Consider the following 144179-nt stretch of genomic DNA (forward strand, 5'->3'; position numbering starts at 1 on the left):
TTATTGTAAATTCCTATTTTACCTTCTATGTGATTTTTATCTGAATATCTTCATAATACCTGTAAAGTGTACAGTACTTCACAAGCTTTGATACACTAAAATGTCCTCATAAACTGTATTAAAATAGGTTTGTTAGGCATTCCTAGTACCACATAATGCTGGTAATGCCAAATGATAAGTGATAGCCTGAATCATAAATGCTTTTCTAAATATGTTAGAATTGGTTTTTAGCATTGGATGTTCTGGTCTGATAAGACACTCCTACACTAAGGCAATCAGTGGAAATTAGCAACTGGCATGAAAATTACTGTACAAGAAATTGCATTGGGTTTTTCTCCCTGCACTCTCATTATGCCTTTGTGAACTCTATAAAAACAGATTAAAGTGAAGATTCACAACTAGGACTGATGGAACAGTAGGAAAATATTTTCCAGAATTAACCAGAAGTATTTTAAATTTTGAGATAGGTTTGATACCTAAGAATAATGACATAAAAATAATTCTTCTTCTTCAATCTTGTATTTCAAAATATGTTCAGCTGTTATTCCATGCAAGTCACATGAATTCTTTGAACATACCCTTTGCAAGGAATCCAATCTCTACAAACCTCACTTGGGGCTCTCAATTTGCCTTTTTTTATTAATAAGATACATGCAAATTTATTTATATATAGGATAGTGCAGAATAAGTGAGAGTGAGCTAAGAATGAAAGTTTGGGGATTGTTTTTTTTTTTTTTAACGAAAACCACTTTGGTCCTGTTACTTTCAAACAACAAAACCACATACCCCAAATGAGTTCTAAGACACTTCATGCAGCTAACCACCCCCGAATTTATGTTATTTATTGTTTCAACGTCCTTGGGAGTTAAGTGTTCTACATATTTTCTGTATCACTACAAGACATACAGGCTGCTGAAGGCATCTGTACTAAGGTACAGTTGTGAATGGAACTATTGATGCCAAATCTAAAATGCATTTAGTTTTTAATGGCCAAAATAAACTCTTTCTCCCTTGTTTTCTTTCTTAGAACAGATGCACAGTGAACTTACTCTGCATGCTGACAGGTTTTTGGCTGCTTGTAAATCCTGAAAATATTGATCAGTTAAAAATATTTGGACGCTTGCATCCCTCAATTCTGCTTACCACAGCCTTTCTTCCTGGTCAGCTAGGAGAGCACCAGCAATTTTGTTATAATGATAAATGACCCTCATAGACAGGTCACTCTTTTTTACCTAAAGCCACAATTTTCTCCTTCCTTTAGGTCACAACCTGATTTTTCAGGGTGACAGATTTATTACTTTCTTTGTGTGCTAAAAAACAAATCACCAACAATTGCTCAAAATACAGTCCTGTCACAATAACTTTGAGCACTTCCCAGCCAGAATGATGCAACACGAGGTTTTTTCCTGTTTTCAAAGTAGCAAAATCACTTGTGCATTTACCACAGCTATTGTGAAGAGCCATTTGGCTCATTTTATAATATGCAACATGTCCAGGCTACTTTCCAAAAGCTAAAGTATTAAAAACATTATTAAAAGCACCAGTGAGTCTTTCATAATAAGAGATGGCACTTTTGTTTTAAGTGAGGATCATGAAAGAGTAGCTGGCCTGACTGTGAATTAAAGACTTTTGCATGGAAGTAGTGAAACAATATCTGCCAAAAACAAGTGAGCTTAAAGGGTATTTCTAGCACATCCCAAATATCTGGACCACAGGGGCAACTCAGGATTATTATCCAGTAAAATTTGTCTTTCTAGTCCTCCTGTGTCTCCAGAAAGACTTTTTTCCAATGGGTTTGGATAACACAAGGGTCTTGGGATGTCAGTCCCATGCAATGTCAAAGATACTAAGACCTCTTTTGGCAATGAGAAAAATCCAAATCCTCAGTCCCCCAAACCTTGGCCCAGCTGCAGTTACCCAAATGGCAAATTAAATTTGACTGATATAAGGAAAGAAAAGAGCACCACAGCAGAACTGCACAAGGTTTGGTGCCTGCTTCCCACACTGCATGCTGAGGAGCACTGCACTGGAAGACACCACAGCTGGCAACTCAAGGACAGCCACAAGCAGCCCTGGACCAGAGCCTCTGACCAGAGCCTATCAACAAATTTATATTTGCCAATACATGAGAGATATTCAGGATCCACAGTACTCTAATGCAGAATTCACCAAATGTCCTCTGTGTACAGTGAAGCCATCACACTGACAGTATTTAAATTCTTATCTTTACTCTCAAAGTATTAAGTCTTGTAATGTGAATATTATGGGGTATATATTTTATAGGAATACAGGATTGGCCAGGAAGCAAGCCAGTGTTTGGCCAAAACTAGGAGGTTTGGGTGATATATACCTGGTACCAGGTAGACTAGCTGTGACAAAAACCAATGTTTGTGACAAAATTTATGATATCTAGCAAGAATCTTATTTAAAAGGCAAAAAATACTTCAGCTACAAAGCAGTGTGCCCTTTTTTATGAAGATGAAAACATAGAAACATAAACAAATCAGCTTCCCATCTCATATGGTCTTGGCAAATTACTTCATCACTTTGTACCTAGACCTATCCAAAATCTACAGCATTATAGTCCTTCCTTTTACCTTTGTGTCCTAGGATCACAAAAACCTAAGAAAATACTAATATTCCCCTTACACACTAACAGCTATCAGAACAGAGACAGATTGGCTTTCATGCCTGGATGTCAGTTCTCTGCAACCAAAACCAACAGGACACCAGAGGCAGACATACATCTCTATTTCCTGATGCAGCTTGCAAATAAATGCATTATTTTCTTATGAACATCCTCATCTATCTGCTATCAAGAACAGTTTAGTTGTGTTTCTCAGAGGTTTGTAATATTCAGTCATAACAGACAGCTCTTTCAGTACCCCTTTATTGTGATGCTGGTAGATGGGCTTGCTCTGAAAAGCACCAAAATATTCTTCAAACATCAACCATTATAAATATGTTCAAACCATTCCAAAATACATAATTTGGCACAGGTAAAATTCCACAGTGCTGCCCCTGAGCTCCAGCCCTACAATCCTCACACTGGAAAAGCTCCTGCAGAGCTCAAGGTGCTTCCCCTCATAAAGACAGGGGAAACAATCTGCACTGAGTACATTTTATAGTCTGTACACTCCCAGAGCTGGTCTATCCAAACTTCTCATTTCACACAGAGTTTCAAACCCTGATTAGTTCTGGTTTTCACCTCATAATATACTTTTTACTAAGCTGCTGTCCTTATACTGTGCATTATTTGTAGTAATATGCCATTAAACATGCACAGTGTAAACAAATAGCGCTGGTTAATGCATAATTTAATAGAACAACTTTTGATAACCTGTGTGTAGTACTGTAGAGTTCATAAGGTAACAGATATGAGCACAAGGAAAGAAATGAAGCAGAATTATTTCATTTAGAAACCAGCACATCCTTTGGAATACCTCCAAATAAAGTCACTGGAAGGAACAGCATAGATTTAACTTACTCTGACAAAGCAAGTGATAAAATGAGGAAAGCAAGCACTGAGAAGTCCAGAGTGAAAGCAATTAAATGAGACTAAGAAAGAAAAGATTTTTGGGCTAAAAGACCTGCTTCTGTATGTCAACTCAAATATCATTAGAAGTCCAAATACACAGAGCTAGAGAAAACCCTATGTTTGCTAGATAATTAACATTACACATCAGCTTTTGGACACAAATTGAGACATTGTTGTCCTGTATGGCTTTTTTCTATCCAACTGTGCTTAACATGCATATGGGGATCCCAAGGTGTCTCATGAGATCTCACTTTGTCCTACTACTAACTTTTAATGAAGATGTTTGCAAGCATGATTCTTTTTCATCATTCCACAATGTACTTTCCTGCTCCTGAGCATTACCTTACACAATTTGCAATAAATGTAAGCACCATCTAGTTGCTTTTTAAGGAATTTTGATTGCACTCCCAGCTGCAATCTTGTACATACATATGGCTGCCTCCAGCTGGCAGCCCTCCATTTCAGAAGAGCCACATAATCAAACAAGTTATTCCATTTCCCCCTGATGGTTCTAATGAGTTAATCTTTGAGACGTCTTCAATTAAAAAACAAAAATATATAACAATAAATAAAATCACACAGTCCTTAGACATGCACAAATTCCACTGATCTCCAACCTGTTCTGTGCAAGAGTATGGCTTGAGATTCAGATTCTCAGGAACAGAGAGCATCAAGCGAGTTACACACACACCATTCCTGTACTCTTACAGGAAAACACAGCCTGGAAAAGGCTGCTTATCTTTACTGATATGTAATGAAGAGTATTTTCTCTATGAAGTTTTCTGCATTGTCAAAAGAAATTACTACCTTTTCAAACCTATTCCCTGAAAGAGTTGGTGATCATTAGCCAGCTTTATTCTATTTACTGAGATAAGGTTTATAGCTCTGATACAAGACAAAATTCTCTCAAACAGCTCACACTAAACTTTTAGCACAGAAATATCAAGACATTAAAAGATGCAGTCTTACCATGACAGCTGCTGAAAGATAGAGGGCTTGACTTACCACAAGGTAGAGAGACTGAATAAATGAGCAAAAAGTAACTGAGCTGTGACACTGTTGTGTCGGTTTATTGTCACTGGGTCACAATATTCTTCTTGGCTGACAACTGTTTTGCAAGCTATAAGAAGACAAGAAGTTAAAACTACCGCTTTCATTTAACCTGTCTTGCCCATATTTGCACAGGTTACATTCTGTGACTAAATTGCTCTTTTTTCCCTTCTCATACTGAGAACTGGCAAAAAACAACTAGTTTATTAAATTAGATTTTTCCCTTTCTTCCCATCAGGGTAACATGTGAGAACCTATACAAGGTGCTTTAAACTGGTAAGTAAACAAACATTCCCACCTGGAGTCATCAGGAGAAAAATCTTAAGACTTGCAAGCTAGTTTAAACACACAAAACTGGGGGAAGCTTCTCACCAGGGTTGTTCACAAGCATCTCAAAAGCTCATCTGCCAGGCCCTCTCATGATTACGAGCCGGAACGTGCCCATTAGAGCAAAATAAAAATCATACTGTTGTACCAATACAGTGGGAAATGCTAAATTTCCTTGCATGGGTGCCAGCCAGCACAGCTGCTAGAACAAAAGTTAATGTTCAGAACAAAATCACCGTGCTGTGACCTCATTCTGAACATGGCCCTTTCCAAATTGAAGGAATAGATAGACAAAAAAAAAGTCAAGAGTAGCCATAGGGGACTGTCCTGCTCCCACCTCTTCTCTGGGTGAAGCAAAACTGTGCCTGCTAATCCAGATTAAAGAAATCAATGCCACTACACATATGGACAAACCTGAAAACAGATTTTCCTCAGCTAAACTTATTCCTGTAGAATTTTAGGAATAGCTATTGCAAGCAGAAGTAATCCTCAGAAACTGCATATATACCAGCTTTTATCAGTTTAATTTACTTAAACAGAAACCTTGGGAAATGTTGGCATGAGAGAAAAGAGCAATTACAGAAACTTAAGGGCAAGAAAAATTATTTTGGCACAGTTGCCTTTTTGTTTGCTCACAGAAAGTTTTCCCCAATATTTCTGGCTTTTCCCCTTTGACTCTAATTGAGATCACTTCCTTGTAAGGGTGACTTGGTGCCTCTTTGTCTTTAGGAATCCAAAAAAGACAAGGAAGTCCCTGGTTGAAGAAGCCTGGCAGTTAAAATCATGGGCTTCCTTCCCCAGCTTGTCTTATACATCACTTAATGTTTGACAGTCTTGTTCACTGCTTCCCTTCCTATTATGAAGTTTTCAGTGATTTAATTAAGTGTTCACCAAGCTGTTTACAATCTTCAAATCAAGGCCCAAAGATGTCAGTTAACAACTCTTAATGGTCAGGGTTGACAAGGATTTGTTTCATCTTGCCTCTTTCAATAAAATCTACATCAGTGACAAGACAGGTACATTTCCACTCACCTTGAGCCAACTACATTGAGATAAGGATCATATACATAAATACCATTTATGATACTATATGCAAATGAAACATTTCCAGAGCATGTTTCTAACTGCAGGTTTTGGTGCACCTTATGTAAAACAAGCAATTCTACATTTCTGCAAGAGCCTCAAATCAATGTGAGGGATTTTCACTCAGATTCTGTTCCGTCTGTATGCACAGGGTTACCTAATGCTTGTTCCACGCTCTAACAATGCCTAACAACAGCTCAGGTGCAATGAGCCACAGACATTTGCACCTTTGAGTATCAGCTGCTACTTTTAGCTAGAGCACACATTTCTGCCCCGTCAATCAGCAGGACCCAGCAGGACACACACTTGGATTGCACAAGACACCTGCACATGCCCTGTGGAGCCAGAATGGTGAAATCCCAGCAGACAGAGATAACCACCCAATGGAAACAGTAGCACATTTAAAGCCCTGCCTGCATACGATGAGGCAGCTTTATCAGGGAAAACTGAGCTTTTGCCAGGACATCCCAGAGCACAGCACTTCCCAACCCCTCATTCCCCAGTTTAACTTCTGCATGCCTACCCTTTAAGGACCTCAGTCAAAGATCACTGATGTCAATAAATCAGAAACAGAAAATTACTTTTCCATGAAGGATCAAATCACATCAGATATTGAACCACCACAGGTTTGCTGTTGGCTTTGTCCACACATAAGTCACTTACCACAGATCAGCTGTTACAGTTTGCTTTTTCCTGAGGTTATGGAGTCATATATGTCAGAAATCAAAGTTTTGGCTTTCATTTAATGGTCTCAAATACAAGTTCTGCACAGTGAACTTAAGCTCCTGAGATGCAGTCCACGTAAATCAAGCAAAATTGCTCAGCTCTTTCCATACCTAAGGCATTATTCTGACACTGGCTCCTTCGACTTGGACTCTTTCTAGCTTTCACTGTTCCTCACACATTACTCAAGAGCCAGTTTTCCTTTTCCCAGACAGCACAAGCAGGCAATTTTTACCCCTCATCAGTGTAACCCTCTCAGCCTCTTCTTGCTCCAGTGTGTATAGACTAGCAAATACAGCAAGCAAACCTCATTGGAACAACCACACAGATAAATTCACAAGTTATTTAACAAACAAAACATTCAAGGAAGGCTTTTCCATACCTTTAATGGCACTAGTCATTCAGACCATAATAATATGATGTTAGCTTTTATTCCTGGGCCTTTGAACTCTTTCCCACCCTATTTGTCAGATTAGTAAGCACTAAAAAACATCATATTGGGTAGCCCTTTTTTTTTAATTTTTACCTCCTTAAATCTTCAGTTCTCATCTCTTGGTAAAATCCATTTAAACAGGGCCCACAAGTTAATGGTTAAACTTGTTGTTTGTAGTACCATTAATATAGGTCAAGCAGCACAATAGTTACAACTGCTGAGGGGGAAGGTACATAAAGACACAGTAAGCAGTTCAGGACCTTATTACAACATGTCTATCAAATGCACGGTTACAAACAATGTGCCTGATTCATCAAAAAGATAACTTCTGCTGACAGTACACACTGTTCCCTGGAGTCTCTTACACATGGCTCAAAAATTAAAATTGGAAATGTAAACTACACAGACACATTCTTGCAAATGTGAGTATGTTTCAGCACAGTGAGCGCTTCTATGCAAAATAACAGATACAGGCAGTGGGATGAATTCAGCCCTCATTTGCATCACCAAGCACTGGAGAAATCAGCAACAGCTATGACTTTACTCTGCATTTTCTCTCAGGTAACCAAGGGAAGAATTTGTCCCACCAGATTCAAGGACACATTTTTTACCATGGGATGCACATGCATAATGCCTACAAGAGGGATTACCTTATGCTTTATTCAAGAATATTCAAAACGACAGATCTCTATGTCTCAAAAGTTAGTATTTCAGCAGTACTGACAGTAAGTACTGTTTCAAAACTGACAGCACCCTAAAGTTTCACTTAAGCTCAACATCAGTCATTCAATCTCTGCCAGTTTAAATAGACACCATTCCTGATTTGGGTCCCAAGACCCCTGGCCAAGGTTCCCAAATTAAATTCCCAGGTACCTCGCTGGGGCAAAAGCAAATAGAATAGCCAAGTTTCAAGACTGACAGAACTCACCACGAGTGACACTGAGACACCTTCCTCTTCTCAATGATTCGTGTCATGAGAGCATGTAGAGAGATCAATACAATTTACAACATGAGGTTAATTTTCCCCAGGAAAACCAAGCATGAAATAAACAGCTTTTCTGACCAAGCATTTGGAAAGTACAAATAGCGTTTCAAATAGTTTTTCACTTTTCAATAGAAATACTTCTAATTATTAGATTGAGGCAAAATAATTTTAAAAACCTCTATTCATGCCCAAAATCTAGTAACTACAATTCCAAGAGGACAAGTTTGTCTATTGTTAATCTGGAGTGGAGGAACCAGATTAAATTTAAGCAGGATAATTTACTGTGTATAACAAATTACAGAACTGATACCACACAAACAGAAGTCATTCCATATTGATGATGTACACAGTATTTTCTTTCAGACTTCCGTGGTTTCCATTGTTAAAAACTGAAGACAATTTTTTTCCATTTATCTCACTGATGGAATACTTTGCATTTTTGTGATACCTGCTATCCCTTATTTCAATGTACTTTACGAACATTGGACTAGATCTTCAGCAAGTGTGAATCACCATAGCTCAATACTGAATTTCATAAAAGTGTTTTAAATCATGCTACCTGTAGAGTGATTAAGTGATGTTGCACCCTCCTGTAGACAGAGAAGGGACATATCACAATAGCATGACATTCAAGCAGCAGATCTCAGGCATGAGGTTACGAATATTTTATAAAAACATCCTGTTGAATTGCAATTTTAAAGCTTAAAACTTTAAAACTTAAAACTTTTAGAACTTTAAAACTGATTAAAGTTCACCAGAAGTATTTAACAACTTTGTGGATTTTATAGACTATAATGTATGGGGTGTTTTCCATTAAATCAAATTATGTCACACAGTTAAAAATGCACTTTTGGCACTTTTCAAATTAACTCCACTGCATTCTATATATACACTACATAATAAAGACAGACCAACAAACTACTCTGCCTTCTCATTTTGTTCATTCCGGATAGGGCAGCTCAGGTTGTAAAATTATTTGCTTCAACACAAATTCCAGCACAATAAAGGGATTGTTATGCATTCATCTGGCCATCTTTTCTATTCCATATTATAGGTTCTTGCTAATAGCTTCATATGTTGCACTCACTTCGGTGGAATGAGATGTACTCCACTCTAGCACAGATGTACAGGAAACCCTGCTACAGAATAGCTCCTATTAACAGAGCTGAATCCTTTTTGTATAGAAATTGTTTATATTAATGAAAACACCACTGCCTCACACTATTGTCTTTCCTGAACATCAAATAAGACTTGATAGAATTCATTTGCTAATTAAAAAAAAAGGAGAAATAAAGCAATGCAAGGTAAAAAGAAAGTTCACAGAAAGTTAAGGATAAGAAATGTAAGAGTCCAGAGAATGCAATGTAATTGCCTGTAAAAACACAAAACACTGTAAGAATATGACTGCTTCCTTAGGTACTCAAGGGATCTCTGCCCAGTTAGCCAGGAAGCACAAGGCAGTTGTGCCCTGCTGATGTTCAGTTTCCTAAGGGAAGAAGGAAGGGGCTTTATATTCTCCCACAAGCCACCACAACTTCACTCGAAGTAGATATCTGCTGAATTTCAGCTAACATTTTATTCCATTTAAAATGAGGAAATAAGACATTCATAAGTCCAGCAGAAACTAATTTAGCTAGACCAATTCTATTAGCCTCTAAAACATTGTTCTGATTATGAAGATCTGTGTTATATTTCAGTGAATTTCCCCTTCTATTATAGTAACTGTCCTGTTTAAATGCAGTTTTAGGATGGATACAACTTAAGCTGATGATGTTGCTAAAGCATTTGGTAAATGTTGACAAATCAGTACAATTCCACAATAATACTTCCAATTAGGTTAGCTGGGAGGACAACAATTCACTATAGCCCTAATTTAACACCACTCTTTTGTGAAACTGAAGTAAATTCTGAGGACCATTAAACCCTAAATAAACCATTTAACAAAACCCAGTTCCTTATTAGTGAATGCATGTACCCGCTTCTCTAGCAGGAGGACAGCCCTGGAAATGAGACACTCGGCTGTGAAGAAATGTAGCATGTACTGGTGCTGCCTTACCCAAAGGCACGTGCACACTGTGTGGAGAGGGTCCCAAGGAGCTGCATCTCAAAATCATAGAGTTAATAAGGATTCTCCTCTTGGCTGGCATGCTTGAAATGTGAGAAACCATTCCACAACTACAAGTAGCAAGCTATCCTTTACAAAACTTCAGTAATATGGTAGGACAATAGGGCCTTTGTGCTTCAGAGTGAAGCTGAATCTTCTAGGGCTGAATCATATCATCACAGTGGTTCAAAACTCTCTAAATGGCTTCTCAGAACAATGGCATAAAACCATTTGAGGCTTAAGGAGAAGCACAAAGTACCACACACTGCAGATGGCTTTCAACATTGTGAGCACTGAAATCAAATAAGATAAAGTGAGGATCACCTCTCTCACTAGCCAGCCACCTGGGTCTGTCTGCTTTATGGATGGCTCTTTTTACCTCCCACAAGCAGAAAGCTGCAGGCTTTCAGGTCCAGCCTGTGAAACTCTGCTCCAGCCTGTGAAACTCTGCCAGGTCTTAGACGCCCCTGTATATGCAGAGGCCTTGCATGGAAGACTCCATTTTCTTGAAGGTTTCATTTTAACATGTGTAACTTGTATTTTCTAATTAGCTCATCTCAAAGATGATTTGGCAGAATCAAAAACAGCTGTGGTACTTGTGGGGTGCTTAGCTTTTGTACAGGTTACTCAAACTGCCATCCAGGCCATTAGATGTATTGACATGGTTGTATTGAGTTGAAGACTTCCTCAACAACCTTTTGCTAAAGGATCAGGATTAGTTTCAAATCCTATAAAAATCTAATATTTTTATATAGGATAGAGAGCTAAAGCTTTCTAGCATTGCTGTGGAGCTTGAGGTTTTTACCAACCAAAAAGTTGTTGGTTATTGTAGAGGTTTTTTTAAAGCAGGCCAGGGCCTTTCTACATTGCAAACCACTCAGGCTGTAGTGTCACAAACTGTTCTGCTCAAATTGCCCAGACCAGGAATGGGGTCCCAATACCCTCAGCACCCAAAGTAGTCAGGGGGACTTGAAAACCAAAACATTGTGGATTTCATCTTTCCAGCAGAACCAAATGCCATACTGCAATTAAGGCAACCACAGGAGGTAAAGGAATATACTATAAATTCAAAGGTTAAAAGCAATTCTTACTTTTCCAGACTACAGTGCAAGAGCTCAGACTAAGACTGCTAGTACTGCCTATTGTATTATTGCATATATAGACTATTTACTGTACCCTTTCTTATATAATCATTTCTAGTAACAGCAGCAGTGGCTATTACTGCAAACAGCAAAAAAGTCCAACACAGAAAATCCTCAACATCTGTATAGCAGAAGGTTCTCTGTGCAATTACCAAGATTTCAGACATATGGGAAGCAGCAGCCAGAGCAAAGCTGTCCACAAGCAGAGATAGTGACAGGCCAGGCAAAGGGAGAAAAATAACATCTACAGCCAAAAGGGAGGGGGAATAAAATCAAACAGCAACAGAATAAAAAAAGCAAAGGATTAAAATGTTTGTGTTTGAAGTAACAACCTGTGCTTTTTATTCATGCTGTGGAAACATTGTTAGCTAAAACTATTTCACTTGAATTCTGCAAGTTTCTTAAGTTTGCTGATACTACAGGAGAAATTATATTAGCATTCCACTTAACTTGCTGCCAAAGTCCTAGGATCTGTTGCAAAACTACAATAATTTTGCAAACTTCTGAAATTTCAAAACAATATCTCATCTCTTCCCAATATTTTACACAATTATAGTGCCAGTGACTTGACTAAAACAGATCTTAAGATCTTAAGTTAGAAAAGGATTCTAGGTCAATATTTCTTCTTATAAAGAAAACCACAGAGCTTGTTGAACTCTCCACAAATGAAGCCAGTGTCTCTCTGTACTCGCCTAAACACTCATCTCCAATCAGAAAGAGCTTCCACTCTATTCCAGCCCTCTTCTGTTATTCATTCTTTGCCATTTTCCTCAGCATGTTTTGGTCAAAAAATTGATAAAAATTTATTATTTTAAGCTTAACAGATGCCTGCTCAAGACAAAAGCCAGCAGAAATATACACATATATTATAGTTTGGTGCTTTAATGAGAGAATCCTATACAAGGTAAGGGTCCAGGGAAGGCAAGGAGACTCCCTCCACAGCCAAGCAGGAATGTCTACACAAGCATCCTACCCTCACTATCAGACTCAGAGCTTGCCATGCCGTTAATATGAAATGAAAAATCAATAGCTATTGTTCAGCCACTATCTCCCATCAACTGATGCCCATGTCAGACATGGCAGTGGGTTAATGGTAAAACAAGGCACAGAAGCTGCTTTTCAGAAGCTCAATTGAGCTGCACATTACAAATGTCCCAGCCCTAGCTTCTCACCTATCAAGTGCTCTGTCCCCTCTTGGGACACTAGTGAGCAGCTAGGATGGGCTATGCACCCACACAGCAACCACCTGGCTTGGAGCTACTGCCAGCTTTTCGTAGGCAAGATCTTGTGAGGGTCAGTGGGTGTCCTGTCCAGGCTTCACTAGAGGGAAAGAGCACAGCCATCTTAACTGCCTCTCATTGTGAGCTATCAGAGCAAAAACTTTCCCCCTCAGAGAAGAAAAACAATGAATTAAACAGAAAAAACCCCATCTAACTATATATCTATAGGAAGAAGACTAAGACAATCCAACTGCTCTGAAAAGCCTCCACATTCTAACTGAAAGCCCCCAACAAGTCCCTGTGCTTCCTTATAGGAGTACTTATTGCCAGATTGTAGGAAGAGATGAGAAGAGCACCTACAAAAAGCTTCAGGGGAAAGCAAGAGGCTGTTGCATCCTAAGAGGAGGCAAACTTGGAGCTAAAGGCAACAAGAACATAGACTGGGCGGGGAACTCACCAATGGAGCACAGTCCCGCAGCAGGAGAGGCAGAAAGCAGAGCAGCACCAACTCCTATCGGTGCTCCTGTGGTCATTATGCAGAAGCAATAAAAACAGCCAAGGTCTAAAGTCATCCCAGAAAATCCACAGAATAATTTTGAGAACATGCCCTCAGCCAGCACAGCTCAGAGAAGGAGCTGTGCTCCCAGCTGGAGCTGAAAGGAGCAGGTGGCCCCGTGGGCAGGAGCTGTGAGGGGGACCCAGGTGAAAGTGATCAGGGTCATCAGGGCCCATTAGTGACCTGGGGCTCTGACAAATCTTCCCTTTTTTTAGCACCCTAATGTTGCTTTAGTAAAGATCTCTCAAGTGCACGCACATCTTTGTAAAACAGTATTTTCCAGAGGCTGTGAGCAGTTCTCCCTCTTAGCCATACACGCTGTTGTCTGGGCCACTGAAAAGGATTTCAGTCTCATTGGACTGTTGGCAGCAGTGACCATAGGAAAGAGTAACAATTTTAGGATGACAATGATGTAAGTTTGTGGTTAGTAAGGGTACCTGAACATCTCTTCATTTTTCTTTCTGAGATAGAAGTACCCAGAAGCCCCAGTCTGAGACACAGAACTTGGTGTAGGCACTATGCAAACAAGATTTGCATGCCACTGCAAATGCATGAACAGTCTAATTTAAAGCTGGTTTCTGAAAGTCAGGACTTGTCAGAAGTCCCAGGTGCGACTGCTTTCCCCAGGATTATAGGTACTCCAATTCCAGAGCCATGTGCATTTTTTTTTACTGTGATCTAAGCACATGAAATAAGTATACTGTCCAACAAACTGTGAGCATATTGTATAAAAGATACAAAAAAATTAATGTTATACTAATCTATTATTCATTTAACTTCACTAGGGAGACAATGTTCTTGAAGGAATTAGTATTTCTCAGATCTTAAGTCTACTTGGTCTGTTTTGTAAGAACTGCAATATTTACCAAAAGTGGTGCCTAGATGACTTGGAGGACAATGAAAAAACCATGTGATTTCAGTGCTATATATGCTCCTGAAATATATCCACTGGACAGAATATATACAGCCTTCTATTATGAAGTTTACATCTAAAGTAGTTTTTGCTCAGATTTCAACACATGCCTCCAGAAACCAACCACCTTAAGTTTCAAATTGCCAAGAGACAGACTAGTGCTCTGTTTAATTATTAGTGCCATAAACCAGAACAATATTTACCTGCCTATAACAGAGCTTAGGAAAATCCACTTATCTCTCCTGCCAGTTGCTACAATTCTCACAGTTATTAATAAAATGATCAGAAATCTTTATTTCTGAATGGCCTTTACCCTACCAGTGTCCTTCTTGATGAAAGTCAGCTTGGAAACTGGAACAAATTCTGCACGTGCTCACTGGGAAGACAGAAAGAAGTGGGAGTGATCCTGTACACCAGATCTGAGGAGCCACTCAAGCCTTGATTTCTCCTCCCTCTGGCTGGAATGACCTGTCAAGTGTGTTACATGTGGTTCTGCAGTTCATCAGCCTCCTGACATCCTTCTGTTCCTGGTGCAATAAATGAGTTTCAGCAAGGACACCCCCTCTGCTTAGACATGAAATGCCACTGAACTGCTCTCCTCTGCCAGTCTTTCACCTTTCAGTAGCATTCAGCTTGCACTTACTTCATGGTCTCAAGCAAATCCAGTCTGTGTGGTGAAGCATTCATGCAGCTTCCTTGAGGAGCAGAAATTTTTCAGAAACTCATCAGAGCACTCAGGGTTTTTCACAAATTAGTTTCCTGATGTAAGACTCAGTATTTCCATCCCACCTCCAACTAAGGTTTTGGAAGGTTTTTGTGGTGTGGGAACGGGGGTGGAAACAGAGTTATCCCTACATCCTCTATATATATATCTTAAAAAATAATAATTATCTAGATACCAAGTTCAGTAGGTTTTAAGTTCCACTTCAGATTCACTTTAAGACTCCCTCTCACCTCTTTCTTCTCTCCTCCTTTCAAAGTAATAAATTCCTGATATTTTATTAATAGTGTTTTAAGAAACTGTTGTCTGTTCCTGAGTGCTGTGTGAGATGATGGATGAGTTCACAACACCTGTTACTGCTACATACGTGGAACTCATTTCCCCCTGCCTGTTTCACTGAAATCTGTTCTTTTCTCACAAACACTCTGCTCCCATTACCAGTAAATATCTCCTAGATAAGCTTTGTAAAGGTCCATAACTATTTCATAACTTTCTCTTTGTACACCAACAAGATAGATTAGTGGGGAAAAAAAAGGTGTACAAGAAATTTAAATTGAAGCTACTCACACAGATAGACAGACCAGCAGATGAAATTCCTCATGCCATGAAAAAGTTTTATCTTTCAGTGCAGAGAGTTAGCACTAAATGTGAGTCCTAACAAAGCTCATGCTATTCCTATAATTAAGGCTAAAAGAAAACTTTTGTGATCCACAGCTGTATACTTCCATCTGCTCAGAATTGAGTTTTCTTTCTAAGCAATCCTGGAGGTTACCTGATTGCTCAATTAACCTAAAAAAATGTTTACAAATGTCTGTACTTACCTCCTCCTCTAGACTAATTTATCATCAGAAATATTCACTGAAATAAATTTTGTAATTAGTAAGAAAAAATCACAGGAAGGAATTTTATAATTCCTACATTTCATTATTCATCTCCAAATATGGTTTATAATAAATTGTGTTAATCTAAACAGAGAACAGAAACATGAGAGACTAATATATACTGATAAATGTAATCGAGGAAAAAAGTTCATATTTGGACACCCATAAAGAAGGCACCATGCAGAAGTTTCTCCAGAGCTTCTTTCCAATAAGCTGAAAATCCTGAGTAAAGGAGTAGCAGACACTGAAATGTATTTTAATGCAGTTGCATTCTACTCAGATAATAAACATCGTGTGTGAAATACATACAAGTAAAAAAACAAAACTACCAAGATATTTTAATAGTGCAGTTCCACCATAAGACCAAACGGGAATTAAGGATCAGCTGATGAAAATGCCTTAATAAATTAAACATTCTATTTCAGTACTGTAACCACTGAAAAATGCAAAGGGTAAAGAGCATCAAATATATCAGATTCTCACAATTTCTTTTACAGAACTACTAAGGAAAAGGCATAAACCTGTATTTTAATGACTTAGCTTTGCATATGTGAAATAAAATTCATGAAGGCAGAGAAAATACACTGAAGCATCCAAAAGAATTTTAAATGTTTGTGATAGATATGGAGGAACACTGGAACAACTGAAATAGAGAAAAGTTTTAAAAGAGTGATTTCTAGATCAAAGAACAGAGTTTGCAAATCTCTTCCCACCTATGCAAAGCTCCAGCTGAAACCAACTGGACTACTCTCAGGACCAGAGAGCTCACGCCTGGAGGGCACCATGCCAAGATCAATGCCACATTTGCCCTGCACTTGAAGTAGAATGAGAATCATGTCCCTCTTTTGATGAGTGCTGTGCTGAGCACATATATTTCTGAGTTGTATGGATAATAAAACCAACAATACATTGACATGGCGTAGAAAATAACTAGGAACATGCTGAATTCAGATAAGCAATATCCAAAATGTTAGAGGAAAATTACAAAATCATGACTGAGCTCACTAAATTTACACTAAGTTATACAAGTCGGGGAATAAAGCTCTTTGAAAAGGTAATTTTTAATTTCAGTCAGTCCATTTTCAAGGCTTATTTCTTAATATTCTTATGTGCCCAAATGAAATGCCACCTATGGAAATGCCCATGAGAAGAGAAACTCCTTTTGACTACATTTTTGTGGTAAATGGTTGCAAAATAATTTGATGTGCAAGAGTCAAAGGAGGGATTGTTGCCAAGCTTTTGAAATCAGAAACAGTTTCTTTGAGGGACATTTGTTAGAGGGACAAACAAGGGACAATTTCATCACACAAGAATTGGCTAAACAAGAAAGAAACTAAAAGTTTATCAATTAATTATCTTCCTGAAAGATCTGAGACAGAAAAGCATATTTGAAATAAAATTAACTCATCTCATCTTCTCAGGATGAAAAGGGGGAAGGAAACAAAGGCCGAGGGAGTACTGAAAAACAGGGAAATACAAGGTGAGTCGATAATGCTCCAGCCACAGCTAGGAAAAGCTGTTCTGGGTGAGGTTGGTGGCTGCCTTAGCAGGGACTTACTCGTGAAAAGTTACAGTTCCAAATTCCTGACCAAGCAAAGTAATGAACCGTGAACTCAGGTACTTTGGTGGCACAACTCCTAAGCCTCATTATGGATTCGTTTCACTTGGACTCCAAATGGATCCCTGCTAAACACATCGAGCTGCTGGATCACAAGCTGATATAGGCTGTCCTGGAGTTTCCTTAGGAGTTTCTTTTCCCCTATTGGACTAGGTATAAAGAAAGGCAAAGAAAGTCTGTCTGGTTATGCACCTGGCATACATTCCTCTGTCCGTGGAGACAAAGTATCAGAAAGGGAAAAATAGAACATTTTTCAGTGACCCTGACATTTGATACTGATGCAAAAAAGGAAAGGAATTACAGTGTTTGAAGCCAAAAGCATGAAGTTTCTCTATATTTCCTATGATTTAATATCTCTCTCCCCCACATACGGCAGATTCCTTTATAGAAGCTCTTGAAGATGGGCCAACAGTGCTCCAGCAATGTCTCTGATGATACAATGGAAAGTTTCTAACCACAGTATCATTTGCAGCATTTCTCATTTATTTTATCCCCAGTCCCCAAAGACATGTCTTTTCTGATAGAATAAATGTTTCTTTCCACTTTTTATGAATAGAATTGAAAATCTATTTGATAACCAAATGAATTAAAAGAGACAGAGTCCAATTACTTAGGTCTATATGAAATCTGTTTTAAAAGCTGGCTCCCAGCTTTTACTCAGTCCAAAAGATAAAAAAATCAGTGATGCTTAAAAAACACAGTACCTGTTTAAGCAGATTTGTAAGTTTATTTTTTTTTCCAGTGACAAATATGAAGGTAAGAATTTGAGACATCAGACCTTCCCTGTACAGCCTGTCCTCCTTACTAACAGGGCCTCTACAGGAGGCCAGTACTGCACAGACCAAGTGATAATTCAGGGTTCCTGGCTGTAAGGCCCAGTCACTGCTTGGTTTGCCACACCAGCCCCATTTTCAGACCAGCTCTCAAGCTCTCATCCTGGCCTAGAGAAGCAGTTCAGTTTGTATAGGAGCTAATCTCTTTGCCACTGTATCACCAAAATCTAACCACCATGACAAAGTATATAAAAAGGCACATGCTGCTTTGCAGCCCTCTGCAAGTTTAAAGAGAAAAAAACTCTCACTGACTTCAAGAGGCTTCAGATCTAGCCCACAGTGGAACAGCTTCACTCTGTTTTTCAAGAGAAATGAAATGTAAAATATTATCTGATTATTCCGGCTTGAGTCTGATCTCACAAAGAGTATGCAGACAATCTATTGGGCTGGAGCTGCAGAGGCTGTCGGTGGCACTGCAGAGCAAGGCACACTGTGCTCAGGCTGGGAGCTGGCATGCCCTGCCCTTCCTCTCGACAGGAAAGCAGAACCTGACCCACTCCCAGCTGAGCTGAAGCATCACCCAGTCATCTGCATAGATGCTCACTTTCATAAAAATTGTTTAAAGCCAAACACTTGACAGCCATTTGACATGCTGTGGGTAGGGTTTCTGCCTCACAGCCTTAGAGGTGAGTGCAATACTCTACGTATCATAATCCTGGGATATCAATGTTTAACCATGTTGTAAAGCTCTTTAGTGAGAAAGTAGTATATGCTTTCAACTAAATGGATGCAACCTGGAGCTACTCTCCAGCCTGAGGACTGGGGCAATAAAATGGTTTTGTGTGACAAACTATCAGGAGAGATTTGGTGGTGCTGTTAGTCAGAGTGTAGAATCCCCAGTGCATTCAGAAGCCTCCCTTAAGGAATTAATGCTTGATTGTTTTGCCGTCCAAAGAGTGTTTACAGAAGCCAAAACAACCATGCTTGCTGTCCACTGTGCAAAGAGGTGATGACATCAAGAAGACAGGTCACAAGTCTGAGTTTATAGACATTACACTCATGTTGGTATGGCTTTTCATCCACTCAGTATGATCTTATGACCCCACAACTTTACAACCTTCCCCTCTCTGGGCTTCATAGCACCTCTCCACTCTAGGTTAATCATTTCTCTGCCATTATCTGCCAACAGTTCTTATCTCTTTTGCTGTCACTTTATAACAGGGTCTCTTATCAAGCTGTACTAAATCACGTGATGGTGCCAAACCTATCACAAGTTGCAATTCTTCTGATTAGAGACTACCATGAAATGGGATACATGGTTTACAGCAGGTCACTAATGCTGGAAAAAGTACAGAGTCCACTCAAAGACATGCTTGTTACTTTCTGAATTCTTGGATATTTTTTTTGTTGTTGTTCATCACGCCGACTTTCACTGAAGGCTATCATAGCCTGAGTCTCAAGGCCAGAAAAGTTTACAGGCTGCACCTCTCCTGTACTCAATGCTGTACCCCTTGTACCCAAGGGTACGGTATATTTACACCTAATAATGTCTTCTGGTTCTCACGCAGCCACCATACAGGAATCTATAAAACATGGACTTACATCAGCTGGTAAGTAACAGTTTTCTAACTGTTTTGAAGATTCTGTGTAAATATATTAGATTTCTGGGTATCCAAACTGAAAAAATCACTACCATTGGGTGAGCCTATGATTAATTTGCACATATACTTAGGCTAGAGAGAATATTACCAAATCATGTAAAAATATAAGAAAACAGATGATGATCCATAGAGTAACAATTTTCTCTAGAGATAATGCAATTATCAAATACATATAATTACATAATTAACAGTATTTTTATCCATTATGATTGATAATAACTGTGAAATTGTGCGTGTGCATGTAGAAACATTTGCAAAAATTAGATTTAAATTGCTTCTGGCCTGATAATTCATATTGAAGAAAATCACAGGAATGGTTATGTCTTTTCAGTGATACTGTGGTTTCTGTCAAATGCGGATTCTTTCTTATAGCTGAAAATGTCATTCAGTGGGAGTGGGCTGGGTAATAGAAGTCAGTTAAGACTTCAGAGCAGCAAAGTGAATACTTTCAGTAGCATATGGAAACAGCACCCGCTCCCTGTCAGAAAGCCATCAGGCACAGGTTGCTCTGGCTTGCAGGCACAAGGGGCATTGCACAGACAGATGTCCCAGGCTGTCCCAGGCTGTGGTGGCTGTGGCCGAGCCCCAATGGGTGCATGTCCCCACCACCTCCCTGCCCTTCTGCACACATTTCCTGTCTCAGGCCACTCTGTCTCTCACCACACACCTGGAGCGAGGTGCCTTTCCCTGTCCCACCAGGCTGTGCCCAGGTTGAAATTGGGGCTAAGCAGGCCTGCAGAAGGCTTACCAGAGGAAAAGTCTCCTTCATGGAGCAGAAGGCGCTTCACAAGCCAACCTAGCAGCGCTGCAGGTTCCACAGCCCAGGGTTTTGCAAGGCTGTGCCTCAGCACAGCATTTCCTGGCAGGGATGAAAGAAGGGATCTTTGGCCCACAAGCGGAATCAGGGTACGCTTTCCTCCTCTTGCCCCAAAGTGCGTCATCACAGGGCAGGTGAGGAGTTCACCCTGATGCTGGGTGTGATGTGGGCACCTTGCCATCAAGGGAGGCTTTGGGACTGTGGGGATAGAGGGCACAGCAACAGCTGCAGGAAATAGCCTCAAACATAACTGATCTTTGTCTTCTGGGTAGAGCTGATACTTCTCCCAGAGAAGGGCTCCCACCTTGGACCGAAGCATGTTTCAGCCAGATGTCCCCTCAGAGTCCCTGTGCCTCCCTACAGGTGTGGGGTACTCCTCTGCACAGCTCTGCCCCCAGAAACACACGGAAAAGGTGGCAAGTCCAGCTTCCCCTCCAGGTCTTTCTCTAACTTTTCCTCTTTCTGGTTGCCACAGAGGGACCCTCTGGCTCTCTTTCCTGAGGAATAGTAAAATAATTATACATCTCATTTATCTGAAGAGTGGTTACTGAGACAAGGTTTCTTAAGGTGAAAGGATAAAACCCTAGGAGAAGGGAAAATAAGACACTCACCTGTGATATTTAGACCAATTAAATGTCATTTTCATGGTTTCCAGAAGACTGGCAGGTCTCAGTTCCCAAAATCATGTGGATATGACAAATTACATTGCTACAGGGAGTAGCAGAGACTCTTGTCACCATATCACTTATACATGTGCTGTGTCACAAAAATACCAGGACAGATTCATAAAGCATGGCCCAGAAACAAGCAGGCCTAAATCTTGGGAAACTTTCAAAAATCCTGTGTACTCTGATTCAGGGGAAGGATTCTGTCCTTCCATGACACTGCTGAGCCAGAACCCATGGTAGCATCCCTGAAAAACTCACGTAACTCAGCTTTGTGAACTGATCACATGTAGCTGTAAGGGTTAAATGGAACCCACACCAAGGGTTGGGCTCCATTTAACCCTTACAGAGGGCCTCTGCTTGGAGCTGGGGGAACCAAATAGGAAGTAGCCAGATTCTGTTCTTATTTGCACTGGAGAGTAGTTGTTTAGAAAAAAAAGCTGTCCTCCCAGGTTAGAAGTACAATCAGCAGCAGGGTCACATACTCGTAAGAGTAAATCCTATCCCCAGGCTTTTGCTTTTGTCCTGTCCTTTCTGGCATTCTCCTTCACTTTTCCCTTTCTAACCAAGGCAGAGTGGATGGGTTTCTGAGAGGCTGCCACAGCCTCTGCACCCTCATCCCACCAGCCCCTCAGGGCAGGGACACTTGCTGCTTCCCACCACAGGGGCTGAGTTGCCCTTGTCAGGGAGCACTCTGTGCATTTCCCCATCTGGCAATAAGTTAGTTTTTGTTATAAACCACTGACATGTCACAGCTTCCTCCCAGCAAGGAGGGCATCTTCCAGCTCCCATGAATGCAAATCAGACTCCACTGGTATAAATAGCAGTGGACCTCTCCCTTGGAGGGCAAACACAACCAACCTGGAGCTGGAGTGTGAGTGGGCACTACTGGTTGTTGATACTTGCTTTTAGCTTTATAGTCACACAATCAAAAAGGCAACCAGAATTCACAAAATCTTAATAGTACATCCTATCTTCCAGATGACAAACACCATATGGACATAAATGGTTTTATGGAAGTGCCATGATTTTTTTTCTTCTACCAGATTCTGAGGCAATACAAAGATAGTTGACTAGTTTTATTTTTCCTCAAATCAGCCTCTTGTCTTAGCATCATCAGGGACATTATGCAATTTTTATAAACATTAGCTATGATTATTTAACAGAAATAACTGTTTCATTTACTTTTAAAAATGGTTATATAAGAGGAAAAATAATCTACTTGTAGTTTACAACTGTGATATTTTTCAGCTTGTAGAATACTTACTGCCGTCTTCATTTTAATGTATGTCCTCAGGCAATTAATAGTATTCAAATTAGGGCTCATGAGTTTGGCAAAGTTAGTTTTTATGTTTAGTAGTAATAGGAATAGTAGCATTTTCATGTGATTAACAAAGACAGTATATACTATCTTTTAAAGTTTAGATCAAGATTTTGGCCAGCATTTATGCAGGCAAAGCTTTCACAGCTGTGAACAGTTTGAGCTGTGTGAGGACTGTAAGATATGCCATAGGTTATTTTCTTATGTCATTGGACTTTTGCTGTTACTCTTATCAATTTTCTTCCCACTTTTCCTGTCCTCATTTGCTTATACTGCAAATGAGCTATCTAAAAGGAGCAGTATTTACATTTACATCTAATTTTTTTCTGTTAATCTGATTTTAAATACCACAGTACATGAGGCAAAGATGATGCCTGTGTGAGGGATTGCTCCACTACTGACAAAAGCCTCAAGCTTCTTGTCTGTGAGGGTAATTTAAAGGTCAGCTCTCAAACTTGTCTTATATATATAGGGTGAAAATGAAGAAGTGTCTGCAGGAGGATTTGTGTGCATCTGTCTTGTGGGGAAACCCATTAAAACTTCTCATGATAGATCATTATTAATGTCTAGAGTTTACTCACATATTACATGAATACATATATATATATAACCTTATATATTAATATATATTAGTACATCCTTATGTGCAATGAGCAGACATGCAAATGTACACAATCTTTATCAAGATTTCTCAGTGTAAACTATGCCTAGTTTATCTTCTCATAGTTATTATTTTACATTATGTGTGGATAAATCTTGGGACAAATAGCTATGTATGAGCTTAAACTTTTTTCATTATAAAGATCAGCTATAAAAAATATTTTTAAATAAAGTTTTCCAAGCTTTGAAACATGGAGGGAGGGGGAGGGAAGAAGCAGACCTAAACCATCTCTTTTTTCCACCAGCAGATCAAGGTCAATTGCCTCAGCAAAAGAAATTTCATTTTTAAGCCTGTCTGTGCAGGATAGAAATCAATTATCTCTTATGATACAGAGACCGGCGCTCAGCCCTGACGGGAGCCTTGCGGTATATACAAATATATTTGGAGTTCTATTCCCAGACTAAGCTCTAGCTTTTTAACTAGAGGTTCCACACTCGGCTCCAAAAGGGTAGCACAGACAGAAACAGAATCGCCTCATCAGAACCGTAATGATCAGTGCTGGGAAGGGGCGATGGGATGGCGGCGGAGGGGGGCGTGGGGATGGTCCGGGCAGTCCCTCGGCCGCCGCGGGGCAGCGGCTCCGCTCCTGGGCGCGGAAAGGAGCCCCGCTGATGGATTCGCCTCCCCGCCTCCGGCTGCGAGGGAAGCCGCCGCCCCCGCGGCAGACAGCGGCGATCAGCGAGCGCGTTTCCCCGTCGCACCGTTAGCGGCAACACCATTGCCCAGGCAGCGCGGAACTAAAGGCGTTTTCCATACAGAATTCATGTCATTTCGGGGCGGGAAGGGGAGGAGGGAATTTCTAATAGACTCTCTGCTTGCAAAACTGGATCTTTAAGCGTTGAATGAAAGAGACCTGATGATGGGATCGATCCAGGGAAGCCGTGCCGCCAGCCCTGAGCACGGCTCACCCCGTCCCCAAGGGCGCCCGGGCATGCCTTAGCCCTTCCACGCCTTTCAGTTAGTTCAGCAGAATGTCGGTCGGAAACTGCCTTGCAGCAACAAGTGCCGGCAGCCCGTGCCCCCAGGCGTGCGGGCCGCCCCGCGGGAGGGAGCGCGCCCCGGGCGGGCGATGCTCACCGGGCCACGGCGGGGCCCGCGCCCCGAGCCGGGCGGGACGGAGCAGACGGCGGCAGGACGCGGTGAAGTGTTACGACATCTCACTGATGACTCACTTACCAATAAAAGAAAGGCAATCGGAGAGATGCTTTACCACTCACTTGGCCCTGCTCGCTCCTCTCTCCGAAGTCTCCTGTCATTCTGCAGCACACTGCTGCCAGGTGCTCATAAAAGCAGTGCATTCCGACGGGCAGCAGGAGCTTGGCCGAGCTTGAAAAATGGCTTTTCGGTCAATAATTGACCGTTTGGAAATGGCTCTCTATGCCGGACCAGAGCGGAACGACGTCTCTGTAAAGCAGAAATGAATGATTAGCTGTATAAAATGAAGGCAACAGGCACAGACGTGGTCCTCTGTGGCGTGCGTTTTACTACAAAAGTATTTCAGTCTGAGGCATTCACTCTGTTTTGCTGCGAGTGATCAAAACCAAACCAAACTAAACAAACAAACAAACAAAAAAAAAAAAAAAAAGAAACTGAAAAAATGAGGGGGAAGTGGGAACTGTATTTTTGTGTTTGGAGTGGGTTGATTTAATAAGTTAGGGATCTTTTTTTCTGGGTTGTTTGTTGTTTTGTTTTTTTCTAGAAGGGACAGTTCCTTTCCAAAAACCTGAGTTGGAGGCACTAGCAATCTCCATTTAATGAATCCCAAGGAACTGAATGCAATATCGCCTGGGCAAAATGATGAAAGGAGACCGTTGGCTACGGGGTTTGGAAGGTTTTGAGGCAGTCTGCTCTGATCATATGTAGGGATGATCTGCTTATGACAGGAGGAGAAGAGAGAAGAGAGGAGAGAGGAGAGGAGAGGAGAGGAGAGGAGAGGAGAGGAGAGGAGAGGAGAGGAGAGGAGAGGAGAGGAGAGGAGAGGAGAGGAGAGGAGAGGAGAGGAGAGGAGAGGAGAGGAGAGGAGAGGAGAGGAGAGGAGAGGAGAGGAGAGGAGAGGAGAGGAGAGGAGAGGAGAGGAGAGGAGAGGAGAGGAGAGGAGAGGAGAGGAGAGGAACTTTATTTGCCATGCTTTTCCTGATGTAAATAGTCTCGTAAAGTTGGGCGTGACAGGTGTGTGAGGTCAAGTAGCAAAACCGCGTTCTGAACTTTCCCAGCTGCACAGAGATCCCGTGCCGGCCGCGCTGCCGCACGCTGCCTTCGCCGGGGCGCTTCTCAAGGCAGCGCCACTGCGTGCCCGTGGCAGTGGCAGCCTGTGCCCGAGGCTGCGAGTCTATGCCGAGGACAGGATGCGTGATGCTGACTCCTTCCCCGAGCTTGGCTGAAGTCACTGTTTTCACTGAGTGATGGCTCAGAGCGGCTCTGCACCGGCGGCAAACGGGAATGTTCAGCGGGAGAGAAAGGGAGACAGGATGAGGATTTCCCTCCTTAAATACTTCCCTTTAAGTCTTTTTGATTGGTTTTGGATTTAGACTTCCCAGCGGAAGAGTTTCAGTCCTCTGCTTATTTATCTATTTCATTTGTTTCTGGGAAGTTTTTCTTGAACATCCACCTCCCCGCCTCCCCCGCTCATCCCACCCCACAAATGCTCTCTTTCGCTACTTTGCTGGGAAGGTAAATGAAACCTTCTCCGGGACACCTCCCGACACAAAGCTGGAAGAGATCATGCTATTTGTTTCTCATCGAGATCACTCCAAGCTGGAAATGTCTCTGCTTAGGGAAAAAGACTTGGAAATTTGCTGAGGTTCTGTGCCTTCTTGGAAGCTGTAAGCAATCGGAGCTTGCCTTGAAATATCATCACACAGAAACCTCTGCCTTGGAAACAAAGAGGTGGAAAAGCTGCAGATTACTTAACATTAGAGAATGGGGTTTTTAAAATGTAAATGTACATACATTTAAATAGGGAAGTATAAAGTATCCCAGGTCTTGCTCCTTGTACTAATCAAGGCTGCTGGAAGCTCCCCGAGCCATCATCTTTTATAATTATAATTACACGCGTCAATCAAGACCTTCAGGCAAAGTCAGAACAAGGCAGGCAAACTCAGGAGAGAAATCGCATTAAAAAAAAAAAAGTTTGGAGAACTTGGTAAGGAATGGAGAAGAGATTAGAAGAAAGGGTAATTAAGGTTGCTCAAGGCAATCGTGAGAGCTAGAACTCCATGTTAAATTAAATGTAGCCACAAGGGACCAGGTATCATTTATAATATGTACTGCCCTAAACTGTTACTTCAGAGAAATGTGGATGTGTAATAACCACTCCAAAGTATTTTCATCCATAGCGATAGCTCGCAGAGTCACTTTGCCATGTACAGTTGGAACTCCCTCCAAACAATTCCCTGGCAGAATGGCACTAAGCCCCTGAGTAGGAGGGAACAGCCCGGGAACCGGTGCTAGGGCCGCGCCCGCGGGGCAGTGTTGCCCGCTGGGGCACTTAGCCGCGGTGCCCGCGGGGGCCGCAGCCCGCCTGAGCCCCGCAGCACTCGGGCTAGTTTCGCTTGCCCTGTCCCGGATGCGGCGTTTCCTTCCCCGGCTTTTCCCCAAAACGCAGCTGCCTTCCCGGAGCAGCAGTAACGAGAGCGGCAGCACGAAGCGCCCCGTCGGGGAATCGCCAAGCGGCGTGACCCACCCGGCGGCAAGCGAGAGGGAGGGAGGGGACCGGTTGTCCCCGATGGAGCCCAGCGGGCTGCAGGACCCGGGTCCGCAGGTGTCCTGATGGTCTGCTGTAAATGCGCTTGGAACTGTGCCCTGATGACTCTTCTCCTGCGGGGCAGGGCTGCGAGGAGATGCCGCTCCTCTGCGAGCCGCCCCCGGAGCGCTCCGGCCGCCCGTCGGGCCCAGGCGGCCCGGCCGCAGCTCGGAAGGCCGGAGGGCCGCGGCCCCGCCGCGAAGCGGAGGCCCCCGACCCGCAGCCCTCTCGGCGGGCGCCCGAGGGAGGGAGCGGAATCGGCGCTGTGCGGCTGTCGCCGCCAGTGTTGAGCCGCCCGGGATCAGCGCAAGGCGATGCTACACGGTGGCGCCTGACAGAGGGAATGTTTGTAACTAATGCACCTGGGAATAACTTCCCAAGGGCCGAAGGAGGGTCTCAACACGAGCTACTTCTGCCCAGAAACGGGGTCATTCTCTCTAGATGGTTTTCAGCCAACCCGTCTTAGCCATCGAACTGTTCGGTCCCGCATCTCGCCATGTTGCTGTCCTAAAACTTATTCGCAGAGGACCTGTTTAATTGTGAAATTATAACTTGAGAAATAACGTGTTGGTATCGTTCGCCCGCTCGTGCTCCCGCCCGAAGGCGAATGGCGGAAGGTGAGAGTGGAAGGAGACAGAGAGGTCCGGGCCTCTCTGAGCGTTGGATCCATCCCCCAAATATCAAACGCTGCACAGAGAAGGGGAAAAGACTTCTTCTACGCCGGTGGTGCTGATGTTGGGTTGGCTAGGAATTTGCGTTGAGTTAGCAAAGGTGTCCCAGCTACTGGTTGCAAAAAGTTAAGAGCACAGCCGAGTTCGCTCTCTGCGTGTGGAGCGCCTGTCCCAGCGCGGGTTCACCCTGCGATCATCAGCACTGCTGAATAAGTTACAACAACCGCCAGTTTTCCCTATCGCTCTCCCAGCCGATGGGAAATGCCATACTCCGCGATGGAGACACTTCCGCGCCTCACTTTCCATCGGAAGCAGTTTTCACCGCCAAACATTTTCAGCTTCTCCAACACTTTATACAGATTAAAGAGTCAGAGAATGGGCAACCGAGCGCTCGGACGAAGGGCTCGGGTGCTTTCCAAGGTGCAAATATCGCTCATCCCACACCATCAAACCTATGCGGCGCAGTAGGAACGGCGCGGAACCCCCCGGGCCCTCCCGGAGAGCGGGGCGGAAAGGCCAACGAGGGCAGGCAGACCTCCGGCCCGGCTCGCCGGGCGGTCGGCACCCAGTTGCCCCCGGAGCCCCCGCAACGCCGCGCCGCGGGACCGCTCGGCTCTCGCCGCTGAGGCACACACTTGCGAGAAACGAGTTCTTTAGGACAACTTGGAAAATAGTGCCGCTTGCTGCACTGTGAGCCGGGGAAGGGGGGCTCAAGCGATGGCTCTGCCAGGGCTTTGGCTTCTGTGCAAGGGAAGAGACTGGCACTGACCGATTTCGCACGACGCCTAAGGAAGGGAGACCCAAAAAGCCTGAATAAGCACAGCGAGCTCCAACACGGTTCTCGCTTGCTTGTTTCAGACTCCAGGGCTGCGCGGCGGCAACGTGTCCGCAAGGGCAGAGGTTTCCGCTGTCCACCCCCGACCGCCCAGAGGGCCGGGGTCTCCGCAGCCGGCGCTGGCCGGGCGGAGGCATTGCCCCACCGGCCCCAAGAGAGATTGAGCGTGGCTGCCCACTGGCAAAGAGGCACGGCCGCTGAAGGCAGTGCAGGCGTAGCCCGGCTTGGCAAGGCTGGTAGCCCGTCGGGCTCCGCTGGGGCTGGAAGGGGAGGCAACAGGCCAGACCCTCACAGCCCCGTTTAAGAACCGGGTAGGGGTGACTGCACTGTGTGCGCTCTGCACTGTGTGCGCTGGGGGTGTTGCTTATCCCGCCTCTGCCTTATTGGCTGCAGCGGCGGTGCCGGGGCCCCCCTCTGCCGGACTCCTCGCTCCCCACAGCCCCCGGGCTCCCGGAGCGCCTCCCCGCGGGCCCGGGGCTAGAGGTCCCGACTCGGCACCTCCGCACTTGTACCGGGGGGAAAAGGGGGAGGAGGAGGGGGAGGGGAAGGAGAAGGAGGAGGGAGGGAGGAAGGGAGGAGGGGGACGGGGGTGGGAACCCTGGCCAGCAGCACCAGCGGCGGCAGAGTGCTCCTGTGCACTGTGCCGCTCCGCATGGATCGGGGCGCCGGGCTGCCGCCGTGCTGAGCTCCGGGCGGAGCTGCTGCGGGCTCCCGGGGTTCCTCCTTCCTCCTCAGCACCCCCGGTCTTCCTCCTCCTCCTTCTTTCTCCTCCGCCTCCCGCCGCCTGCAGCTCGACTACCACTCCGCGGCTCCCTTAGCCACGGGCACCCGGCGGCTCCTCCCGGCGGCCGGGGCCGCTCGGTACTCCCGCTGCAACTGGGCAAGGGCTGGCGTGGAGCAGAGGGAGGGAAAAACAGGAAGAGGGGGAAGAGGCAGCAGCCGCCGAGCGCCCCTTGCTCCAGCTAAATCTGTGCTGCCGTGTCCAGGTGCTGGTGTCGCGGACGGACACGGAGCCCCCAGCCCGGCCCGCAGCCGCCTTGTCATGCTACCCAAAGTGGAAACGGAGGCTCTGGGACTCGCCCGGTCGAATGGGGAACAGGGGCAGATGCCGGAAAACATGCAAGGTAAGGGGGGAGACGCAGGGCGCTCCCCCTCCGCGCACGCTCGGGTCTCCCTCGGCAAAGCGCCCCTTCGTCCTGCCAAAAAAGTTTGCGGCAGTTGCTTGCGAGTTGCCCCGTCACCGCCCGCTCCGCGCCCCGCCGAGCCCCTGCCTTCCCGGGCCGGCTTTCAGGGAGGCTCGATCGAGGACAGGGGGCCGGGGTGCCAGGGCCGAGGCGACGACAAAGCCCTGCTCAGAAGGTGCAAACGGGGCCGAAAAACTGCCAAGCATCTGGCCGGCGAGAGCCTACCCTGGGGTGCAGACGTCCCGTCGGACGCTGCCCGGCCCCGCTGCAGATCCAGGGGATCTCGGTCTAATCCCCATTCCGCGCAAAACGGCCTCGAAGTTTATGGCAGGTGGAGGTACGCGTGGAAGTTCTGGCGAGCACCCTGCGTGTCACACGCCGTCCCGAAACGGGACCCGAGGGCTCTGTCCCGCGGGTGAGGCGCCCACAGGCACCGTGCAGGTGGTAGCGGCGGTGTAGCGAAGCTTCGCAGGAGCTCTGTGGCGGATTTGCGGGGTGCCCAGGAAGGCAGAGGGATGCCCAAGCTGGGGTGGTGCTGGCAATGTCTATGTCGGGCGGCAGGACCGGGTTAGGGTTAGGGTTAGGCTGTTCCCGGTGCCGTACTCGGGGCCGGAGCAGCGCGCGGAGGGAGGCGGCGCAGACCCCGCCGAGGGTCGGCTCCCTGCCTTGGAGTCCGGTATGGCCGCCCCGCCCCGCGCGACTCTCCCGGGGCAGAAACTCCCGTCCCAGCTGCTCTTTAGAAACTGTCCCCTCTCCTCTTGGGAGCCTGTTGGCAAGGAGAGGCAGGGTGGGCCGGGGGTTTCGGAGGTGCTGGGAGCGACCCGACCGCCCCTTTTCTCTCCTGTGGAGGATGCTCCGTGCAAGGGCGCGGCGCTCGGAAAACCCCTGCTTTCCCACTCTTTCCTACGGGGAGGGCAACCTCGTCCCAGACCCTGGAGCCGCAACCGCGGGAGCAGAGGGGAGGGCCGGGCCCTCCTCCTCCTCCGCCCGTGGCCGCCCCGTGTCCGCCCCATGCCGCTGACAGGAGGCGATCCCCGGCCGTGCCGAGGTGGTTCAGGAAACGTTTTGCCGGCAGTGTGACGGTGGGATAATGCTCCCGGGAGCTCCGGGAGCTCCCTCGAGCGCCGGGTGCAGCTCCTTGCCTTGGCAAGCCGGGCCGGGGGCTTCGGGCCGAGTCTGACCGCCCCGCTGCCCCCGAACTGTGGCAGCCGCGGAGTTAAAGACCAAGAGGCGACATCCTAAGCGGTCCAGCGGCGATGCCCAGCGCCTCTCGCCGTGTTCAGGAGTCCTCCGCTGCCACAGTGCTTGTCGAAAAGGTCGGAGGTTTAGCGGCAGGGAGGGGAAGGAAACCGGCCGTGCACTGACCAGCAAGGTTTTTTCTTAGAAATAACGGGAGCGGCTGACAGGGCTCCTTGTGAGGGTTAGCCTTGCTCGAGTGGGCACGCTCCGGGCATTCGTTCCGCATATTTTAGCCTCCCGTTCCCTCCTGACCGCCGGCTTCTTCCCGAGCGGCAGAAACTTCAGGCGGCGCCGGCGTGCAGGTTTCACGGCAGCCCCCGGTAGCGGGGGGAAGCCGGGTCCGCCGGCCGGGCAGAGCCTGAGCGCATCCCCCGAGCACGGCGGCCCCGGCTCGTGTCTCTCTGCCGACACGGGAACAGCTAAAAAGCGTTCCCCCCGGACCGCGGAGCTGCTGGCTGCCACAGCCGGGGGTGCAGCACGCAGCGCTTGCCCTGGCCCGCAGGGGTGGCGGTCATCCCGAGACTACGGGCTTGGGAGGCGCGGAGGAGGTGGTTTTAACCTGGTTTCGCGAGTAACTAACCTGGATTTCACACGGGGCAAAAGTGCTGGGGCCGTGAGATACAGCTTTAGTCTAGCTAAAAATTTGCGGGCTGATGTTGAAAGAAAACTTTAACGGAAAATAATTACTTTCAATATACAAGTGACAATCTTTTCGTTCTGCTTTTTTAAAGCTTACACCTGATCATTTTCGGATTTAAATGAATTCTTTCAGTTTGTGATTCCATAAAATAAGGACTAGGCACTAAAGGCACTCTATAAGTATAAATACTTAGAACATAAAACTTAGAAGCTGATGCATTTTACTACACTTGCTAAGTACCATGCAGATTTGCAGATGATGGGAAGTTGAATGTCTCCATGCAATTTGTTTTTTTTCAATAAAACTTTTTTCTTCCTCTTTTCAGTGGTGTGCTTGTTTAAGTAAGCTTTGTCTCTAGATAAGAAAGTTGTAGAATATTTGAGTTAGTAATGTAAATTCTAATTGAATATGCTATTTCTCCTTTCCCCCAGTGTCTCAGTTTAAAATGGTGAATTACTCTTATGATGAAGACCTTGAAGAGCTGTGTCCAGTCTGTGGAGACAAAGTCTCTGGGTACCATTATGGACTTCTCACCTGTGAAAGCTGCAAGGTTCTGTACTAATCAGTCCATAAAAACACAAGTATAGCAAAACTGTTTCAAAGAACAAGCAGGAAAAAAAGGATAATATATAAAGCGGATGTATAATATTTTGGGGTTTTTTTTATATGTTTCTTAATATATTCACGTTAAATAATTAACCACCAAAAAGCTTTAGGATGCAGAAGTCTCTTTGAGAGAGACCTCTGCACAAATGCAAATAACTGGGACTGTTTTGCATTGTACTTTTGTCACTGTTTTTTAGTATTTTGCTGTCGTGATGTAGTTCTAAAACAACTTTCATTGCTAACTCTGCTAAATACTGGTTTTAGTTGATTTATATTTCTTTTTCTGGAAGATAAAGTAGGAAGATTATCCTTCATGCAGATCAGCTTTGCAAAATCTAATGGAGCTTTCTTAAGATTTTTATTTTCATTCTTCACTATTGCAATGTCGATCTCTGTGATTATAATGACCATGCACTTTTTTCATGCAAACTCTGTCACTTTGACACACAAAGTCAAGTAACCAATTAACACATAGAAAGATGAATATACCTGTGTTGGTCTATTGTGCTATAAGGTTTAAATAATTGTGAATTTATGTCAGATTTTTCATGTAAAAATTTTTAAAGGGTATTTACAGTTACTTAAGCAGCGCAATGTAAGTGAAGTTCCTTTGCCAGAACAATGCAATTTAAAACACTCGGTTGCATGGAAAAATTAACTAAGCCCACTATATTTTCACTAAAAAAACAATCAATGAGAAGTGAATGACAAGCACGTACTATCCCTCCAGCATGCCCCACTGGGATGTAAAATAGCCAGAGGTACTCTGTACTACTCTTATCTTTGTAACTACTTATTTCATGTAAAACTACTTGAAAATGAAGACTTTAATAATTCTGCAATGATTTAAGAATGCGAAAGGAAGCAGTCAGTGTCACTATTTCTGCCACTGGTGTTAGAGGCATGGAAGGCTACAGCCTCCTTAAGGTCTCACCAAGCTTTGACATTAAGTCTATAAAACATAGCACTAACACAAGAAAACCTCCTTTGCAATCTGGTGGCTATCTCCTGGGCTCAGCTGGCTAATTTAAAATAAACTATGTAACTTTGTAAGTGCTTGAATGGCTTCTGAAAATTATCTTACAATGAATTCCATGAAATGCTGAATGAAACACACGTTCAAGCAAAACAGACTAATTTTTGTGTCTATCATACAGGGATTCTTTAAGCGAACAGTCCAGAATAACAAAAGGTACACATGTATAGAAAATCAGAATTGCCAGATTGACAAAACACAGCGAAAACGATGTCCTTACTGTCGATTTCAAAAATGTCTAAGTGTTGGAATGAAATTGGAAGGTAAGAGCTATAGTCTTGTTGATATCTTCAACTATACTATAAAATTATAGGATAAGATGTTAATGCATTGTATTTTATATTAAAAAGTTATATAGTTATGGCTTTGAAATGTTAACAAAAGGTTACTTTGTATGGTCAGTGAAATTGTTGCTTTATAAAAAAAATCTAATAAGTAAATGGGAGCTTACTACCATTAAGAAAGCAGTCAAAACCATAATCCATTTTTTCATATAAGTACATATTTTGATATTTCAGGCTTTTCAAGTTTGTGAATTCATGGATGTAGATTGAATAATTTTGCAGCTTTTAAAAAAGACTTAATTTAGATTAAATATAAAACAACTGTCCAGATTAGAAATAAAATTATTCATTTGCTACGGAGAGTGATCTGATTTTATTTGCATTTTATCTAGGGTTGGGTTGTTTTGGTTTTTTTACATATGTTCTTCATATGTAAAAAAACCAAAGGCAGAACACAAAGAAACAGATAAAATAAGGGTTTTTCTCAGACTGACTTGCCTTTGAGATTAAGGAGCCAAATAATCTCTAAAGTTGTGTCCTATATTTTTGTGATGCTGCACCTGCGAGGCTGTTGTGATTGAAAGAGGATAAGGCATTCTGAAGTATACTTTTTTACTTCATTTCACTTTGTCATCTACAGAGAACAATGAAAAGTGTACAATACCCTTTCAGATAACCGAATGCAAAAATATCATCAACGTGAAGTTGTGCATCATGCATGGTTCATTCTAACTTTGATATATAAAATATTAAAATTCAGATTTCACAGTAGATGGCATTTTTCCTTGACCAAGGACAATTTCTTAAATTCCTTACTGTTACAACTGTATGAAGTGACATTCACCCTAGACGCTTAGCCAGAAAAAAATCAGGCCAAGGAGGAAGACTGTAAGCCATGAAGGGAACCTGAAAGGACAAGAGGCAGTCACCAGGCTCTGGCAAAGGGAAGCTGTTGATACAACTGAAGATAAACAGAAAAATCAGCCTCCTGCAGTTTGATTGATTCAATGGTGTTGTATTTGCCCACAAGACTGAGCTAGCACTGACACACTGCACTAAACATCCTGAATCATTGCATGTGCTTCCAAATTCAAACAGTACAATTACAGGACATGTGGAATCCTTTTGTCATTGTTGGCATTAAGAAGAAGGATAAAATACATTTGTCTACGCCTACTTTCAACTCCTCTCACTTGCTGACAATGACACAAGACTAAACTTTGTCTTCTGTCATTACACAAAGTTCACCTTAAATTTAAGTGGGATGTATACAAAAGCACTTCCTAATCCTATTTGGCTCACAGCTTTTAATTGCAGAGTACCTGTGGGGATACTGTGTATACAGATTTAAAATTAATTACATTTACTAGGGATAAAATTCATTTAATGCATTTTGTTAACAGTCAGCATTCAGAAGTAGTATTGGCAGCTAATTTTTCCTACAAATTCAAACAAAACACCTGTAGTTTTAAAGGTACTGCAGAAAATGTACTTTAGCTTTCTTATCTACACATCCATACAACTTCTTTTCCGCTGTTTAGAAAATTGGAAGAACATGTGTTCTCTTAATTGTAAATACTTGTGACATTTATATGTGTATTTCCCTGATAGTGATATAAAAAGCCTTAAAAGTCGAGTTCATAAATTACCATGGACCAAAAAAATCATTAAGCGTTAAAGTCCTTACGTGATAAGGTACAGTATTATGCGTATCTAGCATTCATAATAAATTTTTAATGTCCTACTAATCCCTAAGATAAAAGCTCAAGAACTTAACCTCCAGCAATCTCAGCAGTCTCAACATGTCACCAGGCTGTCAAAGGTTCCTCTTTCAATCTAATTGCCGTTGGGCAAGGTGGGCTTGGTGAAAGCTCCTCACTAGTCCATCACATATATCCCATGGTGACAGAGACTGCGGTGACAGAGACCACCAGTATGACTCCCAAGGCAGCTGTTAAGTAGGATTTGTTTTAATTATTTCTAATTCCAGAGATATTATAAGCCAGAACAGTGTCAATAGTTTCTGTTTCACTTCTATCTTCACGTAGAAGGCAGCAAGCTGACAGCTTTCTCTCTGCACATTCCAACTGCAGCTAAACATTTCCATAGAGCTCAGCTAACTAGAAATCTCAAAGTTTTACACCAGCCTGGACAGAATCATCAAAAGGAAGTGCTTCCCTTTTGCCAAGAGAAATGTATTCCTCTTTGTGACTACTGAACATTTCACAATTTACATTTCAGATGTTTTGCTGCGGTGGAAGGCAGTAATGGAATGATTATAATGAGACAATGTGGTCTGCTGGATACGTCTCAGGCAAATTCTGGACTTCAGCCCTTGTTTCTTAATGACATAGTAGCTTGATATAAACCCAAATGTACATTGAGATTTCCACATGATCCCATAGCAGGTGTGAAATTCCTGTAGCCATCCATTGTGTTTGTCCCTGTGTCCTAATCAATGTACAGAGAAGTCCTTCTTTGTTAGTAATATATGCATGTGACATTTAAATCACTAGAAAAAAGTGACATTTGTTAAGTCAAAATAAATCCTTTTCCTTAGGAACAAAAGTGCAACTCTGAATTTGGAAAAAAAAAAGAGTTAAATTTTTACATTTCTGCTCCTTCCTAATATCTGTTTGATTACAAATGTCAATTCCAAGTGTTAGTAATGATTTACTTCCTCCTTTCCCCTGACAGCTGTGCGAGCTGACCGAATGCGTGGCGGTCGAAACAAGTTTGGACCAATGTACAAGAGAGACAGGGCATTGAAGCAGCAGAAGAAAGCTCTTATCCGAGCCAATGGACTGAAACTGGAAGCCATGACTCAGGTGATCCAAGCAATGCCAACTGACCTGACAATATCCTCTGCAATCCAGAATATCCATTCAGCTTCTAAAGGCCTACCTCTGAACCATACTGCCTTGCCTCCTACAGACTATGACAGGAGTCCCTTTGTGACCTCTCCCATCAGCATGACAATGCCGCCCCACGGCAGTTTGCAAGGCTACCAAACCTATGGCCACTTTCCAAGCCGTGCTATCAAGTCCGAGTACCCTGACCCTTACACCAGCTCACCAGAGTCAATAATGGGCTACTCATACATGGATAGTTATCAAACAAGCTCACCAGCCAGTATCCCACATCTGATATTGGAACTCCTGAAATGTGAGCCTGATGAGCCACAAGTCCAAGCTAAAATCATGGCATATCTGCAGCAAGAGCAAGCCAACAGAAGCAAACATGAGAAGCTCAACACATTTGGGCTTATGTGCAAAATGGCTGACCAAACCCTCTTCTCCATTGTTGAGTGGGCGAGGAGTAGCATCTTCTTTAGAGAACTTAAGGTAGGTAATAATTTTACATTATATTATCAGTCAAGAAAAAAATACTATTTCTTACAATCTTGTACTTCAAGCAGGAAAGCATGAGTTTTGTTTTCTCCCCCCCCCCCCCCCCCCCCCCCAAGTATCTTATTCTTTATTTATTTGGCTTGAAGTAGGCAGGCTATTAGAAGGGAAACTTGTTGCTGACTTCCACCTGAGCCTGTAATTAGCTGTAGCTAAGAGATTCAATACTCAGTTCAGCTTTTCTGTACTTCAATATTTATCACAACTATTGTTAACATCCACAGGGCCTCACATAATCCTACTCCCTCCCTGTCAGCATCACTCACTGTCTGGCTTGAACTCAGGGTTGTAAGCACACCTGTTCCATTTTTTACCTTATTACCATAAGGTAATTATTTCATTACCTTATTTAACATATGGGGGAATGCCATTTCTGTCCACCTCCATTTACTTTATATAAGTCCATATTGGGACTATTCAGTTTCTCAATGGGATATTATTTTATGCATTCCCGCGTATCTTATTAACTGCGCAGGCTGAAACCTAAGCAGGATACACACGGAACAGAAAGCAATGAGGAAGCAGATACCTCAAGGACTCCTTTTGATTCTCATCACCACTGATACATGGGGGATTCCTTTAGTCTAGGCTGCTACAATGCTCTTATTTTTGCTGGAGCACCCAGGAAATCCTTCTGCACAGCTTTCTGGTGGACAGAAATTCCCCCATTTACATTTTTCAGGTTTATTGTTAAAGCAGCTTTGTGGTCTGAAAATTCAAGTCAGAAATTTTAAGCCAGAAATTTGAGATCAGACAATAGGTATGAACTACAGTTTTAACCACTGTTTCGATACAAAAATCAGCTCTGGAAAGAATAATCTTCAGTCTCAAAAACACCCTCAAGATGGTGAACTAAACTCACATCTGAGATTCCGTGTTACATTACTAGTTACTGTGTCTGTCTGCTACAGAGAGATATTTTTGCCACATTTGCTACTGGTATCTGTAAAGTTTTGTGACTGCCTGTGATTTCTGACTACTTTCAAACTGAGAGAAAATAACTCAGCTTCCAAATGTAACAATTACTGTAGGATTTCACTGTGAATTGAATCTACTTGAGTTAAGAGCATAAAAGGGAGATCCATTGAAAGGCTGAACTCAGAGAGCTTGCCACACTAGCATGTCTGTCATGACCATAAGGACATGGACACATGACACAAAACCAGATTACAAGAAAAGCAAGCTGTATATGCTGCATATGCAACTCCAGCTCTTGCCATTTTTTTTTGTGAGAATGATTGCAGGAATCACTGAAAGCTCAGTCTATTCAAAGAGAAAGAAGAGAGGAAGTTTACTTAGAGAGGAAAACCAAAATGCATTAAAGACAGTAAAAGGCTCTCACATGTTTGCTATCTCAGTTGTATACAATTTTGTAGTCAGCTATAAGCCATGCTTACTCATTTTAAATAATTTAAAAGTTGAAATTAAGAACATGTTATATTTCCAGTAGACTATGTGGCAAATATCTGAGACCAGATCTTTCTGTCCATACACTGGGGAGTATTTTAGCCTAGAGTAAGGTACCCTAGAGTTAAAAGTGACTGTCTTCTATATGCCTTTCAGTGTACAAACTTTTAAGTTACAATCTGCCCTAAAATTTCATTTATGATTAAAGTGACAAATTTTACAAGCATTCAACATGCTATACTGGGAACAGTTTTAAATATGACCTTCACCTCCAACTTCAGCCTGGATTATGTTCTTCAACCAACCTATGTTTACTAGCATAGACACAAAAGATGCAGAAATTTGTTTATGAAAATGCTGACCAACTTCTCCTGGTTCTGGATGTATTATACATTACCATGTAAACACAAGGTTCTGAAAATACACATATTATAAAAATTTGCTATACAGAGCCTTTGGCTTATGAACTGATTTTCACACCTTTGTAGAAGGCATTGCTTTCACCTTAGCGTTGGTACCCTTTGTAATTTGGAAGCTTCGAAGTCAGACAGTCTCATACCTTCTGGCATATCCTGATTATTTTTTTCAGCTGGACAAGATCAACAAAATTGCACAGCATTCCAGAACAATAACAATTCATTAAGAAATCCATCCACATCCAAAATTTAGGGACCAGACTATACACAATGCTAAGAACTTTAAGCTTTTCAGTTTCAAAAGCATGTTTAGATCAGACCCTACTTTTTTAACAGCACTGAGTAACAAAATCTCTCTTTTGAGTTGAGAGGACAAGAACAATATTAAATAAAAGATTTACAAACCTTTCTTGAATGCAGTTATCTTCTATCCATCTACAATTTCAGGTTCTTCAGATCAAGGTAGCAAAAGCAGCTATTTCAGATTTTTCCACAGGACATGACCTGTGGGTAAAAAAAAAGTCACATATTTTAAATGCAGAAGGATGGGGAGACAATTGTGGTAAAAATGCAATTATATTTTCAGAACAGCTAACTTTGTTCCCTATCTATTTACAGCTGAGAAGTAGATATTTGCTCAGAACTATATTTTACTCTTATTCCTACCTGTCTAAACAATGGAGTATTGAGACGTCTTTCATATAAGACAGGTGCATCAGCAGATTTCTGGGATTAAAAATTTAAATTACTCAAATAATTAAACAGTACAAAATTGTAAATGTGGCTTGTGTGCAATTCATCTTGGCTTTGTCATGGTGAGTGATGCCTCGCACAACTAGCTGTTAGTTACTAGAAGCATGTCTACAATTATTTACTGTATCTTTCCATTATAAATTTTGTCTTACACCCTCATCTCTTCTATTAATATAAAGGAGCAATCATTTTCCTTTCTGCTAAATGTAGAGATTTGTGGTTGGCAGAATTCAGGGGGAGGATATGATAAAAAAATGCTGTCCCAGTCCGTCAGTGCTTTAGGCCACAATTACCCTAGAGATAATAACAAAAACCCACCACTGAGCTGCAGCTTTTAACGTTCCCTTCTTTCTTCCCTTTTACTGCAGATTTGGGTTTTTTTAAAGAAATCTCAAATGAAAAAAAAATCTATTTTAAAACTTTTTTTTCTGAAGCTTTGACCAGTTTAAGCTCATCATAATCTTCTCACTTGTTGATCTACAAATTTTCATTGCCTCTTTTGGAATATGTTACAATTTGAGGATGTAAAAGGGAAAAATATGGACTGTGTAGAACTACCCACAGCATGTACTTCATTGGAATATCACCTGTGTATGGATTTGAGTATGCAATTTAGGGGTAATTTTCACACTTGCTGAGGAGCAGAACCTCTCATCTTCATGTAGGATATCAGAAACTAATGGAAAAATTAAAGAAGCCAACTAGTCAGGATTAATAATCATTCAAATCAGCCAATTGCAATCCAGTAAATTTGAATTTAACACCTGCTAAAATCTCAAACATCCTTACATGTCATGTGAAGTCAGAATACTTTGTAAGGAATAATTAAGACATAAATTCTGGGGGTTAATGTTACATATTACTCTTTTTATCCATAAGGAGGTATATTTCTGTTTGGTTCTTTATACACAGACAAAATAATACAGAGGTTACATCCCAAAAGACTCGGGATAATAGTTATAGTAATAATAGTGGTAGTAATAGTAATAGTAATTAATAGTAATAGTAAAGAAGGCCTTTGTTTGCTATTCTGGAGTTTTTGAAAGCTCAGTAAATATAAAAGTAAGATATATCCATCTAATCCTCAGCTAAGAAAACTCATGAATGCCCTGGGGATGCTAGATTTGTCGCCAGCTGTCTTAGTCAGGTGAAAGGTCTTTGTACAAAGCTAAAAACAAAATATTGCAAGAGTTTCTAGAGTCCAAAGGCTGCCTGGCCCCAAGGAATGATGCAGGCAGCTTCTCTGGACTGGTCTTTCCTCATCAGCCCACATCAGGGAAAATTCCAAGACTGCTTCCAGAGCTAACTATTACTGAACCCATAAAAGAAAGCAGTCTCTGCCTGGAGCAGGAGAAAAACAGGACCTGCATTGAAAAACAGTCCTCAGGATACTTTCTTCTGGCTGAAGATCAGAAAAAATCAACTGAGTGTTAATAGCTACAAAAGGCACTAAAAGAATGGTGACTCACAAAAAACTACCTTTCCTTATTTGGCTGTTTTAGTGAGGATGTCATAGGTCAAAGTACCATGTGAGCAAACCTTGTAGTGAATGATTGCAGGAAGAACCAGTGCACTTCATGGTAAAGAAGCTCATCCTACAATTATTCACTGAGTCTGCAAATCTAGACCATTCACTGATGGCAGACTGTGTCAGTCCCAAGCCAGATTTCTTGCTGTAAGTATAAATTTGCTCATGCTTACATTAGCTGTAGCCTTCAAACAAACAGTGGTTTATCACATATCTCCAAAGGACCCTGTGTATAGAACTTGCACTGTACATGGCACCACAGATATTTTGGCAGCTCATAAACTAACAAAGGCCTAGCTTTGTCTTACATATTCCCCAGAAGTGAAACTATATTATCAGAGTTTCAATTTATTTATGTAAGTGCAAACTTAATGTGAATAGGATTAACAGAACTCCTGGAGGCTCTTAGTTTCTTCTGTGAAATCAATTTACATAGATGTAATAATGTAATTCTTATATACCAGCTTTAATTTCAAATTTCAGTCCATATGTAGTTGAGTACCAAGGAATGCATAGAAAGTAAGGAATTATACAATGGAAATCCAACAATTACATGGAATTACCACAGAATAGCAAAAAATAGTTTTGGGTTCTGTTGGGGTTTTGTTTTTTTGAGAAAAAGATCAGCACTGAAATACCTTAAAAATTTTCAGGATGATGAAAGGTTGATACATTATTAAGACTTAAGTAATCAAGGGCAATTTGATAACTTGAAGTGCTTTTGGACTTTGTAGTGTGTGTTTATCAGGACAGGAAATGCAACTCACATAGCTGATGAAATAAAATTTCTGCAGTGTTCCTTCAGTTACGGAAGCTGCTAGAAACTGAGGTGCAGGAATACACTTGATTCCAGTAATCAGACTCGTTAATATGTCGGCCTGTGTAACTGATTTGTACTCTGGCTTCAGTGTGTCTGGATCTAAGAAAAATATTCCTCGAACACTAAAAAATATAGAGGAACACACTGTTAGCATAAACTTCATGATGATCTGGCTCTTCTCTGGAAAAAGGCAAATTAAACATTGTATTTCAGCATGAGGGCATGTGATTTTGTAGCCTTTCTAAACAGGTTGTTCAGTGCTGGCACATTTTTTAGGCATAAAGAAAAAGATGACATTCTCTTATGCCCTTCCATGTCAGAGCTGATACTTTAGTTTCACTCTGATGTCAGATGCCATCACCCCTGATAGCAGGAGACTGAGTTTAGTCTCTCTGGATTCAGTAATTTTCTATCTATTAGCCAGTTAGGCATCATGCTGTGAGTAAGAAACACGTTCCATGTAGGTGTTTTTGGAAGCACTGCCACTTCTGCACCTGAGTGCACCTGCCCCCAGCACTTCACCAGCAAAGTTACTGTGAACAGCCGTGGTGCAGTAACTAAATTTTGTTACTTACAGAGAAAATTTGAGCGAGAAACCATTCAAAAAGCTGCCAGCCCCTAAGTAGAGATGTAACAGCCTAACATATGGACACCACGAATTACATAGCTACAGCCACTCCTGCTACAAATCCTGAAGCAGACACTGAGTTCATCTGAGTTTGAGGTATTGGTTACACAAAACAGAAGTTTAATATTACAGTTTAATTGTTTTCCTTCAAATTTTAAGCTTCCAATTAAAGTTTGACAATTGCCAGCAGTGACACAGAAAGATTACTGGGGTGTGTTAGCAAATGTATATCACATTGCTGTAGGGCGAGATGAAAAACCAGTGCTCTTTAGATCTTGCATGCTGAGTAGTCCAAAGGGATGTTAGAGTTAACTCCAACAATAACTCCTGTACTAAGAAACTGAACAGGGAATGCTCAGCCATGTTGACAGACTGTTGTATTTTCAGGCAATTTTTAGCTGTTACTTTCTGCTGTGAAGGCCTGATAATTTTGCCAAAAGATGGAGAGCTTTACACATTGAAAATTAAACAATTCCAATCTCTTGGAAAAGTCAGATACATTGCCTCATTTCACCTAGTACGGTCACATTTTTATTGTCAGAATGACAGAGCTTCACTTGTAAAGATCTCCAGTTTTTGCAAGATTTGCCCAAAAAACAAATCCCAAAAAGAGCTGTTTTTTCATCTGCAAATTATGCTATTTTATATAACCAGGCTGTAGATCTTAAAGCAGGAAGAGAACTTGTTCCATTCTGATCCAGAATTTTTGCATGGTATCTGTATCAGAACCAGCACTTGTATACAATATCTCTATCATATTTCTAATCTATGAGATGGCTCCCAGTTACAGTGGAAGTTTGCCTCTATAAATTTATCAAAGCTGGTCAGATTTAAGTATGTTCTTCTGTCAACCTGTAGCCTTTAGGATCACTTGCAATAAGGATGACATCCCAGCCATACTGAAGTCACTTACAGACTTTCTACTAAGCCCTGCTGAAGCTGCATCATATCAATGGATGCTCTTCTACATAGCCATATGAAAGCCTTGTAGAAGCACAACATCTGAACAAAACGTACCTAGGAGAGCGGGAAACTGTGTAGTTCCTCACCATAAATGTTGTTGGTGCTGCCTCTAGTAGCACCACAAATATGTTTTCCACAGCACTCAGCCATCAGACTCATTATTGGAGAGAAGGCCTAAAGCCAAGAGCTTTCGAACTGTGCTGCAGATCACAGGATCACTCAGAGCAGGTTGGACACCTTATACAGCTGTATGAACACAGGAACGTACTAAAGGACTTAAAAGTATTTTCCATTCCAGCACAGTTTTATTCAGAGCTAATGCCACCTAAATCACAACACGCCATCTTAGCCCATTACAAAATGGATTTGAAACGTTTTCTCTCCATGTGCCACAGAAACCGCTGGGCACAGCAGCACCATGGCCTCAGCCTCACTGAGGGGCAGAGCCGCCATCTTCCCACAGGACCATCCCATCCCATCCCATCCCACCCCACCTCCCTCCCTCCCTCCCTCCCTCACAGAGAGCCTTGGGAGCCAAAAGGACATGGCAGGACTGGAAGGGACCAGACACGAACACATACCGGCAGTGAGGGAGCTCAGGGCCCTGGCTGGAGCTTGAATGCCGCCGTGGGTGGGGCCCAGGTGGGGCCGTGAGGGGGTGTTGGGGCTGGCAGGTGAGGGAAGGGCTGTGCCCAGCGCAGGCATCAGCAAATAACACGGGAGAAAAACTGAAAAAAGCGGCTAACTCGAGCCACGGCTCTGCTCCTCTGAGGCTGCCTCAGGACCGAGTGAAGGGGTCGGGGCTGGCAGCCCGAGGTGCCGCCCGCAGCTCTGCTCCCCAGCGCCGCTGCAGCGCGGGCAGGGCCGGGCAGGGCGTGTGGCGGGGTCCGTACCCAGCCCCGGGCTCCAGCCTCGAGAGGCTGAGGGGCTCCAGCGGCTCCCCCAGAGAAGGAGCCGCTCACTTCCCTGCGTCCCCCCTGGAGCGGCTGCGGCGGGCACCGTGCCCTTGGCCAGCCCAGTCAGGGGCCCCTGTGTGAGGCGAGAACCGCACACGGCGGCGGCCCGGAGCCGCCAGGTGCTCTCCCTTACCTGAGCTGTGCGCGCCTGACTGCGGCCGCTTCCAGGGACGGGGAAAGCCTTGCTGCTGAAAGGTGAAACACCAGCCAGTCTTGCTCTAACATTTCCAACTACTGTCAAGGAAGTTGAAAGGCATGCATCAGATTTTTCCCTAAAATGTTCTTTATTTGCCATTTTGAAATAGGGACTGAAAGTTGTTGCTACTGGCATCACTACAGGCACACTACAGTGCAACCGCACAAGGAACAAAAGGGCAGATTTAAGAAGGAATGAAGAAAAACTAAGAAAGTGATGAAATATGGTGCAGGTGGAAAAGTGAAGATGTAATTTTCTGTAGATGTTCTCAGCGTCTTTTTTCCACTTCTGCAACCTGTGGAATTTCAGTTATAGGTGGTTAGGAAAACATCAGAGTAGTCTGGAAAAAAAATATTTAACACTGTGTCTCAGAAACACCCCACTCATTAAAGCAACCATTACTGACAAAATTACTCATTACTGACAAAAAAGGACAAATTAGTAAAATAAGATACCAAGTAACCATACTGCAGTGAAAAAAGAAGTTTCATTTTGTCTGATTCCAGAGTTTTCTGTCATACTTATCACTCGGAGAGGGAAAGAAACTAAAATCTGTGTTCGGAAATTCAGAAATAGAAAAATGCTTTTTCCATCTAAATACAGCTCTTGCATTTGTTGAAAGAAAAGTTACTTTGATTTTTGTTGCTAAATAAAATCTTGGATCAAGTAAAATTAATTTTAAAAAATTAGTTAAGGCAACAATAAACACAGGAAATATACATGAATAAAGTGTTCTAAAAGTCAGGCAACTCTTTTAAGACTATAAATATCACCTAAGCAAGGCCACTATAATTAGCAAAGGGTGAACAAAAGAAGACATCCAGAAATAGATGGGGAGGGGGGAGGCTGGGAGGGTGAAATGTCTTGGTTAACCTTATTTGAGTGTTCTTTCCATAGCATAGGAAATGGTTCCAGCTAGCTCATGAGTTCTATTGGCATTAACTGATTTTAAAAGGACATTTCCATGTTGTCTCAATGCCAAGGAAATTCTTTTACTGGCATGTTTGCTGAGTACAGGAAACATCACCCTGACTAAGTGACACTGAATGTGAGGAAGAATTGTTTCTTTATTTTGGTGTTACAGTCAACACCATCCCTTTGTTTCATCTGGATACCTTTTGGTATTTATTGGGGAATGCTTACTGCAGTCTCCCAGTTTGTCCTGAGTAATGAGCACACTGGTGGTGCTGAGTCATAATCCCTCACCACTCAAGAATCAGCTTTCTGCATCTCTTGTGCAACTGATTAGTCTTAGGGATGATCCAGCATTTTAGGGGAGGCAGAGACAGGGCTGTCTGGTCACATCTGCTTCATCCCTCTTCAAGGTATGAGCAGAAAAGACTAACAAGATAGGAACCTTCCTCATCTCCATGCTATGGCCAGAATTCACTGTGCAAGGAAATAAATTTGTACCTATAACTGCTTGCTCTCCTAAATAGAGAGCTGAACAAATCAGCCTTGTATTTAGAATTTTTCAGTCTAAGTCAGGCTGTGCTTATGGACCCAGTCTTATATTGCATATCAGAAAAAGCTTTACTGTAACCAATAAAAATTTTGTCCAAGTAAGAAGTGCAAGTTAAAATCTTGAATACTGTATTTCCATTTTCATCATAGCATTTGCCAGTTTTCTGTTTTCTTCTGTAAAGCTGCTTATGCCAAGCATTTAAGTTTCATTTGCCACATTACTTCTAAATTCCTTATTTATTATCTACTTTATCTTCTTTTCCTTTCCTTTTCTTGGGAATTGTGCTAGTGCCATGCCCACTACATAGGCTGCAATCATTTGTGGCTTTGGGGTTCCACTGACTTTTTTCTCAATCAGTCAGTGGTTTCAGCAACAAGCCCTCAAAATCTTTGTGCACCATTTCTGGAAAAGGTGGAAATATTTGAGAAAAAGTTTCATGGTATGTGGATCATAAGGGCCAGCAGTCATCATATTGATATTTCTAGAGCTCAGTAAAAATCACAATAAAACTACAAAGTTATTTAAGTATTAACTTCATGTAACAGCTAAAACATGTAGAAAGAATAATCATTGCCCAAAGTTTCTGTTTCTGCTCCTGTTTGTCTGTGCAGTGCTTTTAGGGCAATAACAACCCTGTCCCACAATCCTCAGAATTGTGGGAATGGCAGGGTTGTATTAGACTGGCTGCTAGGAGACGTGAGACTAAATTAGGTGGTGGTGTAAATAATCCAGTGAGCAAGTGGAAGCCAAAATTGATGTGTGTAGCTCGCAACCAGGTCACTATAGCATAAAATAGTTTCAGTTTCTTTTTTGACAACTCCACAGTCACTGAGGTACCTTTAATCTACACATGGAGAGAAGAGCAGGACATAGAAAGCCAGCTGCTTACAAACAAATTCTACTGAGTATTGTTTGGGTTAGTACATATCATACTCATGAAAAACAAGAATAGGCAATTTTCTGCATCTGAGGCCAATATGTGCGTTGTCCTAACACTATTTGGAATATTTGCCATATTGCTAGATATGCTAAGATTTTCAAGTCTTTGAGAAACCCAAAATTGCTGTAAGTACCACTGCCTTTCTGACGGCAGGACTTGGAAAATAACGGTTCTTGCTTATAGAACAGTGAATAAACAATAAAAATTTTAACAACAGCAACAATAGTAACAACTTTAACTAGAAATAAACACATGGCAATTCCTTTACATTGTCCATGGCTTGGAACTATCATTTCCAAGATAGGTTCTCATTTGGCAAGTGTGGTCAAGGACAATGCTGTCTCCTGACTAGGAATGAACTTGCAGGGAGAGTGTTCCCAGTAGGAAGGGTTAGACCTCAAAGTGTGTATTTACATGAGTAGCTCATTTGGTAAAGTTGAACCACATTTATTTTTAATTTGCATGCCTCTCCTTTAAGTCATTCCCTTCTCCTCTTGACTTCAGTGGGAGCTCCACATGTTTTGCCTTTGATTCCACCGCATGCTGGCAACTCTAATTAGTGTTAACAGGAGTTCAGTGGAATTTCTTGCTCTCCTTTCTCTGTAAAAAAGTTTACAGATCAGGAGTTGGAGCTTTATCAAACTGGTCCATGGTGCCTATCAAGAATGTATCTTCTTTTCTTTTTCCCAGCTAAAGTGGAACTTAACCTTTTTCTAACAATGTTGGTGTAACTATGAGAAAAATGACATTGATCATTCTAACAAGCTCCCCTTAGTTTCGAAAAAAAATGCTTAGTTTTGGCTTTGATTTTTTTAAGAGGTGTAATTTCAGCTAGTTAACACAGCCTTACTGTTTCAATTGCTACCATAGTAAATTGATGCCGTAAATACGAGTTAGAACAGCTCAGTTCTCTGGGGCTAGAGCCTGTAATTCAAACTAAACCTCAGTCTGCTCTGCCCTATAGGAACTGCTTTGAACTCCAGAGATATTCTGTGTAGGGACACTGGTACCTATTGAGCAAGACTGGGAGAATCTAGTCCTTTTTTGCAGTGCTACTGGTTTTATTAAGAATAAACACCCCTCACCAAACCCTCGCCATCAAACATCGCATCTTGAAAACTGAAATACTGATCCATTTTGAGATTTTAATCTCAGACATTCATACCCATGTGTATGGGCACACACAATGAACAGGAGCCACTTTTCCCCTTCTTCCTAAGAACTGTCGCATGTGGCTTTCTGCGCTCACATAATCCTCCTTCCAATATTTCAAAAGACACAGACCTTCCCAGCATGATGATAAAGTTTTCCTGTGTTCCAATAATAAAAGTTGAACGTACCAGTAATTTCCAGTTCCTCTGTGGTTGGGCAGCCTGTGAAGACTAAATCAGAAGTAGCCAACCTGCAATATCAGTGTGGGAGTCGGAAACAGATGTTCAGTGCACAATACAATTTGTTGTCACTGTCGATACTATATGGCACTTTTCCCAACAGAAATTGTCTCTAGCTGGAAAGGAATGTAAGGAATGATTCATGCCCCAAATTACTATTATTTATATTACTGTTAATGTTAAATACTTCTTGCTTTACTTTGTTTCAAATGCCTGAATCAGAGAGGCATAGCCACTCAAAAATACAATTAACTGGGCTGGTAGCATGCATGTACTATGTAAACCAATTATTTTAAGGCTTTTTTCCTCAAGACAAGATATTCTGTTATATTATAACCAAGACTCAAATTCTCTTCTTCAGAATCAGCATAATTTAACCTTCAGTTTTATAAAATAGCTCAGCAGCTATTTACACAAAAAACACATGGCAGGAGGTAAATGAGACAAATTATTTCATGTGAATCTGAGTGTGTATCTATAAAAATTAAAATTTACTATATCCATATAATAGTATTTTTATACATATAATAACATTTACAGTAGTTTATGTCTTGGAAATTCTAATAGGCCATTTGGGCATTCAAAACAGATCAAACACTCAAATAAGCAAAACCCTCTATTAGCATATGATGGTAGTATATGATGCCTAGCCTTGATTTCCAGATTTCATGAATATTACAAAAGCAGATGCACTAGATCATACTTACTGTAAAAGGAAATGGATTGGGTTAGGTGCTTTTGAAATGAAATATTAATTTTTTCAGGGATACATCAAATATATTAAAAAATGCAGAAAGCCTAAGTGAAACCAAAATTAAATAAAAATTAATATATTCAGTAGAAGTGTAAAAGAGCTAAAGATTTGACTGCCAGAAAATTTGATTATAACACCTCTGTTTTACACAAAAAGTAACACTAGGTATTTTCAAAAATGAAGACATCTGGAATTTGACTTGGAGTTCAGTGAAACTGGTGACAAAACTGACCTGTAATTGCTGACTGTTGTGTCTCTGACAGACTTTCTTTAGAGATATTAAAAAGAAGAAAATGTGTGTTTAATCATATGGCCTGAACCAGAGCAAAAGATTGTAGCATTATAAAATCAAACAGCTGTCTTATTTTTACAAATGCATGTGGCAACACTTCAGAGTAATCTTTTTGTAATACTAATTTTGCATTTACTGTGTTTACTGTTGCAGCATTCTGCACAGAGTGGTTTACTGCTGTACATCAGGTTTTAGTCAACGGGAAACGTGAAATGATTTTCAGCTGTGTGTTTCTTTGTAACTGCTGCACGATTTAGCCTCAAAACCTGTCCATTGTCCAACTTTTCTATGCTTTTAGATGTAGTGAATTTAGATATATTTCAATAGTGGAACGCAAGGTGATTTTGAGAAAGACTGTGAACATTGCAAAATTTTCCAAGTCGGCATGAGATGAAGCAGGATGAAATAGCTGATAAGGTAACACTTGGCACACTTGTAATCAATGTGCTGAATTTCTCTGTGTGTCTGTATATTTTTATATACGTTCATGGGTTAAACTGAGTTTTTCATCAAGTAGATGTTGGCAAGTGCCAAAGTGATTTAGGATTAGAATGGGATTTAGGCTGATTTAGCTACAGTTGTATTTCTCATTTCATCATCATGCCAGGGATACTGTGACAGTTGTGGGTTTTCTTTAATTTATGAAATAGACAAAATTAAATGTCCATACCAGACATACCATTAGGTTACAGGGAGTGAAAGAGAAACACTGCATTAGGCCTTACTCTTTTGTCTGCACCCAGCAGAGTCCTGAATGTACAAAACAGCTGGGAGACTTCCTATGTAGAACACAGCTTGAAAAATGAATTCAAGATTTTTTTTTAAAATTACTCTGATTGGGTTTATTTCAAGTGACTATTATTCTGATTCTGTAGTATATGTCTTTGTAAAATATTAATAGGTGCTGAAGTGTGCTATCTGGGTCTATTACATAATTTTAAATACTAACTCTACTCTCATTTTTACTGTCATGAGAGTCTAATCCCAATAAATGTTTGAACTTTGAACACTTTTTATTGCAATACTAGGGACATCATTGCTCATACAAAGTTTCAGTACTACTTAAAATTTCAAAAATTACTTGATTAAAACAGACCTATTTACAAAGGTGACTAATCCACTCTTTTCAATTATGACACATTTTTTTCATTAATTTTTATCCACTGAATGACACTTTGCTGTCCCTCCTTGTCAATTTAACTATCTTTTTTGAAAAAGAGGGGCTTCAGAAGGAGACAAATGTTGATGTTCAGATTACAGGAAAGATTTCCAAAGAGATGAGAGAAAAAGAGATTACTGAAATTAGCAGCAGTGTGTCTCGCCCACTAGGGAGGGAGCGAGCAGCACTGGGAGGAGAGGAAACCCTTGGCCACCGCATAGCGTGGCTGTGTACACCAGAGTTACTTAGAGTGCTCTGAATCTCATCTTTTGATCTCGGGCGATATTTTTCTCTGTTATGTCACAGAGGTCACCTGGCTCATGTGTGACAAACTGCCTGCATAAGTCACAGTGCCAGTGGCAGAGATTTGTAACCATGTCCCTGGTCCATTGCCTTTGAATTATTTCACAGGCCCTCTGCTTTACATTTACACTCTGTCGGAAGATGAACAGGGGAAGGGAGTAAAATCAAGGGCAGGGTCTCATCCTGAAGGACAAGGGGAAACAGGTGGAAGGTTAATGGCCCTGGAGCGTATCCACAAGCCTCTCAGGCTTGATATATGGGCCTCAGGCCTAAAACGGGCATTGGCTTTCAAAGATATATTATTTCATTTGAGGAGAGACATTCTGGAGTTCCTGCATTTGTCTGCTGATAGATGATCCTCTGTCCACAATTGGTTATGGCGTGTGAGTTTTCCTTGGGCCTGCTCCCGTACATAAAAATTCTGCTGAGCTCTCCAACCTTTTGCATGCCTGTGAGAATGGGACGTGTGCGGGCCTTTTGGCAGGCAGCTGGATTTTTGTGGCTGCTATTTTTGTAATTCCTTTTGAAGCGCCAGGCAAGTGGGGGATGAAAGGCACTTCTGTTCATTCATACACGGCCGGGCAGGGGCAGCCTCGCGGGGACAAACACGGGGCAGAAGAAGACGTCAGGGACCCTAATGCACTCCTGTGTCTGCAGCCCATGCAGAAGTCCCTCCTGCTAACCCTGCATTTCATCCTGGCACATGCCTGCAGAAAAATGAAAATGGGGAAATAACTTGCATCGTTTTTATGACCTCCCTTGGTTTACTGCATTGAAGTTCTGCTAGGGTTTTTGCATGTGCTGCAGCTTATGGGAAAAAATTAAGATACAAACTTCATATCTTGAAATTTTTGTGTCCTTTCTGGAATGTTTACCTTGGGCATCTCATGAAAATGCAATGCTACTGCCCATGTCTCAGCAGAGCACCAGAGGCCCCAGAGGTGGTTGTGCTCAGTGTGACAGGACTGTGCTGTGGGCAGGGCATGGTGCTGGCAGGACCTGGCCCTGCCCCATCTCTTGTGGCCAGCTCAGAGGGGCACCTTGGTATGCACAGAGAAGCCTGGTGGCAAAGGCCTGCATCCAGAGAGAGAGCAAGTCCCAGATTCACTGCCACAATGGCATTCCCATGGAATCTTCTGTCATTGTGTGACTGCCATAAATCGTGGAAAATCTGTTTAAAAACCAAAGTGCTTGACAAAAATCCCCAAAATCTTAACATATATTTTTGTTTAACATAGCCTATATAAAAACTTGTTAAATTCTCTTAATTTTTATCTGATTGTTACTGTTACAGGATTGTGTATCTAAGGCCTATTACTCCGTGACAGCACGATTTTAGCATAATTGGGATATATACTTTTACTACACAAAATATATTCATTAATATTTGTTTTAATAAAAAATAACTGTTCCGTTTCAGTAGAAAGAATTTGCTTGAAATAATTTGCATTAATTATACTTAAATATCTCCTAGTTCTACCTGGTTTTATTTTTTCCTATGCTACTAAAAAAGCAAAGTAAATGCAGGATATATGATGTAAGTGTCAATGCAGTTTGTTTGCTTTGTTTTTGCAACAGTAAAACTTGTACTTACATAATTTGTAAAAGCATTGTATTGGTACCATGTTGTTTGAGTAATTAGGTTCTTCTTTTGCTGTCACTGAACTCAGTTGCTAAACTCTCAGCACTCCAGTGTGAGCAAGATAAGGCTCATTCTGCATTTCAGTCAGTTCCTGTAGAAAACATGCTGGTGCAGTGCAATTATTCTTTCTTCCTTTAGTGTTCTGCAGAGTTTAAGTTAGACAAGTGAGCTGGAAACTTGAGAGATATTTAGTGTCTCCTGCAGCCATAGGAAGGAAATCTGAGGACTTGTTAAAAGGAAAGATTTAGAAGCAGAAATTCTACAGAGAGAACAGAACAGAGTGTTAGCAGGCAGGAGGATCTGCTTTTCCACTTGTTGCTTTGATAACGGATAAAAGGCTGTCATGAACTGCAGGCTACCAGCTGGGAGCAGATAGAGTAATCCCACAGAGGGTTGGCCCCAAACTACACAGGCATTCTTTTAAATCTTCAAGACCATAGGAAAGTTGTTTTTCCCCTACCATTGTCATCATTATTCATTATGATGTTTCCACCCTAGTTTAAAATTTTGGTCTAGTAAATCTACCTTACAATACTTTTATGTTGGAATTACAAGCAAATATAAGCAAAAACCACGTAGTCAGAAATATTTCAGCTATTTCATTCAACTGCCCGAAGATTCCCAGAATAAATTCCAGAGAACTGGATCTGGATGTGCTGTAAGAAATCTCTGTCATTTGATTGTAAAGGTATACTGTGCCCAACATGCAGATAATCATAGGAACAATTTGTAACCTATGTCTTCCTCGTAATCAACACTTGTGATAAATGAAATCCAGAGGCTGTGTTACTTGTAAGAGAATAGCAACAGAATGTCATTTGTTAGAAAAGGAGCCTGAGTGACCCCTGCCCAGTACAAACACAGGCAAACACAGTGACAGACAGAGCCTGGCAGCCCCATCCATGCATAGCTGTGGTGATGTGCATTGTGCCACCAAGGTCATGTTACCAACATGCTTAGACACATGCTTGGCTGGGCCAGGAGCATTTGTAAGCATGTTACATATGCTTGACAAGATGGGGTGTTTCAACCTGCCTTATTGCAGAGAAAAAACAAAATATTTAAGCCCTAGTTGTCCTTCTATACTGTTCATTTTAATGATATATGTAGGGGTCTGGCTCACTTTGTATTCTTATGTGTAATTACCCATATAAAAAACCACTACTCATTAGTGTTCTGTTCCACTGACTTAATTATACTCCTTAATTAAATCTTGACTAACTGGGGGTCACTGCAGTGTCATTGGGATTTGTCACTGTTTGTCAGCAGGTGTCTGGTCACATCTATTTCTGGTTTCCCTGTTGCTGTATGCTGTTTAAGAGCATGGTCTTTTTTTAAATGCAAAGGACAATTATGCCTTATTTTGTTGTGGTCTGTGCCTTAAAGAAACATAAGTGAATCCGTTCTGTAATACCAGCGCTCTCCCAGGCTTTACATACAGGAGGTGGGTAGCAAGTACAAACCTTTTCAAAACACAATTCATTACCTCACTGGTGCTCATTTTCAAAGGCTTGTTCCTCCTGCAATCAAAAGACACGGTGTTACTAATTTATCAGATAATCTTGTGTTCAACAGGCATAAAAATATATTGCAAATATCAATCCAGAGATACTACTCCTTTTCCCTATCTCCCAAACATGAAATGAATTTGAAACATGACCAGCAAGAATGAGCTAAATCAATATTACATGCATAACAAATACTACATGGCATGTGCTGCTATTGCTGTGCTGCTCAGAGTCAGAAGATCGAGGCTCCCTATTCACTGTTCCCTGAATAATTCAGTGGGAGTTCTGCATGTGCAATAAGGGCATAATAGTGCCATTTCTGTCTGTTTCAAATTTACATGTTTTGGGTTTGTTATTTTAGAAAGTTACTTGGGGGAAATATAATTCCCATGTTTACGCATATAATAGGCACCTAATGTTCATCTGAATAATTGATTAGTCAAGTCAGGCTTTCATAATTAGCTATTGGCTTTCCAGTATAAGCCCACAAAGCACTTGTCAATCTACAGGCATTTTTAATTTATTAATATATATGTTATCAAAAGAGCTGCAGTACTTACCTAGAAAGCATTATTTATTCTATCAAGGCTGAGGAAGCATTTAGATTCTAGACATGTATTTTGAATCTATTGTAACTTTCCCAGAAGATTATTTTTCTGTTCTGAATGTTTTCAGAAATGTTCTCTGCCTATAAGCTCTTGCTTGCAGTGGAAATTGGAGTGTTTTTTTTCAATCCATTCCTGTGTTACAAAGAACTTAGTAACATGTGTTACTGACTATAATGTGTATTACTTATTTGCACTCAGATACATAACAAGCATCTAAATAGATGCCACTAGCAGATACCCCTAATGCAGCCACAGATTCTGTGACCAGGCAGATGCATCTGTTGATAGCACATGTGTGACAGTGACATTGCAATTACGAGTTGTGAGACTGTATGGTAAATTGCAGAATCGTAAGATAAATTGTATTTCTCATTAACTTCACGACCTTGTTTGAACTCTAGCACTATTCCAGTTTTGCTTCCTTGTATTTCTGACCAGTTTTCAAGTGGTTGTTTTTAAAGGGAAAAGATAACTGCCTTACTCAAGACGTACATTATGAGCCCACTGGAATGAAATTCATAAACCAAAATATTTGATTGTGAAATCCAGAATGAAAATTGTTCTTTTCTTATGAGAGGTAGGTTAAAACAATTGGACTAGAAATTCTATAGTTGTTTTATTGGGAAACAAACTTTATGTTTCCATTGGGAGGCAGCATTTACTTCTAGCACTTGTTGAATGTGAGGCACTGAATCTTAAAAAGATAGTGTTAATATTATTTCTGGAAAAGGTGCTTTGGTTCTGTATATGCTATAAACTTACTTACCCTTGGCCCTGCTCAGGAGAATTGCTTTCATTTTAGTGAAAATATTTAATCACCAGCTTTCCATCAGTGAGAAAAGGACAAGAGCTTTCCTGCATCAAAGTCCTTCTGAGACTTGTACTGTTGGGTGTGTATTAGCTTCCTTGCTTTATAAGTGGAAAGATACAAATATAATATCAGGATTTTAAACCCCTTCTAGATCTAAAACCCTTCTATTATAGAATAGCTTTTTAGTTTGTTTGGAAAGGACATGATGTAAAAACCACAATTTAGTGGTAGGAAAAAGTATGCCCATTTTGGTGGTGAGATTTATGTAACTGTGGCTCACCGCTATGAATTATGTGGTCTCACAGAATTTAGACAAGTTCTTGAGCAGCATCTTGTGCACCACACATGTTCTGCATACTCTCAGTTTCTACTGGAAGGTAGGAAAAGTACCAGAATCATTCTCTTGAAGTTTGGTAACATACCTCCAATTGAAAAAATGCAAATATGTTTCTAAGGGCGCCATTATAAAGTCCCTCCTCTACAGTATATCCTGTACTAATATAGCCTTCTGTTACCTATTTTTATATCCATTCCCAAATAATCAGAATATAAATGCTACGTTGCAAAGATCACATATTTAGTGCCTCTGTGGGATTCAGAACCAAGTTTGCAACTGCCATACAGTTTTCTACATGACATTTGTACAGCATTCACATTTCAATCAGTGTTATACCAATATGAGGATTTCCTACTAAGATATCTTTAAGCATAGTAGTTTCTACCTGAAAAGTGTTTAGAATTTAGGCTGGTGTGCTCATTAAGGATTTGAACTATGCGAGCATTGAAATGTTCACATTCTCACTATTAATGTGCAGAGTTCTCACTGGTTTCTCTATCTGTTACCCTGAGTCCAGAAGCATTTCCCAGTGGTATTGCATTGCTTGGTTCTTCCATTTAGACTTTGAAAGAGCATTGTTTTCAGTAAGTGTTTTACAAGTGGAAATAGATGTGTCTGCTAAAGAGATTCATATTTGCATCATTAGACAGGTGTTCTGATCACAAGGCGGAAGAGAGATCATATACATAAACAATGAATTAAAATCCTGAATAGGATTGCTACGGCTGTTTCTCTAGGTTACATTAAATGAGGGCCATTATGTGGGCTTTCAGATAAACTCACAAAGCTCTTATCTGTATAAACCTGATAGATCTGCCATTATTCTCAGTGACTAACAGAAGTTATATCATTTAGTTTCATTAAAAATGCATTAATCCTTTTTTAGTAACCTTTTCCTAATTCATTGATTCAATTATACAATGAACAATAAAAATGTTTGGTATAATAAAAATACAGTATTAAAAGTGTGTTATATACATAAATGTTTCATTGCAACGAAATTATTCAGAGTTTAAAAATATTAACAATATTAATATAATGCTCTGAGAAAAAGAAGTGTACTTCTTTTTCAGGATCTCTGAAATTATATATGAAAAGAATGAGTCTTTAAAATGAGATGCCCGAAATGGTTGCTTATAGTATTACATGTGATCACTTCATGTACAGACTTCCTGCAGAGCTGCTGATGTTTACCAGCACAGGTTGATTGGGGGACAGCAGAGCATTATAGAATGTATACACATATTGCTCACGAATTTTGTGAACCAGGCTCCTCTGATCAGATCAATTCTCCCCAAAGTCACTGGCCTCTGGCCTTACTGAAAGCAGACTGACTCCCAGGGCTGGACCTCGAGTTAATGCAAGTACAGGGAACATTTTGCTTGGTGAAGGAACACTCAGTGCATAGCAGCACTATGAGCAACTTCCACAGCAGTGGCGGCTCCTGCCATCCCACTTACACCAGCTAAATAATTCAGAAAACCAGGACTCCAGTCCAGCTCTCAGTCTGGCAGTTCAGCCAAGACTTTAAGTGATTTTGACAGAGCTAGTACTTGTTATCCTGTTGTATTTGATTTCTGGAGAGCACACTCTCAGAGGCTGTACTGAACTGTTCTCCCAAACGCCGACAGCCCAGCCTGGCTGAGCAGGTGCCTGTGGGACACGGCCAATGCTGCCGGCTGCTGTGATTTCTGCAAGCATACCAAGACTAGGGAAACAGAAAGCACTTCATATTTTCATTAGTCATACCTTTACAGATTTACTTTTAATTCTTTCAGCAAAGCAGATTATTAAAAGCAATGACCTGAGGTCTTCATTCAGATCTCAGACTTGCAATCCTGTATAATGTGCGCCACAGGGCAGAGGTCACACTGACGAGTCTGTTAATGTAGTCACTCTGGGATAAGATCAATCTCCATACTTCACCATATTGATCTAATAGCTCATTGGCACTTCCCTCTTTGAATTGATTAGCTCATGTGTGAAAAGAGATTGATGGGTTTGTGACCCTGAGGAGTCTGTCAGGGGCACACCCATGGCAGAGGAAGTGCATGTTTTCACTGCTTCATTTGGGTGGCTCATTATCTGGGTGCCTCATGGGGAATAAGGGTCATAACATTGTTTTATGAATTATTTACAACAAAATATCACGTTTTTCCTTCATTTGGTTCTCTGCCTGTACTGAATCCATGCTAAGCAGAACAGGAAAAAATGCACATAAATGGCCAAATGTACCAAATATTTGTGTAAGGGGAAACGTGACATAAAAGTGACCTTAAAAAGTAATTTTACTAATATAAAGTAATCATAATAGATATGAGGGTAGGAATAGACTTCATGGGTCACCTAGTCCATTCCCCTTATGCAATGACAGAATATTGATGATATCTAGAAATTAATTACAATTTAATCGCATATTCTGGATAAGTACTTACAGTGAATCTAGTTCAGACATCTCAGAGAACTTCATATGCACATTGCACTGTAGAAAGAGGCAATTTGAACGCAACATGTGAGCTACAAACTAAACTATGCACATTCTTCATTTGCTAAAAGTAACAAAAAAAACCCCTTTTCAACTCCATTTATCAAATAGTCATATATTTGCAAAATGCATAAATTTGATACAGTATATTGGATTTTGGTGCAGTGTGTGCTCATGCAAGAGGAAATACAAAAGGAGCTGTCTTATGAAGCTGAATGTAGAAGTTGGCTTATGTTAGGGTGTACTTTAAAAATGTGTGCTTATCAAAGGCTTTACAGATACAAAGCAATAAAAGTTAGGACTGGCTCCTTGAAGCCCTTTGTTGAAACCCAGGCATTTTTGTATTTCTGTCTGCATATGAATTGTAGAATCAATATTGAAGATGTTCATAACGTAAGAATTTCTTGTGAATCATCCCCGCTCAGGATTCTGTATAATGCCACAACTATTGGTCTTTCATGGTTGCATAGGATGTCAGGTTATATGATTATGCCACAGAGCAAAAATTACTGAGCAAAATATTCTCGGGGTGTTGTTAAGCTGATGGTCATATTTATGTAAGGAGTCAGTGAGTTTCACTAATAATATCTTGTTGCATTATATAACTGGACATTGTGTGTTTGTTTTGGAAGCTGGCAGTTTAGATTGAAAGACTGATAATTTTATTTACAGTCTTTACAGAACTGTCCATGTATGTTCCATGCAGTCAGGCAACCCTTTTCTGCTATTTGATTTATGGTAACATAGACAGATACTGCCCAAAGACAGTAATAGGCAGCCCATCCCCAAAGACCTTATATTCTAAAAGAAACAGACCCTCAGGCAGATTAGCCAAAGACAGAATTCAGTCCATTACCTGTCAGTGACACAATGCTGAATATTTGTATAATCTTGCATTCATTTATACTTTTAAATCATTCAAGCTATTCTATGTACCAGGAAAATTGCCCTGATATAGCTTTAAGTAGCCATATTTTAAAAAGTTCTAATACAGCTCAGAAAAACTTATTAGAGGCAGAGTCATCATGCACTCTACTTTGGTAAAATTGGGCTAAACCTGGGAATAAACAACAAAACTTCTTACATTTGGGTGTTATGGTAATCTTTTAGTCATGTCAAACCTTCAATAATAAAATTCATATTAAACCTAATTACAAACCAAAGTAATTGATTAATAGCAGATTGTCAGACACTTGCACATAAGCAATGCAAAAAAAGATTTTTTTGAAGAAAATGTTTCCATTGTATTGGAAGCTGTTGCCCATTGGCCAAGCCTCTCCCAGTCTGAAACTTAACTCCTGCAGCAGAGGTGTGTGGTGCACTCATGGGAGAACAGGAAGTAATTAGAGCAGCCTGATTTTGTTGTTCATCATCCTTGCTGCCATTCAGAAACAAGCTAAGAAAAACCCAGTAAGTTAGATGTACATACTCTCTCAATTTTTCCAAATACACTAATCAGCTAATCTTCTATTGCATGCAGACATGTAGGAACCCAATTTAGAGACTCACAGTTTGTATACCTGTGCCTGGCTGTGACAGCAGAGAAAGTCAGGCTGACTGATTTGTGTCACAGTCTACTGCCATTTTTGCTTATAAGGTTCCTACTCCTTCTGTGCTCTGTACTGCAAAAGTTCCTCTCATCAACATACCAAACAACCCAAGTAAAACCAGTATCTTCAAAGATATTTTTAAAAATTAATATTAATCCTAATTGCAGAGCTAATGACAATGTGGGACCTGAGCAGAGCTGTGACAATTGTATTTTAATGATACTTCAGAGATTTCCAAATTAGACTACAGGAAACAGGAAGTAGGAATAAATGAAACAAAGCCAAATGAAAGGATGAATGGAAAAAAAAAAAGATTTTAATACACACTTGCCTGTTCCTTAAACATTCATTCAATCAGGACTTCCTGTGATTTTTAATAACATGGCTCTGTCTGCTCTTTCACACTTGGCTCTGTTGGGTAAGGAGGCAATATTTTGAAGGCAATGTTCCTAGTTGAAAGGATTTAGCTAGATGGTAGCAGCTGCGTGCTGAGAGCCTCCTGCAATGCTTCTAAGACAAAAAGAGAAGTAGTAAGTGTTTCAGATCATTCCTGTGTACCTTGTTGGATCATGCATCACTACACCTCCACAACCTTCTTGGATGACTTCAGCTTCCTCCGTGGTTTTAAGCAATTTTTTCTATCTAGTCAGATGGATACTGGTTTAATACATGACAACACCCATTCATAAGGCTGATTTTTCTTTCATTTTCTCCGTTAGCATTGGGTCTTCTTTCTCATTTAATCTCTGCCCCAGTGACTTACTGTTACTGCTGCAGCCCTCAGGATGTAAGACAACATTTCTGTATTTTTTCTCCATCAGTATACCATCTCCTCTCACATCTTGACTGAAGATACCGTTTCTCATGATTTCTTACTGCTTTTGCTGTGGCTTTTTCTGGCTGTTCTACTACAAATCAGAGGAGAACACAGTGGAATACATTTGTATGGCAAGTGCAGTGTTCCACAGTAACACCAGCCTCTACTGCCAAAGTGTATTACAGGTGACTCTGTGTCCAGCCCTCAGTCTGGAGACCCTATATCCTTATGTTTCCCTCGTTCAAGTATGGGCAGAAGGAAATACTTGCCTTTCCATAGCTGGATGTCCATCTAAAGTTTTAAGAGGACTATGAAACGTAAAATATAAACTAACACGTTTTAATTCCGGAAAAATATCACAGTGCTATTCAATCAAAAGATAAGAACATTTAAATAAAAAACTACTGATTTGCTGATAACTACAAATGGTATGAAACATTAAATGTACTGGATTCTTTGTGTGGTTTGTCAGTGTTCAACCCTGACTGCCACTAATACTCACCCTGCAAATTGTTCTTCTCTTACTTATGGTGCTCTAAAGTTAAAGTAACTTCTTTTTAGTCATGACTTCAGAAAATTATTTGCAATTCCCATTGGTGTGATCGTAAATACAGTCCCACACTGTGTACACAAACCAACACTGTAGGTGTCACCTGTTAAAAGGGAGTAAGATTACTCTTCACTTATGACTTGCCTTTTTCCCATACTCCACACCCACTTAACAGCTGTACTGGAAATAAACACTAACCTTGTTAAACAGAAGAATAACCACATAGTGTAATTTAAATGAGAGCTGATTTAAGTAACTATTGTTTAAAACTCATGCAAAAAACAGTGTTCTGAGGCATGCAACACTTGAAAGAATGGGACCATAAGTGTGTTGAGAAATTACTCTGGTTGCCTGTTATCATATTAGAGATTGCTTTCTGAAATTAGCATGTGTCTTTTGTCACAAGTTAAAAATATTTTCTATACAATGCCTACTTGATTGAGTTTTAATAGAGTATTTATTTTGTCCAAAAAAATATTAGTTCTTACCAGAACTTTGTCTTTTAACATTAATAATGTACCCCATATATTGTATTGATCTCTGTTAAAATTTGATGTTGCTGATATCTAAACAATATTTAAAACTGAGAGCTAATATTGGAGTTTATCTGTAGACTCTTAAAATAAGTTTCAGCTGGAGCAATACACTAATAGTAAGAAAAATGAAAACATAATTTAACCAATTAATCACCAAACAGGAAAGGAACATTATATAGAAATTAGACATGGAACATTATATAGACATTAGAGATCCTCTGAGGTAATGCTAAAATATATGTGACTTGGAGAAGACCACAGAGACTTCAATCACAGGCTGCTCTACAATAGAGTGAAATTGCTGACTGAATATATTAAGAATACATTCACCAGCAGTATCATAAAGTTTACTGGACTCAGTTTTGTCTTCTGATTCCCCAAGGGAATCACTGTGCAGCCTAAAAAGCAGATCAGATCCACAAGGCTAATAATTCATCAGGTGGGACTAATTCAGATTTTATTGCAAGTCAATGAACTGATATCCATGCAAGTTAAGAGTTAAGAATATGGTCCAACACAATTTTATAGTTAGTTTGTTGACATCAGAAAAAACCAGGTGTATTTCCAGAGAAATTTAAGGGATCAACACAGCACTAGTACCAAAATTGCTACATAAACTACATAGCTTTATCTAATTCTTTTAAAATACTAGACCCAACTATGCATAAGCTTAAGCTGCACTAACATCTGCAGAAATACCCACAGGAGTAAGATTCTGAAGGTAAATTCTATTGGTCCAGTGCTAAAGAAGGTACATCTACTCTGTGAAACAGATGGCAAAAATAATTAATTTTGCCTTTTCCTTATCTTTCTATTCACTTTGAGAGGCAAGAAACACTGCATTGTAAGCAAAATTTTCAGTTGGTACTAAAAAGAAATACTTCTCTTATTTTCAGTTAAATAAAATAAAAAACACAAACCCACAACCACCCAAAAAAGAACCTAAGAAAAACACATTCATAATTCATCAGAAATAATGCTGACTATGAAATACCAAGTCATTTTCATGCAGTTTGCACAGAGATAAATGTGAGGAAAAGGACAAGAAATAGGAGTGCTATGCATCGCATTTGATGCCCTATATAATAGATTTATATACACAGAAAACTTATTGTAACAGCCCTTTCACCTGATGCTTGTAGAAGTGAGATTGGTCATTTACCTTCTCCTTAATAGATGGGAATACTTTCTAAATGGAGTCCAGAGATCCATAAGAGGGATCTTATTCTTTAGTAGGATGACCATCTGCTGCCCTCCCCTACTCCTTCAGCAATCTGAGGCCCCCAGACTCAGGCACCTTGTGTTCCACTCCTGCAAGAAAACAGGATGAGTGTGAGCTGATGCTCAAGGCTGCTCTGTTAAAGAATTTTGACTCTCTGGAGGATCAGCAATGAAACTGGGAAATGTCTGGGCAATGCTGCTTTGGTCCCCTCTTTCCCTGGGATCTTACAGGGAGCTGTCCAGGGCCATGTGAGTGGAGAAGTTGTGGCAAAGCCATTGCTCTCCCTGCCCACATTTCCTAAGCAGGAAACACTGCACACCTTTCAGAGCATGGGCACCACACATGCACCCCTCCACAGCTTGGAAGGGTAAAACAGTGTGGGACTTTTCAAATGTTATTTTGTGCTATAAATTCTTTGTGTATGTCCTTTAAAAAATTCCAAAGTAATTTGATATTCCAAATAATAATGGTTCCATAAGCAAGGAACTAATGAAGCATTTTAGCCCTTCTCTCTTCCTCTTTCTTACTTCCCTGCTGTTGAATAAAGGATGAGTACATTAACCTTTCTTTCAGTGTGGTATTCAGCAGTTACTTTCCTCTGTGTGGACACTGATTCAAACAAAGCATATAGAAACTTATCTTGGATAGAAAAACTTCCTGTGGAAGTATTCTGGGTCTGACTGGTGGATTCAGGAGTTACTAGAGAAAGAGTTACACACAGAGGCACATTCCAAGTACAACTGCGCTTGTGTAAAAGCCTCTGTACAGTCTGCAAAGGAGCAGGAAAAGGCACACACTGAAATATTTCTCTATTTCTTTTCATTTTTAAATCAAGACAAGTGTAAAGCACTACCAAAGTTGAAAAGATTTATACTCCCTTCATGGTAGAGCTAGATGGAAACAGGACAGTCATTTAACCAAACACAGACTTGTAAAGATCACTCCCTGCCTTCACCTAGAAATTTTTATAACCCACAGGTTTCTAGTAAAGAGCTGGAACAATCATAGTTAATATTAAATCATTTCTTCTTGAACTTTGTAGCATTTTATTACTGAGATTATAGGTAGTAATCACATTTTATTAGGGCATTCACTGATTCTGAAAGTTATGTGCATTCACTTCTGAAATCACATTGGCTGTTACATGCTGCCTTTTGACAGCAGCCTTGCACAGGAGGTTTCCCCCTGTTAGCAGCAAGCCATCTGGAGAGCCCAAATCCTTCCCTACCTATATAATGATTTGGAAACCATGCATGCATTCAGGAGTAAAAAATAGTCTCTGGAGTGCACTTGTCTTATAAAACTTTGATTTGGAGTGATTTGCACCACTATAGCATAAGAAAATGGAGTAACAACTCAAATTATATGTCTGCAATGGCTTGTGAGTGATCTCCTAACTGCATTTGAAAGAAAGTTCAACCATTCCTTGAACCGATGTGCTTCAGGCTGAGCAGTTCAGACAGATGTTTAATCACTTCATATTCACTAGGAAATGGATATTCAATGGCCATAGAATTTAAAAGTGGCACTATGAGATGAATGCTTCATGTTATTCCATATTTGCATTCCTATTAGAATCATAAGTAAAAATAATTCAGCTGAATCCAACACAGTCTTATCACATAAATTTCAATTATTGTGCTTTCTTTAAATCATTAGATACCCTTTTAAATTTTTAGTAGCAGAAAAGCCCAAAGCTACTGTGGCAAGTTGATGTAAATGAACAGAGATGAAAAAGGAGTCTCCAGCTTCTGAGAAAAGTAGGTGTAAACTGGGTAAAAGGTGAACACATTGTTTAACTGAATCTGCAGCAATAATTATAAGGAAAATATTTAACTTAGAACAACAAAAAAAACCCATGACCCTGAAATTTTTAACAGGTAATTCATCAAGTTTCAGGCTGAAAATACTTCTTCAGAAGAAAAATTGCAATAAATCTGCAGTTTTGGTTACAGCACAAAATATTGTGAAATACTTTCCTAAAAGAAAGACACAGTGTGGTTTTGATAAGATTAAGGTGAATTTCAGCAAAGCATACACATTATTCTTCATTTTACTGTTTGGCAATTTCAGTGTTGTTCTTCAGAAAAAACAAAAGTTTATAATGATTAACGTTCTGTGCTGTGGGAAGCATACACTCTACAACAATACTACTCTTGTGTCACACTAGCCTTCCTCATCTATAACATCAGCACAAATAGTTTTTCAGATGAGTAACCAGCATTTCTGAGATAAGTCTTCCCTTTAACTATAATTGATAAGGGGTGATTGTGTATTTCAGTGTCAATAGAGGTCTCAGTGAGACTCACAAACTTCCACTGAATTCCATATAAAAGCTCAGGGCCCAGCTGAGGGGAGGCCAGGGTTTAGCAGGCAGATGTGACACTCCCATTCCTATCTTCCTCTCCTGCCAAGAAATAGTGTTGTCACCACAGTGCTCAGGGTTGGACCTTTCCTCTTCAAACTGAGAATCCATTTCCTCCACTCCTGGAAACACTCTATGTAGCTGTCTTGGAGACAGAATCTTACCTCTTCTCCTGCTTACACTGCTAATGGCAGAGCAGCCTTCTCCAGCTTTGGAGTCAGAAGACTGAAGTCCACAAGAGGATTTTCCTTCAGAGGACCTTCCTCTTGAGAAGCAAACTTGAGTCTCTTTGCCTTCAGGATCAGTTTCAGGCACATTCAGTTTAGGCCACATAATTGTTTTGGTCAAAGGCTGATTTTGTCATTTTGACAGATAACATTGCTTCTGCAACACATTTATCGACATGCCACAGAAACACAATGGTGTTTGTGTTCTGCTGCACTTACACACTTCATAAACTCTACCAGCTTGTCCTAACATAAGAAGTGGTGCACTACTGGTTTTGTTCAATGTGATCTAAATGCTTTTCCTCATCTACATGTCTTTCAGAAGTAGGCTGGAACTGGTCATTTGTGCTACCTTTTAGTAATACACAATCCTCATTAAAGTCATGTTTCTTTCTTCCTTCCTAGGGCAAACTGGAGGCATCTGCTGCCCCACCATCTTTCTTAAAATGGCAAAAGAAGCTGGATCTAATAATCTTCTGCAGGCAATAGAGTGTTTGGGATGTGTATAGAGCTGGTTATGCTATCCATTTTATGGGCTTTCACTAGTTAAATTAGAGCGAACACAGAGGAGTAGGTTTTGTGAACCACTAGCAGATGTTCACTGTGCTAGTTTTGTCAAGCTTGTAAAACAGCAGGAACAGACTATGTGCAGAACCATTTTTTGTGATTTTGCCATCTCGCACTGTTCTCACAGCACTGGCTCAGTAATGACAGGATAGAGCTTGGGAGGTAAGCTTTGATTGTGGAGTAGCTGCTGTCGGGATCTTCAGAAAGCCAGACCTCTAAAGTGTGGTTTGTTTTCAAAAGCCTGTGGCTGAGACAGCTGGCTTACACTGGAAATATATAATCATTTATAGTTCAGTCAAGTGCTTGACACCTTATTCAGGTGTTATGACATGGATGCTGAAGGTTTAACTCCCTCAAAATTTGTTTTCTTTGGATGTAAGCTGTGATAGCTTTTTGTGAAATTCAGGTCACGTTATCCTGTTAACATGATGTCTCTGATTTTTGTGATTTTTTCAACCCCTTTCTGTTCAGAGGAGAAAATTATCAAAGAATAGTTTCATCTAAAAAACAAGAGTAACAGAATCTGTGTATTTCAAATATCGTTTTCAAATAATTAATTAAACCTGGCCCAAGTGTATCAATGTGGTGATTTACAGTCCTCTCTTGAGCCAACAAATCAATTGGTTGAAACAGAACAGTTTTGTAGTCAAATACATGTTGTGGGCAGAGCAAGAGATTTTTAATACCAAATCAGCCTTGCTCTGTATCTGTGTGGGAAAACACAAACAGCAGCACAGAACCTCTTGTGCCTTTGAAAGGAAGTTAAGACAAATGGAAGAGGCAAAGATTTCACTGTTTCAGATGTTGAAGTCTGAGCTATGTGGCAAGTGATTGGAAAGAGAGAGACAATAGTAGGCAACTTTCATAGGTGACATTACAAAAATCTACTCATAAGAAATGTTACTTCCTTCTCTACTACACAACTAGAAAGCAAGCCTGAAAGAACAAAGTTCTAAAATTCATTAGATCATATTTGATAAAACTTGAAAACACCTACTGCATTATCTAATTCAGCTCATGCAGGATTACACTTTGTAGTGTGGTTTCCTGTGTATTACAAAATCTAGTTCTAAAGCAATGGAAACTAGATTTATAGCATTTATAGCATTTTTAATTTGTTCAGCAATTGCTGTCTATGCAGGTTCTTAAGAGTCCTTTGAATTACATAGGTGCTATTACTACCCTGAATTGTAGTAAGACTAATTTATGCACCTCTCAATTCTTTCAGGGCACCCATTTAAAGTCAAAGACTTTGATTTTAAAAAGAAATCAGGAAGCTCAGTAAGAATAGGTTCAGAGGATATTGATGCTTACCATAACTTAATTTCATAGTCTACCTTCCACTAATTTGTGATAATTTTTCCCCCCATTTCCATGGAAATCCTATTTTTTTTCAGTCTCTAAGTGAAGAAGACTGAATACAATCTAGTTGCATTTACAGTCACTTTACAGATACATTTCTTTGTCCTCTAAGACATAGATCCCAAATAACTTCAGAAAATCTTAAAGTAGGTTCCTTGTTCTGGGTGCCCAGTATGTTCCTTCTGTTCTCAAATCCACTCATGGATGTGTCTCACTGCTCACCACTGACTTGTGCATTGCCCTTTCTTGCCCTACCAGTGATACTCAAAGCTGCTCAGCTTCTGCTTATTAAGAAGTGTTCTCTTTTCATAGCACCACAGCCATTTTTAGAGAGTTTTCTAACATCTCTTCACTTTTTAATTTGCAAGGGACCTGTCTCTGACTTGGGCCTGTTGAAACAATAACACTTGTGGAATCTGCAGATTCCTTCTCATTTCCAGAAGCTAAGTTTTAAGACGGGGAATAGGAGAAAGTTCACATCAGCATTATTTCCTGCTCTTCTTGTTTTGGGTAAAAATAAAATCCCATTGCCACAAATATACAATTATTACTACTTAGCATAACAGTGCAAAGGTCTGCTTTCTTAGAATCTAATTCCTAATTCTGCTTTCCTAGAATCTAATCAGGAGTAAATATTGAGAACATTTTACAGATAAAGGCTACAGCAGTGTTCTGTTTATTCAACTGCAAACAGCAATTTTGGGCATGAATATTTCTACACAGCACCTCTGTTCTCCTGTCAGCCAGCTCTGTGAAAGAGGGCTGCCTCCCTAGTGTGATGCCAGACTTACTCCCAGAGTGATGTTACCAATGTTTGTGTTTCCTTTACAGGTTGATGACCAAATGAAGTTGCTTCAGAACTGCTGGAGCGAACTCTTAATTCTGGATCACATTTACCGGCAAGTGGTACATGGGAAAGAAGGCTCCATCCTTCTGGTTACTGGGCAACAAGTGAGTATGTGGTCTGAGAGAAAGAGTCATCTCTTGTTTTTATAATAATTTTCAAAATACCAGGAGTTTAACTAGGTCAGAAGCACCACTGTGTTCTCAGAGATCCTTCACAAGTAGTGTAGGTAAAATCACTTGTGCACTCTGTTTCTAGTCTGCTGATTACAGATAAACCTAAAAAAGCAGATATAATCATAAGAACTTTGCTTTTCAAATACTTCAGTAATTGAAAAGCAGCAGATGAGAACTGTTTGTCAAGAAGTAGTATTTCCTTGGGGCTTAATGGTTTCTAACAACAACACTCCCAAACCTAATGTTTAGGTTTAAGCATGTATAGTTTTCTTCCCTTCAGAATTGTGATTTACTGAAAAGAAGCAGTGGCTGGATCAGAAATCTAGAGAACCTGCTGCTTACTACCTCAGAAATACCTTGCTTTTAGAGACATATGCACATGTGTGAGAAACTGGGCAGCTGAGACATCTAATCACAGGAAAATTATTCTGTCCATAGGCTATAAAAGCAGATAGTGTCTCAGAAACTGTCTCAGGGTATGCACCCTGCAGTTTCTGCCTGGCTATCCAGGGGTAATTTTCTTCATGTGTCAGATACAAGGATCTCCCAAAATGCAAGAGCTATAATGTAGTAAATATTAGGAAAACTGTGAGAAAACACAAAAGAAATAGAAAGTTTTGTCTCCACTATGCTTTCCAAAGCACAACGATCTTGACAGTAAATCAAGAACCTTATTCCTAAGATTGTTATTCTGCTTTTAACAGAATGAAAAAAAAAAAAAGAGACAGTATCAAAGAAAAGCAAGATGTACCTGTACATTATGTTTCTGTCTTGAAGTGAAAACAAATGATGGCTCTTTGGTATTTAAGTAGCTGCAAACTGAATTGAACTGTCTCAATTTAGACACACATGGGAAAGAGCTCCTTTTCCTGTGCTACACCATTTGTGTCTGCAAGTTGCGGAATCTGCTGACAGCTTTAGCTGTAATTTTAAAGACGCAGCCATTTCTTAACACTTAGAATAAATGTTTGCAAGAATCAGAAGGATTCTGATTCTCCTGTTTACATTTATGATTAAGAGGTCTACAATAGAAAGGAGAAATTATTGACTTGTTCAAGAAAGGAAGGAAAACTCAAATTCTATCCATAGAACTGACTCCTGCAGTTCATGGAAAGTCACTAATCTCTCTGATATCGTTCTACTCCCTAATTGCATTAGCAAAAGTTAGTTCAGTTGCATTACTCTTTATTTATATTGGTGCGATTGAGAAAATGACTGATTCCCTTTCCATTTCATGCTCTGCAAGATAGACAATTTCACTAGAAACGATTTCATTTACCACACAGGATGCTTGTTTATCAAGCTATAAGTACATTGACAGGTTTCTGTTCCTGAGAGAACTGCTAAATTAGTGTCTCCTTTGTTATGTGATTAGCACTGTTTTAAAGGTACTGAGTACCTAAGTCCCACTGAAATCATTAGAGGCATCTAACTACCCTTAAATTCTAGCCATTGTCCCCATTTTCACACAGTAGTTATTCTTACCTCATTAGCCACTTTTATCTTTTCTTGAAAATAAAAACGCCAGCTGTACATGATCTCAAGGCAAAGCAGAGCTTTTCTTCACTGCTGGACAACAGGTAGCAGGATGCTTATTAAATGTACTGCTTGCAAATCAGCAGCTGGACTGGGAAGCTGTACATTTGCAGGCAGTCTCTAACTAGGTTAAAACCTGGCTATGTTGGAATGACTGCATTCATTTTTGCCCATGTTTGTAAAGTAGTTTTTAATACATCCTTCTTTAAATCCAATTTCCCTTTCCTACGTCAAAATTTGTCATTTTGAAGTCGGTGCAAGCACCCCCAGAGTCTCCATCACCTTCTTTACTTTCCTCTTTGCACTTAGGCTAAGAGCAGGAGCGATATCACTACATCAGCAACAAGAACTCTACAGCCAGTCCTTTTTCCCATTTCACAGTTCCTAATAGCTGCAAAACATACTCCCATGGATGTGTCGCAGATTCTCTTTGAGAAACAGGGAGACACTAGACCAGAACTACAGAGTCTCTGGCTGCTGTTTCTCAAATCTCCCCTATTGCCTCTGCTTTGTCCCAGTTTCATTCAGCTCTGGCCCCAGTGGCTCCTCAGTGAAAAGCCAGATTGCTTCCAGGAGCAGGCGCCTGCCCCGCCAGGCTGTGCACAGCACACGTTTCTCACTAAGGCTGCTGCTGGTCGAGGTGCTGCAGCAGTGCCAGTGCTGTGCCACTACATGGCTTGTAGGCAATTTCTGCATCAAAAGCATTTACTTTGAACCAGCATCTTTTCAATTTATTTTCATGGGTAAAAATAATTCTTGGAAGAAACACTTTTGTTTAGATGGACAAGGCTGGGTGAGCTAAGCAGAAGTCTTAAAATATCTAGAATTGTCAGAGCTACAAATCTTAAAATCACAGGATAATCCAGACTGGAAGGAATTTTAAGGACCAGTCCAAACCCCTGCTCAAACCAGATTTCTCAGAGCTTTGTCCAGTTGGGCTTTGAATACATCCAAGAATGAAAACTGCAAAACTTCGTATGCAGCCAGTACCACTGCCTGACAATCTCCATGGGGAGAAAGTTTTTCCTTGGTTGTCCTATGAGGTCTTTTTTTTTTTTTTTCCCAACTTCCACCTAGTGCTCATAACTCTCCTCCTCCTTGAGCCCTGATGCAATGCACAGAGCTCAGGACATCTTGTAAGGACAGACTGAGGCAAAGGTAGCACTGAGAACCTCAGCCTAGTCTATGCTTGCTGCCACAAAATCACCATCTGAATCCAGCTGCAGTCCCACATCTTCCTGGTTTATCCCAGACTAGCAATTCAACATCCCTTGCACGTTTCAATACAGCTGAACCCTTTTTTAACATTATCACTCCATGGCAGTGGACATGGACATGGATGGTGTTTCTGCATCGCCCATCCTGAGCCACTCCTGGCTTCAGCTGCTGTGCACTGCTTTTGCACATCCCTGTTCAGTAGTGAGTTACTTTTTTAGACAAGTTGATCCAATACAACTGTCTCTTTTCCTACCTGTCAAGGTAAACCATCTTGGAAGCATTGACTCAGACTGTTGCACTCCTAGACACAACATCTGTTCAAATGTATTTATGAAAGGACAATTAAACTGTGTCTGTATCCTCTGTAAAAACTGTAAAATAATTCTGGGAAGCCACACTTCTAGACCTGGGCATTATGAGTCCTTGCTAGTGCACCATTCCTGCATGCTTTCTGATTCCTGTCCTGATCTTTTCAGTTCCCACAGAAGAGACAGGGAAAAACCATGCCACCATTTCATAAAAATTAGTTGATTAAGGTGTGGAAAGCACTCTGACACTTCTGATGAAAAGTGCTGTAGATGTTTTTATTTCTGCTACCAACAAAGCACTATGAGCAAAATTACAGTCAATCATCTGGCTTTCAAAGATAATAACTTTAAACTGAGGACCTGAGCTAGACTGCCAACTTTATTACCTGAGAGATCAAGCTTATTGTCACAAGTTAGCAAATTTAGGACCTGAGAAGCCTCACTCCTCGCTTTCCTTAATATATCCCTCCATAAAAGCTACTCATAAACACTGCCCTTTTTACAAATCACCATCAAGGTGGAAGCTGTAAGGGGGGAACTTAGCATCCCTTAATTAGAACATACCTGCTCTCTCCACTTAGAGTGCACAGCTTCTGTTCCTCAGACACAAAAGCCAAACTTTATCCAGGTCCCCAGGGCGGTACCACTGTCAGTGCTGCACTAGGTATCTAAAAGGGGATAGTAGTTAGAAGAACACTTGATAATTTTCAAACACACTGGCTCAAAACCCATTACTTTAGGGCACTCCTATCACATTTCCATATATCTGCATTTCCGTCAAGCCACTGACTTATGGGTTTTACTCAGTGTCAATCCACTGTTCCCACTTTGATGGGGAAAAAGTGCAGTCAGCAACAAACTAGTAAGCTCTGGCCCTTGTATAAAAAGAACTGTGTTTTATTTTATTTTGTTATTTATTTGGGGTTTCATAAATGAAACTCTTTTGTGTGTATGTGTTTCAAGAAAGCACTTTTTTCAGATCATTACAATTCCTCAGCAGTTCCTCAGAAACAAGTTCCTCCCTGTGCTGCACACTTCATTTTCTGCACTAAGTACTGCCCCTCAGCAGTAGCAATTACCATTTCAAAAGGAAATAAAGTAGCACAAATGCATTTTACAACTCTCAAAATTTCATAATAGAAAACAGCTAAGGAGTGATTTGCAATGTGGTGGTTAATTGTAAATCATTGCCAATATGCTCTCCACATGCTGAGTTTTGTAGACTTGCCATGTGCCATGTAATTTTAACAGACCATTTCTAATTATAGAATTTTAATTCCTCCAACCTCAGCACTTTCCTCTTGTATCTTCTACAAGACCAATACACTGCCAGCTTCCAAGACCCAGCACATATAAGGTAGATGCTAAAGCTCTGCACAGAATATTGTTACTTGTGCATTTTCCTGCAACAGTTAATGCACAACATGTGAATTGTAGCTTCATCTGCTCCTTTTATTCATACCTTCACTCTACTGCCAAATATTCCCTCTGCAAAGCCTTTCCAATTAAAAAGGCCATCCAAAAATGTGCCTAAATCTCAGATTTTTTTGAGATTATTGAAACTACTGATTTAGTTGAAATCACCACGCAAATGCATCTTTATACCTGGATTTCTATTCTAAAGCAAAGCACCAGAGAAAGAGCATGAGATCTTGATGGTGTTTTTGAGAAAGACCACCCTTGCAGAAGTATCACTGAAATACAAAAGCACAAGAATGTTAAGAGGAGTGGCTGTAAAGGACATCCACAAGTCATAGGTATAGAAAGATTAGGGATATCTAGTGGAAACCTTTTACTTATGCTTTTGGAAATTAGCAAGTATCTTTTTCGCATTCAATTTGTGTTATAGTCAGTGAGGCTTCACAGTTGTGGTGGGCACAAAAGAAGTATTGGCATTTGAGGGCCAAATCTGGAAGTCCTTACATCAGCAAATAAACACAGGATTTGATTCAAGGAGGATACAAATGAGGTCAAGCAATCATTATTTCACTATTCTGTATCGTATTAGTTTTTTTGCACAGTTCCTTACTCTAGTGGTTTCTGCCTAAAGGAAAGTAAGGTTGTGGTAGTTCTTAAAAGGGCCTTATGAAGATATGAAAATATTATGCTGGCTGCTCCTTGGGGATGAACTAAATGTGCTCAGTTAAACTGGGTAAAACACATCAAAATACAGTTATAACCATGAAGTGCCCTGAATTCAGGTTTTTAAAATATTTGTTACATATTTTGAGCCTTTCATGTAGCTATGGACATATCTATGAACAACCTGATCCTAATTCACATGTGCTTTGCTGTGTAGCCATGAAACCATCATAGCACTACATTTTTAAGTCTAAAATTCCTGTACCAGTAAAGTTTCATGGAGAGAGCACCTGACATGAATCCTTGAACACCAGTACTTTCATTTTCCACATGCTGACTGTGTTGTCTTCATGGGAAACATTTCTTTTGTAGCTCTTATGCATGGCTCCTGTGTGTAAGAAAGAAAACAAAAGTTATTTGCCTGGAGTCTGGCAGTATTTCTCCAAACCAGTCCCATGCTAGTGAACTAATCTGTCAACACAAACTCAGGAAAAATCCCTTAGCTGATTTTAAGCTTGCCCAGCAGGAAAAATAAAGTTGTTCAGAAACTCAGTTTGAAGAAAGCACCATGCGAGTCTGTCCCAACTGCCTGTTGGAGTAGTGATAGTGATGGCATCCAAGGTGAGTACAGCCAGTCTTGACTTCCCATTGTGGGAAAGGATTTAAACAGTAGAGCAGAAATTTGGCTAAAATAAGAGGGTCTTAAGGTGGAATGAACTTACATGGTTCATACCTCCTGAAGAAGCAGTTTGAGTTAACGCAGCCTTGTGAGATGTTACCCAGACATTCACAACATTTTTTCCAGTGACTCTCTGTCTTCTGATCAGCTTTACTGAATATCAAACACAGCAGTGATTTTGTATAATCTCATCTCAATATTACAAAAACAACAGAAGTACATTATAGCACTTTGTAAAGAAATGGATTCTATTGTACTATGCAGTACTTTGGAGTGTTACTATTTGCATATTATAGTTAATTATCAAGCACCATATCATCCTAGGGGAAAGGGCCACTGGCAACTTAATTCATTATCTTCTATTATTGTGTCTCACATTAAAATGACAAGCATCTTATGCTTCATAAGTCAACAAAATTTTAATTAATATATCCAAACCTGATAACCAGCAGATACAAGGATATCTGTGGGGTTTTTCTATTCTGAAACCTCCTCAAATTTTGTATGTAGGCACCTCTTCAAAGTGTTTTCCATGTTTATTTGCTTAGAAATGTAACAGAAGCACTGTTTTTAATAAAAGAATTATATTAAAAGCTCAAAATGAGTTTAATAACCACTGCAGTTTCCAGTGAAAGCTGTATCTCAGGAAACAGTGGAAAGGTTGCAATAGTAAATGAGCTTGTTTGCTCTATACTGAATGCATGCTTTTGAGATGAGGCTCATCCACCCACCGAGCATCCACTCGAGCAGGGTCAGGGCTCAGAGACCCAGGGCAGGTCAGTGATGGCCAGCCAGGCTTTCAGTGCTGTTTGAAGCCTAGGAGGGGGTGCTGGGGAGCAGCCCCCAGCAGCCAGAGGTGCTGGCCAGGGTTGCACCCCATAGAGCAGGAGGAGCAGGATGCTCCCTTTGCTGCACCCAGGCACTCACTGCCTCTGCCTTCAGACCCCTAACTCACAGTAGTGTAATTTACTAAATCCAATATGAAATCAATCTTTTATTAATTTGGACTGCCTTAGTCTACTAGACTATACTGAACAGAGCTACAGCAGGGGCTTTATTCATTACTTGTGCAATTCCTGTCTGGATGAAAGGAATGGCATTCAGGGACGGTCAGCACCTGGCAACACCATCAACAAGTAAAATCACTCTAATCATATTCTGGAGACAATTTCAAGCTTGCTGAAACATTGAAAGGGATGGTGCAGTTCCACACAATATTTACCCATGTGAACTTAATTCCACCATTAAGTGTTAGACTGTTTTGTGGGCATAGAGAAGGTGATACCAGAAGCCACCACCTGATTCCACCAGAAAAATTACTATCTGAGCCCAGTAATTTTTCTTCAAAAATCTTTTGAATTACCATGAAACACCATTTGCAAAACAAAACAAAAAAAAAAAAAAACAAACAGGTGTTCCCTTTATTTTTGGCCTTCAGCCACAGCATTTTTTTAGCCCAGGGTACAGGAGGAATTCACACTTCTGTTTGTGCAGCCATAACTTCAGCTCATTGTTGTACTTCCAAATTAGGCTATGTGGAAGCTCTGACAAAGCTGCTGTTTTCAAAAATGCCAAATAAAATCCTCAACATCAAAAGCAATGTGAAAAGTAGTAGTATTGATTGGGATGCAAGAATATTTTAGTAATGGATTTGATTTTACTAAATGAAATCAATGCACAATATGAAGTAAAATGCACAATACAAAGTAAATGCTCTGACTTCATTATGCAATTAAGCATTTTGCACAAAATCCAAGCTGGTTTAATCTTTGTCTTTTAAAAATGCTTTTAATCACATTGGAAGGTAAAAGAATTAATACAAATTTTCGTATCAATTTCTGCATAAAGGACCAAGCAAGCAGAACAGTGTAGTCTTTAATGTGACCACTTTTTCAGAATAGACATTAACTGAGGCTTTTTCATGCACAGTTGCTTTTGTATAAACTGATTGACACCTTTGGGGGTCATCTTTCCACTGACTCATAATTTTGCTCACTCTTGAAAAAAGCCTTCTGCACACCTACTATTCTCTAGTTAAAGCTGAAAATTCAACTCATCATATTTACACAATTAAAAAAAAAAATCCATTCTGCGTTGTTTTTAATTGCAAATCCTACTCAAGGGACCAATTCTCCTGCTTAGGAGGCAGCCCTGTGCCTTCTACTAGAGAACCAACTGCAGTCAATTATGGTAATGAAATGTCAATAAATATAAAAATTTAATACAGCCTGTTCCTGGTGAGTGGCAGATGAGGACTTGCCTCCCAGACAAATTTGCTGGTGCTGCAAATATTAAATGCACCTGAAAGAGGAGCAGGCTGCCTGAGAGCTCTCCAGTAGAGGGATGCTGGGAGATCCAGGCATCTACTGGGTTTTTCCATTATGGCATAATCGCTGCACTAAGGCCACTGATATTCTTGACATTCAGACATCTTAACTTCCTCTTATGAAGTGAGCAGCATATTTTCCCCACAAATTGGAAGCTCAGTAAGGGATTTGAAGCTTTTTTCCCCCACTCTTAACAATTACAAAAGAGATATTAAGTTATGAAATTTCATATTTATATGTGACCAGTTTCTCAATACAATGTAGTTGAACCAAGTCACTACATTAAACTGATTTTTAAGTAAAAATTATTTGAGGTATTTTACTTAACATTTTCTTATTTTTTATATAGGTATATATACATAAAGAAATATGCATAAATGCATCTATAGAAAGAGTGATAAATAAGAGATGAACTAGCAAGTAGTTTTTGAAAGATGGATAGGCTAGGGTTTCCAAAGATCAGATCGTAGTGCAGCCACAGATTTCTTTGGCCCTGAGGAAACAATTTATTGTCACTACTTCAAGTTTCCCCAGGTGTAAAAGAGAGCAATAACCTACCTCACAGGATTCTTCAGCCTAATCCGTTGATTTAATTGAAGCATGAACTCAACTCAAACTGCTCCAACACTGCAAAGTATTGTTATTCTTAACCTCCATTCAAGAAGTGTAACCTCATTTTCTTGTGCAGTTACCTCCAATCAGTTTATAGAGTGCAATAAGAGTATATAAATGAGATCTCTTATTAAAAGTCAATAACTTATTGATTATATTAAGGTCATTACCAGGAAAAGTTAATTTTAGTTTCTTTCAGTCTTCTTTCTATTGTTCCATGCTGCAATTTTGTCAGGCTAGGCGTATTCCAAGTTTTACTGCTGTTTATGCTTCAGCAAAATCAATTCAGCAGTTTTAAAATAAAATAATTTTTTAAAAAATAAAAAAATCAAAATACATGTTGCTTAACATGTTTTTTTTTAAAAACAGATTTTAAGGGATCAGAGCCTGGAAAAACAAAATTTTGCAGTATTGGTTTGTTTCTTGTGGTGATACTGCTCCATTCTTATGGGAAACCTTAGAGATGGGTTGAGAGCACCGATTCCATTAAACAAATGACTGACTCAAAGCAAGCACTTACCATTGTGCTTAGTTGTAATTTACAGCCAGACTTCACTCAGATGAAGTATGATTAGCAATTTCCCTGTTGTTCTGGAGGCTCCTACAAGACAAAGGTGAAGGTGATACTAGAGCGTTTTGAAATTGTACCACTGACCCGTTTAGGTCTCAGCCAGTTGGCCAGGAGTGGTTCTGTGGGGAGCAGCAGCACAGCAGGCCATGTCCGTGGGACAGTGGCACTTGCAGGGGACGTGGAGCACTCTGATGAGAAGTGGGCTGAGCTCTGAAGCTGAAGCTGCTGCTCAGGTCACCCCAGCTCTGATACAGCAGTTACACCCTGCTCCACACCAACCATTGCCCTGTCCTGGAGCCAGCCCACCCCAGCCCCTCCCTTCTCCTTCCCCTCACACCATTCCCAGAGGCTGTGCCCTTCCCCACTGGTCACCATCCTGTGACAAGCAGGCACACCTTCAGAGTGGCAGGGGTAGGGCAGTCTCTGCATGGAAACATCCCCACAATGGGACTGGCATCAGCCAGAACAGTTTCAGCATGCTGGGCTTGGAGAGGTTGCCCAAGGTTTGAGGATCACCCGAGGCTGAGTCAGCAATGGCAGACCTTAAGCATCCTGTGCTTGTGAATTTTCCCTTTTTGAATAAATTTATTAACTCCAGGCCTCCATTGGATCTCTGCATACAATGAAAGCTCCCAGGCAGCTGAGCCTGCCCTGAGAACAAGGGACAGCATGACCAGGGCAGCAGAGCCAGCACCACTTGTGTCCCCAGCCCAGGGGAAGGAGCTCTATGCACTGAGGTCACTGCTGGGGACAGTGTGAGGGCAGCTGGGCTGTCACACACCTGCCACCCCTCCTTCCCCTACAGGGCAGCACTTGCCAGAACAAGTGAGTTCCAGTCAATTCCAACAAATACAGGGATTTTGTGTAGCTGGGGAGAACAGCAACCACCCACACAATACCTGTTTCCTGTGGGAATACACCGACATTTCTGGGCCTGAATAGATGTTTCTGGCCAAGTTTGGACACAGGACTGTTTCCCATGAATATCATTGTGTCCCTCTGGAGCAATACAGCCAGGGTAGGCACAAAGCTCACTCCATCAGTTGTTCTCTGCAGGATCATACTATTACAATGAGAACAGGAGACACCAAGGGAACAAAACTGAGATGTGGACAGCTACCTGTGTCATAGGCAGGTATTTAAAGCTTCGAAAAAAGCTAATGCAGGCAAACCAGTACTCACAGTGATGTCATGTACCATTAAAATATATGGTTTAATGTTATTTTCAATATATACCATTGGGTTAAAATTGGTTTATATATAAAATCATCTTGATTTGGTAACATCATTAAATTAGGAGTGATTTCTATGTCCAGGAGTATCCTGGTTGCATATTATTGCTTGAAACATCCTAAAGTGTGGGCAGGACAACCAGATAGGAATATAATTCTCTTTTACAGGTGGATTATTCCGTAATAGCATCCCAAGCTGGAGCCACCCTCAACAATCTTATGAGCCACGCACAAGAACTGGTAGCAAAGCTTCGTTCTCTGCAGTTTGACCTACGAGAATTTGTCTGTCTCAAATTCCTGGTGCTGTTTAGTTTAGGTAGGTACACTCTAATCTTCATACTTACTGTTTTTTCTAAAAAACATTGAAAATATTTTGCTTTTCTTCAATTTTTCATGAAACACATTATTATGAAATATGTTTAATGAGGTTCACAGTAATATAAGGATAATTTTTTAATTATCAGTTGCAGGGAAATTATGTATAAGGATTAAAAGTGTGTTTCCATGGAAATTACTCCTAAAACCTATGGAATTTTGTGGAGTATTATAAACCTTCTGTATTTTGGTATTTGAATACTGAATTTTCCAGAACAAGGATAAAATTCTATTAGACATCCTAGAGAACAATGGAAAATACAGATTGCCATGTTCTTCTATGATATTGAATACAGTTATGTAAAGCACATGGACTGGGGATATGGTTGAAATTTCCCTCTTATTCAAGGATGTCTGTGGTAAGTATAAACAATCTTCTTTGCATATGATGGCTGTCACACTGTAACCCATAAATCAGGAATGTATCTCATAGTTTTTTAAAAGTGAAAGGAACTCCTAAAGTGCAAATTAATGATAATAGCTTTAGGAGAGATCTGGCTAGGAAATAACCTTTAAAGGGGAGATTGTTTTGTACTAGTGGAGAGGACAGAATGGGAAAGATACCTATGCAAGACAAATTAGTTAAACCAGTGCCCTCCAATAAATCAGTTGAGAAAAATCACTGGTGCCAAGAATAAAAAAGACCTTAGGGAGATGGATTCCTATTGACTTCATGGGAAGAGATTTTTCTGCCTGTCCTCTGTCTCAGGTTTGCACTTTGTTGTAAAGCTGGTGTGAATGAGCTTTGCCCCAGTGAGTGGCTTTTTTCCTGGCAGAGAGTTGAAAGGAGAAACTTAAAAACATAAATAAGGTCAGGCCCAGCCATTCCTCCATAGCAAAACCTCCTGTTTTACTGAAAAGGTGTTTTTGTCTACAAAGAGAGTAAGTGAGCCAAGGACACAATGAAAGATATCAGCAGTGATGACATTTAATAATGCCTTCCTTTCATTTTTCAGTTTTTAAAAAATTCTGTAAATGAATCAAATTCTAAAAATAAATTATTGTGATACAATTGCAAGTAGACTAAAAGAGGAACTTTTGATCACACTGTAGATCTCAATTACAGTCTTAAATATGTCCCTCCTAGGTGTTACAGAATTTGAACCTGCTTGAAAAAAATTCAGATAAAGTTCCCTTTAAATGTAGGGAAGATAAAAGATCAGTCCTTCAGAGGTACAGGGGACAGATCATGCAGAAGATAGAAAAGATTTTACAGATTATAATGAAATTAGAATGATGCTAACAGGAATGGATCATTCTGAGGTATGTGCATTTTGAATCCTAGGAAGAGATGATGGATTTCCTGGGTAACTATTAACATTTTGTACTCAGGGCTTCATTGCTTGAATATCTTAGATTCAGAGAAGCAAAAGCAAACCATCTGTTGCAGAAATTATGTTTCATGAATTAATATGATGGATAACAAGAATTCATATTTCCTAATTCCTCATAAGTAGGTTTTTCAGTCATTATACAGTGGCCCAAATAAAGCCTGTAGCTTTCTTCTTATAAAATATTTAGAGAATTCATGTCAGTTCAGAAACATTTTAAATTAGCTGAATAAATGAAGTGCATTTGGAAAATTCTCACATTCAGGAGGGTTTTTATTTAATGATTTTCATCAGCTGTTCTGGTACTTTTCACTGATTTAGGAATCATTCTCACACCTCTAGCTCTTCTATTTCTGCCAGGTACTGTGCTCCACTTCTGAAGCACTTGGGTAGGAATAACCTGCAAATTTGTACCAAGCCAGGTTAGCCAGTTTTTCTCTCATTTCTGCTACTATAAAAGAAGCTAATTTTGCTACTAATAGGAACCTTGTATTCATATTACTTGCATGTAAAAGTCATGTAGCTAATACAGGTCTTAGTTACACCTTTGAAATCCACTAGTTCATTATTTAGCATACTGCAAATTCTATTTGCTAATAGTCACAGCTAAATGTTACTCTGCAAAGAGTAAAATGTAAAGGTTTTATCACTCTACCCACAGGACAGAGGCAAATACTTAACGAGAATGATGACAGGATTGAAATGAAAAACACAGATACCTTTTCCAGCTTAGCACTTAAGTTTCTGCCCAAAAGAAAAAATGAATCATGTAGCTGAAATTAAAAAGACACCTCACAGCCTAAGAGCAAGTCAGGTTTAGAAGACATTGAAGAGTCTAACAATGCTGGTGGGCATTCAGCAGGGCTGTCAAAAGGACCTAAGCATCAAATTCTACATAAATAACTGGGAGCAATTATTTTACCTAAGTATTTAGGTACATTTAGCACATATCTACATCTCTTAGGCATCTCTACAGAAAACTGGTCCTAATGCCAATAATGTATCACTTAATAAAAAAAAATTTCAAAAACCTCAGCTGTTGAAATTCTGGCCCTGTAATGTTTAATGGAATAAAAAGTGCTTCAAGACATAGCCTTTTTACATTTCTGAGAATGTTCATAGGAGTGTTAACCAAGCCAATGAAACCTTTTACTGTTGTTCTTTAGGCCAGTGCTTGATTGGAAAATAAATGTTTGCTATAAAGCCTCTCAAAGGCAATATGAAGTCAATAATCCACAGAATTAATTTATTGAGAAGAAGTTGTTTCATTTTTTATAACTGTATAGATATGAGACTGCCTTATAAAGCTGTTTGTTATTCGTGGCTGTACCATCCTGTCTGTCTATCCAAAAGACAGCTATCTCCTTTAGGGCAAAGAATTTGGTTCTACCTTTTTTCTTAATAGTTCAGAAGTGGTTATCTTAGCATACTAACAGTAAAGCCATGTTCAAAACCCAAAGTACTTAGAATAAATTTTCAAAATATAATTAAACTATATCAGTTTTGCTTGCAAGATTTTAAAGACGTAATTGTTCGTTATTTACTCATAAGGATTTGCAATGGGTTTATACAGGAAAATCCTTCTGATTTTTAGCAGCATTAAAGAAGACACTGCTGAGGCTTAGCCAGATGCATATGATATGTAGCAGTTGTGGCTGGCAGCACACAACTCCTCCTGCAGTCACAGCCCCACCTCGCTGTGTGGGACCCCAGGCACAAGAGCTCCGGTCCTTCCTCCAGGGCCACCTGCTCTGGCTGGGACCCTCTGAGCAATACTGCCAGCTACAGAATGGTACGGTTCACTCAGCAATTATTCCATATGCCAGAATAGTTTGGTAAATAGTCTCTTAAGTGTGATGTCTCTTTAGTTCAGTGCTATAGAATAGTTAAATATGAAGAGCTACCTAATTTTTAAATTCTCTCTCTCAGCTGTAAAAAGCAAATGTCTTTACAGGTAGCTAGTTCTTACCTCTGTGTACATAAAAGTCTTTGATAGCAGTTCCCCTTGCCAACACTTCTTTGAATGATGTTGACACTATATTTGCAAACTCCAAAGAAAGTCTGTTTTCTGGTGCATCATCTCTGTGATTTCACATATATTCTCCCCTTAATTCCACCGTAGGCAGTGAGGTAATCAATATGTTAAACCACAATTTAACTCAGGTATGTCCGCCAATTGTTTTTGCAGCCTAAAGATAGGTGGATAAAAAGAAAAAAAAAAAAAAAAACAAAAAAACCCCCAGCAGCTCAAGAGATATACAAGTATGGATTTCTTGACTTCTTAGTTGCATTGGACAGGTTTCCTCCAAAGAAGAAGAACCAACATGGATACGATAATGCAGCAACTGTAGTCACACCATTGATAGGAAGTTAGTGGCCAGTCAGAAATTACTAAAATCAGAAAAAATAAGGAAATCTTTGACTGACTTGAGTGTTAAATCTACTTTTAACACTACCTGATGAGCTCATGTCCAACACATGGAATGCAAACATCTGAGAAAGATGCTGATCACACAGTTCTGTTTATCAGATTTACTACCAAATACAATAAACATTTCTAGCTTTCTGAAAGTTGGCTAAATTGAGGATAATGTGAATTGTTTATCCTAATCCAGAGTAAAAATACACCTAATTTTCCTATAGCATATAACCAGTACAGCCCACTGTACACATTATCAATAAGTAGACGACAAAAGTCCGAATTATTTGTCTTTAATAACTGCTGGCTTGAATCAAGACACATTATGGATAACAAAAGCAAATGTGTCAGTTTATCAAGCTCTTTGAATTTTCATTACCAATTTGACATTCGTTGGGAAATGCCTTTCTTTCCTTGTCATAAATCAGAATTAGAAATAAAACAAATTTTTAAAAGCATACAAATCACCCCACATGAGCTGTTGAATTGCCTAATTCTGGGGCTGAAATAGATTCATATGTTCCACTGGAAGATGCAATTTTGACCTTATTAAAGCCAAGAGAATTTCACTCTTTTTTTTATTGGAGTAGAAATTTGCTTCCTATCACAAAAAAAAATTCAAAAGAAATTTTCATCAATTAAATTTGACAAATTACTTAATTTAAATGATGCTTGAAGAACCAAATTAGTACCTTAAATGGAATGTTTTCCGTCATCTTCATTCTACCGTCCAGTAGCTTTATGGATTAGTCATTTAACCTAAAATTGTTTTCTCTTTAGCAAAACTTCCCATTTGTCCTGCTAGTTTTTATTATGTGAACTCAGCAAGGATGATTTTTCAAACTCTCATCAGAGCAGTTTGTAAAGTGAAATGTCAGTAAGAAAAAGCCAGACATAGTGTGACCCATGTCTAGGCACCTGTTGGTTGTAGAGCTCAATGCTGGACTAGGCAGCAGCTGACTGGTACTGCTCCCTTATCACTGTCAGGACACAGACAAATGTACTTCATTTGAGAAATGAAGGCTTTATCAATGGAAAAATTGCAGAGCCACTATTGATCTTACATCCCACTTAACATGAGACAAGAGGGTCCAGTACAAATGATAAACATTTAATTGTGGTGGACATCAAACAATGGGCTCTTGCTTAAGCAACAGAAAAAAACCTAGCAAAAAAGAACTCAGTTTTTTAACAAACCACACTCTTACTTAGTCAGAAAATTCAGCAGAAGTTCATCTAGATCTGCAACACTCTGTTCTCATTTCTGTTTAAATGAGAGGAATATTAGCAAGTTAAGAGGAATATTAGAAAAGGACTCTTTCCTTGCTTTTAGTCTCTGTAAAGTGTCAGAGCTGAGATGGGAGGAGGTATTTGAAGTCCTAGGCCCCAACATTTGCACATATGGAAAATAAATGTGCCTGTTAAGATCCTAATGCAGATGAAAAAGGCTGAAATGAAGCATATTCAAGGCAGACTCTACCCCCAGCACTCACAAGTCTAGAGGGTGTTCCCTTCAAACACACACTTGGGGAGCAGCAGCACAAAGCCTGCCTGTGCTCCATTCCACCTGGTGCAGCAACTCACATCAATGCAGTTACACAGCAATCTGCAACTGAAAAAAATAACTGTTGCACTTTTTTATGTACTTTATGTAACATCATTTTTCTAGTCATTGTTCTATTAGATTTACAGACCAGCAGAATCTCTGCCTCAGGGAGCTTCCAGTCTAAATACACAGAAAAGATTAAAAAAATACAGCAGCAAACTAAGATGAAACATGACGTTGTCAATACTTTTACTTCCATAACTCTTGCTGAAGTTTTAATATCATACTTATGCAGACAGGAAAATAAGAGGAAAAGCATCAGCTGGAGGTAATATAACAGGGAATATGGACTAAATTTTTCTACTAATTACAATAGTTAAGAACACACAAACAAATATAGTAGGAGAATGAAATGAAGGAATTAGCGAGGCTGGGGTTTTATCAAACCAAAAGGAAAACAGGAAAGAAGACCAAAAAATTAGATAAGAATCAATTAATGCAGAATTATAGATAATTAAGTGTGCTACAAATATAAAGATATAACCTGGTAAATTTTGCATTTAGATATTGATTGAATTAAAGATGAAGTAGGTGTTGTGAATTTGAAGTGGGAAGCATTACATGACAGTCTTCCTTGGCAAGCCAGTACAAGTCACTAATGTAGAGCTTATCCAGGCATGGACTTGTCATTACAGATGACTTCTCTCTTACAGGGACAAACAGTAGCGTTTAATGCCTTCTCCAAAGCGGTCACTCTCGCTCTTTTTACTTTGGGAGTTTGTAAATACACAACTATTTTTAGTTAAATAGTTAGGTCTTGTTAGACCTCCATAGGTCTTGTTATATATGTGCTGTTTATAAAACTCGTGTTTAGTTGGGCTGTAATAACGAGGCGGTTTTATTTTAACCATTGGAAGTTTTCTTAGATTCACCCATTCTGCTACCCAAACAGAATGCCTGGTAAATACCAAGAAACCAGCAGTTGAGGGGGTCTGGAGAGCACTCTGGCACAGCTTTCAGGCTTCCCCACATTACATCTGAATTTAGAAAAATACTTACTGCATACCTGTCTGATTCAGGCTGTCTCAACCCTCATGTCCACCCAGAGTATGTACTGGTGGCTAATACTGGCAGAGAAACACTTCCTAAACTTTATGGAATCATTTGGAATTCAGGAAGGACCGATTAGTATTCCAGAGTTGCAACTGCTCAATATTTATACCAGAGAGACTTGGCAGAAGCAAATAAAGGTACATAAAGCTGATGCTTGTCTTAATTAAGTGCAGTATAATAGGTGTTGGGGGTATTTTTCTTAGTGAAGAAAGCAGTTTAGAAATGACCAGATATAACTCATTCTGAACTTCAGAGTTTAAAGCTAATCAATATGTATTTATAACAAGGGAAGAACTAAACATAATTTATTATTAGCTGACAACTAACTAATAGATAAAATCAAGTTTTATTTAAGTACTTTTTTCCACATACCAATTTCTGACAAAAAAATTGCTCCCTTGGATTCTGATTGGGTTTTTTGCATCATTTCAAATAGACTTGTTAAAATTATTCTCTTACATGCAGACTGCCTGGGAGTGAACCCAAAAAAATGGAGAACAAGACATCTTGCTAGGATGATCCTTTCACTGTGGCAAACTTAGCAATAGGAACACTTCCTAATTTTATGATGAGGAATCCTTAATGGCAGGTGACATTTTTAAATGCTCCTTTAAAGTACACAGTCTCCATATGTGCTGATGAACAGGTGTTGACTGGCACACAATGCAGGGATCACAGGCACAGTCCCAGCACACCCAGCCCAGGCTTCCCTCAGATGTCACTACAAAAAGTTTTGAAAGAGAATGAAGAAGGTGAATAAATAGATCTGGCATATTAAGCCTGAGAGGCAGAAAAGAGAAAGTGGAAAAGGACTTGGTCTGGAAAGGTGGTGGGTGGGAAATGGAGGTGGCATTCCAGGCAAGTCCAGGGCAGGAGGTGACCTTGTGACACTGAATGACTGATAACAGGTAAGGCAGGAACAGCCACAAGGCCTTCAAAGTGAATGTGGCAGGGAAAGGAAAGTTGCCAAGACCGGGAAGCAATGAGATAGGAAGGGTGCCTTGGCAGCACTGTTTGCCACTGCCAAAGGATGAAATGCAGGGGCACTGAGATGTGATCTGCTGAAGCAACGTGTGTCTGTTAAAAAATTAATCAGCTAAACAATGTCCCCTGTGCACATCCCACGGAAATCAGTGAGAATACATTTGAAGGATTATCAGTTTGGGATAAATTGCATTAGGAATACACAAATTTCAAGATGAGGATCACTGTCTTTTGGAAGATATCATCTCTGGATATAGGAAAGCTCTGCTTCTTTAAATCTGAAGTCAAGATGGTGCTTCTCTAAATTATTATGACAGAGCTCAATCAGAAGTTACAGACTTGATGCTCAACCATTGCAGTGAGCAGAAGATTGAAAGAGGTAATAATGATGATTATAGGGGTCCCTAAATAGTCAAGCAGTTGAAATTTATCATGCCTTCTAATTTCAGGTTTTACAAATATTTCTGCATTTGAAAAATTCAAATTTGGTAGCTTTTAATGTGAACAGTTGCCAGCAATCTTACATGGTCCCTCCCTGCTGTGTGCTCCACACTGCCTTGGAAACCAGGGATCCGTTTCTTGCTAGAGACGATGAGGGCCAGCAGAACAGTTAAACAGCCAGCCTGCTCCTGAACATTTAACTCTTCTCTGGATCTCAGGCAAAGCAGCCAGGCTACTCCACTCTGGCACTAGAAGAGCTATTCCACTTTTCTACTTTAACCCACTGGGAAAGTAAAGCAAATGAATATGGACAAAACCTCATTTCAGAATAATCTCATGAGGGATGTTCTCCTTTCATGGATACAGCATTGCTCAACAGAGAAATCAACCCTTTTGTCTTTAATTCTGCTCCTCACTCCATTACTTTGAAGTCTCTAAAATAATATCTCAACTATGCAATCTGGTAAACAAAAGCAATAGTTATCTATCTTTGTAAACAGTGGTGAAATCCAGAGAATCCAGAGTATTAAAGATACTTGGTAGAGTAGATGCAGACTGGAACAATACAGTTTGAAATCTCTACAGATTTTATAACAAACAACATTTTAAAATTAATCTGATTTAAAATATCTTGATGAAATTTTGAGAATATTGGATCCTTTCCTTTAGAAATCACTTAGCATGAAAGTAGTTCCTTACTGCATTTTCAGGGTCTAAAACTTTGACAATTCATTTTTTGAGGGCCTATTTTAGAAGTGTATTTAGTACATGTAAGAAAAAGTGTTGTGAGATTTGGGGTTTTTTTCAGGTTTTTTTTTTCCCTGGCTTTTATTTCTTTATGGAAAAAACCAAAAAGAATGACATATTCATTTCTCTTACCTGTCAAAACCCATAGCAAAGCCAAACAATTAAAAATCAGTCCCTAAATTTCTTTAAGATGTTAAATGATATATAGAGTGATGACTTTGACAAACAATGTTTTGCTCCTAAGAACATTATTTCAGTGAGCTGGCAGGTTTTAGTCCATCCTCCTATGCAGGTTGCACACAAGTGCAGGCAGTATGAAAGAAATTAGGACAGTGTCTATCTTCCAGCTGCCTGTCTTAATGAAATCTACAATCAATGGTTTTGGAAAAAAAAAAGCATGTAATATAAAAGGAATAAAATACAAATTCTGGAGTTATGAGGAACAATTCAAAATTAAACCAATATTTTTTAATAAATAAAATTTTAATCATTCATCTCAGCCCTGCATGTAGGAGTAGTGAATGATAAAATTCTTCCAGGAATCCCAGAGAAAGCCTTCTGTTTCATGGCTGATTGAGCTTTTTGAATAAACTGCACTAAATTATAGAGGAAAGTTAATAATTGCTGTTGATTTGTTCCTGATTTTATTTCATTAAATGCAATGAATGCTGCAAATTCATACCTCATGTAACTGTTGAGTACAATGGCATTATTTGAGGCATGAATTTGATTCAATCTGTTCATTACTTGGTTATGTTGTCTGCTTGTCTGACAGCTGCAAGCCATGGAAAAAAGATTAACCATCTTCCGCAAGTACTTTTTCTTTTCATGTCCTTTTTTTCTAAAATGCATATTTAACAAGGTTTTGAAATAACAATAGGATTAGATGCTTGAGAGAAAATTAGGTCATATATTTGTTAGATACAAATCTTGCAAGTAATTAGAAACATGGGTATCAAGCAATATTTGTATTCTGTACGGTTGCCTTTGTGTGGAGACAGTGGGGATTTCAGAATAGCCCAATCAGTGTGCTCTGCACTTTTACTCCATTACATTTATAGAATAATAGTAAGGATGGCTTTTAAACACCTCCTCTAAGGAAGAAAATTACCTGCATGTAACCCACATTTATAGGTGTCTCTACTTTTGGAATACTTTTACACTTCCTTACCATTTTTAGATATTTAAGTTGCAAGTTTAAATGTACTATATAGGTAACAAAGGAAATACAGCATTTACATAGAATCTTTTCAGCTGCTGTTGGCAGAAATCCTTAACATCAGTGACTACTTTTCTTAGTCAAGCAATTAGCATAACATGGGAATAAATGGTTATATATTAAAATATAGATAAGTGAATGAATATCCTAAATCTTGGAGCCAGTAATACTACCCTATAGTCTTAATTTGAACATAAGCTTAAATGTTTCACTGAATGAGATTAACTTTGCAGTAGTAACAGACAACAAACAAATTCTGGTTTTAAATACTTTTAAAACCAGAATACATAGACTGAAAACTGCCTCATGTATTTATGGTTTAAAAAATACATTGCAGAGGCTCTTACCTGAGTTTATACATGGGTAATGTTGGCCATTTATGGAGATGCACTGTAGACTATAGCAAATTTCCCTCTTTGTCCTGCCCCTTTGCTGCTTGTGCAAGATTGAGCACTGAATGAGAAACAAAAGCAAAGTCTATGTCTGAGGGAATTAAAATAGAGAGGTGAAATGCTGTGTAAAGCAACAATGAAAAGAAATCACAGGTGAGAAAAAGGTTCTGCAAGAGGGATGGAAGAAGAGTGGAAGAGAAGAGGATATCTGGGCAGATCAGGAACCAGGAGTGATTGATGAAAACAAGGGACAGCAGCGATGCGGACCAGAGGAACAGAGAGAGACTGGAGGGCTTGAGATAGGAGTCATGAAAATAGGGGGAAAAGGCCAGGAAGGAAGGAGAAACCATAGAACTGTGATCAAAGCCAAGTCAGAGGTGGAAAGGGAGGAAACAGAAGCAAACAGGAATGAAACAATGAAGGAAAATTCAGAAACACTTTATGGCCCAGCCTTGAACACAGCTGGAATGTTGAATTGGGAGACAGAAGGGGACTCTGCAGAAACACTTTCACAAGCTTGTGGCTTGGAGTCTGTCCCAGATGATTTCTGCTGGCAGGAAAGGGGTGGGGAATGAAAACTGCAATTCCTCAGGTTCAGGCAATGCTGCTATCAAGACTGGATGAACCTTTCAGAGCAGGAGCTCCTAGTATTGCCCTGGTCCTGTGCAGAGCCATGTGGCATGAAAAAATTTAATTTGCACATCATTCTAAGAGCAGTTTAAGAGTCTTCTTTATAGGTTTATTCAAAAATTATTAAGGAAAATCCTACATTTAATATCATCTTCAGTACTGGAAGGGTTTGATGAGTATTATAAACATATTACACAACATCTCTGCTTGCCAGGTGAAGGAAAGTCTCATCTCAGCAAAGAGAAAGATTTCAACAACAGAGTGGGGAAGGAGATTACAACAGCATCTTTCCTCCCCAAGGCCAAAAATTATAACAGAGATCAGCAAACTGCTTGGGACAAGATAGACAACACTGTCCAGTCTTTCACCAGGGAAAAACCTACAGCCTAAGCAGGACAGGTGTCCTTAAAGGCTGGTTGAGGCAGGTTGGATGGGTGGTAGCTTGAGAAAGTCCTTTCCTCTGGTCTAGGACCATCCAATTTGGGACACATTTGTCTTTAGAGAATGGAGTCACCAGCAAAGGTGAAAAGGGCAGGTATCAAACTCACATGCCCTAAAAAAGTGCTGGAAAACAATACTGCACAATGAAAATATCTTCCAGAGAGGAACGTTGTGAGAGGTGACTGTGGGAGCAGTGTCATCCAGACTGCACACTGTGCTCCAGCTGGCCACTTCTTACAGGTGGCACTTCCTCACGTTCTGTTTTGAGACAGGAAAAAAGAGCATCACAATTAATTAAAACCATAGATGAAGCTACAGAGATGAGCCAGGGAGTAAAGAGGGAACAAAGCAATTAAGAACTTTCCTGTTAAAAATTCACTAGGCATACTGTAAAATTCAGAGATTGTTATGCCCCTCAAAAGTGCAGCAGAGAGAAGCAGACACTTAAAAGAGCTTTCATTACTTACGTGCCTTTGGCTCCCTGTCAGGATACTGTGGAACTGGAAACAGCTACAGTAAACGTATTTTCTCTGCATTTGCCTTTCTTGACAAAACACCTCCAATATTTTGATCTCAAGAATAATCAGCTCTTTTGCATTTCCTTTTCAACTAACTGCAGACTTTTGCAAGTTAAAAATTAATGACAACTTCTCTTCCTCTTTTATTTTTTAAACAAAACCCTTCTGTGCTCTTTTCTGAAAAAAAAAAGTCTTTTTCCTACAACCTGTAACTATTAGTGTAAATGGCAGTCCCACCACTCTTTCTCCCTTCTTTGTGGTAACACACAAAATGAATTCCACCACAACCACCTGGTTTGGGGAAACCATAATTCTGGAAATGAAACATTGTGTTGTGTCCTTTACCACTATTATGGGCAGTCAGTCTGTTAGAACATATTGGACGATTATAGGTTAGTCTTTTCACACAAAGCCATGGGTTTCAAGTTAGCAGTAACCATCTATCAATTCTTGAGATTATGCCATGATTTACTGTCACAGCATCATGTATTCTCTGATTTTCTGCCTCCTGTGAAACATTGTGCTTTCCTTTTCTATTGATGTATCAACTATAATAGTTACAAGCAGCTACAGAAAAATCAATAGTGAACTTTCATTACTGTGCACATAAAGAGTACCATGCTGTGAGAGCACCTACTTCTTAAATAGTCACCAGCAGTAAGGTGCACTGTGGATGTCTGTTATTTTGGTCTAAATGAAGAATGTCTGAATTGAAAACAACAAATATCTAAGATTTTTGACACCACTGGATTCTATGTCAAGTTTTCCAGTACGTGATTTTTCTCCTGAAGTGTCAGGCTTGATCTGTACTTTCTCTACTCCTATCTGCACATTTTTTAATATAACTGACAGATGAAATTAATACCAAAATAAATTGCCAGGCTGTGCTTAACTTGGTTGGACAGAAGCAGTAAGAATTGTGTTAATCTTTGTTGAATTAGTCTGTCTTATTAGTCAAAGCAAGCTGACTGGTGAACAGACCAATAATCTCTGTGTTAAACACGAATAGCATAGAGTTGAAAGAGGCAACATAGTGTTATCACACACTCAGAGGTGCTCCTAGGAAGAGCACTGAGTTGCTTTTCAACACAAGGTTTTCAAAAAAATAGGGTGATTTTTGGTTTAAAAATACTTGCCCACCTCTGGGAACAAATTAACTTCCAATTTGCAAATGTAAATGAAGAGAGGCAAGAACAGTAAGCATGTGAGTGGACTGCTTGAAGGAGCCCAAGCCATTCAACGTTTCAGGTCATTTCCCCAGAAACTGGGCAGGAGCCCCTGCAGGGCAGGTGGGCAGCTCAGCTGCAGGAGTTAGTGGTAACTTTGGCATTGTGAGACTATGGTGATTTACAGCTGTAAATGCAGTGGTTGATGCTCAGTACCTTAGATTTGAGAGCCTGTGGATTTCCATAAAACTAAAGCATGAGGATGCACATATGTATGCACATCAATTGTATCCTGCCAAATGCTTATCTCACTGTCTGCCATAGCTCCAAGGCTACAGGAAAGCACATTTTCTTGGCTAGTGTGGATCTGGAGCCCCATAATTCATGCTCCTCCTGTTAAGCCTGTGACTGTGTTGTCCGAGGAAACATCTCATCCATATCTGACCAAAATATTTCAGTCTGAGCTGAGCAGTGAGCACAAATCTGCAGTTTTCCTGCTGCTGTTTCTTACTGAGCGATTGAAATGTTAAAAATGTGCTGAGGCAGTCCCTCACTGAGAGTGTCCAGTCCTTTCTGACCAGGACTTCCAGTTAAGAAATCAGAGGCAGCTGAAAAGTAAAACTCTCCCTTAAGAGCTGCATGTTTGAAATGCAGGTGTAAGAGTATTTGCTCTATTCCTCACTTCCCTACCCTGTTTGATTGATGAGTAACCATGCTGCCAGAGGGACTTTCAAGTGGGCTTTTCTTTTCATATCTGTATGTTTAAAAGTTTAAGGAATAAGGATGAAGAGCACATCTAAATCTTTGCAAAAATAATCAGCACACATTGGGTACCTCTCCAGTGTTTCCTACAGGCAGCACTGACACTTGCAGTGTAGTTGGAGGTGTCCCTATTTGGGCTTCTGTCGTCCCATTTGCCAAACCATTTCCACAACTAAGCTCAGACATCTGGGACAGTAAAAAGTGAAATTTGCAACTCCCTCTCAGATCAAATGTCAGAAGCAATGTGTTCTGAAATAGTGCAGCAGAAAATTCTCTCTGCTGGTAGGGTTCATTGTCCAAAAGGCAATACTGGCAGTACTCCTTTGCACATTTAAGCAAATTCATGGGCTGCTGCAGTCAGGTGTGACAGTGATCTGGTGACTGGTACATTCCTGTACATACATGATATTACCAAACTTGTTGGTTCTTTTCATCTAAGCCAGTGTGGTTTTTTGTCAGTACTAATTTGATAGGGGATTGAAACAGCACCAGCTTCAGTGTACCATCAATGTCTTGTGAGCTGTCTGCAGCTACATTTACCTAGAAAATAACTGTAACTGCCTAAAAGAGAGTCCACTTCTCAATAATAGCAGAATTCAAGTGTTTGGATAACAGGCATCGTGTATTTGTTTCTACTGTAGTGCTTTCAGTACTGAGCAAATAAATAAAAGCATTTAATTTTTATGCTATCTCAGCACAATTATAAAAAATAGTTCTGTTACTGATTTCCACTTCCTGTATCTTACACAGGCAGAGGTGATTATCTTTTTCATGTTCTTTCTAAACTAGAATCAGCTTCCACTGTTGCAACTTGGTTCAGTGAAAAAAACCTCAAACTGTGTGCAAATATTGGCACACAGAACTAGTAAAACCATGTCTTGAAAAGTCTCAGAAAAGGGTAAAAAGAGGTTTTTGAAATCGATGACTAAAAGACAATTAGTTCTCACACTAAGCCTTGTCTGAAAATAGTGCAAGAGGCCTAAAACTCTGAATTATTGGTCAATTATGTTGACAGAAAATCATAGCAGAGTGCTGTACCTCTTAGATCGGCACATCACTAAAACACCTTTCCTTAATTCTCCTTCTCTCAATGAGAATATATTATTATAATTTTTGCTCCTGTGGGAATTTAGATTTAACAAAAGAATAAAGCCAAACAATATTCAACCAGTAATAAAAATCTGGTATGAAGTTCAACCATTATCTGGAAATCACTATAATGATATAATCCAAACTGGCTGGTCTAATATTTTTTAACAAAGTTGAAAAAGTTTGAAATATAATAATTAAATGCAAATACAGTTCTGATCCCAAAGACCAGAAGAATGCCTTTAAGCTAGTATTTATAACAAGAGCTATTCGACTGAGCTCTCTTGTAAATTTTATCATACCTGAGGCAGTTTTCCTCAGTCGATTAGCTGGAAAGCTGAATATATCCTGAGGCAAACCAGACATCTAGTACAGGCTAAATTCAACTACTGGAGCTTAAATTTGGCTTAATATATCCCCACTTGGATCTGCCTGTTTAATTCTCTTTCATATGATAACATTGGTTTATTCATAGTCTGGACTTGCCACCTGAACAAACTGTACCTCATATCTTATTCTAATGGAATAGGAAAACTTTGCAAAAACCACAAAAGTTCCTGACTGAAAATCTAATGCAAATTTGGGATTAAAAACTGTTTTGTGAAGTGACTACAAGATTTGTACAGAGAGATTTTTCCCCTAAGGAGTACTGCCTTTTATGATCATGCATTTTTTATAATCTGCAGAGACAGATGGGCTTTATAAAAGGATAGAGCCTGATACTCAAAAGGGTTTCAGTGGCAGCTGCATTTCTGTGTTTTAACCTCAGTAGAAATTTATACACTATATTTTTCCAGAAAATATTTATATTTCTTCTTTTTGGACTATATCACCCCTTGGTCAACTTCCAGTGGCAGCAGCATAAGTACCTCCAAGATTAATCTGTTCCATTATTCCTATTTTAAACAGTACTTGAGTAGCAAGAGAGGGATAGAAAGGGAAAAGACAGATAATGTGCCAGCTTCTCATGAGACCAATAAAGGCAAACATTCAGAAAAGTTACAAATGTCTAGGCAAAAGCAGAGAAAAATTTTTCTAGGTAAAAGCAAATCCCTCAAAAATTTTCATTCCTTATTTTCTAAATATTCCACTTCTTCTCACCTAAATAATAGACTGGTTTTTCGTCTTCTTAAAACTATACCACACTATTATTGCAATTTGCATATAACACCCTTTTTGCCTCAGTTTGTAACTTCAAGGACTTTGTATGATGTCCTATCACCATTCCCAGGAACTTCATAAATATTTATGACTTCTTAAACTATTCACACCCTACAAATTGCAGGCATTGACAGATAATTCCCTTAAAACACCAACAACTCTGTGTGCTATTGAAGATTCAAAGGATGTTGCAGAAATTAACTGGGGAAACTCTTTGGTTCAATAAATTTCCTACTTAGTCTCATTTTTTAGCTCATCAGAAACCTAATTTCTGCCTTTATGAAATTTTATACTGTGATACTACTTCTCTGGCAGATTTGCCTGTATGTAAACATATATATATATAAAAACTTGGTGATAGGATAATTAGCACAGTAGCTTTGTTACCAATGCTCATTCTAACTGAATATTCAAAGAAAAAAAATTTATTGCCCAAACATATATTATGGCCCTGGAATGAGGCGAGGAGTTCAGAAAAAGAATGAGTTTTGACTCACCTTCTTTCTTGGTTTATCTGCGAGACCTTCACTAAATCATTTCTGCCCTAGTTTACCAATGTGTGCTCACATACAAATATGACCATGCCTCCACAAGACAGTGGTTACAGATTTTTATCCTAGAAAAGAGAGATTTAGATTGAGACATTTTTTCTAGAATTGATCTGTCATTTACCTTAAGCAGTCACTAGATCAAACACACAAACAAGTCTAGAAGCAGGAACCAGAAAGCCACATCAGCCCAGGCAGGTTCCCTTTCCACCAGCCTACAAAGGCAGGCAGGAAATTTGGGCTTTATCACATGGGGTTAATTTTTCCAATGCACCAGCAGAGCTTCAACCTAAAGACTGAAGCACACTTTCACTGAGAACAGCCTGTAGCAAGCAATACCAGAGATCACCCATTTGGCATGGTGAGAGACTCCAGTTATTTGGGGATTTCCTTGAAGACACAACACAGCAACTGCTCTCCAAACTCCTGTTCTTCTGTCATGTCTTCAAAGAAAGCAGCAGCTACTCTTTTATATGGAACATAATCCTATCATAATATTTATGAATGCTGAAGCATGGACCAAAATACCTACAGAATAAACCTTTGGGCCATGGATGAGCTGCCCTCAGTCCCAGATGAGCAAGGGACAAGAAACATTTCACTGCTGACCCACAGGACAGGAGCCAGGCTGGGACTCCAGCAGGGGCAGGACTGCAGGCAGGGAGGGAGCTTTGGAAAGTGAAAGAAAGTGAGGTGGTAGTGGAGTTTAAGCATGGCAAAGCTGAAATGCCAGCAGTGGAACCACTGTTTCGTGTTGTGTTCTGTCCCCACATCTCCTGGGCTGGGGCACAGTTTCATCCCCACTGGTTCCCCATACCCCTGGCTTATGGATCTACCACCCCTGGCTTTGTGGCTGTACCTGGATATATTTTTTTCCTCCCAAGTTGCAGTGAGAAATGCTGGACTTTGTATTTAAGGGTGTAGCTGGCTGTGGAATTTGGGATCTGTGAGCAACTCTTCCATCAGAGCCCTAGCAGGATCTTGTTTTATTGTGTTTCAATGGCCACAGTATCACGTATGCTTCATGTGCAAGTAATAAGGATGTTGGTTCCTGGGGTGTCAGGACAAGAAGTGAGTGGAGGTTTTGTTTGTTTAACTTCCAAGAGAGTACATGCAGCCTGAGCTGCTGAAAGTCAAGCTGTTTTATTTTCCTGAGTGATGACTCAGTAATTACACCAGTCATAAAGATTCAAGAAATCAAATTAAGCTTTGCCCTTTGTCTTTACTGATACGGTAAGAAAAGAAACAACTGAAATGCAGTAACCTACTTCCACATTCGCACAAGGACAGGAATCCACCTTTTTTGCCCCGTGTCTCTCTTCCCATTGCAGAGCTAACAGTGCCAAAAGCATTTATAAAATTACTCACAAAATCAATAAGCATGGTTTTTAACAGACATCAGGAGCTTCTCAGTAAGAATCCATCATTTTACAATCTTTTTAGAACAGAAGAATAGGTGTCAATATTTTAAATAGCATTAGAAAGAAGCCTACCACTATAAAGCAATATGAAAATGTTTCAGTTGAGTCTCAGTTCTTCTGAAAGAAAACAGAAGTCCATCAAGATTGAAAACTGAGGGAGTGAAATAGGATCCAGACTAGGAATTGCAGCTTGTTCTCCTAAGTATCTTGTTCTCACTTTAAAAATATACACAGTCTTGCCCAATACTTGGGCATGAATGAAACATTCTGCTATAGAAGAATTTAATTAAGATTTTCAAAACAATGTGCCCTTTATCAGATGTTACATTCAACTGAAAATGAAAATTACTTTATGACCCTAATAAATAGTCAGAGATCGACTGCTGCACTGTTACAGACAGCTTAGCCACTGCCAAAAAAGAATCATAAAGACAGGAAAAGTTTTCTACACATTCAGTTTGGACTTGGGAGTCTTAAGAAAAGTGCTTTTTGTTTTACGCTGTAGAGGTTTTTCAAGGTTTGGAAAGTGCTAAATATATGCAGCTTATCACTGATTAAAAAACATCTATCAAGAATTGTTTCCCATGAATTCTAAGTGAATAATATTCAGCACAGTCCTGCTGCAATAAAATTGAGGGGAATTTTGTAGTAAGGAGCTTATCTTTACTATAAATCTTCCTTCATTACAGCATTTTGTCTGTCAAGAAGGCTTAGCTATAGAATGGCATGCATCTGCCTTCATGACAGATGTGTTATATGGAACTGCTGCTGTTGCCCTTAGTTTCAGTGAAGGAGAATTGTGGGTAATTTTCAGAGATTGGCACTTTACCAACCATTAGTACACTTGCCTTCAAAAAAAATGTTTGCCACATGTTAAAAATCTACCTGTGTTTTAAGTCCTATAATGCACAGATTTTGCAGGGCTAGCAGAAAGTAGGAAAAAGTAGTACAAAACTGTTCAAATAGAGGGAGTTTGTTAACATCACCTCAGTCCTTTTTAACTCCCCTTCTTTGAACTATTTTGGGGTAAAAATCTTCATCAGAACTAACATATTCCATCCTCAAGCTCACATGGGAATTGGCCTCACCCAAAAGGCCCTGACGAGAGCCCCAGCCACGTGAGGAGGTACAGTGTCGCTTTCCCTGATAAAACAGAATGTTTCTAGGCAGAGGCAATGCTGCTTCTCAAGCCGTGCAGCATGGCTGCAAAGAACCAGGCAAACCTCTCAGAAGCCAAGCCTGAAGGCCATCCTGGCCAAAAGCAGCCTCAGCAGAGTTTGGAAGATGTAACAGTATCAATGAGCTAATCACTCCTTGCAAAGAGCTGCTAAGTGTTAGAGGCATTGGGTTTCAATAAAGCCCTGAAATGAGGGGGCTCATCAGCCCCCTCGGGTGAGGAAGCTCAGGCCAGGGCTGGTAACAAGCCCTAGTGCCCGGAGTATCCATGAGACTGGAAGCAACCTTGTGAAAGGGAAAAATCCTCTTTCCCATGGAGAAACCCAAAATCTTATTTTGTCCTTGCAATGGTGCAAAACGCAAATGAGCTGTGTTCACACCTCTTCATTGCTTCATGTAGAAACAGCATTGAATAAAAGACATGAGCAGTAAAATTTAACCAGCTTTCTCTGGGAAATATTTAGTGCTCCCAAGGAGTTACTATTTTTCAAAGTTAAATCTCCCATTCTGTTTCATTTTTCTTTTTAAAATTCCCAGACCAAAGGAAACTCTCTATAGATTAGTACATCCCCAAATTTTCAGTATTTCATGTCTGGAATATGAGAGGGAGAAAATCTCTCTGAAACCTAAATATTTTTCCCCTCTAAAGACCAGACCCATTTTGGGGGAAAATATGCAAAAGTGTTCTCCCTGGGCTGAATGTTGTGTGCAGTTTCAGCTTAACACACGGTTTTATGGCAGATATGGAAAATAATCAAAATGGGGGATATCTGGGAATACTGGCAGATCTTCACTGTGACTGCAGAGCAGATCCTGACACACTATAATACCGTTTTTGTCTTAATCGTCAAAAGTAAGCTATAGAGAACAAAAATTCTTTGTCTGACAGAAAAGCAATTGCTATTTCTTGTAAAACATATAATATATTCCAGAAGACCTAAGGGTTTACTTTTCAATAAGGATAGAAAAAGATGCGTGCCCCACTGTGAGCTCACAGTAAGGCTGTTTCATGTAAAAAGTTGGTAATTAGTCCCTGAGTGAATAAAGTAGAAGAGCTAAGAGACTGATACTTACTGTAGCAACACAAAACACTTTTTCTAGCTGCTAGGATTTAAAGGGTGTGTGGGTGGGAGGGGGGGACCTACTCCTACTCATTTAATTTACAAGCATTTAAACTTCAGAAAATGATTTCTTGCATTAAGCTTAAACATGTGTACTTTAAATTGTTACTAACCGATGTAAAGATCAGTAAGAGACATTCCAGTTTAAAAAAAAATATAACAGGAATGAGGAATTATGCGAAAGGATAAGGGATGCCGTGCTGTACACATCAGTAGCAGATTTCACGTTCATTGTACTGACTGCCTTCAGCAGCTACACCAGCATTGCTTGGTGTCTCACCAAGTTAACTCCTCAGCAGTCTAAGGAAATACTTGTAAAAGCAAATCTGTTTGGCCAGAGTTCCATAATAAACACCAAGCACAAAACCAAACTCAAACCACAGGAAAACCATCTACTTAAACCGCAACATTATTATTTGTATCACTGCCAACCAATACTAAGTACCATCAGCGAACACAGTACCATTTCTTGTTCTACCTGCATAATTTGAAGGTACTGGAAATAACTTCATATTCACATGTTTTCCTTTGTTATTACTCATCTTAACCAGAGCAACAGTTTATGATTCTCTCTAAAAAAAACACATAATTTTTATTGCAATTATGGGTTCAGCAACCTATTTCTGACAACATATAAGTATCCCAGGAGAGCTTGAGAGATGACAGTGGAGTTTTACACAGTGCTCTCAGCACATATCCTTTGACTTCTCTCTGTTCAGATTGTCTCATTTGCTTTATTGCAGCATTCACTTGAATATGAGATAAGAACAGACATCAAAAGTCATATGCAGAGATCTTGGTCACTTCACAACTTCACAGAGACTCACCCCAAATCAGGTTACCCCTATGTCCCTACTATTGTAATTGCAGTCCTGAAAGACATCTACACACAAATGAATTATGTAGTGATGTCCTAAATTGTAATTACTTGGACTGTCCCTGATTCAGTATAGAAATTCAAGAAAATCTACATATTTCCCCTGGTTAACTAATAACATCTTGTTTACAATCACTGAGCCTCACCACAAATCGCAAGAACTTGTTTAGAGGAAAGACATTAAAAGTATTTCTCCAGGCTGAATGTGGCACAGGAGCCCAGAACTACTTTTGTTTACTGTTATTATAAACTGGACTTGTTTCTAAAGCTTGACTGCAGTGCTTATTTTGCCACATTGAAGGAACTGTCCCAAGATGAGGAAAAAGACCAGCACAGACCTTCCCCTGCAGTTCTGCAATGCTCATGGGACTCCCTGAGGCCACAGAGCTGACAGGGGTACAGGAGCACCTCACACTGCACCCGTGCACCCACTGCCAAAAGCCGCTGATCCTGGGTTTGGGGGTAATATATAATACATAAAATATGCCTCCTCTTGTCTTGGAGTATAGCATCAATTCAGCTAAAAACAGAAGAATAAGTGTCTCTAAAACACATATTAAACTTGCTGCATTTTAGAAAAATATTGAAAGTTTGCAATTATCAGATTTTGTTTCTTCTTTATCTCTGTAAAAATTTATCTTGTGATTTTTCAATAAATATATAATCCACACAATAACATTTAAACAGGGGGTAAAAATAATAATGAACCTGGTTTTCCAAGAAAACAGCACAATCTCATACACAGTACGGCTTAAAATAGACAGAGAGTAACAGAAAGATACCCTTTGAATTTAAAGGGGGTTGAATAAGATAACGGTTTGTAAAACTTCCTGACTTTTTAAAGTTATTTTTACAGAGGAAAAAAGTTCTAAATACTGGTTCTGAAATCATCATACATTTTACCTTGCTGTTTCAGTTTAATCAGTAAACAGTTCAATCTCTAGCATAGTCCCTGTTTTCTGTGGGAGTTTTTATGTTGTAGCAATTCATTCATGACTATATTTTGCATCTGAAACAACCTATTTAAGCTAATTGTGATAGGTAATACTGTTTCTTTTTAGCTTTATAAAAATATGCTTAGAACACCCAATTTTTAAACCAGGTTACACTAGCTATAAAATACCTTGGGAGTTTTCTGTGGGTACATAAAATAATAAACAGCTATATTTTATATGAGAAAATGTCCAGTGTAGTACAGGAAAACATGATTATCCAAAGATCTCCAGAGACACTGGCAAAAAGACTTTGGATAAATGAGTTTGAATAGCTAAGGGACCAGGCATAGCAGCTTTGAAGTTTCCAGTCCTCTTCACTTGGGATAATGTAAAGTTCAGATGATTCTTGCTTGACAGCCATCACAATTTCAGTATTACTGGCAAGTTCCTTAAGTCAACTAACTGGTGGATGTTATGTCCCCAGTTCCCAACCAAGCAGCACAAATTCAGGAGTCACTGGCTTCATTTTCACAGTGAAACTGGGACAGGAAAGAGGCAGGCAATAACAAGCCCAGCAGGAAGCACTGGCCCCGGTTCATGCAAGAGGGAATCCAGCGTGCAGCTGGCAGCCAGCACATTCCAGAGGGGCTCCTGCTCACAGCCTGGAACTCTGCTCGGGAGGCTCTGTGTGCTGCCACCGGCTGCCACCGGGACCCTTGGCATCTTTCCTATTCTCTTGTTCTAAAGACAATATTTTTCTCCTCCAACCATTTCCCTCATGTTCCAGCACAAAGTTATGTGCAGAAACCAGTATTTGCTCTCTTTAAAGCACTTCTAGGAAAAGCTGCAGTGAGACCCAATTTACACAGGCGCCCAGGCTCCCGAAGGAGCAGGTGACCAATGTGTGTTCCTGTTTTGCAAAGGAAAACACTCATTTCCCCACAATCAGAGGCTGGCATTTACAATGAACCAAATTCTGCAAAATTCTCCATCTCCCGGGCTCCAAAAATATCCCCAGATGAACAGATTTGTCTTTATACAAAGTGAATAAGCAGCAGAGCTGTGCCCAGTAGCACCATGCTCTAGCCTTACAAGAAAGTGCTGCAGTACTCTACTGATGGTAAAAATGATCAAACACAACCAAAACAAGCTCTCCCAGCAAGTGCTCTCTAATCAGCTCCCTCTTCCTGCATTAGAGCAGCACTCTAATTTGCAAGCTTTAGAATAACTTCTGCATTTACCAGACATGTTAAAAGACAATTTCATCCGAGTGGTTTTTACACAGGGGAGCAAACAATGAGGAGATAATATACTGGCATTTATCTCTGACCAGCATTTCCAGAGCTTGAACTTGCTGTATAGGAACAGAAGATGATCAAACAGAGGCAGAGTTAACAAACTGTACCTGCCGTGCTGATGTAAATGCCCCGTTGTCCAATACCAGAAAAAAAAAAAATCAGTGTTGGATTTCAGAAACCATATGCAGGTTAAAGGGCACCATTCTTATCTAGTATTCTACCCAAAGGACAATGATTTCATTTTATAAAGATCATTAGTCAGTGAAATATATATTTTAGAGAGTTTCTAGTAGGGAATATTATTTTGGCAGTCACTGGAGTGTACCAGATGGTTCATTAACATAGGCTAGACAAGTCAAAGGCTTTCAGAATCATTTTGAAAATGTCAAACAGAAACAAGAGCACTGTCACTTTTTATTAGAATTAACTACATCATACCCTGGACACAGATTTCACCTTGGGTCAGAAAAATTAATACAGAATTATATGAATTGTGTAACATAGTAGGTTAAAGATAGGGCTTCCTCTTGGGACTCATTTGCTAGCAATATATTATGGTCTTCTACTTTAGGAATCCTCAACCTTTCTTTTTGTTAGCTATGAAAAGAGCTGACCTTGCTCAGACTCCATTGGTGTCTAATTGATTTGAGGTATATGCAGAATTTCAACAAGACACTCCACTAAAGCTCTTTTGTGATCATTTTCCCAGGAAAGTTGGCAAAAGAGTTCACTGAATATTCAGCAGCTTGTAAAGTATGCTTTTGTCAGGAGGCAAAAAAATACATCCATTTAGTGAAACACTGACTTCATAAACACGAATTAAAATGCAACTGAATTGTTACCTGGGTTTTTTTCTGTCTTTTTTTTTATTATCATTCAGATGTCAAAAACCTCGAGAACTTCCAGCTTGTGGAAGGTGTTCAGGAACAAGTGAATGCTGCTCTGCTGGACTACACCATGTGTAATTATCCACAGCAAACAGACAAATTTGGGCAGCTTCTCCTGCGACTACCAGAAATCCGAGCCATCAGTATGCAGGCCGAAGAATACCTCTACTACAAACACCTGAACGGGGATGTGCCGTGTAATAACCTTCTCATTGAGATGCTGCATGCAAAGAGAGCATAAATTATACCCATTAGAGCTTCTGCTTTCAAGGAAAAGAAATTATTCTGAACTGCTCCAAGCAACACTAATTAAAATGTGGTTTTAAGACTTTGCAAAATGGTGTAATAATCAAATACTAATAGTAAATAAGTGATGTATCAGGGTATTTGTATTGCAAACTGTGAATCATATGCTACACATCCCCAAAGGAATCTATATAGGACTTTATACTGGAGTGAACTTACCAAGTGGATACCATCACCAATGTCAACAAGAAAAAGGACAGAATGATCGTTGTATATTTAACTCTGCTGATTGCCAACATGAAGAAACCTAGGTGAAAAAAAACCTGATCTGTATTATTGAGCTAAGATGGTAGGGAATTTGAGTGCACTAAATTCCTTCACTGCATAGAAGGACTCATAAAACAGTTACAACAGATGCAAAACTGCATCTACAGCATCTTCTGTCATCCTTACAGGGACCCAACACTTACTTCTTCTGTGCTAAATGATGTGGCATCCATTGAACAAGCTGTAAAAGAGAGCTGGCCTAGGCCACGTGCTGTGGCCACCAAACCCTCCGAGGCTGGGCCTGCTTGTGGGGCCTGCAAACCGCTCCTAAGAGGAGTCTGGGATCCAGTTAGATTGGCATTCTTAACTGTGCTCTGAAGTTCGTTTTGTCACGTGTTCATGTCGTTCTACCAGGCAGTATCCCTCTTCTACTGCTCTTATCAGACAGCTGTTAAGCAGCTAAGGAAATATTCCAAAATAAATTAGCCAATTCAACTGCATACTCAAGATGGCTCCACTATATATTCATGGTTGTTTCCAAATAAAGAAAATAGAGATATTTCAGCCATCCCAAACAACACTTTCTTTGACAAGAAAACAGAAATAAGAACACCAAATACTGGTGTTAAAAAACTAAAAATAAATTTTTAAAAGAATTTTGTAATAAAAGAAGTGACAAGTGAGTTGTACAACTGGATGATGCCAGGGAGCTTATTAAGAAATTATCTTTAAAATTGCCAGTCATTTGGAAACTAAATTTCAACTCAAACATCCAATATCTAATGAAACTTCCTGTTTTCAAAGTTAGGTAATATACCTATTTTACGCAAAGAAAGAAGAGTGATACTGCTGTGTCTGTGTAGGCCAAAGTCTGCTGCAGAACAAATATTAGAAAAGAACAAACACTTCTCTCTCTGTCCAAATGAAGATATCAGTATTAACATGTAGTGCCACATTTATAAGTCTTGCCTTATTTCATTACCCTAAAGGTAACTGCGCAGGTGTAGATCAACATACATTTCAAAATAAAGTATTAATCTCTAGCATTAACAAAAACATAGTGTTTACATTCTTTAGGTCCTGTGGGGAAAAACTGTGATAAAATTGCAGAGCAGTGATTTCCTTATTATTTCTTTTAAATTGGTAATTATTTTACCAGTACTTAATTACTGTATGTCGTGAGACACTAAAATCAATAGGGGTATTTCATTTTTACTTTAATTTTTGAGATTATTGGCTGCACAATCACTTGTAGAAACTGTATAAAATCCTAATACTTTAATTTTTTTTTCATGAAAATTGCTGGCTTTTGAATAGTTTATTTATATTGTATATGATAGTTTTCACTGTAGACAATTATGATGCTAATTTATTGTTCTTTGGTTTCATCTTTATATAAGATATAGCCAGAATGAAGAAGCCAAATATATGTGTTTACTGTAGCATGTCTTCAAGTTAGTGGAACATAGTTCAGGGACACAGAAGGGTCTTTACAAATTAAAATAATTCACTTGATTAAATGTCTGTAAATCTTCATAATCCTAAATGTAGTTTATTTAAATCTATTGTAAATTATGTGAGTTGTAACTTTTTCTGTTTCATGTGAACTTGAAAAGGTGCATTTCTCTCACTTTTGTCCAATCATTCATCCATTGTATACCAAAGACATCAGTTATTACATCTGCATTAGTACGAAGCACACTATTTAACTGCCTGTATTAATCAGCTCTAATATTCTGTCCATGCATAGGGTACCAACACAGCAAAGCCAAGTGTCTGCAACTCCTACATGCCTGTCTTGTACCACAGCACACACACACTGTCCTACAGACCTGGAGCAAACCGAGCACAGCCCCTCAGCATCCCCCAAGGCAGACAGAAACACTACTTATATACCAGTGGTCTCCCTCAAACAAACGAAATTAACAGAATAGTGAAGATTGATGTGGCTGTGAAATACATGAACAAGATAAGTGTGGTCATTCTTTCCTTTCAGAAAGAAAAGCAAAGCATTAATTCAAGTGTTTGCATTCTCTTTTTTTTTCCTGTTGAAATGCTACAGTGAACTTCACTGAATATTAAGGAAAAAGCTGAAAAAATATTGCTAAATATTCATAGCACCATTATCCATATACAGGACAGAAAAATTAAAATAAGAATGTAGAAGAAAGGAACAATTTAGGCTCATGAAAATGCTCTCAGATAATTGAACATATATTTGCCCCCATGCAGGGTTCCAAGAATCCCATTGTATTGTCCGAAGTACACGAACAAAACAAAACAAAAAACAAACCACGAAAAGAACCTGCTCACGTTAATTGTTAACTACTTTGCAACCAAGCATTTTCTTCTGACTGCCTTATTGATTACAGGATATATTAGTAAAAGCAGACTAAAATTCAAAAAGGTTTAGCTTTGGCTGGTTTATTATAGTTGTTCTGTGTTTGTAAACAGACAATCTGTAAAGTCTGATTATTTGTATTACAGATGTTCTGCAGCTGCCTTGGATTTAAATCCACGCAACTCTTAGAATGTGCAGTGAGTTACTTGTTGAAGTTGAAGTTCTCTTACTGTATCAGTGAAATACATATTGTCATGTCAGTTCTTGCCAAGAGTTTCTCATCACCAATGGAATTATTTTTTTCAGTATTTCAATAAATATTGATATGCCCGTGCTGATTACTTTATAATTGTCTTTATAATACCACCATTCCACTGAAATGAAGCATCAGTCAAAAATCAGTTACTCAGAAGAAAAGACTAAAATGCAGCACAAATATGAACACCAAAGAGAATTTGATACAAGTGGAAGACAAGTGTAGAGAACAGCACCTTCAAAAGCTCAGACAGCAACTGGGACATTGCCTAGGCTGAAGCCAAGTAAATACAGCTAAAACAGTTTAGAAAAGCTGGCTCTCTAACCAGAAAGAAATTTACTGCTTAATACTTTCAAATTAGTACCTTTGATCTCATACTACTTTACATGTACCCACAAAGAGTTAAGCAGCCAAAGCATCAGGGAGGGAAAATGACAGAACAAAAGAAAATCAGGTAACAGGATCCAGCAGAGCTCAGGATAACCTCTCAGCAATGTAAATACATGGCAGGGCCAGGGGCAAACCCACAGCTTCCAACATAACTGCCAGTGCAGGCTGCCAAGGAGACAGATGTTACTGCTACTAGAGGAAAATATTTTCCTAAAGTTGCCCTCTGGCTCATTTGACTGCTGTTCTGAGAGCAGGGGGTGAAGTGGTCCAAGAGAGCTTGTCAGCTCTACCCTACTGTTCTGAGACCCAGTCCAGTGCTTCTCCTGAACTGTCTGGTAGTTGAAAGAGGGCTGTTCTCTCAGGTGCCAAATGTCAATGCTTCAAGGGAAAAAACAGGGCTATAATTAGTTATTTACAAATCCTGCACTTGAATGAAACAAAGCTGGTTTAGTGTAGCAATAAAAGCAGAGTAAAACACAGAGGATTTGGTGGCTTACAAATGAGAAAGGATTATTTTAACTTTTAGGAATCATAACGGAAACCCATGGTTTTGCAGAGACCCAGGGGAGATTTCAGGGTTGATATATTTTAGATAGTTTTCCTTACAAGAGATACATTTTGGTGAGATATATTTAGTATACACACTACATGTTTAAAGTATGAGGGGATTTATTTTTAACTGAGTTTGACACTGCTTCTGGAACAATCTGCTGTGTGTTTTTATTGGAAACATGGAAAGAGTGAGTTCAATGTAACACAGGTCAAGCCAGTACAATACTTGGTGATCCTGACAATTTCCTGGAATACTGAATAACACTCTATTAACCCCTACATTGAAGTCCATAGTCTAAATACATCACAAGAGTTCTAACAATATTTTTACCTTCTCTGACAGAGTTGCTGTTTTTTTCTAGGGAAATTCCATATAGCTGCATCTGTAGGAATTTGGGATGGCAAACAGCATTAAACTAACTAGCTAACCAAGAAAGTTGCAGATAAACTTTTAGGGGCAGATCCTAGAGCTGTATTACACTATGATACTGGCATGAGCCCAAATACTTCTGTGACAGTCAAACAAATTCAGCTGCACTTGAGTGGAAAAAAGATCCATTTTCTAAGGGCAACTTGTCAACAACAAAAAAATTTCCTTAATGATAAGGGTAAAAGGGGACCTGACCCTCAGATGGAGTACACAGCTGATGCCTACTCTGATGCCAGTGGATATCAGCAGAAGACAGCAGCACTAGAAGCTACTTGATAGATACAGTCTGGTCTGGCACACATTGGTAGGACAAGATGTAGATTCTCTGCATCAAACACACTTTGCAAACCCTTGGGTTTGCTCCAGTACATAACAAAATTCTCAATATTTTACTGACAGCTTTGAGGTCTGGCATGCAAGCTTGAGCTTCCAACAATAGGTGAGTTTTCACCATTGCCCCAGGAAGGCCCTGACCCACTTCCATTTCACTGTAACTTCCCTAAATCCTATTTAAACTGCTGTAAACCTGTGAACGTCCTGTGTGTGCCCCAGGAGATAATTCAGACTTGAAGTAAAGCAAGGTGGTGGAGCACAAGCTCCTGATGTTGTCTGTATTCATGGAGGCCTAGACCACTGCTGCCCTGCCTCAGCAAGGACTGCAGGGTTTACCATTAGTTGCTAATAAAACAGAGGCCAAAACAAACAGCAGTGGAATCAAAATTGTGTCCATTGACATCTTGCCCTCCCTGTGTTCAAGATCAGGGTGTAAACGGGTGAAATGCCTCTCAGGCTGAGGAGCAGCCTGTCAGAATGCTTCCAGTAACACTGGCTGCTTATCATGCTGCTGCAGACCAGAACCTTCGCAGAGCAAGAGCCTCCCTGTGCGGTGTTCACATCAATCACCCTGCCACTGATGCTGCTGAACATTTGCTGGATACCACCAGTCCAGGCTGTCAGTTGCAATTAGCCACCAAAACAGGGACTCTGCAGCAGAGGGAATAAAGCCTGTTTGTGGGAAGGACCCCAAACAAGCTGCTGTTTGTACAACAGAAAATGCTGACGGCCATTCAGTAACTGCTGGCATGCCTACAGACGTGTGCACACCCCCCATGCCACCTCTGGGAATTCCTAAAGCATGCTCAAACATCCAGTACTTCTGTTCCTATAGCAAATATTTTATGAGGCACAGCTCCCTGAGGGACATTGAGTTTCAGTCATAGCACAGATCGAGTCCTCCTTCGCAGTGGTGTCCTCCCACTCATACAAGCAGAAGAGTGCTGGTGCAGAACAGCACAGAAGTGAGGCAGGCATTTCAAATCAATACCCTGGTGTTTATACCTTGCACTACATCACAACAGCTGTCCTGCTCTTTACAACTTGATCTTGATCAACATAGATCAAAGCAGGGAAGTTCTGCAAAGAGCTCTGCTTCATGTACCAAGGCAGCACACTACAACTGTACATTAAGGGAAGGTCTGTAGGACTGCCTGTGCTTGAACTCAACAGTAAAAAATACAGAGTATTGTGAATGTCTATTATGATCAGTCCATAAACTATAGTAGAGAGCAAAAGAGATAATGGGGGAGGAATAGCTCCAAAAGTAAAATAAAAAATGAAGCACATGGACGTGGAGAAGACATGAGGATATTTATGTTTCATAAATATTTAATATTGATTCACTTTTAATCTAAAAGAAAAAAATTAAATAAAATATGCTGGATTATTATAATTGCTTTGAAGTATTAACAAGGCCTGAATAAATTATCATGTATATATTTTAGGGAGCTGCCACAGTAAGCCATATTGGTTTTAATTTTAATTTAATAAACTTTGTTTTATTTTTCATTGTATAAAAATTTCAGATAAAAAGCATGACATGGAATAACCGATTGAATTTTTTTTTAATCAATTCATTCAACTCATGCTGTGAAAACAGAGGCTTATTATTGGAGTATGCTTTTATTTAGCATCAAACACTACAGTTGCCTAACAAACTGTGTCAAATTGTTTTTTCAATTCACAAATGCAGTTGAAGAATTCCACAGCAATGTTCTACTCTTCCAAAGACCACTTTCCTATGAGTCCCACAATATCTGCATTTGCAGTTGCAGCTTCCCCCCAAGTCCTGCATGCTTTTGCATACAGAACCTCAGATACTGACGCTCAGTGGTGCTGAACCCAAGAAGGTGGGGCTGGGACACATCTCACAGTTTTTGTTTCTTTCTTTGAGTCAGTGTCCCTCCTCTGCTCACTTGTGTTACTGAACACCCAGCTGATGTTCCCCACACCCTCCCAGCGAGAGCCCCCATTCTCCAGGGGACCCTTCTGTTGTGTTCCCACTCCTTTTGTACCACTCAGGTTCCCTCTGCCACATTTCTACTTTAATTTTCCTTTTCTTTGTTTCAAAACCAAAACTCATGAGTAAACTTTACCAACATATCAGGATTTTCAGGAGAGTTTTTTAAATGCCAAGGAGTGGGAAAAGTCAAGGACATAACATTGTCTACATGTCTGAAGCAGCAAAGTGACCACCAATGTCAAAACAGGAAAGTGACCGCTGGGTCTGATCAGACCAACCTGAAGAAGCTCCAGCCAAAAGCAAGACAAGGTCACCAATCAGCTCTCTGTGTCTTGGCTTACAATGACCAGCTCCACAGACCTAAACAACCTACAGTCCTTAGCAAACATTGTTTTCAGAGAGGAAAGAGGAAACATCCCAGAATTTCAGTTAAAGAACTGCACAGAAATATTAATAGACAAATCTAAACAGAGCAGTGGCATCTGGGCTAGGATTAAACTCTTTGAAGACAATGCTTTTTTCACTAATGACATGCTTAGCAATATGCAACATAACCAAGAAAATAGCCATTGACAAAAAGAGGAAATGAAGCCAAATTTTGCTTTTTTGTTGTGATTTTTGGATTTTGTTTGGGTTTTTTGTTTTGGGAGGGTTTTAAATTATTATTTTGTTTTGGGGGTGTTTTAACTATTATTTATCAAACTTTGACCCAACTTTGCCCCTTGGGCATCTGGCAGAGAAAAAAAAATGAAAAATAACTAATTTCACTACTTTCTGTAGTGAAATATTCAAGACATCTTTCCTTGCTGTCAGAAAAGCTGGCTGGTACCTCACCTGGTGTGCCAGAGTCCTGAGAATGTCCTGCAGGGCAGCATCAAAGGTGTCTCAGTAATGTCTTGGTCAGGATGGAACAGCAACTCCAAGGAGACAGCAGGGGCACTCACTGGAAGCAAACACTGCACAGCCCAACTGCTCCCTGTGCCACAGCACATCAGTGCCAGAAGCTGCCAGCCTGGAAACAAAGACAAGAGGGAGATTTAGGGAGATTACCTGCAGTTCTAGAACTGTTTCCCCATTTATATATTTGGAAGTAACAATCTGTTACCTGAGTGGTAACAGATTCACTGTTTGATTATTGCCTGTGGGAGCTGTGAAGAATAACAGATTGTTAGTAACAGGTATTTTCAGATATTTAGACTATAATTGATTTCTTAAAGGATCACTTTACTGAGGCTGTTAGCTTCACTCCTCAACAATTTTTTTAATTTACATTTTGGCTCTGTTAGGATGCTGATTTCATGCAACCAACTACACACAGAAATAATATACACAAAACAAGAAAAAAGTTCCAGAAAGGAAGTGATCACTTCAGGGTGATAAAATTGAGGCCAAGAACACAAGAAAAACCTTGTTTTCTTCCTGGTAGTTACTTTATAGTTGTTCTGCTTTGTTTTAATGCCTTCTCATGAAAGCTGTAAGTAATACAATACAAACCAACACAGCCAGGAAGAAAATGGTAATTTGTTTGTAGTTTAAAGAACTATTTTAGAAAAAAGCGTATATACAGACATAATTGACATGTTCCAGAAGATGGATAAAAGAGCAAAAATTCTCTCTCTTTTAAAAATTATTATTATCATTACCATGATTTTGTATGCATAATCGTGTATATATAATTATATATATAGATACACATAAAATTCTGTTCTGTTTACATAGGCCTGTCAGTCGTGATGTATTTGGACACAGGTCTGTACTTCAGCTTGTATGAGAGTTGTCTTCTGGAGATCTAGAGCACACAGCCCAGGAATTCATAACTCTCTTCAGTCACAAACTCACCTGTGATCCCTGAAAATGCCCAGGATGCATTGACTAAATCCTCCCACCTGCAGGACACAGCCAAGGCTGACCTACATCTTGTGCTGCTCCAGAAACATGACAGTCTCAGTAACATCTCAAACCTGCAACAAACACACAAAAATAGCTGCTAAGTGGTGTCAGGACATGACATCTCTAGTGTATCCACGCTGGAGGGATGCTGGCTGGCTCCAGAGCACCCAGGCTGCTCTGGAAGAATGGCCTTGGGAAGCTGGATTTACCCAGCAGTTCTTGTTTGCATCTTCCTGCACACAATAAAGTGTGGCTTTGGAGATGTTTTATTGACAGACTCCCCCTGTCCCAAGGTATTCAGAAAGGAAAGAGAAAGAACCAAAAAATGAGGCAAGCTCTCCTGGGAGAAAACACAAATATGGACAAATTCCCTCTTTCCGTTTCAAAGGAATTTTCTTCAAGTTATTTGATATCATTTTTGTGAAATGTAAGCAGAGATTTCAACATATTTCTTCTGAGAGTATTAGTCTCTCTGACAACTCTCTCACTCTGTCTCTCCTTGGATTTCCCCAAACACACGATGTGCAGTCATTGGTGTGCTAAAGTTGTGTTTTTCCCTTAAGTAATTATTTCCACTCTTTAATTGTTCTTTTAACCTTCTGTAGTATCATTGTTAGCCAGACTGTGTTGGTGCTGCTTTCCAAACACAGATGAGTAACAGTTCCTGCCCTTAAGAGTGTATATTCTCGAAATAAACCTTTCCAATTCTCCACCCAAGACAAAACACACCAATTACAGCTGTAACAGTCTTCAAAGGTTTCTCAAAGTCTGTGAATTCCTGTTTCTGACATGAAGCCAAATACACATCTTTTATTAACGTAAAACTAAGCAGGGCCTTTTCCAAGAAACTGATCTTAAGGATGTGAACTTCCCCAGAAATAAACCCCTTGAGTTTCAGACCTTTGCCATGCCTCATTCCCTAGGCACCATCTACCTCTGGAACTACAAAAGGATCTCTGTGCCCCAGCCCAGGCTGTTTACAAGCACACTGACATGGCATGTGTAGAATGGGTACAACCACCAAGACATTGCTGATGGAAATCTTTCCAGGATGCTAAAGGTAGTTAGCATACCTGTTGCATAGACCAGAAAGAGTGGAAAAGATAAAAGGCAAGGCTTAATGAGAAGCTGTGCAAAATCACAACAGAAGTGCAAGCAATGTAATTAATTAAAGCAAACCAATTAGAGCAAATAAAGTAGCTGAGAATGACTCAGGGCAGTCAATTCACTTTCTTATACCACAGTTTATTTCCACAGCCCATTCACATAACAGAGTTTACTTGGTTTCTGTCCCTGATGCACTCTAAATTGGAAACCTCCCAAACTAATCCACACAAGAGTACACTTTTGTGCAAGGAAGAGCCAGGAGGGAGGATTGCATTGGGTCGTTAAAAAAAAAAAATGGTTAGGAATGGGTCTCATTCTGTATTTGTTATTGAAGCTCTGACCACAAAGATGTGTTTGGTGATATCAACACACTGTAAAACCTCTCTCAAACAAACTGATGTTTGATCATTACTTGTAGGTTGATGGCTACTTATTCTCCTGATTTGTTTTGCTAGTGTGTAATTTCTTCTAAACCACAGTAAAAAATGCCTACTCGAGCCATGAGAGAAAATTTTCACAGCACTTGATTTGCAAAAGTTTTACTGCTGAGCTTTCAGAGGCACTTAGTTCACCATGCAGCTACTCACTCAACTGGGCTGCTGAACTGTAATAAAAGACATCATTAAGTGAGAGTTGATGAGGGGACTTGGCTCATTGGGCCAGTGGTTACAGTTACAAGGAACTTCTTGTGAAGCTAACAGAGAGAAAATCTATTTTGATTTCTCAAATCAGCATGTCTTATCAAAGAAATAAACATGGCAGCTTCTAGTAATACACATGTTCAGGAAGATGACATTTGCATGCACAGCCAGCACTGACATTGATAAATTATGCTACAACACTTGCTGGGATCCCACATTGTACTATTACAATGAAAGTTCTGAGAGTTCCACTTATTGTTAAGAATTTACTCTCCAAATCCATTGCAACCTTGCAGTGCAGCCAGACAAATTCATTGAAACATTTCATTCCATTTCCAAAAGCAAGACAACATCCCTTAAAAGTGCCTAAAAATTTGTTCCTCATTACTAATGTACATCTCCAAGGCAGTAGTCACAGAGCCATCAGACTCTCCTCTCTGCCCCACCTCCTCTGCTTTGAAATGTCCCCCCAGGAGACTGCCTGGCTGTCCCTTGCCAGAGCTGGTCAGGACAGCAAGCAGAGCAGGACAGTGCCCAGTGGGAGGAAGTTACCACACACCAAACATTTTAGAAGCATTAAGCCTGTGAATACAGAGTAAAAAGTAATGGTTTCTTTTACAATATTAAAGCAAATGTGTCAACAATGTAGTAAATAAATTCATCGATAGAAGGAGAGACAGGTTCCTGGAACACAAAGTCCAAGTTTCCTTGAAGAAAGCAGACAAATCTGGAAATACATCCCTCAGAAAATTCTGCTTTGGACCTCCTGGTTCAACAACAGGTGAGAGTAAGTCTCCTTTGTCCTTTGACTCTGCCAAGGGTTCAAACTACACAACTCCTGGGGAGGGTGCCCATGTGCTTCGTGTTCAGAGGTTCCTCAGAGAGGAACCACTGTCCCAGAGGGACACTTAACATTTCAAACACACCATAAGGACTGCATCAACCATAGGAGCATGTGATTGGTGGCATATGATTTGTCAAAGGTAAAGCTACAGAGCACAGCTATTACAGCTCTTCCAAAGGGTGCATTTCAAACACTGAGAAGTGTGCTCACACTCCAGCTCTGGCTGATGCAACACACAGGAAGTATGTTAAGAATGAGATTTTTCTATCACCTTGCCTTAGCAGTGAGTGCTTTTGTGCTCAGAGAAGTTGAAATACAGCATGTCTACAACTGAAAGGTACTGCTCTCTAATAATATCACTGATATTACCTCTATGATAGTGTAAAAAAACCCCAATTCTAATTAAAGAAACCTCTAATATCATCCATTGCACAGGAAGCTGCATGTTAATCACTAGCATTACAAAGCTCTGAGCTGGGGCTGAGTCCCTAGCTACTACCATAACAGGCATTTGAAAAAGTTTTATGCTTAATAAAGGAATGGCAAGCAAGAGACAGCCCTGCTTTCATACTTCTCTCCACTACTACCCTTATGAAACAGTTCAGTCACTTTCTTGACTCAGACTCTACTACTTTCATTATTTTGCCACCTCCTGTCTTAGTTTTAATCAGCAAAAACTAGATAATAATCACAGAACAAAAGGCTCAGTTTTCTGGGAATCCATTTACCCATCTGCTCCAAGTCTGATGACATGTCACTAAACTGTCATTAAAATAATTGCTTCTAATACTAGGTTATACACGACTCCCCAACCAAAGACTACAGCAACTTGTATAAAACACACTGCTATATGGCAGGAACAAAGCATTGCTTCTCAAACAATTCCTTTACTACTTATATAAATTCCACAAATAATGCAAATTTAAGGGATGGAACCTACCCAGGGTGTTTTAAACGGCACATTTCTGAAAGAAGGGCATGGTGGGTCTACTACTGATCTTATTCTCCAAGATCACAAGCACAAATGGCCTTCACAGCCCATTTTTACACAGTCATCCCTAAATAAACAGGTTCAGTCAATAGAATTAAATTTCTATCATCATAGAATGGTTTGGGTCAGAATAGAACTTTAAAGGAAGTCTAGGGCATCACTGAGATGATGCCAAATTACCATATCATGCAGGGATGCCATCTAATCCCAGACTTAGTCACTTGGTATCAGTTCACACCAAGCTTTGAAGCAGAAACAACACAGAAGCTGCCCAAGATTTTCTTCAAGCTCTGCACCTAGGCTTTCATAAATAAGCCTACAACAAAATGGAGCACAAAGCCAAAGTCATACCAGCACTATTAAAGGACAGCAACAGGACTTCTAATATCAGCTTTCATGCTGCAAAACACTGTTCTGCTGAGCTGAAAAGACACAAATCTATAGAAGCAGATTGCTTTTAACACCCTTAGTTACCTACTGCTTCTAATGAGAGATGCCTAGAATACCCACTAATATAATAATATCCTGTACTTACGGGCAAGAGTGATGACAGGATCAGAAGAAATTCACCACCACATTAACTATTGCAGTTCTTAAGATAATTAAAAACAATCAAACAAACAAACAAAACAAGACCCCAGCCAAGACAAAATGCAGTCTGAATGCAGTCTGCTAATCACTGTGAATGCACTGTAACACAGTAGCTGGCAAGTCCATGCACAGTGTCTTGCACAGGTTGTGTCTGGGGTTGCTGCAGGTACAATCTCAGCTCTGCACAGGCAATGCAAAACCACCCAGTAGCAGGAATCTGCTAAGTAGGCTGGGTCATTTCTGCACTGACTGGGCAGCAATCAGTGAAGGGTACCTGAAAATGCAGCACTTGGTGTGGTCCTAACTCTGGGAAATTGAGGATTTTCTTGTCTGATTGGGCTTCTTGAATGGCAGGAAAAAAGATAGGGGCTGTTGAAGGGATTGATTATCCTCCATCTCCTCCCCACTTAACTAACAAAGCCAATGCCACCTAGTGTTCAAGGTACTGTGATGTAAAAAGTGGGCAAAGTCGTGCAAATATTGTGTGCTGTGAAACCTGACAAATGAAACTTTTTCACTGGATATTTTATGCCTCTCATCATAAAGAGCAAAAGAGTAATTTACACTGAAAATGTTGATTTTTAGTACCCAGAAATGTTCCCACACTTTCCTCTCTATAGATTCAGCAAAAAGTGGTATTTTACATCTGCCCCTGCATCCTTCTCTTTCTAAGCATGGCAAAGGGAGGAAAAAAGTCAGCAATGGACAAATCTTGCACCCAGCTCTATGAATGGCAAAAAAATCCCCATGAGATTAATAACATTAAACAGCAATATTTAGCTGTTTAGCAAATGTGTACCATTGCAAGACCAGAGCAATTGTGAGCTGGATTTTAAACAAAATCAGGCAATAGACTCTACTCAAGGACATACATGCAGTCAATGACATCTGTAATAAGACAATACAACACATTTAAAAAAGGTAACAGAAGGTTTTTAAGTATAAACACACACTACACAAGGTCTTTTAATTAGGGAACAAGGTGAGTATCATCATCAGTATTTAATGTACTTTATAAATGCCTTTTTTTCAAGTTTGATATCACTATCAGGGTGAGGGGGATTTATCAGGTTGCTTCTCCAAAGCCTGTCCAAAGCTGGCTATCTGGAAATGTTGTATAAACAAACTTTGTTAAAGACTGCTTACCAGAGCTTATCTTGCTTTCTTCTCTGAAACCAGAAATAGCTGACATATACAACAAAAAAAAAATTTATTAATAACAGCTACAACAGAAGTGTTTATATGTGCATAAAACCTATTCAACCTAATTTTCCCAGAAAATATGATAGCAAATTGAAAAAATACCCTGAAAAACCTTGTCAAGACATTTTTGAAAAATGCTGAACTTGTTCATGTAATACAGCACATACCATTGTACTCTTTGAAAGGGAATGAAAATTTGTCATTGCTTCAGTAAAGGCAATTCCTTCTTCCCTCCCCATGTTTTCTGTACATTCAGAGATTTTGCAAGTATACAAGTCCAGCCTCAGCTTTGGTCCTACACAGCTCAACCCCTCTCTTTAGAAGCTCCTGACTTTCAGGTCTTCCTAACTTTTCTTGCACATGAACTTTTAGGTAGAGAAAAACTATTTCATACACACCCATGCTTGCATGCTAACCCACCCAGCTGGTCATGTTTGGAGTAATGCATCATAAGAGCTATGGCACCCTAACGATGTATTCCATTAATACATCGTCAAAGCTGTGACACTCTTCTGATATATTAGACTAATACATCATGGCAGTGCTGTATCTTGGACAATGGATTGCTCCAAAACATAGCAACAACCAGAAAGCTCTCAATAGAAGTTTTGTGAGGTTTTCAACTTATTTACATTGTATCAGTTTGGGTGGGGGTTTTTTTGTTGTTGGGAGGTGGAGGGGGGTTGTTTCTCTCTTTCTTTTTAATTTCTCATAAACAGGCCTTCACTAGGGACAGAAGGTCAAAACATAAATATTGATATAGCTAAGAAGCTATTTCACAGTCCACTACCTAACCCGCACAACATTCTAACACACTGTGTGGATCATCGTGCCAGGGAGGAGGGGAGTGCCCTGACCCCCTGCACACAGTGCTGGGGCATCACCCCTCTGCAGTCACACCCAAATGCTGCAAACAACCAGCTCCTCCTCAAAGCCACCAGCAATGGTTCTGTAAAACGAAGGATTTCTTACAGACAACCTTCCTCAATAAAAGTATTGCCAGAAAAGGGGTGGAGTTAATTTAAAAAGAATTCACTAATTTAAACCTGTGCTCACACTTGCAGTGATGTATCAAAAAGTATCCACCAAAACAGTGAGGTGTGCTACCACTTATGCACCCAGCCTTACCCACCAATCTCCCTTCTCTGCTGGCAACCTATGGAGGAACTTAACAAAATGAAAATTTCATCTTTTTTGTAACTCATTTCATTACATGGAACATAGATCATAGTGACATGTGCGTTATACTACTAATAGAGACTATTTACAGAAAGATAGGGGAACCTCTTATAAAGAGAGGACTTGCATCCTGTTTCAAATCCCTTAAAAAAAAAACTTCAGTTGACCATCTGTATCATGTATTTCCATGAGTTTTAGAGGCTTTAGTCAGTGCAGATAGTAACACCAATCACCTGACAACACAGGTAATGCTGGTAGAGACAAACCACTCTTTAATTTCTCTGGCTATACAGTTGCATTTCACTGTTCACATAGAATAGGTAGCTCTGCTCTTAGTGTTTACCTGCATGATTGCCAAAATCACACCAAAACCAGTCTGATCAATGAGTTTATATATCCACAAAATAAAGCAGATTATGAAGGCAAGTATGTTTTGGGAAGGGATATTTTGCAAAAATTCAAGGTTAAAACCAGCCTACACACTGGAACATAACAGAAAGTACAAAAATTTAAAAATAAGTGCCTGCAGAAAAAAAAAAAAAAAAAAAAGGCACAAAGGAGAAAACAGAATTATAATCTGAGAAGTAAACAGAAAAAGTTTAAAAAACAGAGAGAAAGGGAAAAAAATCCTCACAAATAAACTGAAGAAAACAAGGAAGTGCCTTCCTCAAAAACCTTTCAGAAAAACTGTACCCAAGGAACATCCACAGAGGAAAACTTCAGCCCCTGTGATTCTGTTGTTGTCACTCCTCTAACATAAACAAAAGCAGAAACCAGAGTGTGGACAGAGGCTCTCAGACACATCAGTAACACTGAATGGTGTATCTGAACCTCCCTCTTTCACGTAAAGTCTTACAAGCTTTCAGGTATTTTGGTATTTGCTTGCCTCCATTTTGAGGGACAAACAAAGGTTTTCTCCCTCTCTCCTAACAGACCTTGCAAGGCATGGGGATGGCACAGGAGGCAGCAGAGCAGAAGACCAAAAGCACATGTCAGGCAGGCTCAAAGCCTGGTGGCAGGAGGGAATTCTGCACACAGGTTGCATAAGGAAAGGTGCCCATCATTTCACAGACTACTGCCCCAAACCCTGACAAACCATGAAAATTACATGGTAAAAGGGAAATTATAATTAATGACAGCTACTTTGGGACTACAGAGCCTAACAAACTAAGGTGAAAGCCTAAAAGCTCAGTGCAAAAATATATTTATGGCCAAAAATAAGTCTTTTCTCCTATTATTTATTCATACATTTTTTCAATTATTTCACTTAAAGTACTTCAAAGACAATTACTGCCAAAAACAATAGTAAGAAAGATACACAAATCCTTCAGCTGCATTCCCTTTCCTCAGCCCCACACTCCTTTTCTGGTACCAGAAAAGTTAGCTTAGACACCAACCCTCTGCATTCAAAGCACTGCCCATTTCCTCAGGGCACAGCTCTTCCTATACAGGAAACATGCATACATTTCATTTTATAGCACTTGGCTGCAGTTCCCACAAGCATCCCCACAGCTGAGGCAAGGCCCATCCTCAGGGAGCTTCCCCCACTGCTCAACACCATGGCATGTCCAAGGCAGCACGTCTGTGCCCCTAGAGAAGACAAGGCCTATTCCTACACCCCCACTGCTTTCCAGAAACTCCAGGCTCTCCATGCTCCTGCAGCTCCCGCTGCGAGGTGGCTGCACTTGGCACACAGGTCACTGCTCCTTGACAGCTCTCTAGGGTTACTCCCATGGCCTGTGTGGTGTGTGCTGATGTGTGGGGATCTTCTGCAGCCCCTCTGGGTGTCCTTTGTCCCTGCTTAGGGCAGTAGAGTGGCCACAAAGGCACTGAGAGAATGGCAAGAGCCCAACATTGTCAGTGTTGGCACTCCTCAACTTGGTGGCTCCTCAAGTGCCTCCACCTTCAGACAGCCTTGTGGAAGCCAGCACCACGTCCTGGCATTAGTGCCCACCTCCCTGGGCAGCTGAGCTGACCTGAGACAATGCAAGGGGAGCAGGAACTGCCAAGGAGGGAGTCATAAAACAAGAGGAACAAGGCACAGAGGGCAGAGAAGACAAAAAAGAGACAAGAAGAAAATTCAGAGGCCTCTGACAGAAGTTTAAAGTTTCCTGAATGTTAACTGCAGCTCTGGTATCATCTCTACATAAATTAGCCAATTTTATGAACTTGCTTTTTATGGATTTATCACTAAGATTCTCTACATTACTGTTTTCCAGTTGTCAAGTACAAACTGTAAGAAACACTGTTTTCCCTGCCTAGCACACCACATTTCTTACTATTCACACACAGGATAAAGTATAGCATTAGTAAACTACAGTTAAGTTACTTTCTATTAAATTATACTTGTGCTCATTCTAACAATTGATAGGCAAATGTGAGTCTGGATTCAATTTTCATTTCCCTTCATTTGAATCCATTAATATTTTTTTATTTCTCTCCTACACAGCATTCTGGTTTCCCCACAGTGCTGAATCCTTCAGAAACAGAAAATATAAGTAGTCAAAGCATTACTGGAAGGGAGAGGAATAAATGCTACTCACATGCATTTGGAAAGTCACAAGTCTTTGCAGAGAAGGAAAAAAATAACACACATTCACAGAGCAAGAGATTCATAAGAAAATATAACCAAGAGACCAAATATAACCAAGACAACAGCAAAAAGGTGCTTAATATTCAAAGGGTAGGAAAGGATTCATAAAAATAATTTCTCTCATGTATAAAGTCAATGGCCACATAACAGAAAAAAAAAACCCAACAGTTTCATATAAATACAGTCTCTTTTCCCAGTATATCCAAAAAATATTTCACCTGGATGAATCCACTTTACAGCTAAGGCAGGGGGACACACAACACCAAAACTTATCCAAGTTGAGTGACTTTCAGGAACATTTCAAAGTAATTTGGGCATTGCAGAACAGGAATGGAAAATAAACAGCTTCAGTATCCTACCTTGTCTAGCATTCAGCATAAATCACAAGACTAGGTGGGCCATAGGACCCTGCCCATACAGCTACACCTGAGAGCAGAGCTGGAGCAAATACAGGAGGATGCAGTTGAGACCTGTGCCATCCACCCACCAGTGGGCAACCAAGTCCTGTCCTCCACACCTTTTTCCTGGGTCCATCCCCAGCTCAGAAGATGTTTTTTCTTTGGTGAGCCACCTTGGCTAAAAGGTCACTTTTGAAACGTGCTAACTGCCTGCAGGTCCCAATCTTGCCATAAATACTTCCTATCAGAATAAACACTAATGACAACATAACTCAAGACACACCTATTTGTGTGAAGGAAATGTGGAACAGACCAGATGCTGAGCTACTAACAAATTACTGTGTCTTAGGAGCAACCGACACTGTGCAAAGATCTTGAGCCTGACATATACACTGGATAAACTAAAATTATATGAAAACATCTTTTAATTATAAGATACTAACCATAAAATATAAACACCTAAGTGATTTGCTGAACTGCTTTTCTGAAGGCACTGACAGGAAAGGTTATAGAGAAAATAACCAATTCACTTGAAGAACTATAATTCAAAAAAGAATATCCCCCTCCCTTAAACATGTTGTACAGAACACAGAACGCACAAATTTAATAGATGAACAGAAGGATTTCTATTTAGTTTTTAGAATAAAAGATGACCTATAAAGAAAACCTAAACATTAACCCAAACACAGAAATAAGTTCTGCACATCAAGGGTGAGTGCAGAAATAACCTCTGGAGAAGAGGGAATTTATAGCTGCTGCAGAATCCTCCCCCCAGTTTTGGGTTCGTACTTGACACTTTGAGTGCATCACGCTGGAACGCGGCTGTTGCGCTGAGGCAGCGCATAAAGCAAAGAGCAAATTGCCTGTTTTTTCATCTGTAGGACAGCAATGAAGATGATAATAGAAAGGAACCTTTAAAAACTGTGTGCCATACCAGAAAATGCACAATTCTTACTAGTGACCCTCTGGGACATTCTAGCACATTAGGGAATATTCAGGTGTCTTTGGTGTCAATAGCAAACACTGAACTAGCTAGAGGACTTTATTGGAGCTATAAAAATAATGCTTTCCAGAGGGTTTTGGATTCATGCACTGAATTCTCCCCTCCTACACTGGCCAGCTAGCAAGGGAGCACAAGGCTCATTTTTCAGTGTGTTAGATCCATATGAAAGTTGGCATTCTTGCTTATCTTAAAAGGATACTTGCACCATGCCACAAAACCTGTGGCCAAAACTTACTAATATTCTTAACAAACTATATTTAATGATTTTGAATTGGAAAGAAAATTCTACATCTTTTCACGAAGCCATCTATATGGCACATATGACACCAAAACATCAGCTAGTGATAAGAAGAATTTTACCATACCCTGTGAGACCTCATCTGATAATGCTGGCCTGAGGACTAAGTTAAACATGGTGCCTTAATTGTAATAAATTCTATTCTTAGTGCATTTGGGAGGAACAATGCACACACTAGAGGTTCTCAGGACCGACATCTACATCTCTGTGCCAAGGTACAAGAGGTGCTTCCCACTAAGGAGCTGTGCCCATCCTAAAGGATTCCCTCTTCAGTGGGAATGGTCACTGTACATACAATAAACATCCTGTTCCTCTGCAGTCTCAAAGAACAAAGTTAAGCCATAAAAAGGTTTTGCTGCTCATGAAAGATTCATGTCCTGAGGGATGACACACCAGACTGACGTGGCCACTGGTCAGATGGTGACTCTGGCCCATGGCCACAAGCTCAGCAGCAGCAATGGGCCATGCAGGGCTTCCCCCACTGCAGTCACAGGCCCAGACCAGCAGAGAAGGGGATGGGGCCTGGGGGCAAACTCCAAGCTCCTGCAGAAGATACTGAGTTTTTCTGCATGGGTGTTCTCTGTATCGTAAGCCCAAAGGACATCTGTAACTGAGGTACCACTGGCTCTGTGTTTTGTCCAGGCAATTTTCAAACATGACCAAACTCACACAGCAACCAGGTCCGGGAACCTATCAGACAATTCTGCCCAGACTTGATCAAAAATTGTAGCACAACTGGAACCTCCTCCAATTTGAATGGATTCATGCAATGTTAGTCAACTACTAGTTAGTCAATTTTAGTGGGCTCACATGTAAATCTGAGGTTTTCTTTTTGGGAAGCAATTAAAGTATTTTTCCAAGATCCTAGTTTCCTACTAAAGCAGTTATGAGCCAATCATCTGTAAACAAATACAAAACATAAACAAGGAGAGCCATACAATGGTTATAAAGCTCATAATTTGAACCACAATATTCAAAATAATTAACCAAAAGGTTTCAAGTCCTTGTTATCCCCAGGTAATTCAACACATATTTATGCATGTATTTATCCTCCATGTAATTCAAAATGTATGTGGTGCCAGCTCTCCCCACTGTCTTGTTCAGATCACCACAGGAATTTATAACAAATTTTGCAATGCTTTTGACCTGTATCAGCTTATTAAACTTTTATGAAAAATCAATAGAGTTCAATCATGTTATGAACTGTTCTTCACACACATGTCAGTGGCAAATGGAGAACTCTATTTATCCCAAAGTCTACAGAGAAGATGTTGAATTGGATACAAGTCTCCATTCATATGAACTTACAAATGAAAATGTAAGAGAATAAAAGATACGCAACACTGGAGAAAAACAGGAGACTGAGAATTCAGAATCAGTGTTTTTGAAGGAGAGGTGAGGTACAAGTTACAGAAATGAAATTAAATAATTGCATTAGAAGAGGTTGCAAATAGCCACCCTAACAAGGTGTATTTTGATTCAAGGGAAAATAGGCAACTTGATTACATCACCACATCACTGGAAGAAAGGGAAAAGAAGATGGAAGCATACTTTCCCCTTTTCTTTCTCCCTAAGGCAATCTTTAACTGCACAAGCAGGGGATATGTTTGTGCCCATGTCTGGGCTGGTTCAAAGGACAGTGCTCTCCTGGCACACACTGCAGTTCTGCTTGGGAAAAGGAGTCCAGGCATCTCAGGAAAGAATTTACAAGAGTGAGACACCTCACACATTGAGGGTAGGAGGAACACACATGTCCAGACAGCCTGGTATCACCTGTATCTGCCTGGGGAGCCCCATAAACACCAGCACCTGCAGGGCTATAACAAAAATAAACCAGTAAACAAAATGCCTCTCCAAAAACTATCACCCCTTAACTTGGGCTCTGGACTGCAAGGCTACCATTGCTGACTTACTGCTTTTTCTCCCTGGAGTTTGGGCACACAGACAGACTAGCAGTTTAACTCCAGGTTTCAGCTGCAGACATTGAAATAAATAACTAAAAGTCAAATTCTACAGAAACTCTCCTGCCAAAGTTTCAATACTTTAAGGTCCAGTATACTGAATATCCAGGGCACAACACAATCAAGCTTTAACAGAAAATATAGCCTCTTGTTTGTTCTATTTCTTTATTTTTCTTACCTATTGTTTTGTTTTTAATTTCCGTGAGTAAGCAGTATTGGTATCCTGCTGGCTTCCTGCTTAGCCACAGGAGAAGGAAGGGGAATTTTTGCAATAATTTAAAAATACACTGAAAGTATGAAAAGGTTAAGAATTCTGAAGAAAAAAAATAAACTAAACAAAAGCAAAGCAACCTGGAAAAATTAGCCTTTATCAAATGATCAGAGCAGATGAGAATTTTACAAAGAGGCTGTCAAAACTGTGTCCTTAGTAAAAATATGCCTATGATATTTTCAAACAAAGCTGTGAACATGCCTTGTATTGTTTTCCTTAGTTATATTTGGTTGGTTTTTGAAGTAAAATTGAGTGGTCCCCAGCAAGCCATCCTGAGGTGCATAGAAGTGAGATTACTATTCATGATTCTCATAATGCAATATTCTACTGCAAATGGAAGAGAAATCTTTGTGGTTATCATCTTGCCAAATCCACAGGCTGTTTGCTTTTATGCCAGTCAATTTTTTTCCAGAAAGAGACAGCCAAAATGCTTTTTGTGGGCAAAAATTAATTTCATTGTAAGTAATAAAAAAATAGTGCAAAACAAAAGAGAAAAACAAATACCATTTTCAAAGATTCAAGCATTTCCCAACACTGCTTTCACCTCCAAAATAAAGGAAGGCATTAGGCTCAGATTTATATTAATTCTATTAACTAAACCATCTGGAAAGCCTATTTGCATGTCTTCTATATTTCATCAGAGCCCAAGACCTTTCCTGCTGCAAGCATACCTTAGCAAAGACCTGCAGGTTAGCTCAGCTGGAGTGGACAGGGGTCAATAGGCCAGCTTTGACCAGCAGCAAGTCTGAAACTCAGGAGCTTTATGCAGAGCAGCACATTTTCATTACATTATTCTGCAGTCTTGTATTTTTTACCTTGGTTGCCTTCACTGTAGGAAACTAAGCCACACTAGAACATATTGCAAAAGGAACTATTAGCAGAGCTTAGCCTTTAACAAAGGTTGAGTTCATGTTGCTGCTGCATCTTCTGAAGGGAATGCTGTTTTGCTGTCGTCGGCCCTGATTACTGTGGGGAAAAGCCCTAAATGGGATATTCTTTTGGCTTGATAGACAAAACATGTGTGTTGATGCATCTCACAATGTGAACACGGTCACCAAGGGAATTGCTGCTTAACCCTTCTAAAGTTAACTTGGGTACTGCAGGGTGTTTTCATGATCTTACAAGTACTTAGAAGACAATTCAGGAAAAGCATTTAAAATGCTATTTTCTGCAATTTACATCAGATATATCCATAATGTAAGAAGCAAACAATAAATGATTATAAAATAGAAAAAGATAGACAAACAATACTGATATTACTCAAGATATAAATACTCTCATCAGATGTTATTCAAGAAAATTCATCAAGACAACAGGGAATGTCTGGAAAGCGCCTCTGACCACACTTTTGACTTCAAACAACATAGGAAACAAACCTGATTGCATTTAGTGATTAGTTTAACATCTATTAAAAGTAAATTTCTAAATCTCATCTCTACTCTGTCATTAAATATAAACAAGCTTTGGGAGAAAAGGAATTCATTCAGTTGTGCACGTGAAAGATTTTTTTGTGTAATGACTTTTCCAAAGCTGTCTTGTGGATTGGGATGGTTTGTAGGGGGTTTTTTGTTGCCTTGGGTTTCCTTTTTGTGGGGAGAGGGAGTTTTGAATGGGCACAAAGTTCAGAATGAAGATTTCAGGTGTGAATCTTTGGTACTTAAGTTTCTAGGAGGAGTGGCTGAGCCCACCTCAGAGCAGGGAGTGGAAACACCAAGGAATTAAGATGTCTCAAAGAATCTTACACTAAGTTACACAAACCAATGCATAAACTTGCTTAGTTTCAGTCTCCTAAAATGGGAACAACAAGATTTTTGTGCCTCATAGTGGTATCACTAAATTAAAACCCATTAATCCTTGGGAAGTACTTCAATACCATACCAATAGGAACCATATTAATAAGCATAGGTAGCCATACCAAGTTTAATGGAGTTATGCACAAACCAGGAAAAAGTGATCAAAGGAAGAAGTTCTTCATTTTCATTATGGCTGCTATTTTTGCCAGTCTTTATCAGTATGTCAAAGACTATATTGTTTGATAGTGTAAAGGCCAAAAGGACCATTAACTTTGAAATGAGGCCAACTGACTCCAGCTGAAGATCACGTACAATTCTGTTCCCACCAAGTACCGTGAAAATATGGCTCCTCCTAATTCTGTCAAATTTCTAGATAAGCTGCAAACTGCTCTCTTTTCCCTTGCAATTATGCTGGTTCAACATACTATGACTTTTTATTACACACCCACTCTGCTCATGACATATATTAATTATTTTATGGCAAAGTTCACTGTTAAACTAATAAAATCCCTTCAAACTTCAATATGGTCCTTTTATATCAGTGTAGCATGTGTGAAAGATCTAATTTCTAGCTACAGTAAAGCAACAAAAGAGGTGTAGGGAGGAATATGTAGCTCATTGTCAGTCATTCTATCACATTTGCTTGGAAGTAAGGCCTAATTAGCAATCTCCTTCCTCAGTAACTACTCTTCTTTAGCTTTTAAGCCAAGCATACAGGCCATTAACCAAAGCTCTTTGGTACCTATTAAGAAAGCTTATTACATTTACTAAAACTTTACCTTTAAAGAAAAGCATGACTTAGCCAATGCAGAACAACTCTGACAGCCCTAACCTGGCTATAATAATTTTTTTTCTCATCGTGCTCCAATTTAAAGGGAAAGGACAAAGCACCATGAACTGTCAGATCTCTTTGGTTTCAGTCCACTTTATTGGATGGGGGAATTGAAAAAAAAAGATATTACTACTTAGGAGCTATACTGCTGAACAATAAAAAATTCTTACAGTCTATCAATGGAGGAGCTTTGTAAACATACCAAGCAAACTGCTCTTCTAAGAATGTCCCTTTATGCTGAAACACGTTTAATCTTATGACAGATGGAAAAATGGAAATGTGTAATATACAAAAAGCTTATTTTTAAATTACTAGACCAGGTTTCAATTGCTGATAACCTCAGGTCAGATATACAATAGGCCAGTCCTCTGTGAAGCAGTAAACTTGGCATCAGTTCTCTACATTCAGGCATAGGCTGACCAGATTTTGTTTTGCAAAGGTCATTTAATTAGTAGTATCAGTAACTCTTACTACCTTAACATTATCTTCCTTTAGCTAATGACACCGTCTTGCATGTGTTAAATAAAACAGGAATTAACAAAATTCCAATGGCTTACTTAAATGATAAATAACAAACCATTTTAAGGAAGAAATCTCCTAGGGAGTGCGGAAAAACCTGCAGCTGAAGGCAAGCGAGTCAGGATGTGTAACTCTGCACAGGCATAAACAGGAAACGGAGCAGCTTGCGTTTGGATTGACAATCTGGCTCCAAAGGCTCATCTACACCGGGCACAAAGCTTGACCCCTGTCAAACATGAAAACCAGGGCTTTGGAAGAGTTTTCTGTCCTAATACCTCTCAGGGTTCCCTTATATAAAGTAAAATATTTTTTTCTCTATCATTCGGCATGGTCAGGAAAGGTCTTGCTTAGAGAAATACTGAAGATTAATGATGTCATCTTTATTGTAAAACATTTCCTTATGCATCCACTTCCTACAGTTTTGGCAATAAACTCCCTGGGATGGAAACATCAGAGATTAATCATTTTGTAATGCAGAACAATATTCAGTTCTTTTATTGTCATGTTGCAATGTAACATAGGAACTAGCCTGACTTTCCAGGAAAGAAATCTCAAATGCTATGCCTTCAGTTCCACCAGGACTTAACCCTACTTGTTCTATATATTCCATAATTCTGATGCAGTGACCCCATAAGAATTGAACACTGTGCAACCTCATTATGCAAAACCTTTACCCTGGTGTTTCCAGAGTGTGTCCTGCACACAAACTCACCGTAATGCTGGGAGCTGATCTCTGTGCAGAGGGTGCTGTTTACCTACCAGGACAGGAAAATGACCAAAAACATTCAGGACAATAAGATGAATCACAGACCTTTTCTGACAGAGAGATGGATCAGGTCCCTTCCATTAGATTCCAGATAATGATGTCTGTAAGGAGTCACTTCATCTCTGCAAACAACAGGAGCATTGTGGAACTGACCGGAAATTCAGTAACAGCAGTAACTTTATACCTAAGGATGTTAGCCAACACAAGGATTTGGTCTTTGTACAACAGAGTATGGAAAGGAGATCTAGCTGTGCAACAAAAAAATAATGAGAGGAACATGAAAAAAAGTGGAATTTGTTCTGGTTCTCTGCAACACTTTGAGGAGTGTGAGGGAAAATCCTACAAACAAGATTTTCAAATAAACAGCCTTAAGTTAAATATTTAATAAAGCTCAGAATGAAATGGAACTGACTTTAAAAAGTTTTGCAAATCCAATTTGAATCTGGGAATCTCACATTCAAAGTTTCTGAGAACAGGAATTAGTCTTGTATCAGGTAGAACACAACAGGAAAATTCACTATTTGCCACATTCCCTTTGCAGCTAATAGTGAAAACAGATAGCAAAATTTTATGGTTTTTACTTACACTATGGTCACATGCTGCTGTCAGAAAGGAAAATAGTTCTGTAACACATTACATTCTATTAGAAGTACCTCTGCTTCGTCAAATTTTAAAAACACCAAGCAAGATTCAAACAGTTACAACTGTTCATTCATACATTTACATCTTCAAAGATCTTCAAACTATAAACATCTTAGAAAGAATATTGCTAGCATACCCCATATAAACCTTCAAAACATGTTTGCAGTAGCTCTGTTATGGTGCTGCAGAGCTCTATTTATTTAAAAACCCAAAAGTGTGATGAGATTTCTTTCTCAGAACAAATAAGCATGTTTTTGTCCATTTTGTGAAAGTTAGTTCTACAACTAACGTGCAGGTGAATGACATATGCTGGGATAAACACCACAGATATTATAAAAAGGTATATCACAATATACCCTAATATCAATATTAGATTCTTGTGGTCTAAAAATGTTTTTCTGGTTCCTTTTTTTCTATTTTATTATTTTTAGCATGGTGACCAGTAACAGTTAAATGTACAGGGTAAAAACCAAAGAAAAAGATCTTACCTGAAAAGGCTACAGATTGAATTTGTTCTTCCCTAATGCTTTAATCTGGTGCTTGTGGGGAGAAGGGAAGACTAGTCAGATTTCATTTTTAAATTAATTGAAAAACCAATGGTTTTTTATTTTGCAAACAAATACTCCAAACAAGGATAACAGCTTGCATGTGATCTTTCACTCATATATTTGAAAGAGTATTATAACTCTTTAATTTTTTAAATCACTGCAATTAAGGGATATTTTTAGTGCTCTAAGCACTTTTTGGTCCTTTTTTTCAAGAACAGTATATGATTAATCAGAAATCACACTTGCAAAATATAGCACTGTCATTCACAGTCTCCCTAAGAATTTTATTGCAGCCTCATGAAAACCAACAGACTGATCTAAGCTTGTGTCCCACCAATTAATTTATTTCAGCAAGTAGTGGCAGGGATGTGGACTTCCAGTAAAGCAGACACCAGGAACAAGGGTCAGAGGAAGGAGGTGTAAAATGTCTGTTTGTCACCTCCACGTGTTGGTCACTAACAGGACAGAAGGAGATGCCTCGGAGTGCCTCAGGGATGAAAGCAAACCACACCACACACCAGCACCTCCATCAGTTGGCCAGGGAGCAGTGGGGGCACCCTGTGCTGAGGCAGTGACACAGCCCAGCCTGGCAGCCACCAGCTGTGTGCCCGACAGGCACAGCACGGGTGGGACATGCATGTGCAGGGGGAAGGTGCTGGAAGGAGGCTACCAGGGGGGAAAAGCAAGGGGAAATTAGATGGGACAATCAATTACAATATTTGAAAGCATGCAATTAGCATACAATGACCAATTTCCTATTTAAAAGGGAAAAAAAAGTTCAGTGGCATGTATTTAGGGCATATTCAGAATGTTATTTTAACACATAAGCAACAATAGTTTAGAAATCCCTGCTCTGAACTGAGGATGGAGCTAAGCACCCCAGTAGTGACACAATATAAACTTCAGCACATGAAATACTGGAAGTTGATGTAAACAGCTTTTAATAGCTGTGAACATTTGTTGGCTTTGTTTAGACCATCTGGATGTTCCATTGTGTTCAGTGCAGCACCGACTGCCGTCGGGTGACAGTTGATATATGTTAAGTACAAGCAAAGTGCCTCAGCCACTCCAGGGACCCCGAGGAGAACTTTGCAGGGGTTGTGGAATACGCTGTCAGCCCGCAGCGCAGCCGCCTGCATCCTTAATGGCTCGGGGCCAAAGTCCTCTGGCTTTTTTTGCCTTTTTTTTTTTCTTTTTTAATCAAAGCAGGGTTTTGCTTTTACTGTTTGAAAGGTTAGGAAAACTATGCCAAAGTTCTTCCAGGCAGCTTGGAGAGCACCAGCTGACAGGAACGATTTTCAATACAGAGCAAAGAATAAAGAGACCTACTAATCCTGAGAGATTCCAGATTTTACTCATTTTACGTGCAATGTGGCTAACAGCCATGGGAATGCCACAAAAGAAAAAAGTTACTTATAAATGCACTGATGTAATTGTTCTGAAGATAGGAAATCAACAGTTAGAAGCATGAAGATTTTCCCATGCCTATCCAATCATATACTACATTATATTCTGTCTACATTTTGCATAGTTGGCAATCAAGACTGTATTTCAGGTAATCTGGCCATTTCACATTTAATCACTGACTGTGATGAAATTGTGATTGTGAAATGCTTTGACTCCTGAAATTAAAAGTAGAAATTATTTTATTATTATTGTTGTTGTTGTTATTACTACTACTGTTCTGCATCTTTACATAAACCCCCCTTCAGATCAGTTTTATACAACTAATACTTTTGGAAAGCAGAAAAGGCAAGAATCAGAAATATTATTTGGATGAATTCACAAACGAAAAAAAGTATTTTCAAATCTTGGGTAAAAAACTGAAATTGTTGCACTCAGCCTTTTCTTATGGTGCTGATCATATAGCACAGAACTGGTTTTCCACCTGTGGAAGTATTACTATTTACTAAATCACATAAGACATTTGGCACACCAGTTAAAATATCATTTGGTTTTTAAATCTCAAATCAACAGGCACAAATGTATTGAAAAACATGAGGAAAAAACCCACCCAAAATGCTCTTAGGATATGATCTTCCCTTCTTTCTCTTTCACTTATATTGTTATGTCACTTTTTTTGTCACTGGCTTTTTCCTGCCAAGTTTATCTGTTACACTTATTTGACTCTTACAAGCTGCTACAGTAGCCTATTTATCCACCAGAAAGGTAGCGCACAAGCAGCAACACTCCAAGGTTTCCACATTACACCTCAGCTCTGACAGGGGCTGAGAGCACAGATTAGTTTCCATTCTGCTTTAACAGCCTCCCAAAGGCTATTCCAAAGGGTACCAAGCAACACTGGCTGTTAGAGGTATCCATGTTAAACCATCCTGCAAGGATGAATCTTCACTTGGAAGCTACCAAGCAAGCACTGTGTGCATGGCAATTTCTGTCCCTGCAAATAACATCCTCTTCCCTTTCTTTCAATCTAACCCAGAAGAAATCACAGGAATGGAAATACTTTATTCTATAAAAATTACTGAGAAACCCTCCAAATAATATTTGAAATCTACAGAAAATTGTCCTGCAAATTATATGTGTAATGTTATCCATTTCAAATGTAACGAAAAGAAGCAATGCCTGTGAATAATAGATTCATTATTTAAAGAATGCTCTACAGAACTTCAGGAATATCCACATCTTCCAGAATCAGGTCAAAAATATACATGATCAACACAGTCTGCATTCAAGCTCAAAAACATTATCAAATTACAAGATTCAAATATAGACTACTACTACTGCAAAGGAGTCACTACAGCTGGAGTTAATAATATTCAGCTCATTTACAGTACTCACCTAAATCAATGGGACAACTCAACTCATCCAGCTGGATTTCTGCTAGAAGACAATACATCCACATTTCCAATGTGTAGGTAATTTCTGAACCTTCTGTTCCACTGCTGCAATGTGCTAGCTTTTACAATTCTGCAACAAGAACAGTTAATACAGGATTGCCTGTTTTCAGTATTACTTCTATTTGGGACAGATTTTCAAAAGCATAATGCACAGCAAATTAATCATTAAGAAATTCCAATATCTTTTTAATTTGAATTTACAGTTATGCTAAAACTTCAAATAATTTTATTAACATTAAATAAGTACTGCAAAACTAAGAACTGCAACTGCAAACACTAATTTTTATCTAATTTCCAGAAAAATAGGCACAAGAAGGCAAGTTAGCCAAAGTGCATATGATATCTACCTGGCTCCCTTCCAGTGAACACCTATCCCAGACACTGCTTGTGACTACCTTTTTCCAAGTATTATCTCAATTATTTATTTTCTTTCATATCCCCCTCTTTTTTCAGTTTAAAGCCTTTAAGGGTCAAACTGACAGTTCAATAAGACCTGGCCTGAGCTACAAACACATCACATAAGCTTCCAGTTAGTGACAATTGCAACTCACCTGTGATGTTAATGGCAGCTATTTATTTACAGGCCAAGAGGTTTATGATCACATATTCTGACCATTTCCCTCTGCTGTTCCGAACAATATCCCATCCTTAATTACATTACATCCTTTTCTTAGCTTTTTACTCCCATTTTTTCCCTTACACTGCCTAGTTGACAGAATAGCCCTGCACAGGCTTCATAATCAGTACCACAGGCCATCCTTGTACTGTACAACACAAGTACAACACACTGTTATTTTCTTAGCATAATATTAAGGTTTAAAAAAATTATCAAACAATTACTATTGTACCGGACAAGAAATCTATGGTAAATTAATAAATCACTAAATAATTTGCTCTTTGAAAACCAATATAATCAATAGTTCTCATGCTATTTTATACAATGATGTAGTTAAGCAAGAGAAAAATGCAGACATTATTAAAATATCTTATCTCAGAAAATGTCAAAGTTTCTGCTTTGTTTTTGAAAGAATGCAGTGGGTATTGCAAGTTTATCAGCATTCACAGACAAAATATTTGAGTATTTAATTTTTTGTATTTTTGTAGCAATGTAATATTACAATAGAAATTTCATTTTATCAGATTCAGAAGAAGTTATTCTATAAATGATAAATAGATGTACTGTAAAATGTAATGTCACCTAGTTAAAAAAGAAAAGAGAGAGAAGATGCTAATTCTGCTGATGAAGATATTGTTTTTCCCCTCTTGTGCCCTATTCATTATGCAAGGCTGCAGAATATGAAGTACAGTGTGTGATCCGGGCAATCTAATGATCTCCCACACCTGCTCATCTGGTACAATTTTAATTAACACTCCAAGGAGGTTTGTCAAGAGTAATCAAAAACATTGTCGCTTATAAAGCTGTGGCAAGAAATCAATAGTTTTCATCAGAAAAGGTAAGGTCTGGCATAACTGAACCATTTAATTGCTTCATTCCAATAAACAAAAACTGCACATTTTAATGACTTGATTTTGGAGATCAATATCTAACCACATATTGCATTGAACAGCAACATGTGGTGGGATATTCACAGCCATTTTAATTCAGAATGAAGCATTCCTCTCTTTTTATTTCATCTGGAATGGCAATAGGTTGCTGAGCCTATGCAGTGCTATGATTTATATCAAATGAGTGACCTCTAGGGCCGTAAGACTAGAACGGGTGACTAGTTCTCAATGGTAAGCTACTGGCACTTGACAAAGTGCATGAAGCAGAATGAATTTACTTCTCTTTTCCTCAATCATCAACAGGCTCTGCCCTGACCCCCATACTGACTCCTATAACAAGATCTCCTGTCTCTGACTGAAAAATTTACTGTCACATCTACTTTTCATTGAGCTCAAGTGAGTACTTCTGTCACCTTCAGTGAACTGAGTCCGTAAAAGATTTAACTAAACACGAGTCACACTTTAAAAACTAAGCAAGAACAACTCATATAAAAAATAACACTTTTAAGCACTTCTATTTCTTAAAAGTGCAGGAGCTGTGCCTTTTTATTAGGGTTCTGCTTCTTCAAGTGTCTTTCATTAACCTCTTAAAAGCTATTGCTCCACAAAGAAATGAATTAAAGACCCATGGTATAATTCAAGCACCATAACATTAGGAAAATCTATCAGGACTGGAACACTCCTCCTGGACACAAAGGCAGTCAAAGTTTAAATGCTTGTGAGCTATGAGAGATTCAACATGGAATTTTATACATGGAGATAACACCTATAAATCACACCGTCATTTAAATTAATTATCAAATTTTTATACAGTGTACAGCATCAACATGCTCAAAATATGTTTATGTATACTAATGATATTAACAAAGTTGTTTTATTTAATTTTAAAGAAGTATTTGCAAAACATTTTTTCCACATACTTTCAATAATAACAACATATAATACTCAATGCCTAGCCACATATAAAAGCAAGAATGGTATATCTTAATCATTTTAACTAGTATTTTAACTTTATAAACTAATAAAACCCAACATTGCAAAAACCCTGTCAACAATAAGGCAATTAAAAGAATGACACTTGATGGTATATTCCAACATCTCACTAAAGCCTTACACAAAATTTTCACTCCCTCTTTAATTTTCAATTCTTCTACCCTCCCTGCTTCACAGCTTCTGGCTATTGGCTTTTACAATCTGTCCCTAGAGAGCCAGGAGTTATTACCCCTGTCGATGGAAGAGAAAGGGATGTTATTCCCCTGTCACCCTCTCCAGCTCCAGCAGATTCCTAGCTCTGATCTATAGCCTTCATTGGAGAAAAGCGTCTGACATGCTGTTAGTTTTCAGCCCTGTCAGATCAGTCTACCCATGCTACTGGCATTGCTTACTGGAGTCAGAGTCACGGTAGTCAGACCAAAAATTTGAGAAGAAAACACTATATCCACTTCTATTTGAGTAAATATAAGAGAGAAATGCCTACTGCAAAGCATGCAGGGTTTCAGGAGACACTATGTTCCATGTACACTTTGAATCTGAGCTTAGAAACAGCTAAAGTAGTATCTGAAATTATTTATGACTGCAATAGAAATATTGTATAAACTAGGTGGGATCAGATAGACCCAAAGGATACAGAACAGTCAGTGAGATGGACTTAAGCAAGTTTGACACTTCTTTCAATACTGTTTTAACAAACTACTGCTTAATTTTTTACTGCTCCCTTTTAATCCACATTCACATGACTGCTACATAAAATGGGCAGGGGAGAGGCAGCATGATATGGCTGTGACTCGCTTTGTGTGCTGCCTGTCATCCCACAACACAAATCTATACACCAGCATTTTGCATGCATCATTTTACAGGACTCCAAGAGTAAATTAACTTTTAATTGTAATCTCTAAGATGACTGCATAGATAGCTCCTTTAGTTCCTCCTACACTTCACATGCACAGCAATACAAACTGATCTCTTGCCTCAACAGCTGCCCAGCAGTGGAGGGCCGGGCTCTGATCTGCACTACCTTCTCTGGTCAGACACTTCTCTCATTAGGCTGCAGCCAAAAACATCACGCATGGCCGTCAAGCAAGAGCTGGTGTTTGATCCCAAAACACAGCTGTTGCTCACACCATCAGCATTGGGGATACAGGCAAAGCTGGAAATTGGAAGTCCTGCTACAGCAGCACTCAACACCTCTTTGGGCAGATAGGTGCCATCACACCCTTCTTGTCACCAAGCTCCTCTGGGAAGAGCTTCTCAAGTGCCTGTTTGCTCTCTCCCTACCTTGTTTTCCACCCCCTTCTCCTTTCTTTTTTCAACAAGGCCATGGAAAGAACAGATTTGCTTCCCCTTCACATTTTTTAGAGCACAAGCTCCTACCTTCCATATTTCACCATAACCAAGGAGGGAAGGTGCTGCTGTTTTCACTTCCCTTCTCTCCCCTGTAGTCCATAAGAAGTAGGAGTAAGTGAGTTATTACTAGAGCAGATAAGGGATTGGAGTCAAGGCAGTGACCGTAGCTGGCTTGGGATGAGAGCTACTGGACCTTGTCCAGGGGGCCATGAAGACCAACAATATCCTGGCCTGGATCAGAAATAGTGTGGCCAGCAGGACCAGGGCAGTGATTGCCCCTCTGTACTCAGCACTGGTGAGGCCACACCTCAAATCCTGCTTTGGAATGCTCATCACAAGACATCGAGGGGCTGGAGGGTGTCCAGAGAATGGCAACATAGCTGGGGAAGTTAACAATGACTGGGACTGAGCTGCAGGTAACCAGAACAAGGAAAGAAAAGGCAAGAGAAATATGAAAAGATGTCAAAGGAAATTTAAATGTTATCAACATGAAAATACAAATCTTCAAATGCAGAAGGCAGTCACAGAGAAAGCACTGGAGAAAAAGGTGAGAATTTGGAAGAATTATTGCAGAGAAGACTGAACAGGAACAAGTAACTGTGAAAATTAAGGAGAATGTGCAAAGAACAATATAAAAACATTGACTGCAACCTGGAAGCCCAAGCATGAAAGTTTAAAAACAGAGAGAATATTGTTTGTATTTTTAAAAAAAAGTACCAAAAAACCCCCCACCTCAACAGACCAAGCAGACTTTTCCTTGAGGAACCTGTTATCGACTTTATTCAAGAAAAATGCAGTGGTGGTGAAGAGAGAATCTGACTATTCACCATGCAAAACTTACCAAGAGGAGAAGCAACATCAAGTGCAGAAAAGGCTTGTTTATGTTTGAAAGGTGTAGGAAGGAAATAGGAAAAGTATCTGAAAGCATTCATGAGGTCAAGAGATTTAATTCTTTTGGAAAACACCAATTATACTTGAAAGAGCATGGAAATTCCCTTCCATTAATATTATTCTCCTTGTAAATCCCCTCTTATATTACTTTAGCATAACACTGGAAATAACAAAATCTTAGAAAACACCAAGTATTCAGCCACTTCATGGCAAGACACAAGGCAAACTCAAACTACACTTTTGAAAAGGTAGTAGAGATCTCTATTTCTCCCATCTAGGCAGTTTTCTTCCATTTGAGCTTAATTATAACCACTTCTGGGGTTTCTCTCCTTATTTTAGTTCTTACTGATGAACTAAAACAACTTTTATACATTCAACGTTAGAAATACATTATATCTCAAAGTTATACCTCAGGTCTAATTGATTAATTTCAGCTACTCTAAACACCTAACAAATTGCATCACACTCCACTCTGCAGCAACACAGTGGAGTCTCTTCAAGAAGAAGGTCCTGACCAACCCCAGCAGTGCCCAGCTCCATTAACATTACAGCTCCAGCACACCTACATCTATAAAGAATGGGCAATTTAAAGCTCCCTTTTAAGAGAATATCAGGGCAATAAAATTCAAATCCCATATTCTAAATCCATTTCTCATCAGTCTTTGTAAATTACAAAAAAAAAAAAAAGCAAGTGATTACAGTTGGAATTAAAATTGGGCCTCTTAATCCAGCAATAACCACCATATGCTGCATTATTCTAGAAGGAAGAAAGAATGGATACATCTCAAGCTCAGCAACACATCATATTAACCTAAGTGTTTGTTTTCACTTTTTTTTACCTAAAAAGAATACCCAAAAAAGTAATTAATAGATGGCAAATATATTTTTTATGTATGCTTGTTGGTAACCTTACTTGTACCTTAGGCACCACCAAATAAAACTATTTCTATCATTTCCACATGCATCAAATCACAAAGGATGGTAACAAAACCTCTCAGCTTATTATGTAAACATCACAAGAGACAATGGTTTCAAATACATCCTCCTTGTTCAAGACCACAGAAAGAGTTTCACCTCAATGCAGAACCCCACAGCACTGCAGAACCAGCTGAAGGAATTTTAACTGTGGTCGGTGGATGGCAGAGAGAAGTGAGACAGATCAAAGCAGTCAGAAGGCAGAAAATGTGGCTTAATATGTTATTTGATATTTGACAGTGTACGCAGTGAAACTCAGGACACATGACAGAGAAATGGAGAAAGGTAGGCAAGCCTTTTTGGGGAAAGCAATCATGCCTAACACCAACAGGGCTGGCATGTCTCAAAATGAAGTGCGGCAGACAGCGCAAGAAACCCCCAGGACCTGCCCCTCCTGTTAGAACTCCCAATATGCTTCTGGTGAAGGTGAATTTTAGTGGGGTGTGAACCACCCCTTCATCCTCTGTGCCCTCACACAACTCCATCCTGGAGCACTGTTCTGCAATCTCTAGACAAAAACATCACTAGTGGTTTCACTGTGTGTCAGCTCTTCAATAGCCCTCAGAACAGGCTGGGAGATTTCACATGAAATATGCATCCCTTTAAAAGGAATGGGTCCTTTGCTCCCCTTCAGAAATGTTGTTACCCTCAGATTACAAGATCTTTGCAATATTACTCCATAAAAGCATAAAATCTGTGTGATAGCTACACTAATTACCTTAAACCTCTGCCTAATGCTACAACTTCTGTAGACAAAATTACTTTGGAAATAGTCTTTATATTTGATATTTTGGTGGAGAGATGGGAGAGGTCAATCTATTACGTACAGTATGCTTATTTTCAACAAATCATGCAATGGTCTATCGTTTTTTATTACTTTTTGATCAAGCAAGTAATATTTAGTGCTTTACTTATACATTTCAGTAAGAAAAATATTAGTATAGGGTGAAGGTTAAATTCAGCTTGTATACCCATGTGAAGAGATATTACTGTTGTCTCATAAAGAAGATACATAATTAAGCCTGTGAACTGCATGATCAGTTCCATCGTTGCAGAAGGGATTTCTGAAATCTGTATTGATTTTTGCCTGTGAATCTGCATTAGCCTAATCCTCATATACAAGCACTATGAATCCACAAGGGATTGATTTTTTTCCTCTGGTCCACAAAAATCTTACAGCTGATTTTTTTTCCCTGAAAATTGATGACAGACCAAGGTGCTCTCCAAACACCATGTAAAAAGTACAAGTTGTAGGGGAGCTTCCTGCTGCAGATCCTGACTTGAATATGTGGTCATCGCTTCCAAAGTGCTTTGTACAGGCAAATCCATTTTTGCTTATGCTACTTTAAAAGAAATTCAAAATCAGTTCCTCAGAAATTAGATTAACTTTGAAAAAATGCTGTCAACCTCAAAATGACAGTAAAAAGTCTCTGACTTAAACAGGGACCATAAATAATAATAATGCTGGCTTCCTAACAGTAGCCTTCATACCACACTCAAGAATCTGAAACTGGTTTTCTAGAAGTCAGCATTTTTTACTCGAAAAAAATTGCTTTGGATCCAAAGTTTTCAATTTTGCATCTAAATACTTATCTCAGTCTATGTACAGTCCTTTTCTGTCTCCCCACTCCATTGTTTTTTTGGGTTTTTTTTCTTTTGGTTTGTTTTGATTTAGTTTTTAATACACAGGAGCTGACCTGTAACTACAGGGAACCCAACACATCTGTGAGAAGGTTGACAAAGAAGGGAAGTCAGATGCTGTGAAAGAAATTAATTTTGCAGTTCCTTTAGGAATCTAACTCCAAGAGGCAGCACGTGTTATTAAAAACAAACTACTTGCGGTAAAAATCTATTTCTGGGGATTGTTTACTGAAATGAAATGTTTATTCACTAGGGCAGTATTTAAAGCTCCATTGATAAGTGCAAACTGTTCCTGAAAAGATACAAGTTGTAACAAAATGCAAAAGGGAAGTGGTGGCAATATTAGCTTTGCACCAATTCATTTCCAGTAATTTCAGATTTCATATATGTAAATGAAAGGAAATTTCCAGTAACAGGGAAAGGAGCCTTGCTGTGTTTGCTGTAGTATAATTTTCAGCGTTTTCAACTTACTTCCTCACAGAAGGTTAGAGATTATTTTCAAGACTGAGGCTGAATAGACCAAATCATGACATTGAAAAATAGACTTAATTATTCCTACAAAAAAAATTCTTGACATAGGTCCACTTTGTATCAGCTTAAAATACCCAGTGCAGTTCTATTGGCAGGATCATATGTTTACAAGCACTGGATTACAGGAGTAACCACACCTCCAGGCTAATTTAAAACAATTTCTGCTAAATGGAAACAGTAGGCCCCGGGTTCTTTAATTTGGAAGGGGAGGAGGGGAGGAAAACAGCACAGGATACGAGAGGATATGTTCCTATTATAACTCCCAGTTCATCAGAATATCACACAATAAAGGGCAAAAGATCCATTTTAATCTGAGGTGATGCAACAAGACTTAATTCGAGTAACAAAGCTTTTTTTAGGCTGACAAAGTGCATAAAAATAGAATATGGTTTGTTAGGGAAAATCACCTCAGCACATATCCTCCTCCCAAAGTACTCACAGCAACCCCTGCAAGTTATTCATTTGTCACAGGATATTTTCTCTCCTAACTAGGTACACTCCAGCAGTAATCTCTGAAAGTGTGCAAGTCCTGTTCCAGAATAAATATGTACTTACATAACTTAATAGTTTATATCTAATTTTTAATTTCTTATTGGAAATACTCATTTGGATGCATTTATACAGCATAGCAGTAAGGAGGAAAAGTTCTAAAAAGACAAGAATAATTAATGGATTTTATTCTCTCAAAATAAACATGTTCCAGGCAAACCTTCATCAGTATCCCATATTGAATCTGGATTCTCATCACAAACCAGCCTAAGCACAGCCTAAGCACCAGAAGCAGCACAGCCCTATACCTGAGTCCCAGCAGGCTGAGATGCTGAAACACTGCTGCTGTCTAGGACAGCGGGACTGCTCTCAACACTCAAATTATGCCAGACATCTCCCCATCACTACCAAGGACACTACAGCATGAAGAGTAGGAATTCCCAGTGTAATCACCTCTAGTAGCTGGGGTGGCTATTCCTCCTTCCCTTTTTTGCCCTGAATTACAGGAGACTCTACCACAGGCACAGTATATAAACAGTAAGCCTTCATAGCCATACTCTGATTAGAAGATACAAACTTCAAAACACTAAGTAGTTATTCCTACAGTGAAAGTCTAAAATAAATATCTCCCTTTGTCTAGCAGCCTTTTTCCCTTCTCTCTCCAGCCCTTATTTTTGGGGTTTTTTTTCCTTCTTTTTAATAACTCCTATTGACCATTGCACTACTGACTAATATCTTCTGCATCAGAAGGAAAAATGCTGAGGATGTTTGTCAGCCATACTGTCATGAAAGTCAAAAGCAGGTATGTAAGAGAAGAAAGATGATCACATTAGACATAGAAAAAGAAAGATTAACCTATGAGAACTGTAGAAGCAGAAAGATGAGCAAAAAGTGGGGAACTCAATGGCTCCAGGGGATTGGTAATGGGTTAGACTGCCTTTCCCCTCTAGATCACTGGCTCGCGTCCAGCCCACATCAGTAGTGACTGAGTGTCATTACCACCTGATGGATTTTTGGTGACCTCTGCAAAAATGAATTGATGGTTTCAGTCCAGCTGAATAAATGTTCCCATCACAGTAGGTACACCACTGTCTCAGCAGAAGGAAGGGAGCAAATATGGAGCAGAAAACTTACCTCTATTCCTACAAAGCAGTTTAATACACAACAAAGTCCACTTACAAGAAATGCCACAGAGATTTATTCAATGCTTTCATAGCATAGGAGGACTTTTCTCTTGTGATAGCACAAGACTTTCAGATGTCACATCCTTTCTTTCATGAGTGGCTTTCACTGAGCCAGACTAGATGGGATCATGCCATCAAAACAAAGAGAATTTTTACCCAGAACTGCATTTCACTGAAATGAAAAAAGAAGAATGACAGAAATTCCCTCCCATCCTCAAAAAACCAAGCAAGCAAGCAAAAACCAAAATAAACCACAAAACAACAACAACAAACAAAACCAAAGAAGATCAGGTGGTTTTAAGTAGAACTCAACACCTTTAGTTACATAGTTAGGTGTGTCTCTCCTGAGCACCTAACAGCAAGAACCCCAAAGTTCAAGATATTGTTCTCTCACTAGTCCCTTCTCTTTCAACAAAAATACACAAGCAGGAGGGGAGAATGAGGACTTCTGATCTACTAAAAAAGAAAAGCCTCCACCACTTATCATGAGATCATGAGACTAAAAGGCTTGACACTTCATTTTCTTTGTCACTTACTCAAATGTTAATAGGAATTCCTGCTGCCTCAGTGATCCTGTTTCTTGAACTTATTCTGGTTTTACCCAAGGTAAATAAGTCCCTGTATTTTTCTATCTCATTACTTCTTCAGAGGCAGAAGCTTCTTCTTAGAGGTGATGGGAAAAAATGTGTAAGCTGGCAGAGGAAAGCAAAACTGTTGTGAAAGAATTAATTTTGCTTTGCTTTGGGGTTGTGAGTTTGGTTTTTTGGGGGGAGGGGTGGGGAGGGTGTTGTTTGGAGGGTTTGTCTTTACACTGTTACCTGATATTGTCAGGAAAGATGGAGAGGAAGAAGTTTCCACTGATCTGAATAAACTGACCAGCAATAGTCAAGAGGTGTGTTAAAGGTGTGATTAAGGATTATATCACATGTATGCTCAAGTACAGTTACTGCAAAATCTCCATGAAAAGCCTGAAAAGCCTTAACTTCACTATTTCTTCAAAAGCAGGTATTTAACTCTAAACTTCTATTAACATTTTTTCTTTAACACCTGTACTTGTTCTTCCCATTTCTTTTTCCTAAGAGCAGAAGCATTTTCAAGTGTCAAAACTTTCCTGACATCAATGTTGTGCTTCTTTAAAGGAGAAGGAAGAAATGTACCCGTTTTAACAAGTCTAGACAAACATTCTCAAACAATGAAAAATTGCTGTCTTAAGATTTTTCCTTTAATACCTCAGAACCAAACAGAAAATACCAACATGGAAAAACGTTAAACTGTATACTTCTGTGCTGACTCTTTGTTTATGTGCAGCAAAGAGAAAATCACTAGCACATGTC

At 39.8% G+C, this 144179-nt stretch overlaps 1 protein-coding gene across 1 annotated transcript; it reads left to right on the forward strand.

Annotated features, from left to right (window-relative positions):
• The first annotated feature begins 19613 nt into the window (after positions 1-19613).
• Positions 19614-105273, forward strand: NR5A2 (nuclear receptor subfamily 5 group A member 2). The gene is made up of 8 exons (XM_058808651.1): positions 19614-19677; positions 29427-29564; positions 31935-32053; positions 33267-33408; positions 36127-36773; positions 68226-68345; positions 79148-79295; positions 103570-105273. Exons 1-8 carry the CDS (start codon positions 19614-19616, stop codon positions 103815-103817), a joined length of 1626 nt encoding a protein of 541 aa, XP_058664634.1. The 3' UTR covers positions 103818-105273.
• Positions 105274-144179: the final 38906 nt, after the last annotated feature.

This window comes from Ammospiza caudacuta, chromosome 7, assembly GCF_027887145.1.
Source record: "Ammospiza caudacuta isolate bAmmCau1 chromosome 7, bAmmCau1.pri, whole genome shotgun sequence".
In the NCBI taxonomy this organism is placed as follows: Eukaryota; Metazoa; Chordata; class Aves; order Passeriformes; family Passerellidae; genus Ammospiza; species Ammospiza caudacuta.

Coding starts and splice junctions, on each gene's coding strand:
- NR5A2 (XM_058808651.1), top strand. CDS start 19,614: ATGTCTTCTGGTTCTCACGCAGCCACCATACAGGAATCTATAAAACAT. Junction 36,774..68,225: donor TCTTCTTTAGAGAACTTAAG/GTAGGTAATAAT, acceptor TTTCCTTTACAG/GTTGATGACCAAATGAAGTT. Junction 68,346..79,147: donor TTCTGGTTACTGGGCAACAA/GTGAGTATGTGG, acceptor TCTCTTTTACAG/GTGGATTATTCCGTAATAGC.